At 41.5% G+C, this 143021-nt stretch overlaps 10 protein-coding genes across 23 annotated transcripts in view; 2 read left to right on the plus strand and 8 right to left on the minus strand.

Annotated features, from left to right (window-relative positions):
- The window catches only part of pitpnc1b (phosphatidylinositol transfer protein cytoplasmic 1b), a 19642-nt gene extending 7800 nt beyond the window's left edge, over positions 1-11842 (plus strand). For 2 of the 3 annotated variants that reach the window (XM_031299480.2, XM_031299481.2), the window contains exons 5-10: positions 122-193; positions 2943-3035; positions 6717-6872; positions 7842-7905; positions 8081-8161; positions 9781-11842. In XM_031299480.2, coding sequence (XP_031155340.1) covers positions 122-193; positions 2943-3035; positions 6717-6872; positions 7842-7905; positions 8081-8161; positions 9781-9938 — 624 coding nt within the window. In that variant the 3' untranslated portion in view covers positions 9939-11842. Of the gene's footprint in view, positions 1-121; positions 194-2942; positions 3036-6716; positions 6873-7841; positions 7906-8080; positions 8162-9777 lie in introns of all 3 variants that reach the window. The other variant, XM_036005952.1, reaches the window with a different exon arrangement.
- A 36716-nt stretch (positions 11843-48558) lies between these two features.
- On the minus strand, positions 48559-60349 carry si:dkeyp-69b9.3 (myocardin). Its single transcript, XM_031299474.2, has 16 exons — positions 60034-60349; positions 58888-59037; positions 56759-56812; positions 55767-55813; positions 55205-55271; positions 54323-54448; positions 54004-54200; positions 53737-53868; positions 52886-53051; positions 52591-52777; positions 52323-52467; positions 51613-52209; positions 51404-51502; positions 51120-51257; positions 50983-51037; positions 48559-50892 (listed from the first exon to the last, which is right to left on the minus strand). Exons 2-16 carry the CDS (start codon positions 58940-58942, stop codon positions 50471-50473), a joined length of 2487 nt encoding a protein of 828 aa, XP_031155334.1. The 5' UTR covers positions 58943-59037; positions 60034-60349; the 3' UTR covers positions 48559-50470.
- A 5960-nt stretch (positions 60350-66309) lies between these two features.
- LOC116049636 (C2H2 finger domain transcription factor crzA) lies at positions 66310-71628 on the minus strand. Of its 3 annotated transcripts, none has more exons than XM_031299472.2 (3): positions 71477-71628; positions 68068-70485; positions 66310-67409 (listed from the first exon to the last, which is right to left on the minus strand). In XM_031299472.2, the coding sequence occupies exons 2-3, from the start codon at positions 70459-70461 to the stop codon at positions 67068-67070; spliced, it is 2736 nt and encodes a 911-aa protein (XP_031155332.1). In that variant the 5' UTR covers positions 70462-70485; positions 71477-71628; the 3' UTR covers positions 66310-67067. The 3 variants fall into 3 exon arrangements, with proteins under 3 accessions (XP_031155332.1, XP_031155333.1, XP_031155331.1); XM_031299473.1 differs by lacking the exon at positions 71477-71628 and adding an exon at positions 71225-71466; XM_031299471.1 differs by lacking the exon at positions 71477-71628 and adding an exon at positions 70829-71466.
- Positions 71629-71777: 149 nt separating this feature from the next.
- Positions 71778-80771, minus strand: ntd5 (ntl-dependent gene 5). Its single transcript, XM_031299478.2, has 8 exons — positions 80523-80771; positions 79100-79234; positions 78477-78668; positions 74551-74677; positions 73648-73724; positions 72880-73062; positions 72483-72680; positions 71778-72358 (listed from the first exon to the last, which is right to left on the minus strand). The coding sequence occupies exons 1-8, from the start codon at positions 80587-80589 to the stop codon at positions 72276-72278; spliced, it is 1062 nt and encodes a 353-aa protein (XP_031155338.1). The 5' UTR covers positions 80590-80771; the 3' UTR covers positions 71778-72275.
- Positions 80772-81365: 594 nt separating this feature from the next.
- Positions 81366-90240, minus strand: dbpb (D site albumin promoter binding protein b). Its single transcript, XM_031299475.2, has 5 exons — positions 89604-90240; positions 89090-89365; positions 87879-88334; positions 84265-84515; positions 81366-83791 (listed from the first exon to the last, which is right to left on the minus strand). Exons 2-5 carry the CDS (start codon positions 89265-89267, stop codon positions 83576-83578), a joined length of 1101 nt encoding a protein of 366 aa, XP_031155335.1. The 5' UTR covers positions 89268-89365; positions 89604-90240; the 3' UTR covers positions 81366-83575.
- Positions 90241-92658: 2418 nt separating this feature from the next.
- Positions 92659-102022, minus strand: si:dkeyp-69b9.6 (zinc finger protein 135). 4 transcript variants are annotated; one of them, XM_036006440.1, is made up of 4 exons: positions 101779-102018; positions 101120-101232; positions 98517-99188; positions 92659-96413 (listed from the first exon to the last, which is right to left on the minus strand). In XM_036006440.1, exons 3-4 carry the CDS (start codon positions 98734-98736, stop codon positions 94060-94062), a joined length of 2574 nt encoding a protein of 857 aa, XP_035862333.1. In that variant the 5' UTR covers positions 98737-99188; positions 101120-101232; positions 101779-102018; the 3' UTR covers positions 92659-94059. The 4 variants fall into 4 exon arrangements, with proteins under 4 accessions (XP_035862333.1, XP_031155329.2, XP_031155328.2 ...); XM_031299469.2 differs by having other exon boundaries at positions 92659-99188; positions 101779-102022; XM_031299468.2 differs by having other exon boundaries at positions 92659-99188; positions 101637-102000.
- A 5906-nt stretch (positions 102023-107928) lies between these two features.
- On the minus strand, positions 107929-116127 carry LOC116049620 (protein shisa-7). 2 transcript variants are annotated; one of them, XM_031299440.2, is made up of 6 exons: positions 115605-116127; positions 111223-113675; positions 110405-110559; positions 109964-110029; positions 109497-109682; positions 107929-109299 (listed from the first exon to the last, which is right to left on the minus strand). In XM_031299440.2, the coding sequence occupies exons 2-6, from the start codon at positions 111987-111989 to the stop codon at positions 108347-108349; spliced, it is 2127 nt and encodes a 708-aa protein (XP_031155300.1). In that variant the 5' UTR covers positions 111990-113675; positions 115605-116127; the 3' UTR covers positions 107929-108346. The 2 variants fall into 2 exon arrangements, with proteins under 2 accessions (XP_031155300.1, XP_035862249.1); XM_036006356.1 differs by lacking the exon at positions 115605-116127 and adding an exon at positions 114013-115584.
- Positions 116128-121410: 5283 nt separating this feature from the next.
- ube2s (ubiquitin-conjugating enzyme E2S) lies at positions 121411-127577 on the minus strand. Its single transcript, XM_031299459.2, has 4 exons — positions 127348-127577; positions 125536-125683; positions 123142-123332; positions 121411-123038 (listed from the first exon to the last, which is right to left on the minus strand). Exons 1-4 carry the CDS (start codon positions 127348-127350, stop codon positions 122673-122675), a joined length of 708 nt encoding a protein of 235 aa, XP_031155319.1. The 5' UTR covers positions 127351-127577; the 3' UTR covers positions 121411-122672.
- A 936-nt stretch (positions 127578-128513) lies between these two features.
- Positions 128514-132903, plus strand: josd2 (Josephin domain containing 2). 4 transcript variants are annotated; one of them, XM_031299466.2, is made up of 5 exons: positions 128514-128936; positions 129066-129194; positions 130338-130463; positions 131079-131273; positions 131529-132903. In XM_031299466.2, exons 2-5 carry the CDS (start codon positions 129073-129075, stop codon positions 131638-131640), a joined length of 555 nt encoding a protein of 184 aa, XP_031155326.1. In that variant the 5' UTR covers positions 128514-128936; positions 129066-129072; the 3' UTR covers positions 131641-132903. The 4 variants fall into 4 exon arrangements, with proteins under 4 accessions (XP_031155326.1, XP_031155325.1, XP_031155324.1 ...); XM_031299465.2 differs by having other exon boundaries at positions 128514-128815; positions 129072-129194; XM_031299464.2 differs by having other exon boundaries at positions 128515-128815.
- Positions 132904-132968: 65 nt separating this feature from the next.
- The window catches only part of ttyh1 (tweety family member 1), a 22583-nt gene continuing 12530 nt past the window's right edge, over positions 132969-143021 (minus strand). The window contains exons 6-15 of one of the 3 annotated variants that reach the window (XM_031299442.2): positions 141308-141403; positions 141030-141102; positions 139576-139651; positions 139363-139418; positions 138979-139071; positions 138790-138882; positions 138553-138692; positions 137524-137691; positions 135893-135971; positions 132969-134045 (exon numbers count right to left, since the gene is read on the minus strand). In XM_031299442.2, coding sequence (XP_031155302.1) covers positions 133962-134045; positions 135893-135971; positions 137524-137691; positions 138553-138692; positions 138790-138882; positions 138979-139071; positions 139363-139418; positions 139576-139651; positions 141030-141102; positions 141308-141403 — 958 coding nt within the window. In that variant the 3' untranslated portion in view covers positions 132969-133961. The remainder of the gene's footprint in view (positions 134046-135892; positions 135972-137523; positions 137692-138552; positions 138693-138789; positions 138883-138978; positions 139072-139362; positions 139419-139575; positions 139652-141029; positions 141103-141307; positions 141404-143021) is intronic. The other 2 variants (XM_031299444.2, XM_031299443.2) reach the window with 2 other exon arrangements.

A 143021-nucleotide genomic window follows, 5' to 3' on the forward strand; every position in this document is an offset into this window, starting at 1 on the left:
GAATGCAACAGAGCTCATCTCTTTCCAGTATCAGTGGATCTAATCTGCAGCCTGCTTCCACTCTCTCTATCTCTGCCCTCAACCACTTTTCCCTCCATTTTTACCACTTGTCATCCCGTAGGTATCATTCCTTCCCAAGTTCAGCATCCGCATTGAGACAAGATTCGAGAACAACAACGGCAATAACGACAATGTGAGTATGAGAGGGTGCGAGGGGTGAGAAAGATGGAGTGATTAGGGAAGAGAGGGAGGAGAAAGAAATTGCAGTTTTCTCTGCAGCCCACAGAAAATGTTAATCACATTGATGTGTTCATTACAAGGAAAGCAAGCAAAGCACAAAATGCCGTATTGGCAGCTCTATTAACCAGACATGCAGCGGTGGTGAGCACAGTTGTCATGCTGCATTTTGTCCACACGCATAAACACACACAGAAATTCAGTCACAATTACAACTATGTTTGGCCCTTGTGTCTGCAGTCTGTAATGAAGGAAACACTCATAAAATAAAGACATGATGAGCTGACTGTAGCTAGTCAAGTAACAAGAACCAACATGTCAAAATATGGAGATCTACAGTTCTGCTTGTGGAGAAAAATGGGGCAAATCTTGTTTCATGTCAGGTAGTTACAGGTTACATAAGTTTATTCCAAACAAACACAAATTCAGAGTGCTGTACATGATCTACACACATCATCATATCATCATATAAGTGTACTTGAGTACAAATGTGAGGTACTTTTACTTACTTAGTATTTTCTTTTTATGCAACATTTCGGAGTATGACAGCTGTGGGTGCTAGTTACTTTACAAATAAGTTATTACATGCAAAACATATGAAGCTTATCAAATATGGTGCTTTGTTATAAATTAAAGTACCCAACAGTTTGTACAATTACATCTGAAACAATTAGTCTATTTTGATCATCTTTTATGTCCTTTTTTTGCAAAAAATACCATTTCACGGTATGACGTATCACTGTTAACCCAAATTAGTTGACCTTACTAGAAATTTGTGTGGAAAACCGTTGCCTTAAACCACTTTAGTTTTTACACAAGGTTAAACTTGATGCAGTAGACAAATCAAATTTACATTTGTTGTCATTACTAAAAATCATTAGTGAACATAAATAATTTTTTTCTGGAGTTATGTTGTCTAAAATAAGCACGTTAAGTTAAACATGCAAAGAAACATAACAAATATAAAGCATTAGGCTACTTGTTTCTACTAAAGAAATAATTTGTCCAAATAAATATTGTTTCTTTGCCTTTATAATACTATGACTTTAAGATTAAGCTATTTATTTTATAAAAAAAAAACAGAAAGGAAAACAATCAACAAAACACAATCTTCTGAGCTGCGTGGGAAGTTTCATTCAGAAGATAGAGTTACTGATTTCCAAGCCACGTATATGACATTGAACACACTCGCACTCCCCAGACGCACTCCATCAGTCCCCACCCGGGTCTCGGTCATAGTACAACAATAAATGTAGATAAACATGAACACTAAATCAACCATACAAAACTAAAACCCAGATAACATAAATGCACAGCCAAACATTAACAGAACATTATTAAAACACACTTTAACTAGGACAGAAACCGTTCAGAACATATATTTTTATTCCCATGAGCCTTTGCACCGCTTCAGCGCAGAACAGTTCAAACGACCCCGCCCCTCCCATACAGAAACTTAACATCCTTAGTTATCTCTGCTTAACATGATCTGTGCACTGCATACTTAAACTGATTATTACAAACAACTAATGTGATTTAGTAATGAATGTGTTTTTTTAACAAAACATGAAAGAATAAGTAGTGACCACTAAAAAGTTTAATTACAACTAAATCTGGGTTTAGAGTGTCCATCGTTCCTGCTTCTGAGGATTTGCTCATTTTCTTTGTAATTATTTTAATTATTCTATTTCAGTTTGTTTTGTCCCACTATTGGGTGGACAAAACAAACAACCAATTAACTGAGAACGTAATCTGCAAATCAATCAATAATGAAACTAATAATCAGTTGCAGCCCCATATAGAAGAGTTTAAAAATTAGCTCCACTTCACCAAGCGAAACAGTAAAATGCTTTTTAAAGCCTGAGTAATCATAATCTAATGAAATAATATATAATAGCATAACAGTCACAGGGGCCATTTGTCTGCATATTAAGCATTTATTTTGATACTTTAACTTCATTTTTCTGGTTTTAGTCACATTACTTTTTACATTTTCAATGCAAGACTTTTACTTGTAGGCCTAATGGAGTATTTTCTACAGTGTTGTATTAGTACTTTTACATAAGTAAATTCTATCACCACTATGGAGGCTTTGTATGTCTCTGTATGAATATCTACACCACACAGAAAACCATAAGAGTGTCATGCCCTGAGCACACTGTAGAAAGCAACACAATACGTCCAGCTAATGCAGTTTATTCCATAACAGGGAGCAAGACCTTGGGTAGACAAAGACCACCAACAGCACCACAGGAGCGTAGTGGGCTATTATCCAACAGCAGATATTCCTTATTTGTTAGTTTTCAACTGTGAAATGAACAATTTCAGCAGGACATTAGAAGACATTTTAAAGAAGGTCAGATAAAAGTACAGTAGCCCTAGCCTCAAGAAAAAGTGTATTCTGCTCTCATAACTCTTCTTTTTCCCCCCTTTTTAATATTTCTCAATGTCCTTGTTTTTTTCTTATCTCCCCCTCCTCTGCTATCTTGCCCCAAGGGCCTCAGGGTGGGATATAGTGAGGGGTGTTATGGTGTGTGACCTCAGTTTTCTATACAGTTACTCATCTACTCTCATCCACCCCCCTCCCTCCACTGAGTGAGTGACTGTATGCGTGTGAGAGTATGGGTGAGTGAGTGTGATCATGTGTGTCTGCTCACATTATATGTTTATACATTGTACGACCTTCCCCATCTGTTTGGATGTAGGTGTTTGAGGACACGCCGACCCCAGCAGAGAATGTGAGTTTCCTGGATATCCTGAGTGACCCCATCCCTGAAAAGCACTACAAAGAGTCAGAGGTATGCTGTGTGGCGATCTGACGGCCACATTCTGCTTTGTTGAATGTTGAAAGTTGTAGTGCTATTCTACTGGAATTGTACCTTGTGCGACAGCACCGGAAAAGCTGGTTTCACACGCTGCACGTCAACCGTTCCTGACAACCGCAGAGTGTTTCCCAAAAAAGACAGTGGGCCCTATCTTGCACCCTGCGCAGCGTGGCACAAAGCGTGACGCAAGTGTCTTTGCTATTTTAAAGGGGTGATAGAATGCAAAACCGATTTTACCTTGTCATAGTTGAATAATGACAGTTCAGTGGGTAAATAGGACATACATAGAAGCTCAAAATCCCATTGATACCCCTATCCTCTGCAAATCTCACATTTTGAAACTGCCGCTGAAAACGGGCAAATCGCAACAAAGCTGGAAGCTGACGTCAGCATCCCAACTCCTAGTCTTTGTCAAGCCCCAACATTTGCATAGGCTATACCACTGACCTGAGGTCAGCTTAGTCTTCTAAGGTCATGCAGATCTCCAGAGGTCCGCTATTTAATTACTAAATTCACTTCTGAGACTTTTTTATGCGAGAAATCAAGTATGTAGAGGTCAAATATGGGCCGTTTTCCGAAAATTGATGGCTAATTGCAAATTTTGTCCAACTGTGTGTCGCAGTTCAGCAGGAGCTCAGCAGGCTACGTGACAGCGGCCGGTGCTGCCTTGCCGCCCGGCGTATCCTACTTCATAGACTCTGGCTCGCTGTGAGCTAGCTGGATCTCCGTCATGAAGGGAAGCCCGCGGCGCTCCATACCCGCGCAAAGTCACCGGTTCTGGGTTACTGGACTACAAAATGCCGAGGCCCTGATGGAGTTCCAGGGCCTGCAGCTAGCCGCGATTCATAGGATTGAAGGGACAGTAGCAGCTAACGAAATCCATAATGTTCACAAAAATGCATTCAATTGAAATCGGACACCATAGTTAGCTTTATAAGACCTTGGGGTAGATGTTATATAAGTGGCGTGACGAAATTCAAACTGTAAATATACTTTAATTATGCCGAAAGTGAAGCTAACTAGCCGCGATCTGTAAACATAGGATTGGAGGGACAGTCGCAGCTAATGAAACCCCTAATGTTCACAAAAAATCATTAAATTCAAATCGGACACCATTGTTAGCTTTATAAGACCTTGGGGTACATATTATATAAGTGGCGTGACAAAATTCAAACTGTAAATATACTCGAATTACGCCGAAAATTAAGCTAACTAGCCGCGACCTGTACACATAGGATTGGAGGGACAGTCGCAGCTAACGAAACCCCTAATGTTCACAAAAATTCATTAAATTCAAATCGGACACCATTGTTAGCTTTATAAGACCTTGGGGTACATGTTATGTAAGTGGCGTGACAAAATTCAAACTGTAAATATACGAAGGTTATGCCGAAATTGTAGCAACGATCTTGTGCCATAGGATTAAATGGGACACATAACCTAGCTTGCAGCTCCGGAGCTCCGCGGAGCCCCAAGCCCCCGTCGTCCAGTAACCGAGAAACGGTTACTTTAACTGGGTATGGAGGTTGCCGCTTTCTTGTCAGACTGTGTGGAGCTCCTAAAGTCCGACACGTCTAACTAAATTTGCAATTAGCCATCAATTTTCGTAAACGGCCCATATTTGAGCTTTATGTAGTTGATTTCTCGCTTAAAAAAGTCTCAGAAGTGAGTTTAATAACGAAATAGCCCGACAAACAATGTATAACTTTGCAGTGTCTGAAATATTAGACCTGCTGTCTCGTCTCCAATGTGTTTCTATGGGGTTCGCTCAAACCAATCAGCGCGCAGCTCATCTAAATATTCATAAGCATACCATATTTGGAAGAAAAGCTCTTGTTCCAAATAAAGCCATATTCACAGGGTAGTTAAGCGCCTAATAAAATAGCATTCGGGCAATGTTCAGCCCAACCAATGTTACATACCCTATTAGGAGACCTTAAGGAACAGTGTAAAATACCCTATATAATCATTCTATCACCCCTTTAAGTCCAGCACCCACATCGTTTAAATAGCAAATGCATCTGCGCCCATCTTTGCGCCCATGGGCGTGCTGGTCTAACAGGGAGGTGTGTTCAGGTGAATTCTTGGCATATTGCTATCTTGAGGCAACGGGAAGTGATCGCGCTATTGACCAACAAAAACCTGCTCTAAAGTCAATAGCGCAGTATTTCATTGTTATTTTAACAGCAAATTAGTAAAATGCACCTAGGCTTATGCACAGCACGCACACACTATGTTTGTTACACACACACACACACACACACACACACACACACACAGGGAAGCGCAGCAGCACACAAACATGCAAAAGATTAAAAACATAAATATTACGGTGCAAATCTGCCATCATAATAGCAATATGCCAAGGTACAAATGCGCCTGGCTTTTAAAGGGAATGGGAGATGACACTCTGATTGGTTTATTGCATGTTACGCCCAAAACACACCTATGAATTAATGAAGACACTAAGTACAACCCTTTTGAACCATGCGCCCGGCGCACAGACTACCAAACTAGAATCAAACTAGCAAAAGTGGATTTGGACATGCCCTAAACGCAACTATGCCATGCGCTTCATGCCGTGCGCTTATATCGTTTAAATAGGGCCCCAGTGTTTTTAAAAGTGGTTACTGCCACCCAGCAGTTACCAGAGATTCAGCACGCTAAAGAAAAATCTGTGCGTGTTCATGTGGGCAGCAACCGCTTTAACCCTCTGCCGTCTTCCCCTCATTGAAATTACTGGAGGCTTCGAGTTACCACGTGGCGGTGTGAAAGCTTCTAATTGCAAAAACAAATGACTGTGTGCAAAAAAAAAAAAACCCTATTGAAGTTTTTGCAAGATCAAATTAAAGGAATAGTTCAGCATTTTTGAAAATACACTTCGTTACGTGAGAAGATCGATACCACTTTAATGTGTTTTTATTGAGCAAAAGCCTGAAGGCAAATAGCATAGCTTAGCATAAAGACTGTAGGTGCGGGAAAGAGCTAGCCTGGTTCTGTTAAAAGTTTAAAAAAAAAAAAGAAAATCACTTTCCAGCACCTCTCTAGTTAATTCGCTATATCCTGTTTAATTTAAAAACAGAAATGTAAAAACGACTAATTGTGGTTTTACAGGGAGTTACGTGCCCTATTTCTATAACTTTTACATTTCGGTTTTTGTACTGATGAAACAAACAAGGATTAAGTATTAAGTCAGTAATACGCCCAGACACCTATTTTAAATCTTCATTCCCTTGAACTTCTTAACTCCCTTCAAGTCTTTGGAGACAAAAGGTCAATTCAGAGGCCTGTGCATGTAGACAATCACACGTCAACACAGATGAATAATATACATACACAAGCACACATGCATGCACACAAACACACACACACACACACACACACACACACAAACGAGCAAACACACCAATCTCATACATTGAATGGCACGGTAAAAACGTAAAATCACAAACCCTTTCATAATGTATGTTATCACACTTTCCTCCTATGGGCTTTGTTGAGCAACAATCTCCTTGCACCTCCACACACTAATCACACACACACACACTTGCAGTTCAGACATACACATCCATAGTGCCCCGAAGACGCCTCACGGGACTAAAGTTGCTGCAGACTCAGCAAGTAACGTATAGACCCACTTTTCAATCTGTGCAGGACCTGGGTCACTGGCAGTCAAGTAAAACTGGCAGAGGGCCTCTGGAGAAAGGCTGGAGAGACGACCACAAGCCTATTATGTGCTCCTACAAGAGGGTACAGTGCAGCTTCGAGGTGTACGGCTTCCAGACAAGGACTGAGGAATTCATACATAAAGTGAGACAGAGTGTTTTGTTTCACATCATGCCTTTTCCCTGTGCTGATGTAAGGAGGACATCAAGATCGATCTGCAGTTAATGTTACGAGCCCATATAGGGGTAATACTAGGCGGGGAAATTAGATTAGAATTAGAATTTATAGCTAATTGTTGTGCTTTATTCAAGCATTGCTTTCAGCATGTTGGAGGCTTTAACTATGTACACCTGCAGTAAAATAATCATCCTTGAAAACCCTGATTGGTTATTTATTATTTGAATGTACCATGTGTTGCATTTTGACACAAATAAATCATTACGACATTCATTTTGAAACATTAGTATAATTGCCAAGACCCTCGCCACGAAGGCTCTTAGGCTTAGATTTATTGGAAAAATTGCTGTATTGTTTTTGTACAACAAAAACCGTACGAGGGCCTCTGTTCTTCTGGTGCAAAAAAGCAAAGGTTTTTAGTTTCTTACAGTGGAAGTTGGTGTGACAGGTTAAAGAGCTGATAAAAAAAGTCAACTATTTATGCTCAACAATGAAGCGAAGCAAATAAGCATGATAGAGAAACCAAAAGTACTAAGAACAAAACTAAAACACACCCTCTTTTCAACATTGTTAGTGCAAAGAAAGGGCGTTTACAGGAATGTGGTTTTAGTTTTTGCAAAGGCGAGTGCAAATAATACTTCACAATTAATTGCAGTTTTATCGAAATCGCAATATGGACTAGTGTAATATCCAAATCGCAGTGGTTCAATATTTGTCAAAGGTAAAGATGTCTAACCTCACTCGTCCCGGCCTACAAATCATATCCTACAGACTACAGAAAAACCCATGTTTGGTACAGATCCTCGGAAAACCCACACTATACAACACATACACACACCTGCACACTTCTAAATCCAGAACACCCAGTAGCATTTTTATTTGCATTTCGTTTTTCCTGCATTTTGCAACATGTTTTTGTTTCTGGTATTATTTCAGAACATCCGGGACATTCTTCTGGTTGGCCACAGACAAGCAGTAGCATGGATAGACGAATGGCACGGTGGGTCACAATGCAAAATTCTACATATTACAGTTAGATAAAACATTCAGAACAATGCAGTTGTACTTTCAAAAATACACGCTGTGAAATTTAGTACATATTTCATACGCTGTTCTGATGCTGTGTGTGTGTGTGTGTGTGTGTGTGTGTGTGTGTCACTTTGCTTTCCCCACAGGGCTGAATTTGGAGGAGGTGAGAGAGTACGAGCGAGCGATGCAAGAGAAGACCAACAGCAAAGTCAAATCCAACAACACAGGTGAGGTTGCAGCTCCTGACCTGCACTGTACTGAAATACCACAAAGGACGGGAGGGGAGACAGAAGGGGGGAGTGAGGGAGAGGAGAGAGGATACAGCTGGATGTGAGACCAGTGAAGGTAGAGAGAGAGAGAGAGAGAGAGAGAGAGAGAGAGAGAGAGAGAGAGAAAGAGAAAGAGAAAGAGAAAGAGAAAGAGAAAGAGAGATAAGCAGTAAATGAAAAGAGCTGCAAGTTTGAAATGTATATTTGTGCTCCATGGTAATTATTCTTGCATTTAATTTCAGGATAATAAGCAGCGGATATAGCAGGAGAAGTAGAGGAAGGCAAAAAAAACACATTTTTACATCATTAGGAATTTACAATAAACCTGAACAGGTATATTGCATTTTTAGCCCATGGTGTTATCCATTGCTGTCAACAGACTGCAAAATAGTATGAATTAATAACTCTTGTAATGCTAACAGGCGTGAACAGAGGCTGGTTGCGCCACTAGTGCCTTAGCTGTGCCCTACAAGTACCCAGATGGCTGGTGCACATCTGTGGGAGAAAAAAGGAGATGGAAGAGCAGTCAGGAGGCAATTCACAACACAAGGAGCAGTGAGGAAGGAGAGGCAGAGGGTGTATGCCCAGAAAAGGAGGACAGAAAGACAGATGTAAGGGGGGGAGAAGAGTGTTGGCTGGCTCATGAAGTGATAATGCCACTGCGTCGGTCTGATAAACAGTGTAATGCAGCCACCTGCTGAACTCTCCCCATCACCAGCCCTCTCAACATAAATAACCAGCCATTGCAGCACTTAGCTACAAATGTCAGCCCTGTTGGGGGTCTGTGTGTGTGTGTGTGTGTGTGTGTGTGTGTGTGTGTGTGTGTGTGTGTGTGTGTGTGTGTGGTCACCCTGCCCCCTGCAGGTTAGTCTGGTGAACCTCAGCTGGATGTGAAAGATATGAAAGGTTGACTTCCCAGTATGGCCTTCTCTCTCTCTCTCTCTCTCTCTCTCTCTCTCTCTCTCTCTCTCTCTCTCTCTCTCTCTCTTTCTCTCTCTCTCTCTCTCTCTCTCTCTCTCTCTCTCTCTCTCTCTCTCTCTCTCTCTCTCTCTCTCTCTCTGCTCTGATGAGATAACAAGCTGCAACAAATCTGCAGTCATTGCTCAACCTGCTGCAGCTCGCAGCACCGCCATGACCCCCTACAGGCCAAACACTGCCACTGCGTTTATCTCTGCACAGACCGAATGATAGTTTTCATTTCATTCATTTGCCTTAATAAAAGTAAATGGATGTCATTTACTCTAGAGAGTCTAATAACAAGTTGGGTGTGTGGATTGAATACCAATAAGGGATTTAACTAATGGGAATCTAAGTGTACGACACAGATCTTAAGTATACTTAAATAAATTGAAAACTCAAACACAGTTGTCCTTCGGTTTCCTTTCTTCGCAGTGCCTCTTCTGCTTTTCTTTCTCTTTTATCTCTTTAATGTTGTTTCTTCCATGGCATGTGTATCTCATTCTCTATCCATCTCTTATTCTCACAACTTCAATTTGCTTCATTTGCATAACATGAAAAGCAAATAGAGAAGAAAAATCATTGATAAAAGAAAAACTCGCGCTCTCTTTCTCTCTCAGGCCCACCAGCTGCCTCTCGTCCTGCGTTCTCTCGCTCCATCTCAGCGACAGACGAGCGTTCACTGAAGAAGATGGGAGTGACTACTGCGGCCACGTCTGACCCTTCACTCTCCTCTGTGCCACAAAGTCCCATGCGCCTCAACTCCACACCTGAATGATGCCTCACACATAGACACACACATTGTACTGTACAACAGGTACACACAGAAACCAATGTCAACACTCACCAGTCGTGATGTTTTTCTCAAACACTAACCCACATGCAAACAGTGACTTAACGGACATTTTGTACAGTTGTGTTGGCTCGATTTCCAGTTTCTGGTGTACAAGCTTAAACCAGTCAGATTTTATGCAAATAGCCTGTACAGGCATTTGTCATTATGACATGTTCTGGAAAATTAAAAAGTAGCCTACATCAGCAACCTATGCCGACGACGTCAGACGCTAAATCCAACTCAACTCATATGACACTGTTATTAAAATAATATTATGTTTGTTTAACAAATGTCAGCAGGGGTGGGAGGGGAGAAGATGCACACTACGTACGTTGAGGTTGTTACTAGTAGGTTCATGTGTTTTTTCATCATGGCAGCGTTAGCCTCAAAGAAAACTCAAACTGCGCCCATATGGCAACATTTTGGATTTTAAGCCGTAAAACCTAGACGTAGTCCTGCTGATTGTGGTACCCCTTCACTCTCTGCTTTCATCTTCTTATTGACTGTTTATTGGCAGTTGGAAAACCAGCTTAGAGATGTATTACTGCCACCAAGTGCACTGGAGTCACAAAACTGGAGAGGCTGCTGAGTCAAGAGCGATACCTAGTTGTAAAATTTAGTACACAGGTATTGCTCTTGACTTAATATCAAACCAGTTTGAACATTTTTACACCAGCCGAACCCTAACATTTTGGACGTATTTACTCTCTGGGGGGAGTCAGATAAGAAGATCAGTTCCACTTTCATATTTTTCTGTCAAATATATGGCTACAGCTAGCAGCTGGTTAAGTTAGCTTAGCTTAGCATCAACACTGGGAACAGGGGGAAACTGCTAGCCTGTCCAAAGGCAACAAAATCTGCTTACAAGCACTTTTTAAGCTCATTTATTAACATGTTACATCTTACTGTAAAACACTGAATTGTTGTTTTTACACTTAGTTTTTTGTGCATATAACATGTTTATCTTTAGATGCGCTGTTAGGTGGATTTTGAAACCATTAGATGGCCAGGCTAGCTGTTTTCAGTCTTTGTGTTAAGCTAAGCTAACTGGCCCCTGGCTCCATATTTACCGTACAGATATGAATGAGAGAGGTATCATCTTCTAAGCTAATTTTCCAACAGAGAACGAATAAGTGTATTTCCCAAAATGTCCATTAGGACACAGTAGAGATATTATCTATTTTTATGCACATGTAAGTGTAGTTGCTCTCTTCACTGCATGTTACAAACGTTACAACAACACGCACTACGTGTGACAATTTCTATTATTGCAGTCAAAAATCCTTCCAGTAGCTTCGACAACCTGTAAACACACTTTTGAGTTTCTCTGCCACAGTGGAGGTCAGCGACCACCAGCAGGGCTCTCCTATTGTTTCCCAGCCCCAGCCCAGCAGCCTACAGACAGATGCATAAGTAGTTTAATAGAGTGGATCTAATAAGAGAGAAGAGGAGAATGGGGGAGGCTGTCAATGCTATGGATCTGCTACCCTCTCCACCTCTGCCAATAGGTCAGACCAGGTGTATTGACAGAAGGCAATGAGGCGTTATATTGGTTCCTTGAAAACTTAGCTGAGCACTGCAAATGGGTCAAGCCAGGGCTAAACGTCAATGATATGACCATTTATAAGACTATTAGCTCAATTTTTTAATGTACATTTAGAGGAGAATGGGTTTTCATCATCAGGGATCAACAATGGCAATGATGAAATAGTTTGTTGTCCTTAATGTAAAAACATTTAGTTTGAATTAAGTACATAAATGAATCAAGTGGAAAATGCATGTGGAAATTGCACGGTATAGTCTTTTGTAATGGACTTTAATCAATAAATACAATTTCTTAGCAATGAGAGGATTCACTAGTGTCCTGATATCTGCCTAGATAAGTGAAACATTTACTCACATTACACATGACATTATCAGCCATGTTTGATCAGTATTGACCTGGACCAGCTATTCTACTCACCAATTTCACACTTGCGTGCCATGTGGAGCCAGCTCCAGCAACAGTGGCAGCCACTTGGTCCAGCCTGGTTTGGCTCTGTAGCTCATGGCAGTTGGATCTCTGCAAGACAATGGAGAGGAGAATAATGAATGTTTAACAGATGTGGGGTTGTGAGTTGGGCGTGTGTGCATGTATGTCATCGCTGTATCACTTTATTGTTCAAGACTTTAGGACAAAAGCCCAGGCTTGTCACAGAGATACTTCAAAGTGCCTGTGACTGACAGACATGGCACCCTGCTTTAAATGGTGCACCAAATAGCTCACATTATGGGGCTCATTATGGCTTCTTTTATCCATACAAATCAAGAGTCAGCATGACAATTTGTTATTACCTCCCCGACAAAGGACTTGCAGACGTGCATTCACATACACACACAAACACATAAACAAATGCACGCAAAAGTCTTTCTCTCAATGTGTCTTTTTACAGTAGCAGCAGGAGGCTGATATGAAAGAGCAAGTGCTCAACACAGCCAGGAGTGTTCACAAGTGCTGCAGAGGGAGCACAAACTGCCGGCTGCACTGCGTTAACATTACCTCTTTCTCTTTTACTTCTTTGTCTCTCCCATTAAATGTTCTCTCTCATTATTGCAATCTCCACTATTCCCCTCTTTACTCTCCATCCTCCTCCTTTATTCTACCTCTCTCATTCTTGAAATCTCCCTTGATCTCCTTTTCTCTCGTTCCTCTTTATCTGTGTGTCCTCATCTTCGTTCCTCAAGAGGGCCTCTAAAGAAGATGTACTGTGTTCATTATATGGAAATGTTCCCCATGGTACATTATCATAGATCCTGACCCTGTAGCGCAGAATCATCCTGCTATTATAGTGCTTGTCTGTACAGTCACTTTCATGTGAAACCTTGAGCTGGACACCTATGGGTACACAAGAGAGAGAGAGAGAGAGAGAGAGAGAGAGAGAGAGAGAGAGGATGGTGGAAAGACAAAGGGGAAAAAGAATTAAATAAAGGAATAAAAGATCAAGGAAAGAAAACATCGAAACATAAAGAATACATTTTGAATTAATAATTTAGATGGAAAGACCGTTTTAACAAGCAGGAATTTGAGGCAGTTTATTCTGGGAAAGAAAATTATAAAAAGCATGTGTGTGTATGTCTGTACATCATTTCCCCTCCACCTTAATGGCATTTTGCCAAACCACACTGATGTACGAGCTCCAGATCAATACACGCTCTCCATTCACTAGACAGACACTAATGCAACGGACTCATTTGTTTGACGAAGTGTGCATGTGCATGTGCGAGTGTGTGTTTGTGTCTTTCAAACTGGTTTCCATTTCCTGGCTATGCTGTATCTTTAACTCAGTCGTTAAAAGGAGATTGACCATTAAGCCACATAGTTTAGCATGTCACTAACTTAATGACTTATTTCACATGCCAACATTGATTTAATAAAGGTTTTGTGTGTGTGTGTGTGTGTGTGTGTGTGTGTGTGTGTGTGTGTGTGTGTGTGTGCGTGTGTGTGCGTGTGTGTGCGTGTGTGTGTGTGTGTGTGTACTTGCGTACCAATCCAACAGCAGACAAAAAGGGGACATTTTGGAGGTCCACTGCTGGGCTGTGCAATTAATTGAATTTTTAATCGCGATTACGATTTCGGCTCCTAACAATCACATAAACAGATTTATCAAGAAAACCGATTATTTTGCAGATTACGTTTTGCAAGTCTCTCATTATGTCAGTTGTGTTCTGAATGAAAAAATAAAGGTTCAAAACGGGAAAAGTATGAAGAGAAATTTCACATTTATGATTTTTTCCATAATCAAGCAGCCCTAGTCCCTTGTTTGGAGGTCAGGTTTTAAATCATGCTGTGTGAGTTCAGACTCAGCACTGCCCCTGCTGCTCCAGCGGCTGGCTCCGCAGGCTCGGGGGACGGCCCCGTCCTGTCCGCCTTGTCTGGCATCCAGTCACCGCTTGCAGTCGCTGGCACGAATTCCAGGATCGAAGTCCTGCACGAAATCAGCCGCCCCGGCTGATTTTTTTCCCCACTATGGCCACGCTAAGACCTGCCCTTCAATAGCTACTATTGGCCAGGCGTCCATGCTTACGTAAGGAAACGTAACTTGATTTGTATAGGTCTTATCCCCTGACCAATCAGCTATCCTAACCTTAACCACTCGAGGTCAATGCCTAACCCCAATCAATCGAGCTGCTATTGAAGGGCGGGTCTTGGCGTGGCCATAGTAGGGAAAAAAAATGTTGCGCCAAGCTTCCGTCTACCTCCACCGCTAGACCTGCGCCTGTGTCACTAATGGATGGCGTCATTCCAGCGACGCAGAGGGTAGGTGCTCCCGGGCAGTTAGGTGCTTGTGTTTCATTTTTACCCTCGTAGGGTTTTGAAGTTCTCGTGGCAGTGATAATGTCAGTGATTTTTCCCTGTTTACTCTACGAGATTTTTACGCCGATTCATAATATAGCTCAAAACGCACCGTAATTCTAGCAGAGGGTACCTGCCAAAGCCCCCAGGAACAGTGCCATGTCTTGAAGCAACCATGGGCTTAGTGGCCAGTGGTGGAATTGCAACGTCTGACAACCTGCTGGCCCAGAAAGACTTTTCCAATAGAATGTATTTCACGGTTATAATTTTTTGGGGGGTACATCAGCTTACCAGTCCGAATACTTGGATGGTCCTTGTTCAAACCATCTTAAAATAAATTAATAATTTTTTTTTTTTTTTAAACACATCGCACTGGTATGCAGGATCACATGACGGTTCTCCTGAGTTCCTGTAGCTGTAATTATGGTTATACTGGCTGTGGATTATCATGTGTGTTATCTTATGATGCAGCCAAGCACTGTATGCTGTAGCCTGTAACGTGGATATAACATTGTTTGGGTCTCTGTTCCCAAGCTGCCGGGTCTCGCTAACATTAGTGGTAGCTAGTAATGAACGTGTATCAGACCCACAGGACTGCGCCCGGCAGAGCCGCCTCCACATCCGAGGGCTGTATGCTGTGGGGCTGTAAAGTGGATTTAACGTTATTGGAATCTCTGTTCACAAACTGCCGGGGCTACAGCTAGCACGACATAATGATAACATCTCTTTGGTTCTCTTAATACATCCATTGTTTATTTAGATAAGCATTAAACGATGAAAACAATGAAAACAATGTTTAACGTTAGTGAATATTTTAGACAATGAACGACGAGTTCTCTGCATATATTTGTTTCTGCAAGACAAAAGCTCATGAACGAGTGGTGTGGCTATACGACAACTCAATCAAACTGTCGCTAGTGCGCATGTCCATCTTGATGTTATGGGCCAGTCAACGCAGAAGATTCAGGTATTTTAGAGCTGCATCATGCGCTTTGAGCAACTCTCATTGGAATGAATGCTATATCCACTTCTCTTAATGCAACATGGTTCCTGCTACTGCTGCTCTCCCTGCTTAAGGCTTTCCATGTAGGCACATGAAAGGGCAGGAAGTTGTGCTCTTCCTGCCTCATAGTGCGGTGTTGCTGCTGCCCTCCCTGCTAATGGTTTCCATGTAAGCTCATGGATGGGCGGTTTTGCCTGGTATAGTGGTTTTGGGGGATCCTGCACTGCTGCTCTCCCTGCTTAAGGCTTTCCATGTATGCACATGGAAGGGCAGGGAGGTGTGCTCTCCCTGCCTCATGCTTTCCAGGTATGCACGTGGAAGTGCGGGGAGGCCCCAGAACAGAGCCATATGGCCAAATACAAATTGCAGATGAATGAATCTATTTTGACAAAGTGGTCCTGACTGAATTATGTATTTTGTAATAATTTGTCTTTCTGTAATATGTTATATTGTTAGTCAGGGTTCTAGTTTCAGATATAGGTTATTGATTGACATCTTCACAGATGATGATAGAAGTTACGTCAGAAATTAGAGGGTGGTCAGACCAAAATTAGAACTGCATTAAAAACATCCAAGGGGCTGTGTTGGTGTGGGCATGTGACTAAAGGTACAGGTGAGGAGATGAAACATTATCTAGTCTGGCATTATGTCATAACTCAATGGTATCGAGTCATAACTCGATGGTATCGAATCATGAGTTTATAGGCTTATTACAGTTTTTGCCGATTGCTTACACACATGTTGCAGAATCTGGCATGTACAGTGTTAAGCGTAATTTATGCTTCTGCGTAAAATCTACGCCATGGCTACATACGTAGGTATGTGGAGACACGGACTGTTATGTAGTTCTCTCTAAACAATATGAATAAACATAAATAAAAGTTTCCAATCAGCTGATTGTTTTTAATGTATTAGTTTTATATCATTTATGTTGAAATGCTGGGGAAGTTCTTCCACATGTGAGGCTCTGGAGCAGAATGGGAAAGTGTTGCCCTTCAAGCCCTTCTGTATACAGATGTAAATTGTGTTAGGGGGGTTGTGCATTTTACTGATTAAAGCTTGGCCACACACTCCCAACCATCTTGACCAGCCCTGAACACACACACACACACACACACACACACACACACCACCACCAAATAACATCTGATGCAAAGTATTGGGATAAAAGGTTTATATATAGAATTAAATGAGTTTTTATTTTTGAAGTATTTAATAATAAAGTTTTTTATACCAAATGTTTGTCTCCAGTGGGGAAAATAACTTCCATTATTCAAGTAATGTATTTAAGTACAATTTTGAGGTACTTGTGTTATTTAAGTATATGCTACTTTATACTATCACAACATTTTAGAAGGATTTTGTTTATTCCACTGCATTTACCAGACAGCAACATATATCAGTTGATAAAATCTGATGCACTGTTATAGATTCAAATTAAAATGCTGCTTACATGTTAATGTATCTCTAATTTAAAAAAAAAAAAAATCCAGTAGTACAGTATAACACTGGTGAAATAGTAGTAGTAGGGAATAATGCATGATAACTTTTATTTTTATATTTTCCTGATAATACTTACTGCACTTGAGTACAATTTTAAAGGCGGCACAATAGTTGTAAGAGTATGTTATGGTAGTATTACTACTTTTATTTGAGTTCTGTCTGCAGACAGCTTGTGTTTGATCAGGGTTCAGGGTTACAGTAGGTGATGTGGATGAAAGATATGAAGCGGTAAGCTGTTGATTTCATTTATTTTTGGCTGCCTTATCAGCGACCTTGGATTTTAAAAAAAAAAAAAAAAAAAAAAAACCTTAGTATGACGAATTAAATCCTTGACCTTAGAGTTGTTAAGTGCATTAAAGGTGACTTGGTGTTTATAAAGGTGATAATATTGTAAGACTATTTACCGGTGTCTGATATTGTGTGTGTGTGTGTGTGTGTGTGTGTGTGTGTGTGTGTGTGTGTGTGTGTGTGTGTGTGTGTGTGTGTGTCTGTGTGCGAGAATTCCCATTAATGTAAGTCTTGCATAAGACTACACGGTGAGTGTAAGAGCCAAATAGGGACTAGTTCATCTGAAATAATAATTTAGTTTAAAAACAGTTAAAATGGTAAAAAACTATTTCATGAAAATTCATAAGAAATGTATTGGTTTAAAATGCATGATTTAGTAATGTTTAGGTCTAATAACATTTCAGTATTTTGAGCTTCCAGTCAGATAGCACTACGTCATAGCGTAATTGATTGGATGTAGTTAGTTTTAGTTTAGAAGTTAGAGAAGTTGGAAGCAACACAGTTTTTTGAACGTGCGTACCATGTATCATTTTGTGTTTTATAAGTAAACATGCAAAAAGAAGACCATCTGGTTTGCTCGTGTTTCAAATACTGGTTGTAGTTAGACTGACTTCAAAAAAGTGGCACAGAAGAATTAGAAGCAATGAGGTGCCATTATATTAGTCAAAAAACTGGCTAAACGAAGCTACGCTGGATAACGAGGAGGACGTGGCTAGCTTGTTGCTGGATGAGGAAGCGGTGTATCGGACTTTAGCGCCGCAAACGAGCCACGGAGCCGGACCTGTCTGCCCCAGAGGCCCGCTACGGACCGTCACCAGGCCGCAGTTTTACCGCTGTATGTCAGGCTTTCCTTCGCTCTACTAGCTAACGGCTAGTTGGCATGCTAACGGCTAGTTAGCCTGTCTGCTAACGGAGAAGTGACGCTGCGCGCTGAAGTGGGGACTGCTTTCTTCAGAAGACTGAGAGAAGGAGAAAAGGTCAGGAACTTAACCAAAGAAGCTAGCGTTGAAACAGGTGATCCTCCAAGGCATTCTCCCAGATACGGTACCAAAACCTACTTTTTATCTATGTGGATTGTCAAAGAAAGACATGATAAGGAGTGAGTTTGGAAGAAAATGAAAGTAGGTCAACTCTTCCCTGCAAAACGTATGTTGATAACAAGTTATGATTCAGTCAATGTGGAGTTACGGCGATCTTTAAGAAGTTTTTTTGCAGTCGGTTTATTAAGAAAAGTACCGTTGAAGAAAGTGCTTGAAACGTTTGCATACAACTAGAGCATTAACTCTGCAATTTGTAAGATGGCTGAGGAAGATGAACATAGATGTATCGAGGATACAATGGAACAGGGAAGATCACGTAAGCTGATAGAGAAGGCATTAGAAGAGAGATTGCAGAAGTGCATTGCATTGAGGAGACGAACATTAGGAATTCTGACAAGCAAAATAAAAGAGCTAGAGACAATGATGAGTGATGCTCAAAATTTGCAAAAGGTGAAAAATATTATGGAAAATGATTTTGCAACATCACTAAATGAGTTTAACCGTCTCAACAGCGAAGTTGCAAATCTTTTGACTGAAGACGAAAAACATTTGATGAAGAGAACTGGTTCAAACCTAAAATGGCAACAATTAGAGGATTTATGAAAACGACTAAAAAGTGGATTGCAACTGAGCATGAACCCAAACTGCCAGTGCAAAATGTGCCGCAAGAAGAAAATAATGTGGTTGATTATTTGCAAGAAACTGTTAAGCCAAATGACAGTGTTTCACAGGTGGGGATCAGCGATGTTGCACAAGGTAGCCCATGTGGATCACAAGTAAGTCGCACATCAGCTGCGTCACGAGTATCGTCAACAAGAGCTAAACAGGAAGCGGAACATGCAGCCCTGCTTGAACGTGTTGCAGCGCTAAAGAAAATGCAACAGCTTGAGTTTGAAGCAGCTAGAATCAAAGCTGAAAAGGAAGAGTTAGAGATGGAAACTGCATTAGCTGAGAGCAAAGCAAAATTAAGGGTGCTTAAAGAATATGAGAGATCTGAAGATGGTTTGAGTAGCTACGCGACAGCACAAAAGCCACGAGGTGGACACATGAAGGAAAGAACTAGTATTATGCACCCACAACAAGCTAATACGAACCTTCGTGTTCAACCACAAACGCGACACTCCCGAATACAACAACAGCCTCAACCAGTCTCCAAATACGTGCCTAATGCTCAAGGTAACAGAGGTGATGACATACTAGCGGTTATGCAAAAACAGAATGTAATCACTGAGCTACTCGTAAAACAACAGCAGCTATCTCATCTACCAACCAAAGACATTCCTGTGTTCAAGGGTGATGCGCTACAATACAAATCTTTCATGAGGGCGTTTGAGCACGCAATAGAGCAGAAAACCAGCAATGATCAAGATAAATTGTACTTCTTGGAACAATTTACGGCCGGTGAACCTCAAGAGCTTGTTCGCAGCTGTGCTCACATGACACCTAACAAAGGCTACTGCGAGGCAAAGAGACTACTTCATAAGCACTATGGCGATGAATTACGGATTGCCAGCGCATACATTGACAAGGCACTCAAATGGCCTCAAGTGAAGTCTGATGATGGGAAAGCATTGAGCGCCTATGCAATGTTTTTGATTGGATGTCGCAATACTATGGAAGACATTGAGTTCTTAGAGGAGATGGACAACCCAACCAACCTACGCACAGTGGTGTCTAAGTTACCGTACAAAATGAAGGAACGTTGGCGTGCTGAAGCTTATGACATGAAAGAGCGAAGAGGCAGGAGAGCAAAGTTTGCTGATTTGGTGTGCTACATAGACCGCCAAGCTAGAATATCGATGGATCCCCTCTTTGGTAATATCTCAGACAGCCGCCCAACTCCAAGTGGAAAGACTGACCAAAAAGAAAAGCATCATGGAAGGAAAGAGGTCCGTGGAAGCAGTTTCGCGACCAATGTTTCCACCGAAACTAAAGGGCCTCAGGAAACTCATGTTAAGCCAGCGTACTCAAGTAAAACTGTGAGTGCCTTTTGAGAAGCCGTGTTTGTACTGTCAGCAATCTCACACTCTTGCATCATGTAGCAAAATCAAAAACCAACCACATAAGGAGCGTGTGGATTTCTTAAAAATAAAGGGCTTATGTTTCGGATGCTTAGTTCCGGGTCATCTTAGCAAATTCTGCAAAAGAAGAATTGAGTGTAAAGAATGTGCTTTAAAACATCCAGACATTCTGCACGTAATAAAAGAGGAAGGTTCTGTCTCACCTGAAAAGAAAGATGGTCGTCTAGGAAGTGAAGTATCGTGTGCTCAAGTTTCTATTCTGCAAGAGTCCTGTAACCCCACGGGGGCCGGAGAAGCGAAATGTGTGCTGTCAATAGTACCGGTGAAGATCAAGTTGAAAAAGAGTGACAAGTGTGTTGAAACATACGCCTTTTTGGACCCGGGAAGCACAGCAACGTTCTGCACAGAAGACCTGCAAAAGAAACTGAACATTAAAGGGAAACCGACACGAATACTTCTTAGCACCATGGGTCAAGACAAACCAGAAGAACAGAAGCTCATGGACAGTTTCATCATATCAGACCTGGAAGTGTGCGGGCTGGAAGACACCAAGTTCATAGAGCTACCAAAGGTGTTCACTCATAGCAACATACCTGTTCACACAGAGAACATACCTAAACAGTCAGATATCCAGAAGTGGCCTTATCTCAATGAAGTACGCTTGCCAGAGATAGAAGCGGATGTAGGCCTGCTTATTGGAGCTAACTGTTCAAGAGCAATGGAGCCATGGCACGTTATTAATGCTGAGGATGGAGGCCCTTATGCTGTGAAGACTGCCATTGGCTGGGTTGTGAATGGGCCTGTAAGAAAGGAACTGGATGATGCAATGAATGAAACGCCTATGTTTTCAGTAAACAGAATCTATGTGATGGAGATTGAGAAGCTGCTAGTCCAACTATATAACACTGATTTTCTAGAACGTAATTACGATGACCGAGAGGAGATGTCTCATGAAGACAAACAGTTTTTGCAGTCTGTGCAGAAAACGACAACTTTTGAGAACGGGCATTACTGCATTGGATTGCCACTCAGGAATGAGAAGATCCAAATGCCTAATAACCGTTGTGTGGCGGAACAGCGCATAGCCTGTTTGCTAAGAAAGTTCAACAAGAATCCTGAATTCTTTGAAGAGTACAAGGGCTTTATGGAGACCATCATTGGCAAAGGCTATGCTGTCCAAGTTCCAGTACAACAGCTGAACCGAGACGACAACAGGCTGTTTTACATACCACATCACGGGGTGTATCACCCGAAGAAAAGAAAGCTGCGGGTGGTCTTCGACTGCACAGCTTCGTTTCAGGATAGGTCTCTGAATAGTGAGCTGCTCCAAGGACCCGACTTGACTAACACGTTAGTTGGTGTTCTTGTAAGATTTCGTGTGGAGCCAGTAGCTATGATGGCGGACATCGAGTCGATGTTTTATCAGGTCAAGGTGCCGGAACATGATGCAGACCTACTCCGTTTTCTTTGGTGGCCCAACGGCAAGTTGAACGAGCCTATGGAGGAATTCCGAATGACCGTGCGCCTCTTCGGAGCAACTTCCTCACCAAGTGTTGCCTCATATGCACTGAAAAGAACTGCTGAAGATCACAAGGCTGATGCATCTCCAGAAGCTGTCCAAACAGTCCTGCGCAAATTTTACGTAGACGACTGTTTGAAGAGTGTAGCTAAAGAAGATGATGCAGTGACCTTAGCTAGAGAGCTTCGTACCCTGTGTGCCAGCGGAGGCTTCGCTTTAACAAAGTGGATGAGCAATAGCAGGAAGGTGTTAGTGTCAATCCCTGAAGTACATAGAGCTAGCGAAGTGAAAGACCTGGATCTAAGACATGACGCTTTGCCAGTCGAGAGGACACTCGGTGTACAGTGGGACACAGAAACTGATACTTTCATCTACAGTATGAAGCTGCAAGACAAGCCAATTACCAGAAGAGGCATTTTATCAGTCGTGAATTCCATCTACGACCCCCTTGGCTTTTTGGCTCCGGTCATCTTGCCCGCTAAACTCCTGCTGAAAGATCTTTGTAAAGAACAATACGGATGGGATGAGAACATTGGCGGAAAACACGCTGAAGATTGGAAAAGATGGATCGAAGATGTCAGTTATCTTTCTACCTTCCATGTGAGCAGGTGTTTGAAGCCTACAGATTTTGGATGCACTGCGGCAGCACAGTTACATCATTTTTCAGACGCTTCAGAGTCCGCATACGGCACTGTGTCTTATCTGCTGCTAGAGAATAGCCAAGGTGAGAAACGTTGTGCATTCCTCATGGGGAAGTCAAGAGTGGCCCCACTCAAACTGGTCACCATCCCCAGACTAGAGTTGACTGCAGCAGTTGTCGCTGTTAAAATAGACAAGATGTTACATCAAGAGCTTCAGGTTCCACTGCAACAATCTATTTTCTGGACAGACAGCACAACAGTGCTTAGATACATTGACAGTGAAACTGCTCGCTTCAAAACCTTCGTTGCGAACAGAATCTCGTTGATCCGAGAAGCAACCAAGCCATCGCAATGGAAGTACGTCAGAACAACGGAAAATCCTGCAGATCAAGCCAGCAGAGGCCTGAAAGCTAAGAGTTTGGTGCAAGGAGGAACATGGATCAATGGGCCGGACTTCTTGCTGAACAATGAATATGACTGGTCGGAACAGCCTGTGCGAAGGAAGGAAATCCTTCAAAATGATCCCGAAGTCAAGAATGGAGCCACAGTCAACATGATAAAGGTTGAAGAAAACAAGGAACCAATAGACAAACTGATCAACCATTACTCGGACTGGCATAAACTAAAAAGATCAGTGGCCTGGATTTTAAAGGTGAGGGAAAATCTGTGGAAACTGAAAGAGGAAAGAAAGAAAATATCAAGAGCGATCAGGCAAACTGAAAAGGACCCTGAAAAGGAAAGATCAAAGTTAGAACAACAAATGAAGAAATTCAAAACAACAGAAAAGAAATCACTTACCTTGGACGATCTGGTGGCCGCAGAATCTGAAATAATCCAATTCAGTCAAAGACCACAGTTTGGAGAAGAAATCAAACTACTGGAGAAAGGTAAACGGCACAGTCGCAGCAGTCAGCTGTTCAAATTGGATTCGATTCTTCAAGATGGCATGTTAAGGGTTGGCGGAAGACTCAACAAGTCTGCCATGCCAGAAAATGCTAAACATCCAGCAATTCTTTCAAAGCAAAGCAGAGTTGCTACACTGATTTTGAGAGACATACACCAAAGAACAGGACACTGTGGACGCAGTTATGTATTGGCACAACTGAGAAGCAGGTACTGGATCCCACAAGCCAATTCTGCAATTCGAAAGATAATCAACAAATGTACAGTGTGCCGCAGGATTAATGGAAAGGTTGGTGAGCAAAAAATGGCAAACCTGCCTGAAGATAGGCTCTTACCAGATAAGCCTCCCTTCACGAATACCGGCGTTGATTTCTTCGGGCCGTTTGAAGTCAAGCGGGGCCGGGGTACAGTCAAAAGGTACGGCGTGATATTTACTTGCCTCACTCTCAGAGCGGTGCACATTGAAGTTGCAGATAGCCTCGACACAGACTCCTGCATTAATGCAATTCGTCGCTTTATGTGCAGGAGAGGTCAAGTCACCATCATGCATTCTGACAACGGCACAAATTTTGTGGCCGCTGAAAGAGAGTTGAGAGAAGCCATTCAACAACTGGACAATGACAAGATTGAAAAGGTCTTGCAGCCAAAGGGAATAAAGTGGATATTCAACAGCCCAGCCGCTTCACACCAAGGCGGGGTTTGGGAAAGACAAATTCGGACTGTACGAAGAATCCTTAACTCCCTTTTGAAAGAGCAAGCAGTGAACGATGATTGTCTTCGGACAATAATGTGCGAGGTGGAAAGCATCATCAACGGCAGGCCGCTTACAACTGTTTCAGATGATGTGAATGATGTAGAACCTCTAACACCCAATCACTTATTGCTGTTGAAATCTCAACCCAACATGCCTCCAGGGATTTTCAACAAAGACGACATGTACACAAGAAAGAGATGGAAACAAATCCAATATCTTGTGGATTTGTTTTGGACTAGATGGATGCGTGAATACCTTCCACTTCTTCAGGAGCGCCAGAAATGGCTGAAGCCAAGAAGAAACTTCATGATGGGAGATGTTGTGCTACTAGTGGACAGTTCTTCCCCACGGAATTCCTGGCTCATGGGAAAAGTAGTTGAAACGTTGCCGGATTCCAATGGAACAGTGCGAAGAGTGAAGATAAAGACCAAGACCAGCATCCTTGAAAGGCCTGTAAACAAACTGTAAAAAAATTGTTTGGCTCTCAGTATTTAAGTTTATAATTGCTTAGTCCTCCTGCCTAACCAATTAGGGGCCGGGTAATGTAAGAGCCAAATAGGGACTAGTTCATCTGAAATAATAATTTAGTTTAAAAACAGTTAAAATGGTAAAAAACTATTTCATGAAAATTCATAAGAAATGTATTGGTTTAAAATGCATGATTTAGTAATGTTTAGGTCCAATAACATTTCAGTATTTTGAGCTTCCAGTCAGATAGCACTACGTCATAGCGTAATTGATTGGATGTAGTTAGTTTTAGTTTAGAAGTTAGAGAAGTTGGAAGCAACACAGTTTTTTGAACGTGCGTACCATGTATCATTTTGTGTTTTATAAGTAAACATGCAAAAAGAAGACCATCTGGTTTGCTCGTGTTTCAAATACTGGTTGTAGTTAGACTGACTTCAAAAAAGTGGCACAGAAGAATTAGAAGCAATGAGGTGCCATTACAGTGAGGCCAAGATGCTTGTGTTCCCTCATTACAGTGTCAGCAATACAGTTTTTAGCCCACTCAACCACATAAATGACTTAAAATCCTCTGTGCATTAAGCCTCACCACTGGGAACCCAATTTGTAACCCCTGCCCAGTAATACGTTAACTGGACTTTATCTGGGGACAGGCAGAGTGTAAAATTCATACAGTATCTAAGAGAACTAATTGAACCAATTAAGAGAGTGAATATGGATTACTGTGCGACTGTGAACACACACATCCCCTCTGGAATATAGTTGGAGACCATTGCTTTCACGCGATAATAATTGTCATTGCAAATGGATGGCGGTGCAGGGTCTCAGCATGCTGCACAACAACGCTCCCAGAGTTGGCTGGCTTAGCATTTACACTGATGTGTTTTCATTTCCTTAGCAGCTGATTCCAGGACTGCTATTCTGGGCAGTAATTAATTGCATGCGGGTTAAGGAAAAGTCAAGGATAAGTGTTAAAACTGCTCCTCTACTTGTACGTACTTTCAAATCGCACACAGTCACAAAGGCAGCGTTCATTTTTCACACAAACACACATTTGCTAGAGGAAACAATAAGAAAATGAGTATAAACAAGAATATACACAGAAACTTGCACAAAAATAAGAGCCTTGGGTACTTCATGCTTTAAATATCTTAATCAGCAAGCCCATAAAGCGTCCCGATTTTAATTGCCCCACCATGACTATTAATTACATAACAGCCATTGCAGACAGCATGCCCATATGTTTGCTAATAGGAGAGGATGGATTAGGATGGTGTGTGGAATGTATTAAATACAATGGTTTTTTATTGATCTACAAAGGTAGAATTGCATTTCCCCTCCAGGATGCACAGAAAAACAACAGTATTTATTTTCTTACGAGCTCAAAAGAACGACATAAAACAAATGGCAGGAAATACTTCATAAGCTGAAAAAACAATGTGCCGCATTATTATAAAGAAGCTTTATAAAACAAGATTACTGTAAACCAAGAGATACTTCAGCTGTAAGGACAAAGTACCATATTACTGTGAAACAAAGGATGCTTCTTATGCTGCAGGAACAATGCACTGTATTGTTCTAAAACTTTCTGGAGGAACAATACAGTGGGGATGATACAAGGTTACAAAATGTAACTCATTTGATTGGCAGCCAGTTGATCTCATACATGGGTTGGGAAAACCGTCCTGGCAAAGAAGTGCAATCTGAAGGCAAACTATTTAAATAAGTCATTTCTGAGTTCAGACACTACAGATACTAACTGAGTATAGCACCTATAATTGTTATTATTGTAGAAACTGTAATATGATCACAACATGTTTGTCCTGATATTTCTATAGGGAAGGCTACATTCTTGCACATATCCAACTCTGTGTTTTGTGCTTCCAGCAGGACAAAATCTAAAATTTAACAAGAACCCATGTAATCCTTCAACGAAACTGATCCCACTAAACAATACCTTAAAAAAATGTAATTTATGTTGTACAATAAAATGTTTGTTCGCTTTACAAAAAAATCACAAATATAGCTGCAAGCAGCATACATTGCTTTGACATATATATAGATTAAACAACTTTTAAAGAACAAGAGTCACCATGTGTGAACAGTGCAAGGTAGACTACTCTTAGACCACTAGGCCACCACCTGAGGTGTTTGGACCCTGAAAATGCTCTACACAATTATTCACATTGTCTGTGCTACCATTGTTTTGTTGAATTTGTTCACTGGGCAGATGCAGCCTGGTTCTGAGGATGTAAACATAGCAAATGTAGTTGAGCCATTGATTCAAGTCACTGATGAACACCATTGAATCTGGTTTAAAGCTGCACAAAGCCAGACCTTTATTTGTAAAATATCCGATATATTGTATATTAAAACTGTTGATCTGATGGTCCCAGTAGGCTTCATCCACAGTTTCTTACACAGTGATCTCACTAAGGCACTTTAACACTTAACTTCTTCTCTTTACATAATGAGGAAGTCCTCTTTTGATAAAATTGTTGTTTGATAAGATGGCTTGTTTTTCTGAGCGTCTGTGTGTCTGACTCGCAGGCCGTGTCAACAGGTCGCTCCTGACGGACTGTTAGGTGGGACACATCTCAACAGGTGATTGGCTCTTTAGTGAATGACAGTGAGTTGCACACTGGAGCAGAGATATCCTTCACTTCTCCAAGCTTACCTGTCACTTTTGTCTTTATTGATTTTTTAATGAAACAGCTAAAAGGTAAGGTCCAGTCAAGAGTTTGGTGTCAGTGGCTTTATTAATTTGAATTTAAATTGAGGATATAAAGCCTTTTATTTCTCACCTCATCCTTTCTGTGCTTGACTGTTTTTGAGTGAAAATAAGACTTTTTAATCAGCTTACTTGATAAGGTGCTAACACTGTTTTAAATGTGTGTAACTGTAGCTGTGTGTAATATGTAGGGATGTAATTTGAGAAAAACCAATGCAATCCTCTGAAAAACTAAAAAGTCTTAGACAATATGGTAATGACTACCTACGTCTTAATTCCATATAAACGCCCACATGCTTTTTTTCTCCTGCTGCTCACATAACATCTATTACAACTTTCCATAGCTCTAGGCCAAGCTTTCCTCTCGTCTCTTTCTCCTTACCCTGTGTCTTTCTCTCCCTCTCATCTGTGCCCATTTCCAACTTTGCCACCACACTCTGTTATATTTCCAAATCAAAATAATGAAATGGATCTTCACTGAGGTGATTTCGTAGCAAGCAAAGAGGGGCTGTCATTACTGCATCACACGGACAGGACAAAGAGTGAAATAAAAAACAGGAGAGGGAGGAGAGACAAATCAAAGAGACCCGGCTGCCTGGCTTACTTTTATTTTAAGTTCCAGCTAGATCTATAGCTACTGCCTTCAGGAACAATCCTCCCTTGAATACTCTTACACTGTTATAAGTCATCAATCTGTGGTGTTCAGTGGATTGCAGGAGTTCGTTTGTCATGGAGTGTTGACATTTTTACTCCACAATAGATTTCACCCTGTGTGATTGTTGAACAGTGGTTCAAAATCGTACCTCTAGAGAGAAGCTGCTGCTCTTTGATTCTGAGGTGCTGTAGCCAAAAACCTAACTGATGTTTCAGAAAAGAAGAATTTCTCTGCTATTGAACTAGCAAGAAATATTTTGACATGACGTCACATCAACTGTGTTTGGACCGTCATTTATTGCGAAACACAACTAAGCTCTGTGCCTGCTCTGTGAGGCTGTATTTTAGCATAGCTTTGCTTTGAGCTAAATGCTATCATCGCCGGCATGCTGACATGCTCACAAATACAATGCTAACATGCTGATGATTAGCAGGTGAAATATTACCATGTTCACTTAGTTTTTTTATGTTAGCATGCTTATACTTGTTAATTAGCACTAAACAGAAAGTACAGCTGCGGAGGCTGATGGGAATTTGCAGGTATTTAGTTATAAGCCAAAGTACTGGACAAACTGACATTTAAACCTGATGATTCCGCTATATGGAAAGTCAGGGGACCAAAGTCATTACAATTCATCCTGAGGAGGAACATGTTTGTATCAAATTATTGACAATCTATCCAATAGTTGTTGAGACATTTCACTCAAAAACAATGAAGGTCAACCTCATCATGGCGCTATATGAAAAGTGAGGGGATCACCAAACTCAGTCAGATTCATCATCTGGAAACCATGAATGTCCGTACAAAATGTTGTGCCAGTCCTTTTAGAAGATATTTCAGTCTGGACCAAAGTGGTCGCCCAACCGACCAGACAGATGACATTACCATACCTAGAGCCATGAAAAAATACTCCACAAAACATCATAATTGACTCAGAAATGCAGGTTGCAGCTGCAAAAGCTGCCCTGAAGAGTTAGTTTTTGACTGTTTTTTTTATTTATTTCTTCTTTAAGCTGCATTAGTAAAAAACAAGTGATTGGAAATAACAAATGGTGCTATTTAATTCATTAACTGAAATTTCTGGGAATTTCTCCAAAGTTACTGGGGTGGAATGGAGCTTAAGCACGCCTGTGAGCCTCTGTTACTGTGGGCCGCTGCTTTGTGCTGCCGTGTCTACCTGCTTCACGGGCCTATTATAGAGACATCAGGGGAGTAACAGAGGCCGACAGAGACAAACAGGTCACCCTTACCTGGGCTGCAGGATAAACGATTTCCCCTCCACCACAGCTCTACCTCCCTTATTTTCTCTATCTTTCTACCTTCATCCCTCTATTCACTCCTCCATCAGCCCTCCCTCTTTTCTACCTGCCTGCCATCTGACTGCTTCTTTCTATCTTGTCCCCTTTCCTGCCCACCCTCCACCACCCTTCTTCCCATCCCAACCCCATATATGTGCCCCATCCTCCCTCCCACCTCCCCACCCCTTTGACACAACATAATTCATATTAAAAAGCTGGCTGTGTGTGTCTGTGTGGTTAGAGGGAGGGAGTGATGAGAGGAGGGCAGCATGTACAATGACCTTACTCGCAAATCGTTGCCTCCTGTACACCAAGCATGTCCTTGTTGCAACACCATAACAGCCCCAGACCACAACGCGGCATAAACAAACACACCGCCTCATGCACACACAAACATGTCTACTGACAATTTTCTGTCTCTCTTTCTCTCTCTGCAGCAGTGCTGTATGCTGACTATGTACCATACACAATTCACTCACTTTGCTTGGTTGGCATTTAATAAAAAAGTACAACCGACATTCTTGTAGCACAGTGTTGCAGAGTACAACAGCTTTTTTAGGTCTGACACCTCAGTCAGGTGGAATAAGGAGGAAGAATGTGCCTGCAGCCTGTTCCTCTTTAACTGTCATAGAAAGGGACAAATGATGTCAGACTCTGTTGCCACTGCTTCAAAGATGCACGTCCTTTTAAAAAGCCCTGGAGCTCTGGCATTTAACATTAACACAAGACAGGTGCTGTCATGCATTCAGCTCTGTGTCACCAGCGAGTCCTTGTGTAAGTTTATGCATGCAATATCATCCGCTGATGTATGATTGCATGCATACTGTATGCATGAATGCATAGGTGTGTATCTGTGTGTGTGTGTGTGTGTGTGTGTGTGTGTGTGTGTGTGTGTGTGGGTCTATGCTACAATGGCATAAATCATTGGAGCTGAGCAGGGGGCTGTTGCTGCTCTCTCCATCTGTCTCTGTCTGCAGGGGTGAGGTATTTTACACTGATGATAGGGTGAACAGAGGGAGGCGAGAAAAAGTGAGCCATGCTCGAGTCGTATGGGATGGACAGAAAAATAAATGCTGCGGTTTCGAAGGGCAGCGTGTGCATCATGTGAGCATGTGGAGAGACTTGGGGGAAGGGATGCGTCAAAGCCTTCGGTTCACATAATCTGCATCTCTGCAGGGCCTGGTTCTCACTACCTAAGATCTGCTTCTGTTATCCAGTGTCGAGAAATAATGCTGCCCATATAATGTCTCTGCACGCAGTCCTCCCTCTCCTGCAAACTGCTTACTGGATACATATGAATGCCTCCAGCCCCTCCCCCCTCGTGAAGTCACGCTCCGCGAGGGTGACACGGGAATCAATTGTTGCTCCCATGCATGACACAGCGTCAACGATTCACGGCTCAGACGCTTCATGTTAGTAGTAGCAGCATGCTGCTTGTGGTGTTGTCGCTTTCCGAATTAACTGTACTGATAAACCGTAGAAACGTCGCAGTCATTTATCAGAGTCTTGTTGTTCACCCTCTCCGCGGCAGTCTTCGCTCGAGCTTATCTTTAAAATTGAGGTAATAGGAGCTAACCTGAGCTAACAGCTGACCGGAGCTTATTGTTGATAACCAAACCTTCAGTTTGTCTCTACGTGCGCATATCCATGAACTGTTAAGGCCTTTTTATGCTTCTGCATAGAATCGACGGCGTACCCCCGCAGACCCCTCTGCGTCTACGGCGGACCCTACACCGTAGCATGACGTGCACCTCTCGAAAAATGTAACCGCACGTCGCAGCGACGCGCTTCGCTCAGCCGTGGCTTGGTAGCGTTGCATTTCCCCCGATTCATTTCCTGGTTCTCCTTCTCCATAACCAACATGAAATCAAGGAGAGGGTTAACTTTTCCTGCTAAATATTTCCCACCTTGGTCAGAAAGCACAGGGGAGACACTTTGTTTCTCTCACTATGACTCTAGAGTCAGTACTCGCTCCGAAGCTAATCGCCGTCACTCTCTCACTTCTCCCTCGCTCTACAACACACTCCCCACACACACACACACACACACATGCCGGCTCGACGCACACACCAGCGCACAAGTATAAACATCAGGCCACTTACGTAGGCTACGGCGAAAGCTCTGCGTGGAGCCTCCGCAGAACCATAAAACGGCCTTTATGGACTCGAGCCTGAATAAAACCCGAGATTTTAATAAGTTGGCTGTAAAAGTTTTAAACTATAATTCAGAGTTTGACAGAAATCTGTTCAGATGAGATCTTAATGTGTGCAACACGGACATGTATAGTACAAAACAGCCTGTTTAACATTATTAGGATCCCCGCAAAAGGATTAAAACAAACAATGATCCATAACAAACTAAATGAACATGAATTAAGTTTAGATACGTTAGTCTAATGTGATTTAACAGGAGTTAGGAGGAGACAGTGTTGAGATTTAAAATAGCGTGCAACTTTCCGTATGGACTGTAGTTTTAAGGTTAAGTTGTTAGTACATATAACATTTGGGACCAGGTAATCAGGTATTTTATCTGCTGAACCAAAACGTTATTTGACAAATCAAACAGATTTAATTGACAAAGCACATCAAAGGCTAAACTTCATCTGTATCATCTTCTAGTCTGGTCTGTAACAAATAATTATTTATCTGTTAATGTTATGTAGTCATTGTTTTCAATAAATAGTTCATAAACCTTTGTTTGACTAGTTTATTGCTTAACCCTGCCATCACATGCCGCGCCGTCACATCCTGCGCCACCCACCACCACAAGTAAATTCTCAACCCGTGGGAAACACTGCAGCTGCTGAACAAATATATCCAGTACTTCCTAACCAGGTTGTCACACTAATGAGGGAAAACCCTGTTCAACCGCAAAGCGCAGAGATTCTAGCTACAACATAGAGCTTGTTCTGCCAAAGTGTCCTTGAGCAATGCAATGAATCCCTAAACCATCCAGAGATTGTCTGCAGTCTGTCGTACCTGTAGAGAGTAGGGATGTCACGAGAACCGGTACTTCGGTACCAAGTCGATACCAAAATTCTGAAAATGTGACTGTACTCGTTTTTCTACAGCACCATAGACACTGGGGGATGCAATTCTTCAGGACCCAATGAGGGCAATATACGCCTACAAGTGTTCTAGTCTGCCGCTAAATGCTGGAGAAGAAGAAGAATGCCAACCAGCACAGAAAAACAGAGAGTAGCACCTCATCTCTGTGCATGGTGCTCACTGGAGGCTTGACTGCAGTCAGCAACTTTTTTGCCGAGACACAGCGTTGACAGCCCCAGAGATTGACAATCTGTTTAGCCATCTCCCGATGTCCGCTGCTGCCCCGGCGGGGAGTAAAACATACTCCAAGCTTTTTGCTGCCGATGGCCTGCTGATTCGGCCAATGCTGTTTTTCAGTGGTGACGGATTATTTCCGGTTCAAAAACCACTCTAGTGGAGTGGGGAGGGGCAGTTTAAGCATGCGCAGACACTTAACCCGATCATACCTCGTTTAAGGTGTATACATGCAGGAATACCCCGGTTACTGAAGGAGTTATCTAGGTTTGTTACATGACGTTAGCGAAATCGGGGTATTGCCTTAACCGGAATATAATCTTTTTTTTTTAAATTGGATGTAAACGCATTGAATTAAACAGAGAATGTACATATAGCTCACTTGCAGATGGTCTGCACATCATACAGCTTTGACAGCAGCACCACTGGACACTGAGAACCCACAAGAAACTGAGAGAGCTTAGTGGAAAAACAATTCAATAGCTGGAAGAGGTTTTGAGCCCCCATTTATGACTCGTGTTGCATGCCTCATCCCTCCTATCAATATGGATTACAGAGTTTCGAAGAGACTGAATGACAAAGACAGACACGAGGAGAGAGTGCTGGCATATATGGGTCTTCCATTGAAGGAGAGGTGGTCATGCTTGGTTGCCTTGGTTGTTAAGGCAGAGGGAGCAGAATCTCTCCTGACAGACAACCAGTAGCTTGCCACATAGCAAGATTTGGTTCTGGGTTCTGAGATTAGTTCAAGCATGGCAATCTCTCCTTGGAAGCATTCTGGAGGGCTTAAAGAGGCAGCCATGGAGCAGCAACACAACTGTGGAATGAACAGAGCCATGCCAGGATTTTTTGTGCACAAACACAGAATTGGCAACTGAATGCTGTATAGTAACAATGTAGTATGCTTGTTGCTGCGTGGCCATGTAGTCTGGTGCTTGAAGGAATAGTTCCAAGCAGAAGATATACTTCTTTTAGAGAGTTAATTAGAGGCTCAATACCATTCTCTCATCTACAGTTAATATGAAGCAACAAACAGCAAATGTTAGCTTAGCTTAGCATAAAAACTGGAAACGGGGAAACCGCAAGCCTGCTTAATAAGATCCACCCTTCCAGCTCCTCTAAAGCTCCCTAATTTACACTGTATATCTTGTTAGTTTACTCTTTGAAAATCTGAAGTTAAAAATGACAAGTTGTTGTTTAACAGTGGGTTGTCTGGACTGTTTAACACTTTTACAGTTTTTGTACAAATTAAGCAAAGTAGATACATGTGTTGGGTTAATTTTGGACGGAGCCAGGCTAGCTGTTTTCTCAGTTTCCAGCCTCTTTGCTGAGCTAAGCTAACTGGCTGCCAACTGTAGCCTTACAATTAACACAGACAAATATGTGATATCAACTGTCTCATCTAAACTCTCGACAAGAAAGCAAATTAACACATTTTCAAAAATGTCGAACTATTCCTTTAAGTGTATGTGGTTTAGAAAGAGGATCGCAGCAAAAAGGTCTCCTATTGACAGTCTGCAAACACATGCTGTTACCATCTAAACGGGACAGATATCTGAACTATGTAATGTTCAGTGGGGTTAAAGCTAAGTTCATTCCCTGGTATAGCTACACATTTAAGATGTAAAAACAGCTGATGATATGGGTAAGAAGGATTGGTGCACCTTGAGCACACATGGATTACGATATACAGAAACTCACACGTGACGAGATCCAATGGGTCATGTGTCATGGTCGTATGCAGAGCCTATGGAATGAGGCTGCAGGGGGTAGTTAATCCCTACAGTACTCCTACAGTGTGTATGACCTTGGAGGGATGGGAGCCCTTATATCCTCATTAACATGGATGAAACGTGGCCACAGGGTGAACACACCTACCGGCTCACCCTGGTTCCCAGCAAACTAATTGAGGAGGTAACAACAACTCGTACATGCATACATGCACACATACACACACACTCAAGCAAGCAGCCAGGCATGCACCAACCCCCAGCATCTATTTTTCAGTATTACAATGCTATCAGCTGGAGGCAAGGTTGGGCTGTGTTACACTGCAGCTGTACAAACGCAAAGTGTGTAAGGTGGGCTGTCATTCACACCCGGCCTCAAACATGAGTCGTTACTAAAAAGTACAGAAAAGACCCAGCGGGGAGCAGTGAGCGGTGTAGTCAGCCACAACCTGCGCTGGAACTCAGCTGTGTCCTCTGCAGGCACAATTACACACACATAGACACACACTCACTCAAACACACACAAGACTGCTTGTGGTGCAGGCTTTGTTTTATCTGATTTGGCTGTAATCTTGCTTCTACAAGACAATAAATCTCAGGAGGATGAATCTACAGTTCAGGTACAGGCAGTTTAGCAAAGTGCACAGCTGGGCTCAGACCAGTTTGTGTCATGTGCTGTACAATGTCCTGTCCTGTCTAATTTCAAGTCTCGTCCTGTATGAAGAGATACATGTTTTGTGCAATAATATGTGCTTTATGTTCTTTCATGTACATAAACTTAAAAGAAAGAAAAATATCCCTGATTTACCAGGACATATATTGGATGCCCTGAAAGTTTTAAAATTAAGTGTGGTAAACAGGAAAGACTTGCTTGTGCTAAATTTACATACAGATGTGACTTCTAAAGACTGTCAAAACAATAGCTACACCACCTATTAGTGTTAGAAATTCATTAACAAACAGGACATCACAGTCAATTAGAGAAGACAGGACACTGTCCTCTGTCAAATTGTCAGATCAGTTTTATAGAAACATAAAAAAACATCTGGCAATAATACCATCGTCAAATTTACATGAAGAATTGGAGCAAGCATGGTTGCATTATTTGAGGATTTTTGTAGCATATTTGCCCTTAATTATAAAATATTTTAAAAAGTGCATTTTTAAATTTGGATTTCATTTTGAACCAAATTGACACTCACGGTCAGGTTTCTAAAATTAACATCATTGTTATGCAGAGCAACTTGACAAGAAGAACTTCAACAGTGAAATGAAGGTAGAATCACCTTTGAGGATATACTAAGTGGTAATTTGTGTAAAAATGAACAACAATTCTGTCATCTTTCTTCCTGCACTGCTTAAACAAAATAAAAATATCTCCCGACATGTCTGTTTCTTTGGAAACTGGCTTTTATCTGTTGAACACCGAGGTCATTAACTTCAATACAGCTAAGTCTTTTCTCCTCCCAAGGCTCATATAAATGGTTCAATTCAAAAATTACATTAGACATCATTCCGCTCATTGACCTTCTTTCTCACTAGTTTAAAAGAGATTTGGGCCTTTTCACATGATTTGAAAGGCATTTCAAGTAACAGGTTCACATTGTTGTGGCTGGTCATTTGAAAAGATTCTGTGTATGTGGTCATACTTACCGTACATCACAGAGACTTGGGATGTAAATGAATAGCAAATAGCAATGAACAGCAGTATTCATCGTGGAGCCCCTCCATACCTGGAAGCTGCCTAGTACAACCACAGTCTGATCTGCTGGGCGCTGAGTAGCTCCACTGGAGCGGTTTGGGTTAAGAACCTTGCTTACTTTTCCCAGCCAGATTTAACCTGTCAGTCTGGGGATTGAACTGACAACCTCCTGGTCACGCTCCTCGCTTCTCTAACCTTTAGGCCACCACTGTCCATTTTTCCACATGCCAAAACTGTGTGCATGCGGCTCTAATGACCGATGTAATCAAGGAAAACGATAACTGATATTTCAAATCCATATAATATGCCGTCAAAATAAAAATCTTAGCGTCAAAATTACACAATAAGACATATACACCATCACAGAACTTCCTATAAATGCCTTTAAGCATATGTTTAATTAAATGCTGCAAAAGAAAACTTTTCAACATTATCTTAAAAAAAAAAGAGCCACTGCGCTTCCCAATCTGACCATATTATTATGTGGGGTTACAGGTTACATTAGAAAAATAGCTGTTCACTTCCACTGTGTGTTTACATTTCAGTGCATTGTATAGCACATTTCAGCAACAAGGCAATTCAAAGTGCTTTACATAAAACAATAAAGAGCAGTTACAAAAAAACAACTAAAATTGAATAAGACAGGTATGAAATACGAGAATAAAAAGATACAATGCAGAGTAAGAAATGAAGAAAAGAAAGGCTGCATCAAAAAGGTCTGGGCATACTGTAGCAGAAGATCATGAATGTATTTTGGCCCTAAACCGTTCACTGCTTTATACACCAACAGAAGTATTTTTAAATCAATTCTTTGAGGGGCAGGAAGCCAGTGTAAAGATCTCAGAACCGGAGTGATGTGATCCACTTTCTTGGTCTAAGTGAGGACTCAAGCACCAGCGTTCTAAACCAGCTGTCTAAATGATTTTTTTAGGGAGACCTGTAAAGACACCATTACAGTAGTTTAGTCTACTAAAGATAAAAGCATGGACACATTTTCCAAATCCTGCTGAGACATACCGGTAAGTCATTTAACCCATGATATATATTCTTAAGGTGATAGTAGGCTGACTTTGTAATTGTCTGTGTGTGAAATTCAGGTCTGAGTCCATGAATACATATTTATGGCTTTGTCCGTTTGTCCATTTAACGTTGTCGATTGGGGCTGAGCGCTGATTTTTAATTGTTCCTCTTTGGCGCCAAAAACTACCACCTCAGTTTTGTCAGTGCTTTATGTTGTCATGGTAATTATTACATGTTTACAAGGCTGGACATTCAACAAATCAGTCACTGTGATTGAAGTAGTTTATAAATAAATAATATGTCATTCTAATGTCACCTAATCGAGGCCTGGCCTACAGGAAATAACAGATTATGTTTAATCTATCTAATATTGTGTTGGTCATACTATACAATGATTTATTGTTTGTCTTTGTCGAATATAACAACAGTTTTAAAAATAATCACATTTTAAATCGCAATCACAATATTGGTTAAAAAAATCGCAAATAGATTATTTTCCAAAATCGTTCAGCCATAACTGGAAGGTATCAAAACTGTTGTTTAGTGACAAGAAAAGGTTTAGCGGTTGAAAAACAGTATCTGATGGATTAAGCAGTATAAAATGACTGAAATTTCTAATGACTTCCAGTATAAATCCAAATACAGATATTTTAATGAAATAAACAGATACAGATAATAGCTTGGTGTTACACCCCTACATAAATTCTTTGAGACGCTAATTAACATACTATGCTATACTATTGGTTGTCATCGGAGCAATGTCCTGAAGAGACAACTAAATTTCATATTAAAATATTCACAGGATCCACGAAAGCTTCTCAGTCTTTTATTTTATAATAAACCACTACAATGGAAAGTACTGTCTATATTTATCCCACACTAAGCCTACAGCATGCTAGTAAAATTTCCAAGATAAGGATACCAAAAACCCTCTGGGTTACTTTTTCTTGTTGATACAAGGGTAATGTGTGCTCTGCACAGTGGAGTCATTTTGGGCAGATAATATGAAGCACTGTAGCAGCAAATGATGAAAACAAGGCATAAAATCTTCCTCATGTTCCTCAGCAGATCCTAAACAGACTTCAGCAAAACACTCTGACTGATTTGATGTATTAGAGATTAGAGAGTACCCTTCACATACTGTATATAGAAATAAAATACTGTTCATAAATTCAAAACATTACATGCTGTATTACCTATATTGAGGTAGAGCGCTGTAGTCTTTATGAAGTCTTCATGAAGTCTCTGGGTCTTTGGATTAGATTACAGTTGGAAACAAAAATGTAAAGCAGCATAGCTATAAAACATTTCATATCTATGGTTCAGACAAGAAAAGTGTAAAGTTGGTTAAGCTTTCATCCCACAGGGTGGTGCGCCTCACCTACTGCTGACTGTCAAGAAGCTTGGTTGGAGTTGTTGAGGCTCCTGCTATTGTGGCAAAGGTCAGTTAAAGCACCAGCACATCAGAAACATGTCTACCCGCCTGTTTTGTGACTGCACAGAGCCTAATAATGGCCCATTGGGTTAGCCTTGAAAATGAGGCTCTTTTCTCCCTGCATCCTTTTTTCAACTTAAAAAGAGGCAAAACATCTGTGGTACAGAAAGACTGTTCAGTCAAGCCTTGTTTTGGTGCTAATTAGTCCAATTAGCCTTCCCCATCTCACACAGTTTTAAACAAAGACGAGCAGCAGCTCTACTCAGCTTAACCAGCCCTGCAGTTTGATGTGTGGTAGCGCTGGAAAGCTGCAGAAGCCTCTAGTTACAGACAGATGCAGGCTACTTTAAACAGTTTGAGGGCATCCTTCCCTCACAGGATAAAACTGCACCCTGCCATGTCTTTTGAAATTGTCACTGGATGTCCCTTTAGCAAGATTTTAGTACAGAAACACGTTTTCTTTTTTTTTGTGCAGCAGGAGTCAGACTGCAGTGAGGATTTAAAATTCCACATCCGTAATTTCATGATTAGCAATGCTGAAAGGCATGTTCCATATTGGTCGTGTGCACTGTGTGATAACAGATTTCATGAGGAGGTGTAAATGAACCAGTTAGATGTAGTTGAACAGAGAACTACAAGGGAATTATTCTGAACATAAGAATAATTTATCATTCCTCAACAACAGCCTCTTTACAGAAGCAGTTTATCATCATGAATCAACCCCCGTCTTCTCTCAATTATCTCTCTGTTATAAACACAAATTATACAAATCACTCTACCTTCAAATGGCAAAGAGAGCATTTGAATTTTTCAGATATTTCCTCCTTGAGGCAGAGCGGCAGTAATAATTCACCAGTTTCTGCATCAGACAACACGATTTGTATAGTGGTTTCATTGAACCCCCATGTTTTGTGTCCCAAGAGGAAATGATACATTCAGATGTTTTTATTTTATTTCTATAGACTTAAGACTTGTAGAAGCAGTCTGAAACCAAGGATCTGTTCAGCTTTGTTTTTCTTTTTTTCTGTTAATTATTGAAAAATGTAGTGTTTCAAAGCCACTATGTGTAGACATGTAAGGTATCTATAGCACACTACAGCAAAAACACAAAGCAAGTGCTGCTCTGTGTCTGCTGGATGTGTAAATAGTTTGCTAAGACGTTAGCCACATCAACTTCAAAAGGTAATATGTAAATGTAGCTCCAAGTGGCCAAAAATCCGTTATTGCAGGTTTAAGTAAGTCATTTATGGTATCTTCAGTATGTATGAGGCTGTGGATGGGGAGCCAGCAGAAGTTCAGGGCCTCATGCTCTTGCAGTCCTTCATTGAGTCTCTTATAACCACACAGCTCACATAGTAAAGAGATTATTAAATGGATTTTACATCCCATGTAGTGGTTGCTGTGGTACCAAATGCCTTTTTTCTGCCTCATACTGTAAACGTGACTCATGTTCGCTGTTGGCTAACCGACACATGGGCTTTATTAACATCCCTCTGCCTTCTCTCACATGGTTTATAATTGCAGAGTAAACCTCTCAGAGGAGTGCCACGAAATCGAACCATAGCGACCTTCTGCCAGTGATCAAAGCCTACACACACACACACACACACACACACACACACACCCCAACCCAAGAGACCAAACGAGAGAGTGAAGAAGAGAGAGGGAGAGATGGAGGAAGGGAGGGAATCCACACAAACCATCTCACGTCTCAGCAAGAGCTTTCTGCTTTACATATGAAACACACCTTTCTCCCTTTAATTCCCATGAAATCGCACAGGAAGCGGTTATTGCAAAGGGGCAGGAAGTGATGTAGAACGGCTAGAGGGGCCATTACAGAGAATCCCTCATTACACCCTGGTCACAGCTTTGGAGTAGTACCCCTGTGAAAACCCACTCTCACCCCTGGGTGGATAAGTCAAACAGAGTAGATTGTCTCATCTTATTTCTTCTCTTTGTGCCTGGTCTCTAGACAGGTATGGCAGGGTTAAACTTGTCAACATACACAGCTTTAGCTCACTGTAGAACTAACAGACAGGCTGGTTTAGATCTCTCTGAGCTGTAAGTGAGTAAAAGAATTGTCTGTTGTATCTTTATATTCCGGCCTTTGATTGAAATGGTGAGGGATCCTCACAATACATCTTGGTCTGTGATCAATCAATCAATTATACAGTCCACCTGCTTTTATAGGGGTAGCTCATTTGCAGCAAAAGTGTCTTAACCACTGAAGAAGACTATAAAGCTTGATGTATAAAAAAGGAGACTTCCTTAAAGCTTAAGTATGTAACTTTTTGATATTAATGAACATCTGTTACATTCAAGCCATTGCCAAATGAGTTGATACAAAGCTAATCGAGCCTATCAGCTCCACAAAACGACCGCTGATTAGCTTACAACGCTAGTATACCTACGCTCTCCGTCTCTGCAAGATTGGGAATGATTGAGATTTCTCTTGGCACAGTAGAAGACTTCCAACAGGTTGCTCACGTCACATCTACGTCTTCAAGCTCAGTTGGAGGCTGCGCAGTAATGCTCAGCCATCTCCAGAAAAGTGCTTCTAATAGCCTTCACTGGTCTCCGTCCAGAGCAACGGGATCTGTTGGTCCAGTTTATATACTGTCTATGATCATACCATCGGAGATACTCATACTCATGTCAAAGAGGTTATAACAATAACGTCTTTGCTCATGTCCTCCTCCGGATGAATTGTAACTTTAATAGCTTTGGTGTTCTAGTGCCATCATCAGGTCACAAATTATTAAGGTATCTTTGGTTTATGACCAAATACCTGCAAAAATAACATTCCCAAAAGCCTCAGCTGTACTTTGTGCTAGTGCTAATTAGCAAATATAAGAATGCTAACACCATCAAGCTAAACTAAGATGGTGATTATGGTAAACATTACATCTGCTTCGCATGTCATTGTGAGCATGTTAGCATGCTGGTGTAACCAAGGGTTTCTTATATTGTCTAGACTCAGGTTTGATCTGGTATTAGCATTTAGCTCAAGTTAGCATGGCTCTAGACTCCTGGGGTCGTATTACAGAAACTTCCTATCCTAGTCTTAAATTAAGAAGAGTTTAAGATAGGATCTGCAAGTTAAGAAGTTTCTGTACGGCCCCTGTTCAGCTACAAATAATCTTGTATATCTGGGACACCCTTCATCTCATTGTGTTTCAAATATTTTTATTATGAAGCTTAATTTCAAAAATCAAGTTACAAAATTGTTATTACAGTGCTTCTTTTTTACAATATACAATCAAAAATAAGGAATGGATATAAGGATAAATAAAAAAACTAAATAAAAACAAAAAACGAACAAATGAGAGGCCCTAATCCCTACCTGCGATCAGGATACTGCTTGTCCTGTAAAATAAGATTCCAAAGGTCGCCAAATGTTCTCAAAGTCTTTTAGTTTGTCCTTAAGGATGAACCGGATCCTCTCAAGGTGGAGTGTGTCCATCATCTCCGTGAGCCATATCTTCAGTGTTGGTGCCTCTTTCTTTTTCCAGAATAAGAGGATACACTTCTTTGCAGTGAGAATTCCATATGCCAAGAAGCGCTGTTGCACCAGTGTCAGTCTCTTTGCTTCATTGGATATTCCTTTTAGATTACTAAAACTGGATCTGGGACAATTTGAATATTTAACACCTTGGACATGAAACTAAAGATATCACTCCAGTAACCTTGTACCAACATGAGTGTCACATTTTTCACACAGAGGACAGAGCTCAGGGAAGATCCTATAAAGTCTTTCTTTGGAATAATGTAGCTTATGTAGGATTTTAAACTGTATTAGACAATGACGTGCATTTATGGACACTTGTGGATATATGCTAAACTCTCGTCCCATAGGTCATTTTGTATGTTCGTACCCAACTCCTTTTCCCAATCCGCTTTAACAGTAGCAGTAGTTGGGCGGCTTATCTCTTGCAACTTATCATATAAGCAGGATATATTGAGATCTGACCTCCCTAACTCACCTAGGCAGTTATCCAACTTATCTGGCCCTGCTTTCTCAAACTGAGGAAGATGTGTTCTTACATAATTTCTTACTTGAAAAAATCTGAATAAATGGTGTTTGGGTAAACCATTTTTTTGTTGTAGCTGATGAAAAGATGCAAATGATCCTTCTATATATAAATCCCCTACGTTACAAACACCGAGCTCTTTCCGCATATCAAAGGCCGTGTCTAGACAAGAAGGAGGGAAGGAAGGGTTTGCTGCTATTGGCAACCAGAGAGAGATCACTCTGAGTTTTAAGTTCTTTGATATCTGTTTCCAAGTCCTTATTGTGTCATGTATTACCGGGTTGTGCTTGTAACATGTTCTGTTAAGAGGAATCGGAGATAAAATTACAGCACCGCTTCAGTATGGCAGACAGTCCTCTCGCTCAATCTCCAGCCCATTCGACAACAAAGCAGTATCATTTAACACTGATGCAATGGAACAGATAGATGTAGCCCAATAATAATTTATAAAAATTCCTCCATGTGATCTGGACTTACACAAATGTTCTTTTTTTATTCTATGGGATTTATAATTCCAGACAAAGGGAAGAACTATTGAGTCTAGCTTTTTAAAGTATGACTTTGAGAGAAATTTTGGTATGTTTTGGAGGAGGTAAAGTAGTTGTGGGAGAAAAAAACATCTTAATTGTATTCACCCTGCCCACTAGGGATAATGGAAGAGTCCTCCAGAATTGAATTCTATTTTTGAGTTTCCTTCATCTCATTGTGATACATAATAAAATCTGACATCATATGAATAGAGTAATAATCAGTGTTGGGAGTAACGCGTTACAAAACTAATGCAATTACATGAATGTATTTTTTGCTGTAACGCACTAATATTACGCATTACTAATTCAAATTTGGTAATATTTGTTACAATCTCAGTAACGCGAGTTACAACGCATTTTAACCTTTTAACATTTTAACATTTAGGGACCGTTCGGTATTTATGGAATGGACCACCGGAGGAAAATAGGGTAGGGTCATGTCTTTTTATTCTTTGTTGGGGGGAGGGTCATCCAATTTTTTTTTGTCTAGCCTATATATATATATATATATATATATATATATATATATATATATATATATATATATATATATATATATATATAAACGACAGCCTTTTCAAGGCATTTGAGAAGGAAAGAGTGGTAGCATGCAAGCGCCCAAATTGACGCTCGTCTGAGAAATGGAGTTTTGGATAATGTTCAGCTTTGGCAGCTTTACCTATGCTAAAATATACAATTACTGAGGAAGCCTAGTGACGAGTCCATAGCAACCAGTGTTGAATTACCCAGTGTGCTTTGCTGAATGGTCTCAATGTTTTATTGTTTTATTTCATGTGAATACTAGTTTACTAGAGGAGTAACTTAGTATTTGAAGTAATGCAGTAATGCAGGACGTGTGCATTTAGTTTCCATGCTTATGGTGTTTCCACAACAATGTTAGTGAGTAAATCTACTGAAATGGCCACCACACCATAACAGAGGAGTGTGATGCCTAATGAGAATACAGAGGTTTAGTGACATTTGTTGTGGCTGTAAAATAACAATGCCCAGCTGTATGGGGTGCCGAATGTAAAAGTTCGGTTACAATTTTTTAGCTGATGAATTTTCAACATTTAGCTCACTTTCCTCACATTTAGCACATTTTCCTCACATTTGAGAAATTATATATATTATATCTAAATGTTAAATGTTAAATCTAAATATTATATCTAAATCTAAATGTTATATCTAAATCTAAATGTTAAATCTAAATCTAAATCTTAAATATATATCTAAATGTTAAATCTAAATGTTATATCTAAATCTAAATGTTAAATTCATATCTAAATGTTATATCTAAATCTAAATGTGTCGTCAAGTGTAAAGCTAAATATTTAGAAAATATTCAAATCCCCAAGAACCACGCCCACTGCAGTGGCTTCAAATCGCGCTGCACAAAAGGTCAATTCTGATTGACTGTTTGTCTCCAATTAGATCGCAAGTAGCAGGAAACACATCTACAGGGAAACAGTCTTTGACACAACACCTGCCATGATGCCCCAGCAAGGGGTATCTCTGCTGTAGCCAGGGGGTACTTGGAAAGATTGTGGAGCAGCTTAACTAATCAAAATAATAATTGAATTATGATTGACTTGAAACAATATATCAGCTAAAACAGCTCAACACATAAACATATAGCGAAGTAATCAATGGTAGAAAAAAATAGCTAAAAGTGGCCTACTGACTTAGCTAACAGTTGAAATGATTAGCTAAAAGTAATGGATGACTTTTGAAACATTAACTACACTTCAAGTAAAATGTCTAGTTAGTAGAATTTCTGACCAAACCAACCTAAATGTTTACAGTTCAATTGCATGAAAATGTAAGAATATTCACTTTAATATGATAAATAGTGTGAACACATTGGGAATTGATAGGGTGGGGTATGTGAGTTTATATGACAGGGCTGTGGGGGAACCTGAGACCAGAAGGGTTGGAAAGCACTGATCTACAGTATTTTATATTATTGACCGACCGGTATATTACAGACATTCCTTAATAGTTCACAAATCACAATACCGTTGTTTGAATTACATATCTCCGTGTGTGACCAACGTCATCCTTCCCAAGCAATCTAACATTAGCCCAGCATGGATAAAGTCCAGCTATGCAGCCAACATATTCATCTTAACAAAACTAAAATGTCACAATCCAGCCACTTGTAAGAAGTTTGTAATACTGGTTACATAGTTATCATGTTTTATTAACCTTAATTCTGTTTGCCAAGGCTATATTTTATTGGCTTGCAAAGTAGCTATCCGTTGCTAACGCTAACGTTAGCTAGCAAATTTATGTCAAAAAGCAGTAGCTAACTAATGTTACTGCCAAGATATGGTTTCATTGTAAGACAGTGTAAACACATGACAACACTTGATGAGTCTTACAACACCTCTCTGGTCTCTAGTGAAATCATATCTTGGCAGTAGTTAGCTAATGTTTCTGCTTTTTAAGATAAATTAGCGTTAGCAACGGATAGCTCCTTCACAAGCTAATATAGCAACATAATTCAGGTTAATAAAATGTAATGTAACCAAAGTATTAAAAACTACTTAGCTACATGTGGCTATAGTGTGACAGGTCTACTGCTGTTCAGTCTCGCATTGCGAGACCTAGCTAACTTAGCTAGTTACAGTGCTGCGAGGCCTGTTCAGAGGACATGTCAGCTGCAGTGTGTGAGCTAGATTGCTTGTGAAGGATGAGTCAATCTAACGTTAAACACACAAGGAGATATGAGTCAAACAAAACAACGGCATTATAGTACACACAAATATTAAGACATTTCTGTGATATAAGTCAATAATACAAAATACTGACCGAAATGTGTTTTAATCCAGTAACATTAGTCGAACAGCTCCACTGTAGTCAGTATTTAGCTACTGGTATTGACTGAAACTTGCGGTGCACTGCAGTGGGCGTGGTTTCCTTGGGGATTTGAATATTTTCTAAATATTTAGCTGTACACTTGGCGACACATTTAGATATAACATTTAGATTCAACATTTAACATTTAGATATATATTTAAGATTTAGATTTAGATATAATATTTAGATATATATTTAAGATTTAGATTTAACATTTAACATTTAGATATATATTTAAGATTTAGATTTAGATATAATATTTAGATATATATTTAAGATTTAGATTTAACATTTAGATATATATTTAAGATTTAGATTTAGATATAATATTTAGATATATATTTAAGATTTAGATTTAGATATAACATTTAGATATATATTTAACATTTAGATTTAGATATAATATTTAGATTTAACATTTAACATTTAGATATATTATATATAGCCTATATATATATATATATATATATATATATATATATATATATATATATATATATATATAATTTCTGTCTCAAATGTGAGGAAAATGCGCTAAATGTGAGGAAAGTGAGCTAAATGTTGAAAATTCATCAGCTAAAAAACTGTAACCGAACTTTTACATTCGGCACTCCATACAGCTGTATGTCTTTGCTAAGCGCAAGCCAGTACGGAAGTCATCAATAAGTTGTTGGGGAGGGTCATCCTTTTTTTTCCATATCATTTTGGAGGGTCATCCAAAATGTATTGCTGGTGGTGAAGGGAGGGTCAGGTCTGTTTTGACTAAAGGTCCCAAAACTCCTCAGGTGGCCCCTGAAATAAATAACGAACTATGGAACTTTTTTTTTTTTTTTTTTTAAGAATTCAAAACCGCCAAAGATTTCGACACAGAAAAAAGTCTGCGAGTGTTTTTTCCTGTTGCTGGAATTCGGTGGTTGAGATGACTGCAGAGACGGATACATTTGCGAGATGGACATTATTTTCAGGAGTTATTACGCTGCGTTGAAGCGAGCTGTCCCGTCGCTGTTCCCGTGGTCAGAGCCAGAACCAGAGACGGTACGGACAACATCGGTGTTCCACCAGGTAACGGTACGTCAGCGCGGACAGCCGGACAGTGTCCGAGCAACTGACCTGTTGAACTGACAGATAAACATGTCGGCAATTAATTTTTAGTCTTGCTACACATAATATCATTACATTTTATCAGCAGTGGAAAGTAGGCAACCGTAACTATACCGTAGGCTACTTCAGTACAATTGTAAGGTACTTTTAATTGAGTATTTTCATGTTCTCCTACTATATACTTCTACTCCACCACAATTCAAAGTCAAGGCCTATTGTACGTTTTACTTCACTATTTATGTTATAGCTAGTTACTTGCATATTTTTACATTAATTATACAAAATATTATGAATAAACTATGATGTTTTAAAGATGATAAAGATGAGACTTTATTGATCCCGTGGTGAAATTCACAAGCTAGTTGCCAAGTCATAGGCTACTTCTGCTGTTATTTTAGTGAAAGTAACTCAAAAGTAACGCAAAAGTAGTGTAAAGCATTACAATTCAGAGACACTAATATTGTAATATAACTAATTACTCTCAATTGACAGTAACTAGTAATCTATAATGTATTACATTTTGGAAGTAACTTGCCCTACACTGGTAATACCCTATATTAGTAATATGATATTAAATATTGATGTGATGTAAGTTTTAATATGAGGTAGTTCAAGGAACAATAAAATATCTTTTTTGTTTAATTTGGTGGTCCTTTGCATATGATGATCACTGACTGGAGTTTATAGATTATCCAGTTTTTTTATTTACAGCTACATCATTGTTCCTCCATATTACAATACTGTGTCATTATGAAGATTAACCATCATGCCATGTGGATGTTAGTGCTGCTTCATGGATATTTAAGCAGCATATTGGTGCAAATGAATATTTAATTTTACTTTACGATCATCAATATTTGATAAGTCATCATTTGGGACAGTCTCTTGTGAAATATTTCAGTTATCAGTGGTTCTTTCTTCATGAAGCAATCCACTTTTTAATCATTTCAATTAAAAAAAAAGCAATAAAAACAAAAAAAGAGGAACCAAATAGAAAATCTATTAAGACTTTAATTTTCTTAATGCTTTTAAATACATTTTGGACAGTGGTTGATATCTTTGGCATGAATAAGTTACATAATAAATAAAAGCAAACACATTTTATTTTCTCACATTTTCACAATAAGGCATTTATAGCAGCAGTGGCCAACAGAGTCTCAGTTACCTGAAACCCCCGAATGTTTCCAGTTGATCAGGACAGTTTCAAATCCAGTTTAAAACAGTATTATTAAACCTGGGATTTTAGCCAAACCTGTGAAACTGTCTAAGGGGTGTTCCAAGAACCTCTGCACCAGTGTTCGGAAATTAAATAAGAAAGGAAAACACTGGTGTCGGCCCCAAAGCATTGGAAGTCACAGGAGGTAGCATCTTACTCTCCTGCCAATCAGTTTTCTTTTTTTTTATTCATGCAGCAGGCAATGTTTATTGATCGCTATGATTATCTTAGCAATCCATACACATTCAACTGCATTTTTCATAGTCTCTGTAGTCAACATGGCATCATGACTTTGCGTAAAGCTGTACAAGAATTGCTTCAACATAAAGCTGTGTGTTGTTGAAGGTTTGCCAATGCACAGATCTTCCAATAATGTACCAAGGATGTCTTGCTTAGTAGACACCGGTTTATCATCAGAACAAGGAACTGGCCGGCAGCAACATTGAAACGTTTGTGTACAAAAAACATGACATGATGACCTCAGATCAGTCAGTTTATGTGCCCTTTACACAAATCATATGGCACTCAGCACATAACCTTTATTCTAACACAACACTTTAGAGACTGAGGAGGGGGCAAAGCTGTTTCATTTTTCTTCAAAATAAAGTTCTTACAGAAGGATGTCCAGTTAATAAATAATAATAAATAATACAAATGTTCCAGATACTGTATAAATGAGCCAATCAGAGCTCTCCAAAATGATTGATGGGCCATGCAGCCAATTAAGGGCGGAATATAAATTCCTGTAGACTACATTAGTTACATTTATCTGCACGACAGAGGTTAATGGCAGCTAACCTCTGTCAGATTTTTTTTTCATTAATGTCATTATGTTAAGTTGGGTTGAGAATGGACCTAACTTACTAAAATTGTATTATGCAAAACAAATAATGTGCCCATTTCTGCATGACCAGTAAATAATGTAGATTATAAAAGAAAGATATCTGTCACCATTAAGAAAATGTACAGTATTTACTGTATCAGCTTCAACTGACAAGCTCACCCCTGCCCATCTTTCATATTCTCCAAACATTATTTTGTGCTAATTCTATAGTGCATTTTCTCTTAATATAAATGGTCGTTTCATACATTGAAATGTACAGCAAAGATTTAATGATGTCAAATAATACATGTGTGGAATTAATTTATACTAAGTGCACAGGTGTGGCCTTGGTGTTGGGTTATAAATTGTGCTAAATCTGGCTTTGCTAGTAGCAGGGTAAGCAGAGTGCAGCGGGCCAGACACTGTTGGGGGTTAATCAGGGAACAAAATGACCACCTGTTTTTGCAAAGCGATGAGGGAACTCTTACTTCTGATTGGAGCATTTGAATTGGGACTATTTTTGGGGTGGTTGCCTGATTGCTCTCCTGGAGATCGGTGACTTGAACAAGGTAATGTGGCTGTTCTGATGATTACACTGGATAACTACACTGGAGTTACTGCCTGCTGGCAATAAGTCTACAATGAAATGTCTGGTCTGAAATGTGGACACAGAAATGCACAGCTTTTTTTGCTGTGTCATTCACACGTATCTTCTCACAGTTCAATCATACCACACACACACAACAGGCACACCGAATTGTAAGCAAACAAATGACTACAAGTGCATTTAGTATTAGGTGCTAATAATACATGGAAGCAGTTGGGTGTTGACACGTACAAAACAGAAGCAGCCTTGTGTGCTCAGTCACGCACAGTCAGACATTGAACACACACATACAGTACTTAACACACAAGCTTTCACACACATTTGCACATACACGCGAGCACGCACACACACACTGCTTGTTTGCAGCTTCTGCCAGCTTTCTCCCTCTGCATGCCGACTGTGTGTCTGGCACCGAGGTTAAGGTCTGGAGCCACACACAAGCTGTGTGTTCTGTCTGGCTTTTACACACTCTAAATGGGCTTTATGAATGGCTAGGACTCAATGACTGAGTCAACACCAGGGGCCACACTCAACCCAATCCGACAACGGGTTTTGGAGATAAGTCAGAAACAACATTCTCCCAGTGCAGCCAGGAAGCATGTTTAAATTAATATGCCACCAGGTTTTCTGTTTTGCACTGCAAACATTGTGCTGTGGAGTGTGTCAATCCACAGATGTGTTGTTTGTTTGCCATTTCTGGCTGAGCCCAAGTGCTTTTAAACAGTGCTCTGCAGTGTATATGTGTGTGCATGTGTTTGTGCTCTTGTTGCCCCATCAAAGCCATGTTTAATCTGTTCGCTGAAATGAATCCAGCTCTCGACATTGCGTGGAGCCAGTGACTCTGACAGCCTTTCAATGATGGGTGGAACTGATGGAGGCTTTTCACAATCTTGTGCCCTCAGTGGGATGCATGTTTGCCCCATTCATGATCATCAAAAACGCTCACCTACTGTACATACAAACAGATATGCCCACACAAATCCTCACCACTGTTCTACCATTAGATCCAACACTCGACTGACATTCAGATCTGAATCCAGACTGAAGTCTGACTCAACAAAAGGAGCTGTCGGCGGAGTAAGAGGGCGGAGGCCGGACGTCAGTGTTTCAAGCCAATCAGCAGCGTCAAACGATGTCGGAGCTCGTCGTTTCCGTGACCTCCCAGTGGACGGCAGAGGGGAGGTACAGATGGGGGGTGGGGGAGGTGCTGGGATCACCTGGCTGGGGTTTATTACAGCAGGAGATGGAGGGAGCTCCAGCAGGAGAGAGGAGCAAAGAGGTGAGGGCAGGAAACTGTCATCCTTGTGCTGCTGGGAGGCCTGGGACTGATCGGCTTGAGGAGGAAGAGGCGAAGAGCCAGGGACCGAGTGGGCAGGGGATTCATGATCACAGACATTGACAGAGCCTGAAAGAGAGGTAGTAAAAAGGATTAGATGGTGAAAAAAAAGTAAAATGCCATTTAAAATGTATTCTTTATTAATTATGGGATTCTTACCAACACAAGTTATGGGCTCATCCAGAATGTCATCTATGGACTGCCGAGGGTCCATCTGTGGCCAAAAGAAACATTTAAATCCCACTGTGCAAAAGAAACTTTTGGTGGTCTCTTCCTGTTCATCTACAGATTCTAACCTGTGCTTTCTGAATAGCCTCCTGCAGCTCTTCCTCCAAGCTGCGAACACCAGGCAAGGTCCGAATTGGACTGGCTGTAATCTGCACTGGCAGCTCAAAATCCTGGCCAATGACATCACACGGTTGGCAGCAAAACACCTGATTAGAAAGCAGCGGTAAATTAGTTGACAGGTGGGAGAAGAGAGTATGCTCACATTTGACCAGTTTTCTAGATTAAAGGCTGTGTAGCATGCCCTTGAGAAGCGATTGTCCAATATATGTGTGCATTGATTTGTGTGTTTTACCTGTGTAAACAACACCTCTGTCTGTCCGTCTGTTTCTGGCTTCCCTATGGAGCATCCAGGATCCTGTTGCAGGAAAGGATGAAGGGATCCTCCACAAGACTAGAGGAATAATAATAAAGAAAACATGAATGATTGTAGTTCTGCAAAGCAGTCATCCTGTTTTTCTCCAATTCATCATAGACCTAAGATCCAAGCCTATCTTTGCTCACCTCGTCTCCGATGTTAGTGGAGCGGTCCCTGGGCCTGCTCCGTAACCTCTCCCTCATCTCCAGCTCCACACTCAGCTCCTGCTGCTGTTGCTGCTGCTGCTCGTTGTCAGTTCTCCAGGGAGTCCCACACTGCAGGGGCGAGGAGGACGACATGGGTAGACTGGGACTTGGAGTTCCTGAGGCAGTGCTGGCAGGAGTCAAGAAGACAGCGTTGGAAAGACAATGTTCACCTGCCAAACTGACTGACGCAGCACTCGAGAAACCATTCGGCACATTGTTCAGATTTCCGTTTTGAACTCCATTTTGAGTGTCACTGAGAGTGCCATTAGGAACTCCCCTGTCCTGGACGTACATCTGTTGGTTCGGGCTGCTGCTGGGGGAGTCTTGTCCAGAGCTGGAGCTTGAGCCGGGGCTCTGGTTGGGTGGCAGTGGGGGGCAGGTGGTGAGGGGCTCCAAGCTGGTACTCAGCTGGCAGAGGGGAGCAGGGGTGAGGCAAGAGTGGGGAAGCTGAAACAGGCGGAGACGCTGCAACAGAGCAGGCTTGGTGCCGGAGACGGGGAGGCCTCGCTTACGCAGCTGCTGCCGCAACTCTGACACCTGAAGAAGGAAAGAGGTGAAGGTGGAGGGGCAAAAGACATTTACGAGTTTGTCTTCACCATGAATTGTAAATGAAAGATATCATTCTTTCAGTGCTTTCATGCTTTTCTTACTGTTAGATCAACGAGATTTGCGGGGAGAAGCTCAGGCTTGGACACAGGGTTTGTGTCTGTAGGGGTGTGGTTTGTTGTAGCGGGAACAGGTTGGGGATTCAGAGGCATGGCTCCAGAGGACTTCACAAGATCACTGTGATCTCCACTGGATGAATGACAGCAGCATTAACTCACCCAAACTATCTGAGGACTAATATCTCATTGATAAAGAGATCTGCCTAGTTGATTACCTGACACTGCATAAATCAATAGCAATTTGTTTGCATACCTGGATCCAACAGGGAGCTGTTGTTGTGGCTGTAGCTGTTGCTGTGTTTGTTGCTGTTGCTGCTGCTGCTGCTGCTGCTGGTTGTGTAGGATTTGCAGCTGGAGGAAGACCTGCTGCTGCTTCAGGAGATGGGAGTAGGCTGGGTCTAAAGACTGGGTAGGAGTAGGGCTCTTCTGTTTGGCTCCTCCTGGAAATAACCAATTGTTTAGGCTAAATTCTAATAACTCGCCACAAGAGCAAGCCTTGATTGGACAAATGAAAGGAACTATAGGATTGTAAATGATTATATTGGTACCTCCAGTCCCAGACCCTCCTCTCTGGTCTGGAGGAATGTACTGGTGATATTTAAGTTTCCTCATTTTGGGTTTGGTGTCCCGCGGTTTCCGTGGGCGGGGGAGATGGTTGAAGTTGAGGGAGGGGGGCAGTGAGGAAGAGCAGGTGGGGCTGGGAGGCCGAGCTGTCTGTAAAGACATACATTACCCACATTTCAACTGTAACAATACTGTGGTGTGGTTAAAGTGAGTAATTTCAAGAGTAGCGTATAAAATATCACAGAGAAAATGTCAAGTTGTTCACATTGTTTCAATGGTATTTACCCCATGTCAAGGTTAAACTCTGACATGAAATGTGTAAATGCCTCACAAATCTCCAGATGACAGTATGTGCTGGTTCTGACATACAGCCATGCTGCTTGTGTGTGAATGTGTTAACCTACAGGGCAAATACTGAGCTCCCACAGAAGTGCAAATTGACAGTAATGAATGCAGAGCAGCTTACAGCAGAGCATTGTGTTTGACAAAACAGACGAATGACCATCCTGTTAGGTTAAAGACCTCTACAATGCTCTTTTATCTGTTATGCTGTATACATGCTGTGAATACCAGTCACCACACATACACACACTCACACTCACACTCACACACGCACGCACGCACGCACGCACACACAAACACAATCTAAATGATGTTTTTTTTTTCTGGATTAAAGTCATATGACCACATTTATTTGCTTGAATTCTTGACATTATAATTTTGTTTTAAGGAGTCATGAAAATATTCAAAACAAAAAAAGACCCTTATGAAATTTAAATGAGCCACAAAATGAAATCCAAAGTGACAGCATTAGCATGCATTAACCCCACACTACCTTTGGCAGCAGGGGTGTGGTCTGAGAGGTCAAATACATCCCATTTGGTCTCCCAGTTGTTGCTATGGAGTTTGATTCACTCAGTGTAGGTTGTCTGATGCCCTCGGTTGCCGGGAGCAACGCCAAACCAGACTGAAGGCAGAATATCAGATCATCAGTGTTGACATATGAGGTTATTTATAAACTCATGAATCTGTGTTTATCAGAGGTTATTTGTAGGAATTACTTCCTTGTTGCTGCCAACACACATCAGTGTTGTTTCCTCACCTGAGCATGACCAGGGCTGTGGTTAAGGGGCGGGCCCACAGCTGAGAAGTCACTCAGTAACTGATCACCTGAGAGCCCTGGCAATGAAGAAAAGGCTGGTGATTGGTGAACACCATGTTGATCAGTGGGTGAGGAGGAGGAGCAGGAGGAAATGTCATCTTCGAAGACATCAGCGGACAGAGGGAAAGAGGCAGAGCCTGAGGAAATGAAAAGTGAAAGGAATAAGGTCGAAAGAGGAGGAGAGGAGATTGGGTGGGGAAAAAAATGGTGTGTGACTCTGTCTGTGTGTGCCGGTGCATGCGGATGCGTGTTGACTCACGGTTCTCCAGGGGCAGTGTGTGTTCGTGCTGTTGCTCCACAGGCCCAGGCGGACGTTGGATCCTCTCAATGAGGTCCTGCGTCTGGCGAGCCTTCTTCTGCCTCTGGGCCCCGCACACAGTCCTCTCTGCGGTGTGTGGGGGAGGGAGAAGGATGGAGGAATGGTGCAGATAAGTGGAGAGATGGAAGGACAGATGGGAGATCAGCAGAGAGAGAGAGAGAGAGAGAGAGAGAGAGAAGCAACAGGATTTCAGAACATATGTGATGTGAGCATGCACAACAGTGTTGCCACAGGCAGTCAGTCCCAATTTAAACTAGCAGAGGCATCAAAAAATAGTAAACACTTCTGTCCATAGGGAGATGTATTCCCTTGGATATGAACACACACACAAATACATTCACACAACAGTTTTGAAAGGGTATAAAGGGAAATCAGATAGTTTGAAAAGCCTGATATTATAATAATAGTATTTTACAAATTAACAGGAAGGTTAGAGGGTGTGGAGAGGAGGAGGAGAGAGAAAGAGATAAAGAGAGAAAGATGTCAGTAAACGATGGCTCTGATCCCTGGATGGGTGGGTTTATCATGCGCTGTCAATCACCGATATGTTTGCAGGCTGCTTAAAATGCAGAGTTACAGTGTGCAACAAGGTCACATATCTATTTAACTGACAGCTGATGAAACACCAAGCCCATTGCCAGATTTACACACTTCATTTCCTCGCACTGTACAACAGGAAGCGGAGAGCAGAACAGATTTGATAAAATACAGACAGAGGGAGCGAGAGAGAGAGGCAGGGAAATATGTCACTATGCACTTTGCTGGGAGCACACAGGGTAAAGCAGGAAGGAGACAGCAACATTACTGTAGGCAGGGCATCACCTTGTGCAGTTTCAGTATTCAGACCACTAGGGGGCAACTTCTGAGCGGCACCATCGTCAGTTAGACGCTGCATCAGGAAACAGCAGGTCAAACCAACAGCCAGGGCCCACAGATTACAATGCAGTTCATTCAGGGGAAAGTTAAATACAATTTCAATGCCAATGTAATAATAAAATATTAATTTACACCAGTGTTTCTCCCAGAACATTTGGATGGTCTTTTAAGGAACTCTTGGATCCTGTGCTACAAAGTGTCACCACTGAAACCAATTCAAATGAGTTCTTTTTAGGTGAGGTGAATCTCCACACAGAAGACCATTTAACCCATTCAGTGATGGGGTAAACTCTGATAAATCATTTCTCAAAAGTAATGTTAATTCATTTATTATGAGCTTACAAATTGTATTCTCATCCTGTTCTGTCAAATCAACTTAACAAATTAATATGAATAAAAAAACATGTGGGGGGGGAAATGGCTCTCTCATCATCAAAATCAGTATTTGATTTATTAGTGTGGAAATGTCATGCTGTTGGATATTATTGAGAAACTGGATGCTACTCACCAGAGCTTCACTCTGGTCTTTTTTAGTGGGACAAGTAGATTTCAACCCTATGGAAACAGATAGTATGTGGTTATATGAATATATGACAATGCAGCAGATTTAGAGGATGCTTTGTAGAGGAGCAACTCAGGTGAACCAGCACTTTCCAGCACTTTCAGCCCTAAACTCATCCCTCCAAGTTACAGCATGGAGCATTGTTTGTATTGGCAGGCATCAGAATGTGCAGCACTTCTTGTGCAACCTGCTTCAGCCTCAAACAACAAGGAGGAAACTGAAGGAAGGTGCACCGCCTGTCTACACACTCTACACTAGTCTGTATCACATTTTCTGCACAGATCTGGATGAATCTATGTGTATTTTATGTTCATAGCACAAGTTATTTGCACCTTTATCTTCAGATAATGCCTGATATTTATAGCTTATTATAACTTTTACATATATGTTACCTATATGCATTTACACTTGTATCCAAATTGGCAAAATCCTTGCATGTTATATTTCAAAACTCGAAAAAAGATTAAAGCTGTCTTTTACATGTCTGGTATTTGTGTGTGCTTATGAAGACTTATTAATCTGAATACAATGCACATCTTGCATATCATGTATATTTTTGGTTCTCATCCTAATTGATCCCACTGATTCATAATGAACATGTTGCATCATGTTCTTGAATGAAATATTATTCGAATTCAAATTCAAATTGTATCCCTGTTTTTAACATTGTTGGTTAATGCAGTATAATATGACAACATGAACCTCTAGGCTCTTGCACAATCAGAGGTTTTAAAGCATAATAATTAAACACAACATTTAGACTCCAAAAGTGAAATAAAAGTTGCTCAATATAGTAAAACCTACAAAGACATTTACTAATCAATAGGCAATCATGAGTCGGTGCAAAGAGGTGACCTGAACATCATTAATATGAAATCCAACCTGCGGTCATAGTGTACAGAGATCAATCACAGTGTAAATGACACACATAGACTAACCACAGTCTGCATTGATTTCACTCTGCCTTCGGTTCTGAATCCTCAACTGCAGGACTGAAAGACAAGAACAGAGATTGAGCTGGCTGCTTGTAAAAAAGGATGAAATATTACAAGTTACACTGATGGAACAGTAAGTTAGTTTGACTTAAAGGACAAAATGACGAGGGGAAAATAAATGACACAGACATGGAAAGGTAACAGTTGAGCAATGCAAGATCACTGTTAAATGATATGGCCTTGCAACTTATATTACCCCATGACTTTGCAACACTTGTAGATTATATATCTCCTTGCATGCCTGTACACATCTATCTACACACCATACATACGCACATTAGCATTCAGTACACACACAAACAGGTGAAGCAGGGTAGAGCATGACACATTTCGGTGAGTTTTGAGACCTGACGACCTGACTAGGGGAGGGGAGGACTGTGCAGTGGGGGTTGAGGGCAGTGACTATTTATCTCTCAGTATGTCTATTTCTGTTGGTCCCATCCCCCCTTCAGCTGTCCCGCTCTCTCCACAAGCCTCTCATACATCCCCTCCTCCTCACGTCATCCTCATTTGTGCTGCTAACTACTGTACTCGTCCTGCCTCTCCGGCGACTCAAAACAAAAGTTTAATGTTGTAAAAATCTGGATTTAAAGCAGATTAACGCGTTGTGCTCTGTCGTCTTAACAGTTTAAAGAAGCAGTGGTTATCACACTGCAGTTTCTTTTTGATTTCAGTGTGCATGTGTGTCTACCGTTGTTGTTTTGTATTTTAACTGGAGGTCCAATACAAGTTTTGAACTCCATTTTAAATCACATCACCTAACATACATTACATAACATAGTAGTTCCCAAGCTGGAAGTCAGTCCTCAGTACAGGATTAACAGGACATGACAAAATAAGAAAGAATGTTTTCTAAGAATTACTAAGAAATATGCAGTTGTAACTTTTTTCGAAATGTTTCATGTTTTGCAAATTTCTTCTTCTCTTCAGGCTTCTTGAAATAATTCCAATTAAACAATCTTGTGAACTTCTCACAACTCAAAGATGTGGTGAGAGGTTGCAAGTAGATATTTAGTTTTTTAAGGTTTTGGAGCCATCGTTTATTATAAGGATTGCAACATTTTCTACATTGACCATTAACATCTAGCATACGCCTACTTTTGTGACATCAACATTTTGCATTGGACACAATTCATGTCAAAGGTCAACAACAGATACAGTTGTTAACAATTAAACAATGAATAAGAACTCAAACAAACTGTATCATATCATACAATGACTGACAATAGCCACACAAAGGCTCAACATCAGTTTGATGCTCTGGCAGACATTAAAGACTTGCAGAGACTCTGCTATGTACATAGGCTACATGATGTCAAACAGAGCAGCTGCCCTAAGGAATCACGTTTTCCAGCAGGTGTTTATACACCTAGGGGACTGTGTCTGTGTCATTTCTCCGCCTTTCTATTTTACCAGCCGTTAACGACAGCTGCCTGGGAACACAACAGCAGCCGCTACAATTTAGGGAATCTTGAATTATGCAGTTATTGGAAGGTTGTTCAATGCTGTTTGTCACAGAATGCTGGTTGTCTCCTGAAAGTTGTAATCAGTAGAGTAATACATTGGATTAGGAAAACTCAGTAATATAATTTAGAATCAATTTCAGCTATTCTTTTACTATTCTTCTTCAGCATCTCTACAGACTGGGATAGGATATCATCATCAATAACTCAGGATCTTTTTTCCAAACTTTAACTTTGATTGTTGGTTATTTAGACATGAATATTTAATGTTATAGATATTTAAAAGGGGCTCACGTGGTGGGTAAAGTGTCCCACAATAACATGCATAGATTTTTGGCCTCGGGCTCAGCTGTCTTCACGTCTCTTTAAGACATCTGTCTGTGTGTATCAATCATTAAATCCATTGGCCATCAATCAATACCTTCACTGTATTGACCACATGATACTGTAGACAACACGACTGGCCAGTCAATAACCCTCCCGAACACCTCACCTCTACACATTGATGCTAATGTTGCCAATTATGCCTAAGATGTAAATCCGTTGTTGTGGTGAAAATAAATCTTTCTCTCCTTTAATTGGCGTGAGTTGAGAATGTAGGATTCTCACCTGAGCGGAACTTGTTCCGGATGAGAAGCGACCTCTCGGAGGCCAGTAGTGTCATGGTGGAGGGGAGGATGGGTCAGAGTAGCGGGAGAGAGAGGAAATACCTGGTGTCACTCTACCAGGAGGAATGGACCCCTCTCCTTCTGTCTCTCACTGTTGCAGAGGAGCAGAGGAAGCAGGGGAGTGAGAGAGACAGATGCTTGTTAATCCACTGATAGACACAAACCGATATTGATAGAGGCACACAAAGCACAGCGGAGATAGATAGAGGGGGAAATAGAGACGCAAAGCCTCTCAGACCTACAGGCAGACTGAACACTGCAGTGAGCTGCTCTGGCAACAGCAGGCCTCCCTATAGACAGCCTGTCATAATCACACACAGAGTCACAGAGGCCCACCCACTGAGACAGAACTAACGACACAAAATTAAACAGATGAGGAGGCTTTTAGAGAGACAGAGCGAGGAGCCAGGAGAAGATGAGGAGGAAGAAGGGGACAGTGACGGAGACAGAAGCCCCAGCAGATACTGGGCTGGAGGACACTGATTGTGACGGACAAACATGAACTCGCAACACCTACAGCATCGCGCACACACTTACACTGTGACAGCAGGACTGCAAATGTGTCATGCACTAAAAGAAGTGGAGCTGCCTCTCAAGTAAAGAGGGCTGGGAATCTACATGAGCTGCATTAGTGCACACACACACACACACACACACACACACACACACACACACACATCCTATTAACAATATTGATTTGAACTGGCCAATCAGAGAACACCCAAAGGAAGCTTGTCTGAAGGAAATGGACAAACACACACATACACACACACACACACATACACACACACACACACACACACACACACACACACACACACACACACACACACTTACATGCTGTGGAATAGCTGAGGTTATGCATACTAAATCACCATATTTTCCAAATCCCATAAAACACACACACCTCACTTTACAATATGAAGAGCTCAAAAAAGAAGGCAACTCACTCATTAATGCAATGAAATAACAAGCAATTGATTGAGATTTTCTTTTCTGGCATAGGCATTATTTCACAGTAGGGCATTGAGGCACAAGAAGGAAAAACAGAGAGAATAAAAGCAAGAGAATGAAAGAGAATACTTACAGGAAAAGAGAGAATAGAGTCCCTCGGGGGAAATTGGAGTGGATTTAAGATTAAATTGAGAGAGGTGCGAGATGGAGGAAGAGAGGGAAAGAGAGAACTTTGTAGTGCGTCTAATGACGATTTCTTTCTTTCATGTTCTTTTCATATCCTTTTTTTTTCTTTTGCCCCTTTTCTACACTTCTTTCTTTCCCCTAAAGGTGAAATGCGAAGAGAAAAAGGATCAGTGGTTCCTTCGTCCCCTTGTCATGGAAGCTCACCCTCTCTACCTCTGCCTCGCTCTCACTGCCCCCTCTCCCCATCCGCCCCAAAGCATCCTGGATCCTTGGTGCCAACTGTGAGCGACTGTCAAACTTTACCCCTCCCATGGCCTCGTCTCCCCCCCTCCCCTTTCACCATAGAAGCCATTCACTCCCCCCTTATGTCTGCTGTCTGATTGATTGAGGAGCAGATTCAAAGACAGTAAGCACCTTTGTATTTGTTTGTTTGTTTCTTCATGACTTTGACAACAAGTAGACCCACTGATGAAGTCAGTGCATTTCCTTAATGTAAGAAACTGAATTGCCACATAATGTGATGGATAGAAAAGTGAAGGCAGGATAAAGAGACGGTTTATTACAAGGCAGCGAGAAAAGCCCGGGGAGTGTTTTGGGCTCACATCAAATCATGTACTGCAGCAGGACTGCAGGCTCATATGTTTATATATTACCTTTGGGTCACCCTCCTACAATGATTTAGTACAGTTTGCATGTGCGTGTATTATGTGTGTGTGTGACACATAAGAGGTCAGTGTCCGTTAGCATATAGTTTGCAACTATGCAACTTTGGTGAACATGTAGGAGAGTGTTTTTTCCTATGTGTGCATGCTGTGTGTGTGTGTGTGTGTGTGTGTGTGTGTGTGTGTGTGTGTGTGTGTGTGTGTGTGTGTGTCTGTGTGTGTGTGTGTGTGTGTGTCTGTGTGTGTGTGTGTGTGTGTGTATGTGTGTGTGTGTGTGTGTGTGTGTGTGTGTGTGTGTGTGCCTTAGGGCTGCAGAAGGGGAAAAGTGGGGGAAGTGAGGTTGTAGCTGGAGCACCTGTTCTTTCGATTTGACAGACAGGCCGGCGTGTGCTGGTTCAGCAGGTCGTAAAGAGGGGGAGACAGAGAGGGGAGGTAGAGGAGACAGCAAAAGTTGGTGAGGAAGGGAAGGCGCAACACTGAGGGAAGTCTCTACTACAGGGACAGGAAATGAGTGGGGCTGATACAGGAGGGGAAAAAAAGAGGTTGCTGCCATTTTATCTGATGTGAAAAGAATGTGTGACGTCGAGTTTCACTAATCGAAGAACACGAAGCAGAGATAGCACCGCATGGGCAAATTACAGTTGCCATGGAACAAAATGGAACAACTAATGGAACACAAAATGAATGGGAACCTTAATTTGATAAATGGTTATAGATGGATGGCTCTTTCAGGTGCCATTTGAACAGTACGCCTGTTTTTTTCTGTCATTATAGAATCTCACCTTTGACAGCTCTTCCTCTTATGTCCTGTAAATTAATTTCACACACACACACACACATATAAACACTGACTGCACTGACAGCATGGCACATTATTGAGGGAAAGGTGATGTAATTGCTTATTCCTCTGGTTCCCCTCCACAGATACACCCTCTCCTTTACAGCCTGGACTCCCTCTCTAATTAACACCTGTTACCCTCCTTCTCTCTCTCTCTCTCTCTCTCTCTCTCTCTCTCTCTCTCTCTCTCCCTCCCTCCCTCCCTCCCTCACACTCCCTCACACACACAGACTCCATACTGTTAATCCTGCACTGTGTCTGGTGAGCAAGGAGGCTTGCCCGCTTTCACTTGTGAAATATCATATTTCGCTGTTTAATTCTGGACTCATCTACAGTATTTGTACAGGACCCTGCCTTCACATGCAACACACAGTCTATGAAGCATTATATAGCTCGGAATAAAAGTATAATCGTGGGGGATTTCATATTTATGTCAAACCTGCCTCCTTCGCTGCTGAAACTGCAGAGTTTGAATGTAGATCCAGCTCTCCCCAGGCTCACTGTCTTCTGCTTTCACCCTGGTATAAGTATCCCTCCACCATTTGAGAGAGCTGAGAGACAGCATAGGAAATGAGCCAGTACATGCAGCACATCATAAGTGTGAGTGTGCCCTCACATGGCTGAACTGTGCAATGACAAAAAAAAGAAATCCATTCATGGTTAGTTTAGCTTTCCATCATTTTTGCTCCCAGTGGCAATAATGGGACGTCTGTGATGCAACAGAGCGAATATACAACAAACATATCAAAGTGCAGAATGTATCAAAGAGAGTAAAAAGCTAAAACATACCAGTCTAACACTTCATTACATCTGCTGCCTCTCCCTGGTTGTTCATAACTGTCTATTCTCGTCCCTCTCTCCTCTCCTCCTCTACCTTTATCACTTCAATCACTTGGCCATGTGCCTCGTGCCACTCAGAAGCCCTGCTGCCCGTTCCACTTCATGCTGCACAAACACAGCCACACACTGACATAGGCCAATTTCAAACACACACACAGACCACAGAGATTTCTGTCCGCACTGTATCCATCATCCATCTGTCTGTCAGTCACTGCACTTTGAAGTTGTGTGCAATCTGGATAGCTACCAACCCTACACAAACATACAAACACACATACACACACACACACACACACACACACACACACACACACACACATATAAACACACACACACACTCTCTCCTATAGTACTGTACAAATACAATGCCAGCTGGACTGCTGATCTCACACACACACACACACACACACACACACACACACACACGGCTAGTTGAATATGCATAATCATCATGCTCTGAGGACTTCGTATGCTCAGCAATGCAACAGCCCAGTGGTGTCAATTAGGGCACCAGAATCTGTTTTGTGTTACTTACAGAACAGCATTGATTTAATGGCTTAACCCTCACAGTGACCTTAACAATATGTACGTAGCACTTCAATTAGCTTCTACAGCCAGACGGCTATAGGAGCAATTGTTAGTTAGGGCCCCATCTTTTATGGAATAGATGAGGAGGGGCATACTGTCAGTATAAGTCAGAAATTAATAGAGTCAAGTCGATGTTTACATTACATTGTAGGGTATCAGAATGAGGAATGGGTGCAGTGTATTAGCATATAGAATATAGTGATACGGTCATTTATTGGCATCAAAAACAGATGTTAATATTTGTTTTTGGCACTTTCTGCCTATCACTAGCCTTAATAAAGATTACAAACGCTTCAAGGTAAAGCTGGACATGACCCTGACAGAAACTCAGGATGCCACAATACGTGCGGCAGCTCCCAGAGTGGCAGCAGGCAGAAAGTGGAACCCATCTGATGCGGTGCAGCAAGGCGAAATCCATTCTCAGGCATGGAGAGATTGTGGGCCAAGTTCAGCATGGAAGAGGCGGCTTTGGGCAAGGCCCACGTAGACTCACATAGCACAGAGCAACACCTGCCCAGAAGAAAGAGCTTGTGGTAAAAGAGATATGACAGCAAGAGGAGGCAGAACAATGTGTAAAGTCAGTCTCACATGTGAAGCAGGGTCAATGGACAAGATGGGAAATCCTGGAACACCGGAAGCTTGCCTGGAAGAAACTTTTGGGGAATGTAAGGAGGCAGACTTAGCTTCATCATCAGAGCTATCTATTGGGGTAGTGGCGTGGGGAAGACCAACCATGTCCCCTCTGCCATATACCAGCAACCCTACAGAACATACTCACCAGCTTCAAGACCAGCCTTACCCAGGGACACTTCGGTGTCGCACGGACCGCTACAGGAAATCATTCCTACCACATGCAATAAAACTTTTAACACTTCAACACTGAGTGTTAGATAAGACTCATATACATCACAAATACTGCACTATAGTGCAACTTGCACAAACAGGTTTACTTACATCTTTATAAATACTATTTGAGTAGGTTGTACATTTTTATTTGCCACATGTTTATACGTTTGTACATTGTTTCCTGTGTATATTTTTTGAATAGTTGTTCTTGTATTCTGTCCTATTTATTATTCTTGTATATTCTGTATGTGTGCTGCGTGTCTTATATTTGCTGCTGTAGCACTGACATTTCCCAATTTGGGATCGTTAAAGTCTATCTAATCTAATCTAATCTTATCTATACCTGGAGACACAACCAGGTCTGACGGTCAGCAACTGCCACTTGTGCTGAAAGAATACGGACTAACAACAATGCCCTCTCTCTCTCAACCCCTGGCTTCTCAAACACCATGGCTTTTGTACCAGCAGGAAAGGTGTCACAGAGGTCAACTGCAGGAAAAGAACCAAGCCAACTGGGCACAGCCCGGGATTGGAAGATGAAGGTTGATCTAGGCCAAAGCTCACTTTTCCACTGGAGATCATCACAACCAGTCTCAGCCAGATCAGATCCTGTGGTCAGCCTCGCAAAAGGCCCTGTTCATAATAGAACTGACGGTGCCATGGGAGGATGCAGTTGGTGAAGCGTACAAATGCAAGAAGCTGAGGTACTCTAACCTGGCACCTGAAGCAGGACAAAAGGGCTGGAGAACATGGATGCTCCCAGTGGAGGTTGGCTACAGGGGTTTTGTGGCTATGGCTGCTGAAAGGGAAGGGAGTCCGAAGACAGGCCATTAAGTATGCTTTAATTATAGTTCAAACTTTACGTACATATCATGTAGAGACAAGTTGAAAAAAACAATCAAAAGTGCTGATGTGGGGCTTTCACGCTGTTATTTATGTCTGTAGAACATAAATGTTTTATTGAAAAAAAAATTAAAACTGTGAATTAATCATACAGTATTTCAGTGATTTACAATGACATACAGTTGGGATTACCTCATTGTTCTGCTGTATTCGTGTGTATAAATAGTGAAACAATATGTTTTATAACCTTGAACTGTTGAGGTGATTATCATATTATAAAAAGAATTCTTATAGTTACATGTGTCATTTTTCTTGTATTTTTGGTTTTTGGCAGCTTTGCTAAAAAAAAAAAGGGATACCGTTATTTTTAGTGAAGACAGTTTGAAAGGTGCTCAACAAAGAGAAACTACATACATAGAAAGCCAGCAAGAATAAACCAAAATTAACCTGAACTCCAGTATTTCATCAAACTGATGCAACAATCCTGTAAATCTAATGTCACCATAAAGCATGCCTGCTCATTTATTTGCATCTTTGCCTGCAATGACTTAATACAGCTAGAGAGAGTCAAGGATATACTGTAGGTTCACATTTTCTATAGTCTATCTAAAGATATTACTCACAAGCCCATTATGTACATTGAAAAAGTTATTTGTTGCTATATTCATTACCCCTGATGATATCCCTTCTTAACATGCGTCCATTGAAAGAGATGAGGGACACAACACAGTCCTTTTTTGGGCAAAAATTACTTCTAAAGTTCAGCTGAAGCTAAAATGAGGTTTCAACCGTTTGACTTAAGTCAAACTGTTGGACAGTCTTTAGACTATGAGTTCTTTGTGGACCAAAAGTCTTTTTATGTATTAGTATTTTTTTATGTATGAGTTGCAATTTATACATTCAGTTCAAGGTAAAATAGTGATGCATTAAACATCTACTCTTACTATTTCAATTGAGCAAATATTCTCCCCTATCTCCAAGAACAGACCATCAGCAGCACATTTTTCATTCTCTGCTTGGTTAACCTTTGCTCTTCACACCCTCCACATCTCTCTCCTTCCACTGACCCTCTATAAAAGTGAGTTTGCCAAACTAAAATACAGTAGAGCTTAGCGTAGGCCTTTAAGCATGCCAGAGAACCTATACTCGCACAATGGCCAGCGTAGAAATAAGGAATGGGTCGGCCACAAGGACCCAGTCAGGTCATTTGAGCGATACAGTATTTAATAACTTATCTTGAGCTGAGCTCTGTTGGGCTCTGTGGCTTAAATGGAGCAGAAAATTGAGAGTGTGCAAAAAAACAGAGGACTGTCTTACAAACTCAATTACTCCCTGGAGGCAGTCCAGGAGATATATATCAGATATCTTAATTTTTTTTTCTTTTTTCTTCACAAAGATCCAAAGTAAAGTCTGGTCTCATCTTTGGTGATTAACATAGAGCAGAATCAATTCTGAGGATCATCATAAATGAGAGCAGAGATATAAACCCTGGCCCTGGTGTTTATGATCAAGAAAAGTTATACTGTATGTGATTAATGGAAAAAAGCCACATCAAATATACTGCAATTCTTTTAACATGCGTATGGCAAAGACACCAACGTGGAAGAAAAGATGAGACAAAGATTTAATTCAAATAAGTTAACATAATTCACATTAAACAAAAAGCCAATCTGAATATAGTGTTTGTGTTAGAATGACTCAAAAACATTTGGTCAAACTCACATGATATGAATTAAATACATAAAATACGACAGCGGCAACAAAAGATAAAGTAAGCATTTTCCTTCACAATGTAAAAAAAGTTAATATTGAAATAAAACAAGTGCAAATGACTCACAGTGTCTCTGACAGTAGGAAAGATAGATTATGTCTTTCACATGAGATAGTGCAGCTCTTACAAATAGTACTCTTTATATACATAGTTAGAGCAGAGGATTGTTGAGAGTAAATAAGTTATCCTTTTCTGAGCACTTGAGGGTTTTACATATTGGATTGTATGGGAATGCAACTTCATGGGGGCATGTTAGCAGTCTAATTAATATTCTATAACTCACATAAAAATCATGATTTCAAGCATGACCTTTCCCTTTCATATACATATACACATATGGAACTTTTCTCATACAGGAAAGCTAATGTCAAAATCATGTATGACTTCTGATTTGAAGTTTTAACCACTGAATGGAATGGGAATAATATACATTAATATAAATAAATAAGCTTAAAAACATTGAAATAAATATTGCAAGTGCCCCCTATTTTAAATGTCAATTAATGAGGAAAGTTTAGTGTCTAACCAGAGTTACATTTGATCACCTTCCGCCTCCTTCCCTTCACTTTGGAGTCTATATGCAGAAAACTCTTTTAAGTTTCCATCTCAGACTCAGAGTTGTCCAAATTAGACACAGTAGAGCTGTACCATTCAGCACTCTCTTCTTTCTCCTGCACTCCGGATCCGCCGCCTCCTCCTTTGTCTCTTCTCTCGTTCAGCATTTCCATGGCTACTTGGTGGTAAGGGTGTTTGCGTTTGGTGTGTCGGCGTAGCGTGTTGCGCTCGGCAAAGCGTGTGTGGCAAAGTTGGCACTGGTATGGTTTCTCTCCGGTGTGGACCCTTTGGTGGCGCTGGAGCTCACCAGCCTCCCTGAAGCGTTTGGAGCAGATGTGGCAAACAAAGTTCCTCTGGCCTGTGTGGATGTGCTTGTGTCTCTTTTGACGAAAGATAGTAAACATTTGATCACAAATCGATGAAAATATCTCTCAACACTTTCATTAATGCACCTAAAATCAATATTTTTATATTAACAATGGATCATATAGACTACATGTGAAAGGGGTCACCCGTAGTGATGAACCCAGACACTTTAGCCAGAGCTTAGTAAATCTTTCAGCTCATTGTTGGGATTTACCAGCAACTTTACTGTTTTGGTTCAGTCTGACTGCTCTCATAGGAGCGTGCTCGGCCACAGCAGGCAGCTGTTTTAGGCTAAACAGCTCTAAAAACCCACTGTACACTACCTGCTCAGCACCAAACGACAGACAGACAAAGTTAGTGACTAGCTAGTGAACATAGTGGAGCATTTAGCAGCTAAGGAGCCAGATACTTCCCACAGGAGTTGGTGAAAACCAAGACTCCATGTCAGCTGGATGAGTAAATAAGCAACTCTTTGCTAACATGTCAACCTGAAATGTGATAAAATGTCAGAATTGTTTCTGCTGCACCCAAGTGGCCTAAACATCAGTTATTGCATTTTTAACAGTCACATGCAGCACAAATGCACTAATCATTTGCGACATCTGTTCAAGTGGCTGGTGTTATTACTTTTATTGCTCATTAAATGATTGTTGTAATTAGCTTGCAACTGACCTGCAGATGGCTGGAGCGTTTGAAGGCTTTGCTGCACTGCTGGCAAACGTGAGGCTTCTTCTGCGAGTGCGTGATGGCGTGGCGCTCAAGGTCAGAGAGGTAAAAGAAGACCCGCGGGCACAGCTCGCAGTACAGAACCCTGCGAGGGGCCGTGCCGTCAGGTGTCCACTCTGGAGAGAGAGGATCCAGCGGGTCGAGGGGGCCCAGCGGGTCGAGTTTATCAGAGGGGAGAATGGGTCCGATGGGAGGGGAGGGGGGAGCAGCAGCGTTGGAGAAGTAAAGATGGTCGTCCAGAGGTAAATGTTCTGAGTGGTGGTTAGACGGGTCAAATCTGGGTTCCGAGGCTGGTGATTGGGCCTCTGAGCTGGGCTGGGCTAAGGGGTCAAAGGTCAAACTAGCAGAATGTGGGTGAGGAGAGGATGCTGTAAAAGTTGATGGCTTATTGTTTTCACTTGAGACTTCTTCAGCAGATATGGCTTCGCTTCCAACATTTGAATCGGCAGAGTCGTTTTGAAGAGCAGGAGAGGACGAACGGACAGTGAGAGAGGGGAGAACAGAGCCGGAGTTTACATTGGTCACTCCTGACAGGATGACAGGGGGGTTGTTGGGGCTCAGTCTGATGACTGGGTGGGACAGCGTGGGCAGAGGTGATCCCAGCGTGCTGACCTGACCGGAGGGCAAAGGGAGGGAGACGGGTGCAGAGGCTGCCGTGATCTGGGACAACTGACCAGTGGAGGGGTCGAGGACAGTGATAGGGGTGGAGGTAGAGTCACCAGAGGAAGAGGGTACAGATGAAAGGAGAAGGAACACGGGGGCGGAAGCACCAGTGGCGGTCTGAGTAACTGAAAGGGGAAGCGAGAGACCCACCTGAGCTGAGGTGAGCTGAGGAGAAGAAGAGGAGGATGACAGGAGGAGAATAGGAGTGTTAGTAGAAGTGTTTGTGATGATCTGAATGGGCTGGTTGGGGATTGATATAACAGCATTGGCCTCCTGAACAGATTTGCCGCTTGGCTCTGCAGCCTTAGAGGGAGCTGAGTTTTTAATCAAACCTGTGAAGACTTCTGGAGTCTTTGTTTGATCAACACCTAGTGATGGAGAATCAGTAGCAGGGGCTGGTGAGTTGTAAAGATGATCAGAAGGTGGATATAGTGCATTATCTAAACTTTGGCTGAGGCTAGGATCTGCTAATGTGGCTAATTGTGGCGACCTCATTTCTTCAACCTGATCCTCTGACGTGGAAGCATCGACCTGCGGCACTTTGAGTCCGTCTGGACTAAGCGTATACGGGATTCCCCGGTCGTCTATGAGAAGAAGGTTTTCAGTGTCACAGTCTATCGAGGAGAGGGAGGTAAAGACAGAGGTAGAAAAGAAAGAGGGAGACAGGAGAGAGTCTTCAAGTGTATCTGTGGCGTCCATACGCAGCACAGAGCCCTCTCCTTCACCATCATCGTCCTCTTCTACTACATCTCTGTCCCCTTCTCCCTCATATTCATCCACCTCCATAATCAGCGAGCTCTCGCAACCAGAGTCATCCAGGAAGCGTTCACACCTCTCTCGACTCTCCCTTTTCTTGGGCAGACTCAGGTCCAGTGCTTCTGTCTGTTCTTCCATTCCCACTTCATCAAACATCTTACAACACCTCAAGTCCATTTCTTGCAAAACTAAAGGAATATTTTCCTCAATTTCTCTCTCTGTAGTTTCCTCTTTAATCCCTTTCAGGCTCAATATTTTAACTGCATTAGTGCTTGAGCTCAAAGGAGTTTCTGACTCATCAGTGTGAATGATTTTAGCACCTGTAACAAGTCTGTCTTTGCACACTGTTTCCTCCCTCTCTGCCTCTGTTTCATGGAATGATTCTGGCTTAGCTTCCTCAGTCTTATGATAAGTAACATCCGTGATTTCTCCTTTTTTCTTAACAGCAGATAGTAGGATTTTACTTCTGTGTTTTTCTGCTCCAGCTAAGACCGAAACAGGTCTTCTAAAATGTGAGCGAGCAAAGTCTTTGGTCAGGCTGATGGCAGAGTTTGTGATTGGCCTCTTGCACCGTGGGGGAACAACAATTTTGAGTCGGATTGGTTGGCTGCGCAACTCAGGCACTCCAGTCTTTACTGTGATTGGCTGTCTGAACCCACCAATCTTACTTGTTTCCTGAGAGGCTGGCTTGATCCCGCCCCCCTTTGGCTTATTCCCATTGATTGATGGAGCAGCCTGCCTGATGGTCACTGCTGCTTTGACAGGGCAAGGTTGGAGGTTACCTGGTACAGTTATAGGTGAGGTCTTTTCCTTTAGGTCCAAAAAAACCTCTGTCACTGGCCCTGATCCCTCTCCACACTGGCTGCCATTTTGGACATCCAGGCTGCCACCGGTCAGGACTGAAGCCAACTGAGAATCCATTTTGGGGCATACCCATTTATATTTCTACAAAATAGGAATACAATAATAAATCAGATACTCTGAGAAGCAAAATTAGAATAAAAATAAACACATTTCATGGTAGTAAGGGAAGGAAATGAAATAAATATTGTGTGATGGCTGGAAAAACTCAGTGTCTCAGTGGTGATTATTGGGGTCAAGTTTAGTGCAAAAGCCAATAATCACTGATTTTGTGAGATTACTAACAGCCTATGGATGAGACTGAGCCCCCAACTCCTCAGTCCGGAATGTTGAGCGACCTGACCCCCGCTCCTCAACACCACACCGCCCAGGTAATTGTATTGGTTACCTTGAATGATCCGAAATTATAGCTCAGCGAAATTCTTACCGAGGGGTCGACCGGTGTTGGAGTCGCCGATCATTCAGAGAAACGCACCGGAGCACAGAAGGGTCCGACTGACGTGAGCGAAAAAAACATGTTCTCTCTCTCTCTTTCTCTCTCCCTCTTTCTCTCTCCCTCTTTCTCTCTCTCTCTCATCCACATGCAACATCATTAATAAAACGATTGATTTCGCTTTGGAATCATATTTATGTTCCGGTTTGGTTTGCAAATGTGTCTGGGGGGGTAAACCGAGAAGCACTGTCCGTGGAGGACGCCATTAATACAGTCCTAGGTCCGAAATGCCAATATTATTATGGTGCGTGTGCGCCTTGACAGCTCTCGGACCTGGGACTACGACATCACTAACGCGTCGGTCGGAGTTAGAGAAACGTGTATATTTACAGAGAGTCGCGGTGTGGAGCGGATCCTTCCCTTTGCACCGGAGCTTCCTCGAACCTACAGCCAGCCATTTTAGAGCTGAGGGTCCGAGACACCGAGAGCGTACCCGGCAGCTTTAGGACAAACTTTCCCGGCACGCTGTCATTTATTCCAGCCCTTCTGTTAGAGCCGGCGTAGGACGCTCTTTCGATACATTTAAAACTGTATTTAAAACTATACTCCACCCATACACTCGCTGCATAGGGACTGGCTTACCCGTGCTGTGGATATTTCCGGAGGACCAAATATGACTGTGCAGTGTAAAGGGTGATGCTGCGAATGCCGAGGGAGGGAGGGGTCAAGGGGAGTTGCTATGGTGTCGCAGCCTACCGGGTCCGACCAGTAGCCATGTTCAGCCTATGAGTACAGTTGAACCCGCAGCCTGCATAGAAAGGCTCCCTGTACGCCTGAGAGTCAGAAAGGTGGGATGCACAATAAAGAGGATGGAGAAAAATGGAATTGAAGTCCCACAGTAGGACTTTATGTGTCGTAAAAAAGGAAGCCAGAGAGCAAAACATTTTTGACATAACTTTATTTCACATCATTAAATCTTACAAGCCTCGAGACTTGATGCGTCAGGGTTAAGGGAGGGAAGACAGATCACGCAGTGAGATATCACAGAGTCAAGCTATTATGAGTTAGGCTACATGGAGGTATATTCACAGGCATAACTGATATAGCATGTATCAATGCATCATAGGCCTATAGACATCCTCATATGCATTTCATCTAAAGTATGCATTGGCTCAAGCTGAAAGAGGATCAAAGTAATACTTGAGGGCTTTGCAGATTATAATTACGCCCACAGTTTGAAAGTATGCCACAGAGAGGGACAAAGGCCACAAGCACAGGATCCACGAGAGCTGTGAAAAATATTTCAGCGTGTAAAACAGACCACAATCACAGCATAGATAGTTTAAGCAAAGCTGCAGATTGGAGAGGGACTGCTCTGGGCGATGGTGTGTGTCAGGAGGTGACACAGTGTCATGAATGTTGGGTGGGTCAGAGAAGGTCATCACTCCACATCATCAGGCTCACATGCTTCAATCTCTGAGACCAGTCGGTGAGGGAAGAGTTTAAACTGCAACCACGTGGGCTCTGAAATACAAAGAGAAGGTGCATGCATATTGCAAAACTGTCAATAACGTGAATCAATCATGTTCTTCTGACTAACAGAAACAGATAAGAAAAAGACGGCCTGTATGGGTGGTCCGAGGTTTACCAAGGTAGCAGGCTGGTGGCTGCAGCTTTCCATCAAAGCAGGTCTGGGTTGCAGCGAAGCTGCACTGCTTGCGAGGGTGTTTGCAGTAGAACGTCACATTTTCCCCGTGAGGAACCACGGCGTCTGTGACATCAAACGGCCAGCGCTTCACTCCACCAATCACCACACGGCTTCGCTCGGCAGGGATGAGACAGCGGGCTGTGAAAAAGATTAACAAGGTTTGAAAGTATGATTTAATACAAAAATGAATGTGCTAGAACTATATGTATTTGATTCAAACTATGTGCATACATTGAATGTGCCATGCCATAAGAATTCCAAGTTTTTATGGGCCTAAAAACGTATGTATTTAAAAGTATTTAAACTCATTTTATACACCATTTAAAACATCCCTCACCTCTACAGTATGGGGGCGATGCACTCCAGTTGCTATCAGACAGGCAGGTGACCTTCTGGGGTCCATCTAGCAGGAAGTTCTTTTTACAGAGGTAGTGGATGTCAAAGCCAACTTCATATTCAGTCTTTTGGACAGCCACCACGTAGCCCTGCTCCACCTCTCGAGGAGGCTGGCAATACACTTCTAAAAGAGAGAGATATGCAGATTATCAGTCTGCTTATTCAGGAGAGGTACTCATCTTTAAACATACAATACATACATACATACATACAATAGAGAGCTCATTATAGTTTAAAGTTAAACCGAAAGCTTGAATCTAAGCAACAATGCCTCTGTCCTTTTTTTCTGCCCTTGTCTGTGCTTTCAACAAAGGCCATGCAATACCAGTTTGGGCCAAAAGATGGCAGAAAAGCACTGCGAAATTGAGCAGTAGATCTTGAAAGATGAATACTTGAAGGGGTTTGTGTGTTTTTGTCTGTCTCCTTCTTTGATTCACTCATTTTTTACATATCTGCGCACATACACACACACACACACACAAGAAATAAATGAACATCCTGACAAAATAAATACACTGTCCCTCAGTCCATTCACTCACACATCAACCACCGTTCCATCTTCTCCTGCTAACCTTGAAAGATGCACGAGGACACACTGACAGTCAAGATGAAGCTCTCGCTCTCGCACGCACGCGCACACACACACACACACACACACACACACACACACACACACACACCTAGCCAGTGAAAGATACAGTGCACTTACTTTTACAGATGGGGTGAGGATACTGCCAGGTCTGATTATCCTGGCAGAAATTTTCACTGCTCCCCACTATATCCGCCCTGCAGGAGAGAAGGGAGAGAGTGGTTGGGACGGCATTGTGTCATGTACAGTATTGACAGCTGAGGAGCTTTGTCTGAATAAAAGTGATGAAAAAAGGTGTAAATGATTTCCTTTTTACACTCTGTCTCTCTTATTCCGAGTGTCTGAATTTTGTGTGCACAGTTCTGGCTGACACATCCACTCGGGCTCATCTTATCCTGTGGATGAGTCAGTGTGTAAAGGGGAATCAATACAAGATTAGATTTAATGACCTAGTTAGCTCAATGGGGAGATCAAAATTAATTCCTTGTCATTCATCGCTCATCACCCATCATTCCCTAACATCTCTTCCACAGTGGTGGAAAGTAACCAAGTACATTTACTCAAGTACAGTTTTGAGGTGCTTTAGTTGAGCATGTCATGATATTCTATACTTCTATTCCACTATAATTTAGAGGGGTATATTGTAAATTTTACTCCACTACATTTATCTGACAGTTTTAGTTATTCGTCACATTTCAGATTTTACATTCAAAAACATATCATACACTTATACAGGTGTGTTTGATACTAGGTATCCTACATTTAGCCCATAATATTTCTGTACTAAAATCCAAGTATTTTGTAGAAGTGTAGTAGTCCTGCTACTACTTTTACTTAATTAACTGATCTGAGTATTTCTTCTATCACAGCTCTCCTGTGATCAAGCCTTCCCTCCGCTCCCTCCCTCTTCTTCACACTCCATCCCCATCTTCTCACTTCCTCCATTTCTACCTTTGTATCCTTTTAAGGTTTTTTTGCCTACGCACTCACAACCTTAACCTCCCATCATCCCCCAGCTCTCACCCAGACAGGCAGCTGTAGCGGATGGCAGTTCCTGCTGTTGCGTCGCCCTGGATGCTGAAGGTGTTGATGATCTCCTCAGGCAGAGGGCAGGTTTGGACGACAGCAGGTTCTTCAGGTGACTGAGCCTCTAAAGGTCAGAGAAGAACAGAAGGTTAAATACTTTATTGGCAAGTCCTTTACTTGAAGCTATAGTGTGTAGTTTCTGTCGCCCCCATGAGGAATTCTAGGTAATGACAACAAAACTGTCGGCGCGTCCACATTATGCAAGCCTTCCGTGACCGTGCACCGCCCCATTAATATCAAGTTACACACTAAAGCTTTAAGTAAAAGTAGCAACACTGTAAAAAATACTCCACTGCAAGTAAAGAAAAAAAACCAAGCCAACAGAAAAACAGTCAGACCAGCCTTCAGTTGCTGTTATGCCATTTCTTCAACAGAAAAGTTGCATTCCCACATAGCAGTGGTGAAATGTGCCTAAGTACATTTATTCAAGTGCTGTACATAAGAACATTTTTGAGGTACTTGTACTTTACTGGGGTGTATCCAAATTATGCATCTTAATACTTCTACATTTCTCTAACTTCTCCCACAGTTTTGTTGCAAATTGTTACTTTGCAGATTAAGACAAAATACAATATCAGAAATCAGAAAAACCTGTGAACTTATACATTATTGTGCATTTTATTATACGGTATAAAGTGACTGAAGCTCCTCCTCAACCAGCTACTGCACTAAAATGCTGCCTACACACAGCAATGCTTATTGCAATAATAACATAAAGGTAACTCATTCATTTAAATCCCCCTATTTAGCATTTCTAAGCAGTATATAAACATGTAATAAATTGTTTATTCCACACTTAAATGTAGTTATCATTAGAAGTAGGTACATTTTACATTTATTAATGCTGCATGTTTTATATCATTACAACTGTGTTTTACTATATTATCATTCATTATCTGTTTACACCAGCCTCCACTTATAGCTGTTGACACTGATATACTTGTAGAAGAGTACTTTTACATTGTAGTATTACTATAGTAATAGTAAGTATAGGATCTGAATACTTCTTTCAGCACTGCCCTGTAGTGACAGGGATGTGTGTTAAGCTCCTCGGAGAGAAATGCAGCAGCACTCAGTGTGAATCTAATGTGCATTTGTGACGTAAAAAGTCGTAAACACAACCCAATATATAGTATGTTCACGATTACCAACAGGAACACAGAAAACATTAGAATCAGCATGTAACTGATGGATGTGGATGTGATTTTGCAGGTGACAACCATCATCAAGTAAAGAAGGAAGGAAGCAGGGAAGAAAAACAGATGGATAGAGGAAAGAACATCCATCCTGCTACCTCATTTGACTCGTATAACCAGAGCTTCTATTTGGTGTGTGACCCGCAGAGGCGTTTCACTTCATGTCTTGTTCTATAAGTTGAAATAACCCTTCTTGTGTAAGAATTCAAAGTTCGATGAGCAGATAAAAAGCCACCCAACACCTCTCCGAGCTCATAGCTGTATATCTGTGATTGTATAACACCTGCTCATTCCTGGAAGTTTGAGTGCCTCACGATTGTGGAAATATAAATATCAAGAGTGGTCTTCGGAGAGAGGCAGATGGCCCAAGCTCCATCAAGCGCAGGGTTTCGGAGCAGAGCGTGGCTTTGAAATGCAGAGACAGCTCTTGCCTGAGGGCTGTCTTAGGTATCTGAAACCGAGAAGCGTTAATATAAGAATGTAAAGGGACCTATGGGAGAGGGAGAGTTAGGAGTCTGTTTGGCTGCGGATGAGAGCCCAAAGCTGAGTTCTGTTTTCACATATCGCCCTGTTCCTGCCTCTTCTACTGCTGCCACCCACACAGGCTGCTGCACCAAATTGCTGTGAAGCAGGTATATCAAATTCATCTAAAATATTACAAAACCGTGATTTTAAATGAACCACAGCGTTAAATACACAGCAATCTGATTGAGACCAAATATATAAAAGGTTAGGTTTTTTACTCATTTTTTTAACACAAACAGAAACAGATGCATGCACGCACCACAAACTAAATAGCCTCGAGCTACATGCTTGTCCTTGGCTCCCATTGTAGAGAGAGACCTTATCAGAGGCCTCAGATGGAAGAGGATGAGAGGAGAAAGAGATGGGAGGAAAAGAGGATAAGAGAAAAGAGAGCAGAGGAGAGGAGAGCAGGGAACAGAAAGGCCTGGAGCAGCATGAGCAAGAGAGCTCTCTGACTCTCCTGACTGCGATCTGTCGCCCACACACACACACACACAGAAGCTCTCTAACACATGTGCAACTTGCCTCCCCACACATACACATCTAATGTATACAGGAAAAAATCTACCTCTCTCCCATAAACACACACACACTCCCAGTAGACGCACATTCACACCCGCTCACACTCACACTGTGTGCATGCAGCTCTGTGCCACTTTGACAGTAATCCGCCGCCCACTGCCTCTCAACAGGCATGAAGGAGCCCGACTCACACTCTTAACACACATGCAAAGGACACACACAATACAAACGCTCTCACACGTTCAAAACCCACCTACCTTCTGCCTGTCTCTCAGCAAGAGGATACTCTACGAGAGAGCTGAGAATTGTATCCTTATTTCATATCTTTGAAAAGATAAAAAATCTTGAGGGTGAGAGCGGGACCCAGCTGGGTTGAGGATTGCTAAGAAAGCATGTTTACTGTAGCTCCATGGTTGTGTGATTAATGCAGGACTCAGACCTTTTTCTTTAGAGCAATAAGCAATAAGCAAAAGGCATATTTCCAGGTGCTGTATGTTAATGAGATGTGTCGAGATACTAAGAAGTATTGATGGCTTTACTTTATGTACTGCTGTGCAGACTTACAGCACAGCGGTAGAAGTAATAAGGCTTCACAGCAGTTGAACAAATTTTGCCTTTTGTGAGTCACTTATTCAGATGTATCTTTTTCTGTTTTATATTTAGACCAACAGAAAGTTGAAACATTTAACCACATGATTACCTTGGGGCTTAGCGGTACTTTGGTTGTAAATTAAACACTGAGTCCTTTGTCCGCTACTCATGCTTTTGTTAAAATGTGTTTACAGCTTTAGGTTAATTAAGAGTTTGCAGAAGATCTCTTGAACACACAAGGTCAGACACAACATGAGTGAAGCTTATTCATTTATAATGATAGATTTTTATTCAAACTGCAGTCAAGTAGTTGTGATTCATCTTCATTCCATTTTTAGGCTGTAATTTGGGGTTTGTTGTATGGCTTTATCCTGTATTGTATTTAGTGTAGTTTATTCTGTCCACCCTTAAATAACAACACAGTCCAACAAACAGAAGCACCTCTAATTCTGTCTATGAGTAAACAACCTAATACACCCTAATATAGAGTATGTATGTCCATGTGATCTTCATGCACACAAACATGTTAAGCTTTCCTCTCCTATTTAAACTTATCAACAGTTCAGCAGTAAAATATTCCATCAGCCAATATGAACAACTAAAGCTCTGGTTACTATGGTGATGAGGAGAATAGATCCCAGTTGTGCAATGTCTCAGTCGACACAACTCTCTCTCTCTCTCTCTCTCTCTCTCTCTCTCTCTCTCTCTCTCTCTCTCTCTCTCTCTCTCTCTCTCTGTCTCTTTCTCTCTCACTATCTTTCTCTCTCTTTCTCTCTCTCTCTGACTGTCTTGCATAAACACAAAATCACAATAAAGGCTATCTTTAATCCTCAACCCCATCATGGACATAAACACATGAAGTATACCTGCTGCTTCGGTTAAATAAGAAAGACGATATTTAATCTGAGAAAGTAACAAATGCCACAGCAACATTCTTCCAGATGTTAATTTCCTGTGTATGAATTCCTTGTTATGAAAGAACCTCACATGAAGCGAGAAAGAACATTTTTCTGTTGAACTCAAACCCACCTGTGCAGATGGGCTCATCCCCACTCCACTGGCGGTCACCTTGACAACGGCGAATAGTGGCATCCAAGCCATTGGGCAATGTGAATCCTGGCTTGCAGCGCACTTCAAGCAGGGCAGAAAAAGAGTGAGTGGGAGAGAGGAGGCTCACGTCTGAGTTTTCACTGGGGGGCAGAGGCCAGGGACAAGTTCGACCTGAGGAGAAAAGAGATGATCCAGATGGAGGAGGGGGAATCTCAGAATGTGCCAGATTGTTTCTTGCTTAAGACAAATGAAACAGCTCTCAACCATTTTAAAATGGCATTAATGAGGTTGAATAACTAGACTGGATGGATTCACAATGCTGTCTTTTATAATGCACAAGCATAATAAAAAGCTTGTGTTCAGCACTGACATAGGGCGCTTTTGGAGCCCAGATTTTGTGCATGACCAAGGCTTTTATTTTCCAGGAAGACACACGGATGTATGTTGCCACAGCTGTGTACACACACAAACACATGCACGCGCACACACACACACACACACACACACACACACACACACACACACACACACACTTTTAATGTGTCTGAGCCCACAATAGTGTTCACAGTGACAACTGAGGGTACATGCATACAAATAGTTACCTGGAGCCACACAGCTGAGACCACACTGGCCGTCACACAGACACTGGCGCTTGTTGCCACAGTCTCTGTCAGCTTTGCAGGGCCGAGGACACGTCCTGCTCCTCTCCTGTCCCAGAAGTCTCTCCGTACACGACCCTGTTGTGATACCACACTGACCATCACATCACCACAGTGTTTGTCCCTTTGTATGCTTCTCCTTCATTCATGGCCCCGTTGTAAAAAAAAACAAAAAAAAAAACAATAGCAAACACTAAGGGCCGTAATGAGGTTTTGTTTGACTATTCTGCTTTGTTTTCTGTTTGAAGGGAAGTAAATTCAGTGTGGGTGGTCAGGCAAACATTTGCCACCCAGGTTGCCAGATGAGTAAGTAGTTAGATGGCAGGCTTTATTACTCTTTGCCATTCAGCTATCAGTCTACTCTTGGGAGTTGTCTTACTTCTGTGAATAGTGTTTAATGTGTGTTTTCTCAATGGAGTAACTTTGTCTAAAATGCAACTCATATTTGAACAGGAAAAGAGAGATCTAGAGAGAGTAATCTAGTATCTTTAACCCCTCCCCATTTCCCTCACTTCTCCATATGTATTCCATCACATGTCATGAAACCAAAATTCTCCACTTACTTTACATTGCAACATTGCTAACAAAGGCACACCCTCAATGTCCAGAACATTTGAGGGGAAGAGAAGGGGGAAGTCAGACAGGGATCCCCATTTTTCATTTCTTAGAATGAAAACATGTGTGCTACTGTATCAGCCATGTGACCACAAAGTGTGCTGCTCTAATGCATACATGATCATCGCAGAACAGCATGGAGACATGGTGTACTATACATGTAGCACCTATGATATTACAAACCTAAATATCATGAAACCAGAGTTATGGAAGTCCTAGAATCACCATCATCATCATGGAGGTGTGTGAAAAGGTCAATGATGATCCAACACAGAAAGAGCATTCACCATGAACAGTTTACCTATTTCACTGTACTTTCACTGTACAACCAAAATGTACATTGTGGGAAAACTGGCATCAATTAATAAACAAATAAAAGCAGACATACACTAACTTTAAAAGACACTGACTTATTTGATGTACTGTATGGTGAAATGCAGACTAGTGATTTTTTTCTAATTCAGCATATAACAATTTTGAACAAATTGCACACATATATTGCACACCCCCCCACCTTAGTTAGTCCATTGCATATTTAAGTGCTAATGATTGACTGCAGCTGTGTAACTGATTAATTGCAGTCCCAAGCCCTGGTTACATAACCATCTGTGCATTAAAATACAAGCTACAGAGCAACAAAGCATGCAGGGGAAAGTCCAGAGTATTTAGTGATAGTCCAGCGGTGTTCATTGTGTACGCAGGGCTCAGTGCTCCCCCAGGTGTGAGTGATGGATGGACTCAGAGGACTTACCTGGAGCCTGCAGGGACACCGTTCCAGTCAGAGCCCACAGGGACAGCAGCAGCAGTGCACAGTCCATCCTTGAAGTCAGGTCTCAGACGATATGAGGGAGGGACACAAAGACAGCATTTTTAAGGAAAGGGGAACAAAGGACGGGAGGGGGGAAAGGGAGAGCGAGCCGGCGGGGGGGGGGCGGTACAGCCCAGGAGCACACATCTGGTTTGCGTTGAGGAGGAGAGAATTGGGGAAAATTCCAGTCTCAAGGACCTTTCACCCATTTCTGTTGAGATAGCAGATTAATGGGATGGCATATGGCTGTTGCCCCCCCCCCCAACCCCCCAATAAACAAACAGGAGTAAACAACAGGAAATGCTAAAAACAGAGGAGGTTGATGGATCTCATGAAGGCAGCATTTGCTCTCCTATGTATCCAATTCTTGATGTCTAGGCCACCAACACGCTTATTTTGTAATCCTACACTCTTCATAATTAAGTATTCTAACTCAGCTCAGCTTGGAGGATTAATCATATTTGTGAGCACATTTAATTTAGAAATGTGTAAAGTACTCCTTAAATGTCCAAGGGAAGTAGCATTGCCTCAGTTGGGAAATTATGCATATTTTTTTTGTTGCCTATCAAAGGAATGTACACAATGAGAACAAACAGGGAGGATATCAAAACAAGTAGTCTGTGGACATTTCACCACATATTAAAGTCTGGTTATCAGACTTAAGTTCATACATGATGAAGAAGTAGTCCTCTTGAAATGTGACCTCTGTTGCCCAATCTCCCAATCAAAACTGGGCTTTAATTCAAGATGCAAGCACGCAAAGCTTAAGAGAGGAAAACAAAGCAGTAGTGAATGAGAACAATCTTTTATTGGTGTTTTTGGAAAAATCTCGACTCTATCCAAACAACCAGCACTGAGTGGGCTGGGCACCATGGACCACCACTGATGCAGCAGGGCAGTTATAGTTCAATTAGAGTCGCTAAAAGATTTATCAACCACATCTGTGAGGATATTAGAGACTAAATCCTGTTGGGAGAGCAAACAATCACTGATTGAGGTGATAAAGGCTGAAATAAACCAACAAGGAGCATATTGATAGTGTGCATAGTCTGTACACTGCTGCGGAACAGAAAAGGTCATCACAAAAGGTAAAGTAAGTCTGCATGAATATCATGTTCAAGTTATTGAGCCACGATTGTGAAATCCATGGTCAAAAAAACCAAGGTGGCAGTAGTGTCCATAGTAGAAGTGAGTAATGTCTGGAGGGGTATGAGACAGGATGCAAATTGCAGAGTGAGGTTTTTTTTCTCCATTTGAATAGTCTTTCTGAGGAACACTGAAGATCAAAGATGTTTCAAGGTGCAACAGATCATGTTTGTCCTAAAAGGAAAATAATTCAATAATATAGAACAGCAACAACAAGAGGGATAATCATCATAATCATAACAATAATAATAGCAGTAATGGTAACTATTCATCATGGTCGTTAAGGGGATTAAACATCACACTCTATTACTAGTCATCCCTCCCCAGGAACATAGTGTACCATGCCTCATGTGTAGTTGTTGTGGGTAAAAAAAGAGAAGTTTATAGATACAGTTAAAAGTAAAGAGTAGTAACAGGAGTAAACAGTAAGGAAGGAACAGTATTGAAAAAAGCACTAAATAGGAACAAGCTTTGTGGATGAACATAGGAAATTTTGGCTTTTATTTCTCCCAGAAATCTGAGAAATTAACACCATTCCACTCAATGGGGGTATTCAACCCATCTCCTGGAATACATCAATTACACAAAATAGTATAGGCCTATCCAATATACAACATTTCTCCCCCATAATAATGCTAATTAAACTGTGTTCATAAAATACAGTAAAGTAACAATGTGCGTTTTATTGGGAAGATTGATTACTATTTCAGAATACGTTACAACACTGAGATTTAACTACTCAATGTACCGCCGAGGTACAAGAGAGACACGGGGACAACATGTTATGGGAAGAGTTTGCACATAACTGTGAGGGGATTGGCTGTAAGAGCAAGCGGACAGAAATAGCGCAGTTGGATATAGAAACAGAGGAAGAGAAATGTCCCAACACTTCAAAAGAGAGGACCAAGGGGGAGCAGAGTTACCCAGGGCATCACAACAGGCTTTCACCAGCTTAGGTGAGATACGAGACACCAGAGTAGATTAAAAGCACTCAACTGGGATAGAGAAAAGGAGATTGAGTCAAAGATAAAAGCATAGGCTAGAGAAAGATGGCCAATGGCATAAAGTTAAGCTCAAAGTACAAAAAAAATAAAAATGTGGGGAACTTGAGTTCATTAAAAAAAAAAGAAAAAGGATGAAGTTGTTCTATTAAAAAAGAACGCACAAGACAAATGTTGAAGATAGTGCTGGACTGTTTCCATGGTGTCTCCCCTTTTGTCTCTCTCTAGCATGCCCATTCCCAGTGACAGAAACATAAGAGGAAAAAAATGAATAAAATCCACAAAAATGTTGAAGTATACGATTATAAGATAATTTTTGCTCTCTATATTACAATTGTTACATGCGTCCTCGCCCCTGCTGCAGCATCCTGACTACAATAATCAAGTCGAAAAATACCCTTCGATGGCTGACCACCTGTTAAACAACTCCTGACTCATCTATAATAAAAAGATTTTTACCATAGCTTTCCCCTATCTCTATGTAGAAAATATACAAAATTATTCTCCAAATTTTTCTCTCCGTCTAATTTTTCTCAAGTATTATAAAAATATACAATTCTCCAATAACAAAACTCTTAAAAGTCACATACTTTTCATCTGTTAAATTATTCTCTCCATCTTTCAATTTTAAGAGCTGACACCTCAACAAAACAAGACACCTGAGCTTCAATACACAAGTCTTCTCCTACATTCATACATTCATCATCATAATCATCATCTTCCTCATCATCATCATCATCACCATTTTCTTGAACCCCATTTTGTCCTTCGTGTCACCCCAAGAATTCAGAGTCTTAAATTTAACCCAGCTTAAATTTCTCCTCTTCCTGACTTTGCTCCACGTCTTCATCACTGGTCAGCAAGACGGTTCTCGTATTTACTAAGGATGTTGCGACAGCGGCCCAGTTCCTTCCGGATCTCGGCCACTTCCTGACGGAGGGCGGCGTTCTCTCTCTCCAGGTAGGCGGCACGCACGGATATTTGGTTCTCCTTAAGACGCCGAGCATCTCGAGAACGCTTGGCTGCTTCATTGTTTTTATACCTCCTGGTCCAGTACTTCTCATCCTAACAAGGCAGACAAAAGCAGTACACATTAATTATTTATCTGCCAATTTAATTCCTATCAAATTGTTTACCTTGGTTGATCAGAGAATTAAGGTATTATTAGGTTGAATTATTTCTATAAAAGAATCAATGAATGGTAAGACTTGTTTCTTAAGAACTGTGAAGTACTTTTGTAAAGCTCCTATTGGTGATGTGGGTGTTTGGCCATGAATGAGCGTGGGACATGTTCCTTTCACATGCTTCATCCTCAGAGTCAGTACTGAGTTTTGTTGATGTTATTTCTGCTTTGTAAATTCTATTTTGTTGCTCTTGTGTTTGTTACTATCCTGCTTCTTTGATATTTAATGCTTTTGACTTAAAACCTAGAATTAATTCATTTACGATGTGTGCCTTCAAATGACCAAATCATGGCCTAAAATTACTTGAAATTAACCACCACCACTCTGAATTTGCAGTAAAGAATTCGGGCTCACCTTCAAGCCATCAGGCACCAGGATCTTGCGGGCCTTCTTGATCATCGGCTGTGGCTTGAGCTCCTCTTCACTGAAGGAGTGCCTCCTGGGGTCAAAGTTCGGCTGGCTGGACATGTCCATGTCTGAGGAATCTATGTCAAACATCCCGGCTCCATCTGGCCCGCTGTCCGTGGGCGTTAGCAGAGGAGGACAGGAGGACGAGGAGGAAGAACAGGGCGACTCACAGGAATCATTCATACTCGTCTGACTCCCTGAAATTAAAGGGAAGAACAAACTTGTTTTACATGCTTTTCACTGACCTACATCTATCCTGAAATTGATACAATTTTCAAACTTCAATAAAATAGCCGATGACAGCAGTCCACTAAGACAGCAATACAAACACATGCAGCATTACATCATGATGGCCACCAGGTGGAAGCAGAGAGCTACTTTCCTCCTGTTATAAACAACAAACAACATTCCTTTGCTCCTTAACTGATTCCAAAGAACGGAGGCTGTTTTTCAAACAGCTTTCATGGACATTAAGGTTTTCATGGACAAGGTAATCTTAAGAGAATATTCTGGGAATATACCCTGCAAATACATACAACCATGTAATATGATACATATCATCTGTAGCATATAGTAGACAGATATAACGGAGTAGGTTGTTGTAGTGAGAAATACTGCCAAAAATAGCTCTGGCTTTTCCATTATATACACTTGTATCATTTTACCTATAACCAAACTATTTTATAAAGATAACTAGATTAGATCAAAGAACCATTGAGATATATATATATATATATGATTTATTACACACCCGAAAACTGTCAATAACAAAACCACAATCAAACTGGTTATTATGTATATCTCATTGTGTGTACTAGCCTACTGCTAAAACAAATGTGTAACTATCATCCTGATGTTCCTGGGGATCCTATAGAATCTCCTGTCCCAGTCTCCTGTGGAAACCAGTGCTTTAACCACAACCACATGCATTCTATTAATTCAATTGGTGCATGATATTGGCTACTATGGTTAATCTAAACCACACTTGCTTGTATACCAAAGCCAACATCCAGAACTAAATACCAATAGAGAAATCTAAAAGTGCATATGTTATGTAACTTTCTACCCATCTCTCAACTCAAAACCAGTTTCTTTGAGTGTGGCCAGTATAGGGCTATACCTCACCCCATTCCCTTTAAGGCCAAATGCACCTCACTCAAACTGACTTTCCTTCCCTATAAAAGCACAACACTCCTATATCTTGCAGGGGTATGTAGTAACCTATATTTCAACTATTAAAAAAATAATTATTTCATTGGGCAAGAGGGACAGTCACATTGTATGACTAAACGAGAGTCAGGTTAGTCATTTAACACCACAATACTGCAGCCTTTCAAATGACCACAGAATTGCATCAACACGGTCTAAACAAAACCTGTATGCCTTAAATTCCCCAAAGCTGTTCATCAATGCAGACTTATTATGTGGAAAAATAACACTGTCCAAAAACAATATAAAAAGTACACAATCTGGTGTAAAGGGCAAAAACCTCTACACTAACAGAGGTTGTAGGTTGGAGAAAAACAAAAACATTCCCTGTTATCTGTTGCCACCTGTTGTTATCTGTGATCTGTAATATATTAGCAGCTATCTATCACAAGACTAGTGGCTATATAATGCCCAGGTACTATGAGGGCATGTTTCCACACAAGGTGTTCACACATGATGTTCCACAATGACAATGACAGCAAAACAAATTAAAGAGTGCTTTCACAGGCACCAAGATGAGGTCAAGCATGTCCCATAATACATAATCCACGGGTCTAAACAAATACTGAATCTTTAGGTTTGGATACTGTAGGCAACCAAGTGCCACTGAGGCCAGAAAATATGCACGTTTTCCTCTGTGTATGACTAAACCAGAAGATTTTGATGATTTATGCTGCTTCAACCCGACAGCAGGAACTAGTCAGTGCAACCACCTGGTGTAGCGTTTTGTTGGAACAAAAACCTGCAAACCCTCTGCCCTCCTGTGGTACATGGTTGCCTCTCCCTGCTTTTTGGGAAGCTCTGGAACACAGCCTTACAAAGTTGATTTGGCGCATTTCCGTCCACGTATTTCAACCCTGAGAGAACAGGAGTCTTTCACTTTTTTAAGAAATATTCCAATATGTGACTGCGCACATTTCAGCGCTTGTTCCACAGCATTCCAGAAACTGAAGGCCTGAGGCCATTGTGAAGGCAAACAGTAGGCCAACTCCTGCTTAGGTAACTAATATAATCATAGGTTGTTAGGTGTTCCGTTTAATATTCATGAAGCAGCTGTTTGTTCAGCACCTTTATATTACGGCAGATTACAACACAGATTATCAAATTTCAAGCCTTGGGAGAGTTGATGAGAATTATTCACTCAACTTTAGCAAAGCCATCTCAGCCACATAATAATATATACGATATATATATTCACTTTTAGACACTTTTAGACTAACCAATGATAACCAATGATTATGATTTGCTATTTAATATGTTTTGTAATTAGAATCTCAATTTCTTGTAAGGTTTTATATAAAGGGATTGCAATCCAAATGCATGGGGCTTTATCATGCAATGTAATGCATTATCAGAGTCTACGACCATGCACTTTGTCACTTAAATGTCCCACGTCAACATCCCATACATTGTCAAATTCTGGATATCAGAGTACTTAATGTCATCCGTCTGTGATCAAATGTTCCCATTTGAAGTCCAGCAGTAGCAGCACAGGGAAACTCTTCCTGTTGCTCTGCATGTCCCTCCTCCTGTGGGCTCCTCCTACATGTCTACAGGCCCTGCCTCTAGTTCTCTCACTCCAGTATTCTCAGCCTCAGCACGTGTACTGACTCCACACATGGCTGTGGCGTGTGAAGAGATTTAAAGACACGCAACCGCAAACACTCCACACACTTCTCTTTCTCTCTCTCTCTCTCTCTCTCTCTCTCTCTCTCTCTCTCTCTTTTTACCGTTTTGACCCTGCTGCACATTAATAACAGGCTGGGACTGAATGCTGACTGTGTTGCACACTGCAGTACATAGATCACATGCCAAACTAAAGCAAACCTCCTTGTCAATGCTATGAGGTTGACTCATCAAATAGCTCAAGTGCCCAACTTTAAACCCTGCACCTTGCTATGATAATGTTAAGCAGCCATTTCTAAACTGTGTTTTCTCTTTCAAGTTGACTTTGTGTGCAGAGCCATGTGACTGTATCCCCTGCCTTCAGTTTGACCCCAGGGGACAGAAAAATGCTCAGTCACCATGGTCTTTGTTATAAACTCAAAGGAGAGTTAAAATGCTGAATCACAAGCCTGTGGGAACATTAGAAGTACACCATATAACCTTGATTACATCTCAGCCATTAGTGAATTGTAGGGTCTACTAGCCTCATATCAGTAAGCAGGAGACAAGTTGTCTCTTTCAGCTTGTCAACTCTGCAGAGCCCTCTTCCATGACATTGGTGTTTTTGAGCTGATATGGACAAACCTTGAAGAATGAACTGTCCTTTTGTCAATTTGTTTTATTCTCTGGTTCAACTATCCATCTATTCAGCTAAGAAACATAATGGTCCATCTAAGTGAACTCACCATGCAAACAGTCATTTCCTCCTCCAAGGCTCTGCGGCTGAGCCACCTCCAAACCAATGAGCGACGGGGAAGAAGAGGAAGAAGGTGATGAAGACGAAGAGCAAGGTGGGGATGAGGGCGGTAGGCACTGGGAGCTCTGATTGGGCACAGCTGACGGGGAGCTCTGTGAGGGGATCTGGGCTGAACTGGAGCTGTTGTTGTTATGCATGTTGCCCATTCCATTTTCAACCAGAAATTCCTCCAAGTCCATGTACTGAAGCTGGAAGAGGCCCCCATCTGCAGGAAGGGTGCGATCCCACAAGAGGGGCGCCAAGAACTGGCTGAAATTTCCTCCTCCAACTCCACCTCCACCACCTCCTCCACAGCCATTACTGCTATTACTGTTGCCTATTCCACTGCCATTCCTAATGGGGCACACTCCCATGGAGTCCTCATCAACATCTAGCCTCTCTTTGTCTACCAGAGATAAGAGAGCAGAATCATTATTAGTACAGAATGAAGATGATGAAGACTAAATTTCAGTACACAAGAAATCACCAAAAGGTTATCTTGAGGTATTTTAGTCTGTGGATGCTAACATCAACTCTCCATGTGGGGTGGCAGGTGTATCCATGAGATGTACTTCTGCAAAATCTCTCTTTTATGCTACGTCTCTCACACGCACACACACACACACACACACACACACACACACACACACACACACACACACACACACACAAATACACACTCACAGATGGACCAGATGGTAGCTGAATTGCAGCATTAAGCAAGAGCTGAAACCAATTTGTTGTCATAACATATACATAAGCTTCTGAACAAATCTCACAATAGTTGGAAGGCACGTTTTTGAAACTGCGCAGCATTACAGCTAAACCCAAACGTGTCACAGCTCATTGTAATCTGGATCCTAATTTGAAGTTGCTGCAGGGATTATAATCCAGGTGAATACTCGTCAGGGTCATGGACGATTCATCGTGAATGTGTGTGATGGTGCATCAGACTTTTGTGCCATAAAATAAGACAAATGTAATGTTTGTTATATATAAATGTTACATATTTGTATATTATAATAACCGCATCAATGGGAGGGGTATGGTTTATTCATTGCACATATTGAAGACAGACTGGCAGGTGATTGTGCTGTAGCCTACATTCAACACAAACAACACTGTCACATAGTATTAATTCATCAAATGAGAGTTTCTCACCTTTTGTATCACATGCTTTTAAACGTTGGTCTCCCTTTATGGGGTGCTGCAGGAGGGATTTAAGACCTGTGAGCTGCCCCCCTGTGAGGGAGCCTGCAGGCTGGGTACAACTTCCAAACTGTGGGCTTGCACCAGCTGGGAGGTCGGGGTTCGGAAGCTGAGAGAGCTGCCTGGACATCCTGGGCCAGATGGGGTCGTAGAAAGATACTGGGGGCACTTGAAGGGGCGTGGTAAACTGACCGAAGAGCCTACCAATAGGACAAGTATGCTGGATCACTGGATGTGTGTGTGTGTGTGTGTGTGTGTGTGTGTGTGTGTGTGTGTGTGTGTGTGTGTGTGTGTGTGTGTGTGTGTGTGTGTGTGTGTGTGTGCAGGAGGGAGGTGTGGGGGTGGGGGGTTAGAAAAAGAGAGATAGTTTTGTAAGTGTCCATGCAGAAGCAGCCATTGCAATGTAATTACAAGTTAATGACGCAAATTAATTATACTTTAAGAAACTTAAGTTTAGTTTAGTTACCTTTCACTTTAGGTTGTGCAGAGTTCCTTATGTCCTTGCAGAATTATTTTCATCGAAATATTCCATTGCAGTTGAATGGTGTTAAAAAATCTTCAGTAGTTCAAGCTGTTATTCTCAGAGGACCAGTGTGGGAGGGATAGTCAGATCTGAGTAAGAATACTGCCCATAATAAAAAATGCAAAGGCGTCAAAATGTCAACGAACCATGCACACCGCACGGACAGGAGAATGTTACAATTAAAACTTGTAGAATAATATCCCGCAATAATATCCGGCAATAAAAAAGAAGATCCCAAAATAGTTGCAAAGCAGACCTCCGTCAAAACAAAACAACCGAAGGGAAACAGAGTGTGTACAAGAAAACACACACATATACACACACACACACACACACACACAGCGACGAGATCAGTGACTGTATTGGTCAGATGACAAGTTGTATTGGTGTTTCTCTCCTCTGCTGTCGCGCTCTGCTGTCCGTCGGGGAAAGGACGGGGTTGTTTCCTATGTCTCTGTCTGTACTTTCTTTTGCATCCGGTGGATCCAGTCACGGGCGCACGGGCTTCGGTCTGTGTTTGGGCCGCGCGACGTCCGATCGTCCTCTCTCTCTCTCTCGCTCTCAGCTGGAACGGACACGGGCAGTTCACGTGACGTCACACCTCGCGGAACAAGCGATGAGGCTCGAGGCCCGGCTTTAACAGATCTCTCAAGAAGAGACACACCTACCCTCGTGCCACACCTAGAGGACAGCAGGCTGTTTGTTTTGTCTGGCGGGTACAAACACAGTGACTTCTACTGGGTCGTTCATGCTGCAGCAATCACGATATAAATAAGTGTCAGATTTAGTATGATGACACAGAGTGAACTGTCTTTACACTAGTAGACCTTGATATCAGAAATAACTAATTTATGTATGGTCAGGATTACCGGCTCAAACCTTTGCACATCTCTATTAAACCATAGTTTGGGCTTTCTGTAATTATCAGGTAGGCTAGTGCAGCATGGCTTTTCCAGTTCCCTTGTAATCCAAAGAAAACGTGACTGTGCCGTTTTTTCAGGCGAGAGGAACGCTTCAGCACGTTGCCTCCCGGCGTACAATAGCTGTTGCAGCTCACGTGTATGAGGCACGCGGAGACGATGCCTGTCCGCTCGCAGCTCTGACTCCAATTGGCTTTGGAGATTCGTCGCTCCGCCCACGACGAGCGCCTATTGGACAGAAATAGGTCGAATAAACCCGCCCGCTCGGATTCCCCCCAGAGTATGCCACTGCCGCGTGAGACCAGTTCGAAACACAAAAAGCGCGAGGGCAGTCTAGTCTACTGTACAGTTGCAGGGAGAGCACATGCAAACCATAGCGCGCCACTGGAGTTCACCTCTTTGTTTTTTTTTCCCAGAGTTGGACATGTAGAGATTGACAAGCAAATAGCTGACAGACTTTAGTAACCCTTCAGCTCCTAATCCACTGAGTCCATATGAATATTGTGCACTAAATGTGAATACCAAATGCAATAGTGCCGACAACTGTGTGTAGGGGTTCTGGGCCCCTTCAGTTAACACAGTCCTAAGACCCCCTCTGTTTTTCTTTTAAATAAAACTATCCAACTGGAAGTTTGGTCCAGCTGTGGGCCCCTCAGATCATAACCACCTGGGACCCCACCTAAAATAACAGTGGGCATGAATCATCATATTTTATGTATGAAAGCAAGACAAATAGATTGTTATCAATGATCTGAATGCAAACACATTCCCTTGTGACTTCAAAGTAATTTTAACATATACTATTAACTCTTATCACGTCAAGGTCTAACTGCAAGTAAATCACAACATTGTGGTTGGTGTCACTCATTGAATTATCTAAGACTTTACTGTTTTTGGTTTTATTCTGTGGTGAAATCATTGATTTGGAATCACACACAGGGCTACAGTAACAAATGATCTAATTTTCTATAGTTCACACAAATGCAAAATTACATGGATTTAATTTCACCCTTAAACCACATTCATTAATCAGTGAGATTACGATGTGATAATTTGTGACATTAATCTTGTAGTAAACAGCAGGCAGGCACATAATTCACACAGCACGCAGCCTCTCCAGTCCACCCCCTATCAGTGCAAAAATTCATGTGACTGCCACACTCATACACACCAGGCCAAGAGTACAGTACAGTATAAATGAGTTGCTTACTGCCATCTTGTGGAGCTAGGAGTGAGAAGTTTTACACAGCCATTTATTTCAAGTAAAGTGATAATATACTGTAAATTTTAATTACGCTAAAGTAATCTGGCCAATCACAATGGCAAGCCTAAGAACTTTAATGAAATGTATTGGTATATCACAGTGAACAGTACTGTCTGCTGTGGAATCCACCATCTCCTAGGACCTAAAGTGAACATCCAACATACACACCATGAGAACAAGGCCCAGTAGAGGATGCACTTCTTGTGCCAGCTCAAGAAGTTTAACTCGCCTCAACAACAGTTTGTTCCTAAAGGCCGTTATTCTGATGAACAGTTAAATCAGTCATACACCATCAATAATACCAACACATCCACTGCTCCCATTATAGAATATCATTTTAGTTTTGTAACAAACCAATCTTATATTATGTACAAATCCTACACACTGTATGACATGTATGCATGCACATACTGTACATAATCATCCAGTCCATGTATATCCATTCAGTATTTATTTTTTCTGCACTATATGTATAGTTTACAGCTTACAGAACACTTGACTTCCATATAAAGGTTTTATTTTAGTTACTGTTCAACATCTGTGCTTTATTTATATAATAATGTATATATACACCTATGTTTTCACCTTGCTACTTGTCTGTACATGGTATTCTTGTCTAGTCTTTACCTTTTATTTGTCCAGCTTTGCAGTCTTGTTCCTAGCTGTTGTCTATTTCTGTGTAGATTGAGTGATGCAAAAACCAAATTCCATGTGTGTGTACACACACACTTGGCCAATAAAAGGGGATTCTGATGCATCCCAAAAAACATTTCATCCAGAGTGATATGAAATTCACATAGGACATAAAGCTAAATATAATTGTAAAACTTTAATACTGACTTTGGTTACTGTTACAACATACTCATGACCACCAGTTTGAACCATCTTCTGGATATTGCAGTGGGTAACTTTGAATGAGAAATAAAAGGAAAACAAATGATTACACTTAAGGTTTATTAATTGCTGAAATATAATCAACTACTGACTTCTCAGTAAATAATGTGATATAAATCTACTAAAACTATCATTTTTCTTCAGAAGAAAAAAAGCAAGGCTTGACAGGGGTATGAACATTTCATGTGAATAAAGTGACATGATGTACTTAAAACGTATTTTTCTTTAGAAGAAAAAAAACAAAAACAAGGCTTGACAGTAAGAATATGATTGCAAATCAGCAAAAAGTAAAAGGGGTTAAGTATAAGATTGGCATGAAGACTGATTGGGTTACACACATAAATACATGGAATATTACATTTGTTTCTATTATGATAGGTCCTTGTCTTTAACACACCGTGAAGTACTGTAGAAATAATCACTGCTAAAAAGAGCATACAAATAACATGAGATAAACATGTGTTACAGTCCACTTGTTTAACCTATTTTCAATCTCTTGGTATAAAAGCTACTGTAGGAATATCTCAAATAAATGAAGGAAAGTGAACATACTAAGCAAGGCTTTTTGGAAGTTTCGTACATTTTGGCAGGAGAGGAATCCTTGAAATGCTAATTACCAGCAACCTTGACAATTTATCTATATGTGATTCAATCACTAGGGAATATAGAGCAACTTTCAAATCAAGTTTACCACTACAAACTTCTGGGGATATACTGAATAAACCATCACATACTGTAGGAGTTATTTCACAACCTCAGCAAAAAACTTGACCAGAGAACAAACATGCACTGACAAACTATCAACAAAAGTTCTTTGTCCTCATGTCCCTACTCCTAATATATGCACTTTACATTTAAAAAAAAAAAAAAATCCTCAGAGCCTCTAAGTGAACAACAACAAGACAAAGTACACAGCAGAGACGTTTATCATACAGCATGAGGTTTAGCAGGGAGTCTAGTTATGGGGGAGAGAGATACATTAGCAGGTCATTACACCTAAACTTGTCTAGTAACTGCACAGTGTCAGCCAAGCATAGTGTCAATGCACTTAAGGGGTTAATGAACCTATGAAAACAGTCACGTCTTTGAAAACACCTTCCAATATGATCTGGAAGAATTTCTGGTGATATTTTATAGGATGCTCTACAGTAGTTGTTAACACACTCATTCTAATAGTCAGCAGAGTAGATGTCAACAGAGACGAGAGTAAAATGTTGCTAAAAGGCAGCATTTGCCTTTTCAAGTCCCTTTTTTTCTCACCTTCCCATTTCACAACTGAAATATCCCTCTGGTATGCCACTTGTTTCAGATACCAGGATGCTCAGTATCTGTATTGTCCTTGTAGGTATGGTATCTCCTCCTGACCCTCTTGGGCCTGTCTCTCTCCTGGTCTCTTTGAAAGCTTCAACCTGTTAGCATCTCCTCGCTGCAATCCTTTAGACCTGCGGCGGCAGGACACCTTGTGTCTGTAGAGCAGTGTAGCATTCCAGAAGCGAGTGGAGCAGCGTCGGCAGGAGAAAGTCCCTCTGGCACGATGGGAGGCTCGATGGATGAAGGCTGCCAAAGGCCTGTGAGACTGCTTCCCACAAACACTGCACCTGAGTCGCTCCTGAGTGGTCGAGGCTTTTTGTGGGTGTTTAACTGCCTTGTGGACTAGCAGTCCCGCTTTACGGGAAAACACAGAATTGGGGCATATAGGGCAGCCAAAGCGTTTCACAGGGACTTTGAGAGATGAAAGGATCTGCACCTTCATTCCCCCAGTGTTGACAAGCTTATACCCACCACCCCCTGATCCTTCTCCTCGCCTAATTGTCAAACGAAGAGAGCCTTGTTTTTTATTCAACTGCCCTCTTATTGTACAACTTATCTTTCTCTTCTTTTTGCTTGCATCGAATCTGACTAAATCTTGGGATTCCCATTTATTTTCCCTCCTGTTGGACTTTTTTTTTTTCTTCTTCTGTCGTCTCATTTCATCGTGTGATAACTGGATGCTGCAGTCAAGGTGTTGGTGGGACTGGGTACCTGACTGATGATGAAGATGATGGTGGGAGATATGATGATGTTGATGCAGATGATGATGTTCAGTGGAGGGCAGTTCCGTGAGGGGCTGGAACGGGGCTGTGGTGTGGAGTGTACGGCTACGGGATCCAGCTGGGTATATGTGCTCTCCTTTAACCCCGGCTGGGGAATGCGGGTGCTGGGGGGCCATGATTGTAGAGTTTGGAGGCAGAGGCTGCGAGTAAGATGGAGCATTAGAGGCTGAAGATTGGGGTGCAGCATCATAAAAGAGGGGAGAGTAACCAGCTGGTGGTTGCGGGGGTGGCTGTGGGTGGCTATGAGTGACAACACTAAGACTCTGCCCTCCATGGCCTTCTGTGGAAGGAGCCATCTGTAGCAGGGCATTGGTGGCAGCCTCACTCTCTGAGGTTGACTGATTAACATCACTCTGACCTCTGTTGTCTCCTGACCCACTGCCGCCCTCTTGCGGGTTAGGCGGTTCAGTGCGGGTCATCCCATGCTGCGATTGCCTATGTCGAGTGAGGCTGTTAGCGTAAGCAAATGCTTTCCCACATACCTCGCAGCAGAAGAGCTTTTCACCCCCACCTTCATGAACGGTCTGGTGATGGGCGGTCAGATGAAAGTGGTGGCGGAACGACTTCCAACATATAGCACAGGTGTAGAGTCGAGGTGGGGGCTGTGGGTGGGGTGGGGGTGGAGGCTGTTGCTGCGGATTGGTGTCTTGAGGCTTGACGTCTTGAGGGTAGGAGTAATAGGAGGTGCTTGGTGCTTGGTTCTGGCTCCTGTCCTGGGCCACGCTACATTGAGGGTTTGAGTTAAAGCTGTTAATGTTTTCCACAGCTGGTGTTGTGGGCACCTCTTCCAGCTCCCCTTTTTGGTGGAGTTTGCTGTGCCTCCGGAGGCTCTGGGAGTAACCAAACTCTTTCCCACAGATGCTGCATTTGTAATTCTTCGCCCCAGAGTGAACCGTTTGATGCTTGCTGAGGTGAAATGCCTCTCTAAAATACTTTCCACAAACAGTGCAGTGATGGGGCTTCTCTCCAGTATGGATGCGGTCATGCCTGCGTAGGGTCTCACGACGTGCAAATCCCTTACCACAGACGCTGCAGAGGTGAGTGCGTGGGAGGCCACTGGGCCCCATTCTGGGGGTGTATTGCCTACGTTTGGGGGGCTGTCCACCAGCTGCAGGATCTTTCTTAGCTCTGGGTTTGCGGGGCCGTTTTGGTTTGGCAGTAGGATTCTGTGGGTTGCTGCTCATAGCCTCCTGGCTCCCACCACCTCTGAAATTCTTATCCATATTAGATGTTGATGAAGGTGAGCCCAGAGGACCTAAACCAAGACCACCTAGTAGACCTCCTATGATGTCTCCCCTATCATCCCCTCTATTTCCACTGTTACTAGCTGCTGTTATAGCAGATATTGCATTATTGACAGAGCTAGTGACATCATCCTCTGAGTCATCCAGTAGAGAAGAAAGGGGCAGGTGGGGCTGTTGCTGCGGATGGTGATGCTGGTTGTGGCTCTGTGAGTGTGGATGCAGTGTTGGAGCCAAGGGTGCCTTTCTCAGAGCTGGGCCCGCCATCCCACTTCCACAGGGGGAGGCACCAGAGTAGCATGGAGATGGATTACCTTGAGAACGATGGTCATCATGGTAGCCTGTGTAACGATTCCGAGAGTAGTCAGTGGGGTATTTAGCATCTGTTCTGTCCCTGTCATTTGAATTCCCTCCCCTTCCAGACTGAAACAGACCATCACATCCTAAACCTGATTTTGGTTCTCCTTCCCCCACAATGATTACACCATCTTCTTCCTCAGTTTTCCCATAAATAACCCCTCTATTGCTCTGATAAGTTCCCCCTCCTCCGTTACCTCCGTTACCTCCTCCACACCCTCCCCCGACTCTGTCCTCACCATCAGATCCTGTCTTGCTGCCCCTTTGTTTGGGTCCCCTACCTGGCTTGCCGCAGGTGCCTGAGGCAGCATGGTTGAGTAGAGAGGTGCTCTCACGGAAGGCACGACCACAGGCGGGACATCGGAATGGCTTTTCCTCATGTATCTTCTCATGGCGTGTCAGTGACTCTCTACGATTAAAAGCCCGAGAGCAGGTGGAGCAGCCATATGGGCGGGCTGTTGAGTGTATAACACCATGTTGCAGGAGGTGCCCTTTTTTCTTAAAGCCTTTGCCACAATCAGAGCAATGAAATATTTTGTCTGGGCTAGGACAAGAATTGGTTGAGGGTTGGGGAGTTTCCTGGGTCGAATGGGGAAGGCTTGGGTCAGACTGTGTTTTAATGTGAATGGGGTTTGGGCCAGTAGTGGAAGAATTGCTAGTACCTGCTGTGGTTGGCTCATGCATGCGCATATGCCTGCGAAGGCTTGAAAGGTGGGGGAAGCTTTTGCCACACTCTCCACAGCTATAAACAGGCTCTGAATCAGACTCTGTGTTGTTGGCTTGCATTGAGCTCTGGTTATCAGATTTAGAGAGGTGAGAATCATTAGTAACTAGTACTGAGGCAGCAGTGGAGGAGGGAGCAGAGGAGGAGGAGGAAGAAACTACTGATGAGGATGAAGATGATGAGGCAAGAAGGGATCCACCCATATTTGACATACCAACCCCACTCCCAATTAAAGCTGGGGGTTGACCATGACTAAGCCCTCCACCATTACTACTAGTGGTGGGATTACCACTGTGGCTACCGTGGCCATGGCCGCTGCTGCTATTACTATTGCTATCAGATTTTCTCTGTGGCAAATAGCCAGCCATAGCTTTCTTCCTCCTACTGCTACTGCCACCGCTACTACTACTTCCACCTCCACTGCTTTCCCCTTTACCATCATCCTTTGATAAAGATAAATGAAGTGGCAAGGGGAGTGGCAAACCTGCTTCCTGCTGCATCAGAGAAGCTATCTGATTTGATGAGAGTACAGGGATGCCCTGGAAGTCAAAGCCACCCAGTGATGAGGGCTGAGAGCCTGGGTGGAGCGGGTGGTGATGGGAATGAGAGTGAGGATGAGAAAGGGTGTGAGGTGGAAGCTGTTGCTGCTGGGGTGGCTGCTGTGGACCCTGCTGTGACTGGGGAGTGGAGTGGCCATGTGAGTGAGAAGAATGCAAAGCAGGAGGCGGAGCAAGGCTAGTACTAGGCTCCCCGCCTGTCTGACTTAAACCAATCCCTAAGTGGTTATGCGTTCCCTGTTGAACAAGAAATTGCTCTAAACTAGTATTAGCAGGCACCCCAGAAAGGAAATACTGATTAGCAGCTAACATGCAACTAAATTGTTGGTGAAGGCTTCGTGCATCAGACTGGGCCCCAACCAACTGGTGTCCCAATGAGCTGACTGCACTGCTGCTTGAAGGGTTATTAGAGGTGGCCACAGATGTTGAAGGGGAAGGAGAGGAAGAGGAGGGACCAGATGTTACTTGAGGAACAGAGAGGCCGGGGTGCAGAGGAGGAGGGGGCGGAGGTGCTGATGTTACTAATCCTCCTAACCCCCCAGCACTCCCACTACTGCTACTTCCCCCAGCAAAGTGCTCAAAGCGGCCTACACCTGGGTGTAACTGCTCCTGTGCTAGTGCTGCCTCAGACGGGTGGAAAGAGCGCAGGAACTGTGGGTAGCCTGATGAATGGCTTGAGCTGCTGCTGCTCATCTTGCTTGACTTTGAACGAGAGCTCTGAGATGAGGAAGGCTGTTGTTGTAAAGGTGGGGGAGGAGGGGCACTCATCTTGGCAAAAATGGAGGCAGAATCAGAAAAGGCGTTACCTCTTGACCCCTGCAGGGGTCCCAAGCCAAGTCCAGACAGAAGAGCTCCAGAAGATTCAGCCTGCTGCTGCTGCTGCTGCTGCTGGAGTTGATGCTGGTGAAGTTGAACTTGCTGTTGATGCTGTAGTTGTCGATCTAAACCAAGGCCTTTAAACTGGTGGGCCTGGTGCCCACTTAACATCTCTATAATGTCCAGATTGTATTTTCCAAATTGGAACATTTCCCACTCACTGGCACATGGGGGTGCAGGGGCCCAACCTCCAGGACTAGGAGTGGCAACAGTGATTCCACCACTGACTGGTGAAAGACAAACTTTACCCTAAGGGTGAGGTTATGCTACTATTTATTCCAGCACTACTTGAATGTCTTAAATCTAAAGTTCGTCTCTCCAGATAGTTTACTTCTGGTGCTGCTATTCCCTGTTGAATATCCACTGCCCACACTCTACTTCCAAATGAGTGGGGTGGCCGGGAAGATGGGTTTATGATCAAAGGGTAAAAGTGTCTTTTAGACAGGTAGATGAGTTCCACCTAATTTTCAAAATTGCTTAGAATAGTTTTTATTGAGAAGCAGTTCAAATGACTTCTTGTTTCCCTTGAGAGTTATAGCGTTGACATTATCCTTCATCTAAGCAAGATTCCGCATCCGTGTTCAGGCAAGACGTTCCTACAGCTGAAAAAACACAATTCACAAAGAGATGAAAGTCATAGAGAGGAACAGGACTATAACTTTTAATCAATTGTAACTTACTGTCCCTTGTTAATAGGCCTTTAACCTATAACACAATACCCCATCCATTAAGGCGAATCTATAGAAACCTATATCTGCACTGTACCATTACAAAACACAGAGATTGATCTCAATGGCTGACATTAATTCAGTTCTGTAATTGCCAATCAAAATACTTGACTGGAAAGACTATAATGACATCAAGTTTAGTAGAATACTTTGACGTTAGATTTTAATTTGCCCTGTTTCCTATATATGTATATATTTCCTATGTATATATTTCCTATATATATATATATATATATAAGATTTGATACCACAAATTAGTAATTGTTATGTTAAGTTTTAGTTATCAGTAGTTTCTTATTCATGCTGCAATTTACCTACCAAAGGTTATATTATTGTGAGCCAATTAGCCCCTCAGTTTAAGTGAGAAATGTGACCAATATACAATTCAATGCCCGGTTACAGTTTCTGTTTATGTGAGGTGAAGAAATACACATCTAGACTATTTAATTTATAAGCCACTTTAACATGTTAGTAAACATCTTTTTTGTTTTGTAATAACTTACCATGATGTGGTTCTGCTGGATTGCAGCACAACCAGAATTGTTGCATGAATGCCAATTCGTTATATCATTAGGTTCATCTTTACTAAGGAGGCAAAAGTTACTTTCAACATGCTTACCGCCTACGCATATAGCTGTTCATTAAGGTAAATTAGTGGTGAAAGGAGACCCACCACAAAGCTACTTTTGGCATAGTGACCCAATTTATGACAATATTACACACTGACTTACCAATATCTCATACTGTATTCTGTACAGTAAAAATACAGTATACGTGGCTATCTCTGCAAGTATGAAATGTTTATTGAGGAAGATGTACAGACATAACACATAGAGGTGTAGCAGTGTTGCATTAAAACCCACATTAGACAGCAGATGCCTCACTTTGGTTAAATGCAGGTGTGTGCACATAACTGATTATTTGTATTCTACCCACACTACTTACACTGGTGGCATCCCTGCTACATTTTACCATCTATGCTGTCACAGTGCATAGATGGAGAATGCAATGCTGCAAATCATGACTTTACTTATTGCCACAAGGAAGTTGATAGTTTTTCCCGTCTACATTTTGTGCTAACAGAAATCTATTTCTAGCCCCATACCTCAGCATACTTTCGCCATTGATGTTTTTCGTTTCAGTTTAAGTTTGTTTATTACTAGATAGTCACAAAGGTATACAAATATTCAGTACATTAAACAATCGTCAGTTTCATTCTTCCCATAATGTAAAAATACTCTATGTGGGATTGTCTTTTCATAAATGTCCACAAAGTAATATTAGTAGTGGTCAATCACCTGAGTAGGCCAAGTGGGGGTAATTACACAGTATCAGGTGCTGTGTAGTACCTTTGGGTAGGTCAAGAGGATGACTGGCCTGTAGATATCAAGTAACAGCCATTCACATTGCACATTCTCTGTAATACCGGTAGTCATAATTCATCATGTACATTGAATTATATGTATTCATATCTATGGCACTAAACTGTTTTTGTTATACCTGTACTCACTATGTGCAGTGACATTAAAGTTGGATTATATCTAATCTAACCCCAACTATCAACAATATGACGAACCTTTACAATTTAATTACATGAATCCACTTAAATCCACTTCTCACTGCCAAAATAGGGAGAATAGAGAATTTAACTGTTGCGTTGTGCATTAGTCTTAAACTACATAAAGGTAAGTTGTCGTTTGCATTAAAATGTCCCATTATTGTACTTCTGAAAAGCCTGAACGTGCACTGGCTACGGTAAAATCACTCACTTTGAATTTCGTTTTGCTCACCTCGTAATAACTTACCGTTTCCTCTAATCGAAGCGATGAACCTAGTGGAGAGTGAGCTCCCCTGGCAGACGAGGGAGATAATCTATCGCATATTTCACCGCCTCTCATTTTAATGAAAATCACCAATCCTGTGAAGAAGGGTAGAGATGCTCAAATTAACATCAGTATCACACCCGCTGCACAATGTAAACATTAGCAGTGTCTTACAGGCGCAAGTATAACGGATGCACTCGAGGAGGCATCCTGTAATAGTATTGGCTCACATTTGGAGGAAAAAAAGGAAAACATTGGACGCGCTTGCATGCAAAACTTCACGGTTCTCCTTAGCATCATATTTTACACTGGCTTGGCGTGCTTAGCCATTTGGTCCCACACGCGAAGCTCTAGAAAACCACATAACCGCTGTAGCTAACGTTAGCCATCTTTCCAACCCACATTATTAAAAATATGCCCACTGCCGTTAGTTAACATTACGATGCTGGCGTTAGCATATACATAATGCGTAACATATATTCGACAAATGTTTACCTACGCATCCAGTTGCAGATGGATGAGGCCTGTCACGCCTTCTTCTAACTGCCTAGCTAGCTATCGTCCGCTTCCATTTCTGCGTGCTGTTTTCCAGTCGTTAGCCAGAGCCATTTTCACTGATGCTGAGCTGCGTGAACACTTACACGGTTTCCACAAGAAATCAACGCCGACGGATACCGCAGGCGCCTCCTTGCCATTTGATAAGGACCGTTTGCGTCGACAGGGAGCTTTCACTAAAGATTTCAACGGCCGAGAAAATTTGGATGGTCGGTGATAATATTTTTGGGTAAAAGTGAGTGACGTGTGCTCCCTTAACATCGGTCCTTTCCGGCCCTTGTAATATTTCCGGGTAGCACTAGCGGTGGCTGCATAGGGCTCACAGCGGTATCACCGTTTGGTAAAAGGGGACTCCTCTTCCACAAACGTTGCACATTCCTATAATTAGTGTCCATTCCACTTCCACAACACTCTTTCCGATTATATCAAAAGTTGCAGTCTCAGTGGGAGGTTCAGGACTTCTCCCTAGGCTGCATAATGGCTGATGTCTTATAGGCCTATTTTATCCGAGGAATAATATATATTTTGGCTATAACTAATAAATACATAGCATAATGTGAAAAAAACATGTTGGGAGCTTTTAGTCTGTCTCTTTGTATTAGTTATTCAAGATCTTAGGGTTAAGCATAGGAACAGGTAGGCTATTGATGCATGAAAAAACAGCCAATCAAAATGAATAAATTATATATAAATATATGTATGAATTAATATAGTAATATGACATTTGTTAATTGTAATATATTTTTGACTAAAGTACACTTTATTCAAAGGAGATGGCATATATTTCTTCAGACAATCTACATCCACTTTACTTCCAATTAACTGTTTACAGTCCCATTTGTTTGTTTGTCTGGATATTTTCAGGTTCAGGTTCAGGTTACTTTATTGGTACCCGTAGATAAACTTGGATTTGATTCAGTTGTTATAATAACAGAGATGTGAATTATTCCAGCTCTGTGCCTCTCTGATATTTAAGGATGGCAATGGTGTGCACAGAGCATGTAGGATGCAGAATCTTTTGCTCAGGACCATCAAAGGCCCTGAAAGCCTTGACTCACACGCATACATTTGCAATTTGAATATTAATTTGTCTTTTATAACAAATGTGTCTTTTTGAGCTACAGTGAGTGTAATAAACTGAGCCTAATTTATGAAAACTGGGGGTTTCACTTTACTTAGCAGATATATAGTGCATTAATGGTTACAGGTGTTGGACAGTGTGGGCAGCTTATTACATTTTGAGTGAAGGCTTCATGCAGGTTTTGTCTCAGAACTGAGAAGCCACTGAACCTCCTGGTGGTGAAATGTGCAAATTACAATGATAGCAATGCATCAGTGGCTGCCAGTGCCTTAACCAAACATAATATTTTCCGTGCCCTTCGTGTACCTCCGGAAAAAAAATATTTCTGTATCAGTACAATGTCACCGTCTGCTCTTTTATATAAGTTTAATACATCTTGGTGCAATAAATGAAATCACAGGAGGTTTTAAATATGAGCTCCATAGCCCTCACCCCACTTTCCAGCAGGTACAGTATTATGTAACTCTGTACTCAGACGGTCTAGAGCTGTGAATTATATGAAGACAAATTTGGCCTTTTCATTTCATGTTGTAAAAGCACCATTGTCCACTCCCACTGGCACTGTATAGCCTTAATGTGGCTTATACAATATCTCACATCCTGGTGATGTGGGATTTTATCAAAATGCCACTCTGTGTACTCACTAACCTATTGAAGACTAAAAGGCTTTTTGTTTATATAGAGTCATTGCTTCTGGTTTGACCCCTTATAAAACCTTCATTTGTTTATATGATTATTTTAAAATCTAATTTCACAACATATTGCCACTGACGGAGCCACTGGTCTCAAAACTGCGCGTGGCTGGTTGCACAAACATGTTATTCTGGTCTGTCATATATCAGACACACGTGTCATTTCAGCAATTGGCCTAAAGTGAGGTAGACATTTTTTTGCAAAAATAGCCAATCTCAGGCCACGTCTCAACTGAGATGTTCTTCTGTAAAAAACAATCAGCGACAAGTGGAACAAAATATTGTATAGTGAGCAATGAGAATATTTTAAATAGATTTCACCAAGTCAAACAGTCATCACTGAATTTTATGGTAAAATGTCTATGTGACCAGTGGCAGAATATACCAAGGTAAATACTTAAGTACTATACTTAAGTATGATTTTAAGGTACTTGTACTTTACTTGAGTATTTCCATTTTGTGCTACTTTATTCTTACTCAACTATAGTTCAGTGGGAAATATTGTACTTATTACTCCTCTAATTACTTTACAGATTAAGATTTTACAAAACGTATGAGTTTATAAAATATGAAGCACTGTTGTAGATTAAACTGCTCAACAATAGTAATACAAAAACAAACCTCGACCAGCTTCAACAGTAAAATGCTACGTACACACGAATGCATCAGTAATAATAATCCAATAATATAATTTATAATACACAATAATACTCACAGGTGTCACTTTCTGCTTTGTAAGTACTGTTGCTTTTGATACTCTAAGTGCATGTTGCTAAAAATACTTGTTATTCTTATTGCAGGACGTTTACTCATTATCCAGTATTTTAATTTTGCAGGCCTAATACTTTTACTTCAGTAGCGTATACATAGGAAATAAATACTTCCTCCATCACTGAAAATGTCTGTGTCAGCTAAATTATTTCCAGAATACACAGATTGTCTGCTGAAACAGAGAAGTATCTCATTGGCTTGTCATGTGTTTTATTTCAAAAATAGTCTTGCTTTAATTGGATTGTACATTAAATTTGTCCTATTTAAGATAGTCCTGTATTAGCTTTGTGCAAACAATGAATATAGAGTATAACTGAAGTCTGAGATATTCTTAAATCTTAGATAGATATGTGTGAGCAACCAGGCACTTGGAGGTCCACTCCTGCAAAATGCATAGGTATAATTTTTCTCTCAGAAATTAATAATTGTAAGGCATACAGCCCAGTTTACATATTAATATTGTTGCAAGGTAAGGTGCATGGCACTTCAATGTTTGTCTTGTCATTAAAAGGAGTGTGAAAGATCTAATGGTGGAGGAATATCTTAATAATATTCCATACTAAGCTAATATATCACTGAATGACAGAAAACAGTGCCTTGGTTTGGTAATATTGATAAGCAATCTGCCAGAGGGGTAGACACAATGCCAGAGGTTGTAGGTGACCTGACCATTCATATCAGGTTGAAAAAGATAGATTACAACTAAGGTTAAAAATAATACAAAAATAATTCAAAAACATTAATGCAATAAACTCACGCTATAATGAATGACAAAACATTTTTTTCCACCAACTTTATTATACAAATTCTTTGTAAGTCACTGTTGTATCCAAGGGGATCAATGCATTGAAAAATAACAAAAGGGTTGTTTTGAAATTTATAGGCATGAAAATAAATCCATGAATTTCATTATTGGACACCGTCGCTGTCCATACAATTTACTGTTAGTAATGCTTTAGTCAGGTGGCCATTAACCATCCTCTCTCTAAACAAATTTATAATGGTAAAAACACACACCATATTCATTAATTTCTTTCTGATAACTAGCTTTTTAGCTCACTTGCCTGTGTGTTTGTTCTCAGTTGTAATAAAATAAATAACCACTGTAGTTTTGTAGGAGGCTATGACAATAGAAAGACAACAAAATGTTATGAGTTTGGCACTGTACAATTCATTAAATACTAACACATAATTTGCTGAATCCTCAAATTAATGTCGAAGAGATCACTCAAAATATTCTGATTGTACTAGCTATACAAAATACAATACTTGCACAAATTAGATTAACCATTTATAAAATTGTGATGATGAGTTTTGATGGATATGGCTTGTGAGATATTACAGACTTTGCTACAGACCTTTTGTGGCTCTATTAAAAAAATCTAATACTACTGTATGTCACCTGTCCTATTTCCCTGAAAAAGACACTCAAAGCAGTCAGCTTTCCATTAAACCTCCGTTTTTCCTCCACCTTGTGTAATAAACATTCATCCGAAACACACATACATTATGGCATCATGGGTTTAGTGTGTACAATCCATATTATTGGGTCAGGCTGCTGCATTGGAGACAACAGAGCGCCTCCAGTCTGGTTAATAACTTCTGGCCCGTCCCAAAAAGATCTATCCTGCACAACACCGTCGTCTAGACATACGTTAAGAAGGCTGAAGATTTTTTCAATAGATATTTTTGTACCCGAGTGGAAACCTAAGTAATCACTTGAGATCAAGAAGTCATAAGGCCGATGTCTAGGCACAGTACATACAGCTGGAAAATTGGCCATATAGGCATCGATGACCTTAAAATCCAGGCATACTGTAACTGCCTCTCAATGAAATGGAGCTGGCATGCATCAAGATTTGGAATGTTTTTAAAAACTTGAATTTATGACCAGATGTATGAAAAAAACAACTAGTCATGAGAATGCTAGTTATCTAAAAACCAATAAACACTTAAATCCCACCAAGTAAAAGAACATCACATCATAAGATAATTGTTAATAATAACCATAACAGTTATAATAATTATTAATAATAACACTCCATCATATTCAGAACAACTACATTTAGCACTGTGTATAGGAAGATTGTTCAAATGAATTCTGTGTTTCTGTTTATCAGTATTTCATCTCTGTATCCTTTCACATGACTGAACAGAAACAAACAAGTTCCTTTTCTGATCTGCGTAATTATCTCTGATTTCATGTTGATAAAAAAAATCCTCTCTCAATACAATACCCTCCATTGTCACATTGTCAGCCGTGCTTGTACAGAATGTAAACCTTGAGGACACGATACAAAGTAGGTTTGTATCTGGTGCAAATATCAGGGGAAAGATTTGTGCAAAGTGTTTTTGTCGCGGTGTTTCTCTTTGAACTGTGCTTAAATTGCTCTTGTTTTTTGTACACATTAATACTTAATACATCATGACAATATCAACACAAAATCAAGAGAAAGAGATAGTATTTTATATGGACCACAGATATCACATACTACAGTATATAGGATAGGATAGCCCTTAGTATTGATAAGCGTTGTTATTGATGAAGATTTTTTTTATCTTTTCTGTTTTTTTATTTTTTATCTTTTTTATACTCATACTGGCTTAAGTGCGTTATGATACAGCAAGGTCTTCGTCTTGAGGATGGGGAGGGCTTCCTAAACATCCGAGTCTCTTACGGTATTTGGAGCCACGCAGGAGAAGGCCTCAGGTCGCCCTCTCCCCTGACTCAGAGATGTTGTTTTGGCTTGCTCTGAAGCCAATTCTTTGACTGTACAAAATATCACTGACTTGTATAACTTGTCATCTGGTGAGAATAATAAAATGGTGATTGTCAGACCAGCTTCCTCTGTGGTATTTTCTTTGTATCTCCATAAATGGCTTTGAAGGACAGTTGTGTAAGTGCAACCTCTGCATCACGGTCTATTCATTTGTGCTCTGTAGAAAAATCTTTGCTCTTCTTTCACAGCCTGCATTTAAGCAAGTTGCCTTTTTAATTGGTAAACTGAACACATGTGTCTCTTCACTAGTCTATGTTAATGTAAAGATATTTTTGTAATAACATGACAGATGGCTCTATATTATTTGGTAGCCCATTGTTTTGACAGTTAGGTCCTGATCTATAGATGGGAACATAACGTAATCTAACATCTGTTTACACTCCTGTAGTGTAACAGTGAGCAGAGAGTGAGTCGCTCTGGGGATTTGATCTAAGGTCACATGGAAAACTAGGCAACCCAGGCGTCAGATTGGTGATGTGGGTACGTCCGCGGTTTAAATCGGGCGCAGGAGTCCTGCCAACAGTGTCAGGCTGCTGTCTCCCAGTTAGAAACAGCCTCCACCTTGTCCGCTCATTTACATAGGAAGCAACAAAAAACAGTTCTGTCTCCCTGTGTCAGGATGAGGTTGAGTGTCAGATCTCCAAAATCCCTCACCAGGCACACGGTTCATTCACACTCATCTGGTCCACCGGGCTTCTCACCCATGAGGTTAAGTTTAATAAATAATTGTCGACGAGAGCTGAGCAGGTTGACAGTCCAGCAGGTAGTTGGCTCAATTCTCTATTAAATTCTGTGATACAATATTCTACACGGTCCTCCTCTTCATCAACCTTTATATATATATATATATATATATATATATATTTATATATTTATATATTTATTTATATATATATATATATATAAATTATCATTTTATTTCCTATCTAATATGGCTCCTGAGTACTTTTTGAAAAACATATATAAAAACAAAATTATGAACGACGCTTCTGTTGTTTTTTTTTTCACCCTTCACTCTTTCTACAAGTAATGGCACCGCTGTATATGGCAATATGGCAAATTGTGTTACAAAATATGGCTGATGTAGGCTATCACATAATTGGAACAGGTATTCCCCACTTAGATTTTTAATTAAGTAATCATATTTAAGCTATTTAATTACAAGAAAACACTAATTTGAATAGCCTAAACACGTTATACTGTTACTATACTTTATACTTCTAGTTTTATTTATTGTAGTTGTATATCTAATCTTGTATATCTAATAGTTATATGCAGAAGGGTGATCTAATCCCATAGCTTTGATGAGGGGTAAACTCAGGCACAAACCTCACACCGTCACCTCATTTTTACTCCCCGTCCTGATCCCCTGACTCCCTCCTCCACTTCCTGCTGACCCCCCACCGCCCCCTCCTGGTATGAAATGTAGCTGCTCAATGGTGTTCTGCCTTTTTGCTGCAAAAGCCATCCTCCTGGCGCTGTGGCCCCCTAGTGTTCCCGTTCCCATGACTACCCCCGCCCCAGGAGCTTCCCCTGCCCAGCCCATGCCCCCGCTCATGTGCCCTGTCATGGCCGTGTTCCTCTCCTGCTCTCGTCCGGAAGTGGGGTGAGAGTTCATCTTGATCATGTGGTGTCGGTCGAGGGAGGGCGTAGCGCAGACGTTCTGCTGGGACTGGGCCTTCTGCTGGCGAGGCAGCGTGGGGACAACCCCTCCTGTGTGGGCGTATGGATCTACAACCCCCATCCCGCCGACCCCCATCCTTTCCTCCAAATGATCCGGGGACATGAGCAGCCGTTCCTGTCTGTCTTGCCTGTCCTGCCTCTCCTGCCTGTCTTGCCTGTCTTGCCTGTCCTGGGTCTTCCTGGTGAGGGTCTGGGTGTTGGAGTTCTTATTGGAGGCAGCCATGGCTTTATAGTACTGGTGTTGCTGGTTCTTGGACAACCTAGACAGTGTCCCTGTGTTGCCAGGGACATCACCCATGTTGAGCAGCTGGTCAGTGGATTTAACTTTCCTTGGCTTGGAGAGAGTGTCGTAATTGGGGTTGTACTGGGGCTCCGGGGGATCCAGAGGGTAAGGATTTGGGGTGGGTGAGGCAGGCATGCCAGAAGGCGGCGGCGGGATCCAAGGACGAACTGCATGCCTGGGGAGGGTTCCTCTCCCACTGAGGGTGTAGTCTCCACCCCAGTGGAGGTGGTGCTGAGACGACTGGAGGGCCGGCTGGGCTGTGTGAGGCCGGCGCTTGGTGGTGCAGTAACCAGACGAGTACTCATCAAGACCTTTCTCTGGAAGCCAAACAAAATTTCTCTGAATTGTTTATCACCACAGTAAATAGCATCAGAACATAATGACGCATCCTGCACTAGTGCCATAGTGTCAAGAGTGTCACCGTGCTTCAGTACTCATGGAACAGCTGTGAGGGGAGACAGGAGCAGACACACTGGTACATTTGTCCTCATTTCTCGAAAATGAAGGTACTTACCGAGGCGTTTGAGTGAAGAATATCTGTTGAGCTCAGGCTTGGTGGCACTCTCATAGGAGGGCGGCAGCTGAGCCAGGTTGTGCAGGGAGTGGTGAAAGGCAGGCTGGGATTTGGTGTTGTTGTGTTTACTGGAAAGCAGCGTGCCTCCAGCTGCCAGCTGAGCATTGTTCATTCGAGGGGTGCGTTCTACAGAGACCACAGGGAGAAAACGACTGTGTGTTAAATGAGATTTGCTCCTCTGGACATAGCGCACTGCACATAGCTGTGTGTGAATCTGCTAACATTCACTGGAACAGACAGATTTCAACTTGCTTTCAACACAAGCAACCAAGGCTCTGATAATCCTTATTATTGTTAGGATGAATGAGTCTTCTTTTGAGCTTAAACGAAACAGAACAAAGTAAATGAAGCATCGTGGTGATTACATGTAATTTACATAGGAGCCCTGCTTTCACCAGCTGCCTTACCGATAGTTGCGGTGTGTTTGGGGCTGGTGCCTGAAGAGTGGATGAAATTGTGTTGCAAATTGCCCACTGCAAGTCAAAAGAACATAAGGTAATCAGCTCAAAATGGAAGCCGCCAGTTTCCAGTTCAATGGTTCTTTAACATAAAAAGATCAAGGCAACTATAGACATTTATGCATTAATTCACCTTCACATCATCTCACATGGGCAGAGCTTCTCAACATCATTGTGTAAAGCATGCATATTTTAAAAGCACTGATCTCCAGATTTCTGTTCTTTTTTTTTTTTTTTCATAATTCCTATTGGCTATAAAGATATCTTGATGGTGGGACACAGAAAACAAACATGGTGTGCCTCGGCACACAGAGGATGCAGTTACAAAAGCTCAGATTGTGCCTCTGATTGTGCTATTCTCTAATGCTGTTAAAGACCATAAACCCTCACATCTGTTGTCCTTGCTGGGCAGTCCTGGGGCGTAAAGATTTTTCGGAGGTCTCCCCAGTGTCCCCTGTCCATCCCCTACAGCCAGAGCCACGCTGTTGTTTCTCTCATCTTGCTGGACTGGGCTCGACTGGTGCCGCAACATGTCAACCAGAGCTCTAATGATGTAATAAACACAAGCAAAAAGGGGAAACACAAGAGGAAATTGACAATAAACCAAACTGAGTATTTTTTCAACTGTTTTTTGTTATTAGGTAACAGATCAATCAGAATTATGTGAGTATAATGTAAGTAATTTGGGTTGAGAGCAATTTAATAAACATCTATCTTATATTTTTGAAATCTATACTGTTTAAATTGTGTAGGGATCTTTTTTACAATCACCCATGGTTATAAATGCGTGTACAATCATAAAACTGTTAATCTACTTGAATAATAGAAGAAAACAATACACTATTAATCATTTGCATTATTAAAGGGATCAATCAAATGCACTATATCAGTCTACAACCATCATCCTCCACTACTAAAGCCCAAGATAGAAAACTGCAACCTGTACAAAAATCAAAATGCAAATCTTTATATGAGATGAAAAAGCCCAGAGAAATCAAAACAACCATGAATTCATTCTGCAGCAGCCACTCAATAAAGATCAAATATGTTTCATCTGTTAACTAACAAAATCATTCTGAGCCCAGGATGAAGATTCTGGGCCATTTATGGAGTCCTGAAAACCTAATTTCATTACAGGATCCATACACTGAATGAAGTATCAAATCCAGCAGTGAGAGGTGATGAAAAAATATTTTTCAAAGTCTCACCTGGGCATATTGAGGTCCCTTTGGTTGGCTTCCTGTTGCACCTTGTTGAAGACTACCTTGATGCCAACAGCGACAGCCACCATGAACACAATCACGCCTCCAATGACGAAGCCCGTGTTGTGGCTCTGCTGCTTCAGTGGATCAAAGTCTGGGTCATTACCTAATTCCTCTGGTAATATCATGGCGTCTGTCTGTGGCTTGGCCCAATCTGGAGAGTAATAGTTTTTACAGCTGTCCTGCTCCAGTTGCCGGCTACGCTCTGGGCAGCAGAAGCGGTAGTGGCAGGTTCCACAGCAAAAGATGAAGGTGTCCTTGGAGCAGTTGAAAGCGCTGTCAAAGTGTCCCATTACGTCATAGTAACCCCGACATACATCAATCCATATGTCTATCATGCGGGGTCGAATGGGCGCTACCTGGGCGGCGGCTAAGGGAGATGCAAGGGCCTCTGATGACGTCACATTCTTGGGAAACATGACCTGGCGAAGGGCTCTCGGAGGTGCCTCCAGAACTCCCTCTGAGGTTTCTGGAAGTTTCTCAGGAGTTTTGGTCCTGCCTTGGAGAGCAGCTGGCCTGATATTGGCCTGCATGGCGAGGAGCAGGACAGGGGGGCTGGGGCCAGGCTTGGGCTGCTCAGTAAAAGGCCTCACTGAGCGCTCTATTTGCTGAGGGGGGGGGGACGGAGAGGTCTCCACAACAGTGGTGAGTGGGGCAGTAAGGAGGGAGAGCAGGAAGACAGCGAGGACTCTGAGATTGGTGGTGGGCGTCATTTTTACATGACTAAGAGATCTATTTTCTGTTGTTGAGTCAATGCAGTTGCAACACTATATCCGCTTTTGCAGTTTAACCTACTAAAATGTCATGTGAAATATTCAAGTAGCATGTATAACCTACTGGATATTGATGATGTATCAGTAGTTTCATTCAGTCATGTTGGAGGATGAAATTTGAAGCCTGTTTTTTTGTTTTGTCAGAAGCTGAGTATTTTGATGGTGTAATATTAGAAACGGTCAGGAACAATACAAATGAAAAGGTCTAACACTATTAAAAACAGTTGATAGGTTTCAGTAATTTTCGATAATGGTATTAAAGGGGTTTTAATTTACTGCTAGAAAGGAACTCTGAATGTGTGATGACTTCATCTTTTTCCCTCTCAAGTAGAACACTGAAACGGATGCAGCTTTGTAAAAAGGACAAATTGAAAACAACAATCTTCATGCTTTTAGTCCTTAATGCCTTGTTCTACACTTTCCACTTAACAAAAGAACAAATATCTGACGTGCTGCTGGAAGGAATACATTTTTGTACACACAAAGGCCAGTAAAAATGAGTAGCATGGATTTTCAATAAAATACCGCAGTCCTATACATTCCTGTGCTGATCATGGCACTTCAACAATATGGTCTATGGCCAGTGATTTATCAAATGTAAACTGTTGAATCTGTTTTGTACTATTTTAGTCTGACACAACATACATTCAAAATTGGCACTTATTTAAGCTGTGAGCAATTCTTTTCTGGAAATTAGTATGACATTTTGTGTGTATCAACATTGTAAACAATCAAATGGAATTAACAGACTGCACCACTGATGAAAACTATTCATCTATTAATGATGCCAAGTTTCTCTGGAGTGGGGATGTAACTCCATTTTAACTTGTTAGGCATGAACTCGTCACATCTATAGATACACTGTACTTGATCTCAATCTTTTCTATGGTTGGATTAATGTGCATCCGTAGTCGCCTGGCTGGCACGGACTGTTACTGTGATTGGGCTGAGGGGTGATAATGAGGGAGGCTCAGCTTAAGTGCTAGAAGACTGTAACAGCTGAAAATGAAGAGTAAGCATAAACCAAGGAAACGACTCCCAGCCTGTAAAACACACTGCAGAATGAGGCAAACGTCACAGATATTTTAAATGCTTTCTATTCAGCTTTTAGGCACAAAAAGTTACCCGTGTTATTCAACCGTATCACTAATAATTAGATATGAACTGAATGGCACATTGCGTCTCCATGTGACATGTCTCTCTAAGTAAAATTATTCCTGATTTGTCTCTGAGGTTCAAAGAATATCACTTTTGTTGAGAAATATGTAAATGTGTGAAGTTATTGTGTTGGAGGTGTTGGCAATAATAGACAGAGGCAGATCTGTCTCCCACAGAAATTATAATTATATGTAATTATCAGAAACGTCCCTATCTGCAGCGGAGAATGTAGGCACAGATGGGGGAGACAGAATGCTGAAATCACAGAGGGCTCCACTTGTTTCAGTTACATGCTCCTCTGACCTTCTGAGGAGAGTTCAGCTGAGAGAAAACAAGAGACACAAAGGCAGCAGTTCTCCCACTGACTAATGTTCCCAACGTGTTCTTCTGTCGTTTCTTAATGTTCTGCTTGATTTCCAGAATTGTGTTCGTGTCGACAAACCTGGAATGTGTCGGCCAGAGTGTCTGCTGTAATACAAACAAGAAGCATGATTAGAAAGATGCTCTGCAACCTCACTTTTTCACACATAATAACAATCATGTTTATTAATTGCATTATGTGCATTGTTAGAGGCCAGAGTGTGTGTTAGTGTGCCTGTTTGGTTGCAGGAGCCGCATCTGTAATGCCAATGTGGGGAGAAAGAGAGAACGAGAGCAGAGGGATAAATGCAGGGTAGGGATTTAAATGAGCAAAGAGATTGTGGCGAGCGGGAAGAGCCAGAGGTATAGATGCAGAGAGACGACCATGAGTGGGAGGGCGGTGTGTGGGTGGCACAGAATCAAGTACATTTCTCCTAGCACTTACCAATACAACATAGCACATCACACAAACAGCACCGCCAAACAGATCTGCAAATACAGTCAATGCCACACACGAGAAGAGTGCTAATCGAGACTGTACATCATGCTGTTAGAACAATTAATAAGGGAAAATGTACAACTGTAAAAAAGGCTTTGTGTGCATGTGAGTGTAGTAGGCATTCTGTAAAGTCTCTTGCTCCCTCCTTCTCCTCTTTTCTACCTCGTTCTGCCTTTCTCTCTTTCTCAGATTCTGTGCGTGGGATGAGGCAGCTAACTCTCTCAGAATAGCACTGCAGCTCTGTCTATGTGTGAGTGAAAGAGGCAGTGAAAGAGAAGGGAGGCAGAATCCAATCTACACCCATTAGCCAAACCAGATTTCAAAGTCACATCTGCCCGTCACTTGCTCAACAAGATGACACTGACGCCTCCCCACTCAACTACCATTACCATATTTTTCTGCTCTGACTCTGTTCACTTCATGAGGATTTTTTGGCCAATGTGTCCAAACCACTCCCCCAATGAATGTGCAGTTACAGCTTTCTAACAACGAATGAGATTTTAAATGAATTCAGTCCTCCTGCACCCAAAAGCCTGAAGTCTAATATCACATCTTTTCAGCAAAGGGACTCAACATACAAAAGGAGCAAATGTTTTCCTCTACGTATTTCTATACTGTGCTGTTGAAGCATTGCAGTAGAGAGGAAGAAAGAGAGAGGATGGGAACTAAAGGGTGAGGGGCAACACATTCAGAACTGTAAGGATGCATTCTTGAGTTACATGGCCAGTGGAGGGAAAACAACCCTTTTCCAAAGATTCCTTCTATTGCAAGCAATTGTAACAAAGCAAATTAACCAAACGGCTCCCCTTACTTTCATTGCAGGATGCTGACCAGCTGTGCAGACGCTGGGCATGCAACAATTTCAACAGGTGTTTGTTGGAAATGAAACAAAATGGCCTCTTTTTTTCTTGAGACACGCTGTTGCAAAAACGCACTGAGATGTGAATTAATGAAGGGGGAAATCTTAATACAAGGCATGTTGATGAAAAATATATTTAATTAGGCTACAGTGAGAGCAGCGGAGCAGCTTCAGTCTTATCAGTAAAATACATGCTGCGCAACGGCTTTGCATTTTGGACATCGACTCTTCAGAATACAATCCATCCTTCACAAGGTTCATAAGTTTCAACTTGCAATGAACAAGCATGCGGGTTATGGAAATGACTTGCATGTATCAGTAGGCTAAGAGTGCGTGGGTGTATCCGTGCCGGTGTGTGTGTGTGTGTGTGTGTGTGTAGTCCGGTTGGATGTGTCGGTCCTAATATCAATATGTTCATAATGTCGCAATGTGCTGTCGATTAAAGTGTTTAAGTGATGAAAAACATGTCTGCCCATCATAAAGCCTAAATATGTTTCTGTGGCGCAGCTTTCATCCAAATGTTTTGTTTAACATCCTCCAGCACAGCTGATGCGTCTAAACAGAAGCCAAACTCAATGTCCATACAGACAGAAACACACAATTAAAGTATCAAATAGTTGTGCGTGTAATTCGGGCATTAGTGTTGCATTAATCAAAGGTGCATAATGTCGTGCCTTACCTGTGCGTTGCTCGGAGGTTTGATGCTGGAGAACAGCGCTTGGAGAGCCTGCGCACTGTATCTCAGCGTTTCTCAGATGGCAGCCTGTTATTGTGGCAGAGGAGGATCAGGACAGCTTGAACTGTTGCTGGATCTGCCACCTGTTTTAAATGCTTTTTTTCACAAGTGCTGCAGATCTCAATCGTTCTTGATGTGTCTCCATCAGGCTATTGATAATCCATTATCACGGCAGAAAGAGGGGGGAAAAACGCGAGCAGGAGAGAGAGTCGGTCCCGACGAGATGTTCTGAGATTTTCTAATAGTAGCCTACATGTGACAAGGCGATTCAACTATACACAACGGTAATTTTCATTTGTTTTACAGCTCAAGTTACAGTGCAACTATCCTGGAGAACACGCAGTAATTCAGGTGCTCAAAATGACAAACGCGTCACCAAAACAAATCACCCAATTTAACTTTTCTCCATCTGGAATCGACTGAAGCTTGTTCCCTTCATAATTTCCAAGCGAGATAGGTTACACCGCCTAACTGCGACTGGCCTCACGGAGGTCCGCCAGTGGGGGAGCGCTGTGATTGGTCGCTCAGACTGGTGCTGATGAGACTCTCAACTCTGCGCTGCTGGTCATTAGACCCATTCAACTGGTGGCGTTCATCTTTATTCCCCTCCATTTCATTTGCATCTTTGATTGAATGACCCTGAAGACCTCCATTTTACTGGCTCGGAGAAAAATATCGCTTAGGAATTCAGCTAGCCTACTGTTCTTTAAAATGCAACGCAGGGTTGAACTATAGCCTAATAACGGGGGAACTTGCTAAATTAGGTACATTCAGCGGATAACCTCCGAGATCCAAAGTGTGTTTTTCTGTGTGTGTGTGTGTGTGTGTGTGTGTGTGTGAGAGAGAGAGAGAGAGAGAGAGAGAGAGAGAGAGAGAGAGAGAGAGAGAGCGAGAGAGACATGGTTGCCACAGCAACTGTGTCATTATGTTGGTGGCAATTATGAAAGCGATGAAAACGGGGAAGGGGAGAGGATTGGCGCAAAAGCTGTAACACTGGAGTGTGAACGAAACTGTCAATTAGACCAGGACCTGCACTGGTAATTCAGAGATTTCTTTAAGTTTAAGACAGGCGGGGGCAGCTGGAAGACCAAATGTAATGGGAAGAGTAGGCCTATATAGGAGATGCAGTATGATGTAGGCTAGAGATGAAGTTGGCTCGTTTGGCTTCATGCCACCGTCACATACAGCAGGCTAACTGCCTTCTCACGATCCTCATAGCCCAATGAAACCGTGTTTCGGTAGATTTTAACTGATGATTGTATTACATAAATTAGAATTAGTGATCACACATTAGGCCTACAGCATGAATCATAATTACTAAAAGTACACTGTGACACGGGAATGCATGCTTATAGTTTTCTGGGTATCACGTGGGTCTACAGTGCTAATGGTAGGCTACTGCTTTAATTATGATTCATCCTGACCCATACTACATAAGAACAGACTCATGAATATCATTTATTTAACCAAAGACACTGTAAAGTGTTTGTTTTGAGATAACAGCAAGGAAATTGACTTCACAAATCGAGGAGGATATGCCATTGTGGTGGATACCAGGTGGGAAAGGATGTAAGCATTTCCAAAATGGGGCTTGTGGAAAGTGTAAGCGTTACGTGGCGCCCCAGGTGTCTAAGGAGGGCCTGATAATTAACTGAATGGAAGGCTGCTACTTCTACACAGGTGGGTGGGCATGCAGCAGAGGCTAAAGGAGAGGCTTCATTAGATAGTCTGATGACGCTCTACCGGGTGTACTACCGGGTGTACTTCCACTCACTGGTTTGCTGGGGTGGATGCAGGTGCGCCTGCAATTAGTGCGAGAGAGAGGGAGAGAGAGATGCAAGATGGCAGCTGCTGGCAAGTTTGGAGTGCTTGTGATGTTGTTAGTTTACACAATTATAAGAGATAGCTTTGACAATGGCCTGAGAAATGGCACGGATGAGACCTTTCAAAGCAACTGTGTCCACCCAAACAAACTTTTAGTTACTAAACAGTGGGATTATGGAAAGAAAACTTTGTTGGACACGTTCCTGTACCCCTGCTGGTACCCAGCCAGGCGTAAATTAAAGGCTGGAGTGACTCGGCAAATTAACGGAGGCGATTTGATCATCTGTATGTGCCTGCTATTGTCTGGGGATATACACCAATGTCCCGGTCCGATGCCCGACTTTGGACCTAGGAATGCGATGGAAAGTGCGACAGATGCCATGGTATGTAGGCCTTCCAGTCGACGCAGCGATGGGTGCAAACATTTGTCCATGAGTGTTGCTGACCTAGGTGGAGGGGGGCGTGGAGTCGTGGAGGGAGCGGAGCTGGGCCTGGGAGACGCGGCGGTGTCCCTTGCTGGGTGCGCGCGGCCCGGGGGATTGGACTCGCGGCTCCGTTTGGTTCGGTTGCCCTGTGCGGATCTGGAGGATGCCGGTATGGTTGAGCCAAATTTGGACTCATTCCTCTCTACGAGGGGACTTCACCTGCTTCATCTTAACATCAGAAGCCTTCTCCCAAAAATAACTGAGATACGTCTCCTCAGTAACAGCAATAAGGTGGGACTTTTTTGTTTTACTGAGACGTGGCTGGATGACTCCATTAAGGATGCCGAAATTGAAATAGAGAACTATTTTTTAATCAGGAGAGACCGAAACCGTAAAGGTGGAGGTGTGTGTGTTTATGTGAGAGCAGACATTGGTTTTAATCAGAGAATGGACTTGAATAATGACCAAATAGAAGCGGTCTGGTTAAACATTCTGTTGCCGAAGAGCAAGCCTATCTTAGTTGGAGCATGCTACAGGCCACCTGACCAGACTATGTTTTATGAACTTCTGGAAGAAGTCTGTTCAAAGTGTATGGACTTTGTTAAATCGGAAGTTATTATGATAGGAGATTTTAATACTGACACTCGAAAGACGGATCTTTCCGGCTATAAGGCATTAATGAATTTTTGTCGCTCATTTAGTTTACATCAGCTGATTAAAGAACCAACACGTGTCTGTTCTTCTACTCAAACTATTATTGACCTTGTTCTAGTGTCAGAAAAGACTAGAATAGTAGAAAGTGGGGTAATTAATTATGGATTGAGTGATCATTCTATTGTTTTCTGTACTCGAAAGATAAAGAAAGCAGTGCTCAATTGCCATAGCTCTATAAGAATCAGGTCGCTGAAAAGGTATAGCAAAGAAGCACTTGATAATTGCTTGAATCTAATAAACTGGTCTGTTGTGTTGCAATGTATGGATGTTGATAAAGCATGGTGCTCTTTTAAATGTATGTTTTTAGAAGTTGTAGACAAACTAGCTCCATTTAAAGTAGTAAGAATTAAACAGAGGACAGAACCCTGGATAAATGATGATATTCTTGAGGCAATTAGGATGAGAAACAAGAAGTATGACACATTCAGGAGAAATAAGGATGATCAGAATTGGGCAGAGTACAAAAAGGTGAGAAATGAAGTTAGTAGATTAGTGGCGTATGCTAAAAAGGCCTATTTCAATGAGAAAATTGTGGAATATAGAAATGATTCACGTAAATTATGGAAGTCCCTCAAGCAGCTTGGCTACAGCAACAGGTTGAAAACAAAAACCAGTAGCATAACTCTTGATCTGGGGAATAAAGTTACAGCAGAAAAGGTGACAGTGGCAGATTGTTTTAACAACTACTTCTCATCAGTTGCTAGTAAACTGGTGGAAAAGCTACCTGAGCAGTCAGGGCAGTATGGTGAAAGTCACATCCTTGACTTTTATTCTCAGCAAGCGGTTAAAGCAGATGGCTTTTCTTTTGAAAAGGTGTCAGAGGCAGTTGTACTTGAGAAACTTAAAAATTTAAATAGCTCGAAAGCAACCGGCTTTGACAATATTCCTTCTAGATTTTTAAGAGATGCTGCTGAGGTTATCACCCCATGTATTACTCATATCATTAATATGTCTATAGAGCAAGGACATTTCCCCAATGATTTTAAGCTTGCCAGAGTGATTCCACTTTATAAGAAAGGGAGTAAATTAGACCATGGAAACTATAGACCTGTTTCTATTCTGTGTAGTCTGTCAAAGATAATGGAAAAGATTATTTTTGAACAGATTGACAAGTATCTAGTATCACACAATCTACTCTATGAGTTTCAGTCTGGCTTTCGTAAGTCACACTCCACTGACACTTGTTTACTGTATCTAACTGACAACATTAGGAGGGAGGTAGATAAAGGGCATTTTTGTGGTATGGTCATGTTAGACCTACAGAAGGCCTTTGATACCGTTGACCATGGCATTTTGGTACGCAAATTAAAAGCCATTGGTTTTAATGACTTAGCAGTCAGATGGGTGAGGTCTTATTTGAAGGATAGGAAGCAGGTGGTGGATATTGGGGGAACAATGTCTCAACCACTATGCATAGACTGTGGGGTCCCACAAGGGAGTGTCTTGGGTCCACTTTTTTTCCTTCTATATATTAATGACCTTAAGTCTGTATGTTCATGTGAACTTTTTTTATATGCAGATGATTCTGCATTATTGGTTTCTCATAAAGATAAGAACATAGTCGAAAGAACTCTTAGTGTAGAATTATTGAATGTCAGCAGGTGGATGTCTGACAATAGGCTATCGCTTCACCTAGGGAAAACGGAAGCCATACTGTTTGGGTCAAAGATAAAACTGAAAAGATCCCCGGGTTTTAAGGTTTTAGTTGAAGATAATGAGATTAATGTAAAGGACTCGGTTACTTACCTAGGTTGTGTGCTGGACTGCCACTTGACTGGAGTGGGCCAAGCGCAAAAGGTACTTGCCAAAGTGAATCAAAGAGTACGTTTCTTGGCAAGAATTTCAAGATTTTTGGACAAGAACACAATGTTAACTCTGGCAAGTGATCTAATTCAGCCTTATTTTGACTATGCATGCTGCTCATGGTATAAAGGTGTCTTACAGCATCTGAAACATAGGCTTCAGACTGCTCAAAATAAGGTTGTGAGGCTTATTCTGAACCTCCCCATGCAATCTCATCTTGATACTTCTCATTTTGAGACTATTGGGTGGTTAAAAGTTGAAGATCGAGTCTCTCAGATTCACCTGTGCATGGTTCATAGGACTGTGTATGGGGTTGTCCCCAAATATTTAATCAATTATTTTAACAGAGTAGGAGATGTCCACAGCCACTCCACCAGGGGAAGTTCTACTGATTTTGTTCCTCCTAGATTTAAGAGTAATTTAGGTGAGGAGTCCTTTTTGTATGTAGCAACAAGCCTGTGGAACAGGTTGCCAGGAAAACTTAAGATGATCAGAAGTTTAGGAGGTTTTAAGCAGGCACTGAAAAAATGGCTTAGATGCCAATCGTAGTATGAGGATTTATTACTGTATTGTTTTATGTATCTATTTAATGTTTGTATGGTTTGTGATGATTGATGCTTGACCTGCTGCCACTTGCTCACTCCCCTTTGGGACCACAATGGAAATAAGCCTCAGGGCTTTGTGTTATCCTGACTTTGTTTTGTTTTTAATGTATGGTGCATAGTTGTATCGTATTTTATAATGAAATGGGCAAATAAAATCAATCATGCAATTACTGATTTCCTCATAATGGTTATTCCATCACTGCAGATCAGGAGACCACTATAAACAAAATGCTATTGTACGTCACTGAGCAGTAAAAGCAGAGGTTAGTATCCATTCTCAGCGGCTATACTGATACACACACACACACCTGCAGAAAGGTCTACCATAATGAAACAATTACACATGCACAGGAACTCCAAATAAAAGAGCAAATATGACTCATTTTTAATTTCACTTCTTGTATTTCAATGTTTAATTTAAATAATTTAAAATGGACACAAAATATCCAGCCAACTGCACAATGACAGAGATTCAGAGGCACATTTTCCGTCCAAATTAAGACAGCGCTTCAGTGTGTTTCCTTGGGAAATGTAGGCCCCGCATGCATTTAGTACAAAGAGAAAACCTGCCCCGGAAACCCTGCCAAGTGCAACGGGTGGGGAGACAAATTCTATCAAACGTGGAAGTTGTCCTACAGATGTCTTCTCAGGTACCCACATGGCTTGTCGGGGAGCTGGGTATCTGAGAGCACATACTGCTTTGTAGGGAATCGGGTAGGTTAAGCGACCACTGCACGCTTAATACGGAATAGGCGATTCATTTGTTTGTTTTATAAAAAGTAGTCTGGCAACCTACCCTATGTTCCCTTACAGCCACTGATCTAGGTCTTCACACAACCACAAGACAGCTGAATATGAACATGTCAATCTAAACAACTTTTGAAAATACTGGACAGTGAAACAATTTTAGAAAAAAAAAAAAAAAAAAAGACAGACGTCTTATACTCCACTGTCAACTTTTTCCATACCTGTATCATTCAGATCACAATATGAAAAATACTATTTAAAAAGATGTTACAATTTTGTGTGATATTGACAATATTTCTCTCCCAAAAATGAACCCACCGACTTTGTGCACAATTATTTAGCAACTTCTTTATTATTTCCTTTGAGTTCAATTTGAAAACCTGACTTTAATTAAAGTAACATCCTGGTTTGGACTCATAAGTGAGCCTGGCTGAGCAGTACACAGTACCATCACAGCAGCATTTGCCAAGAAACACTTTAAAAAGAGCTGATATCAAGTCTGAGACAATAGTAGTTTTGTCTCATTAGTGGACAGACAGAGGCCATGTTTTGCACAGTGAAACCCATTCCCTGTATAATTCATACACACTAGGCCAAGAGCAAAATACAACAGATGGCATGATTTCCGCAGTGAAGGTGTTGTCTTTCCTTTAAAAGAGGAACAAACATTTTATCATTATGTCTTTAGGTATGGAAATAATTAACAAACCTGTAATGCCAACAGGACAAACTGGTGGCAAGACACAAGTTGTGGACAGTCTGGATAGGTGGTAGAAAGAGTCAGAAAAAGGGAACAAAAACATTGTCAGCACACTTCAATATTTATATTTACACATTCTCGCACTCACACACGTGTACACACACACACACACACACACACTTTAGCTGAGGTATTAAAGTCGCCTCAATGCACGCTTTTTATCTGCTTTCTTTTTCCCTGCTACGTTATTAGTGCTACTGCTGTTGCTATTGCTGGTGGTGGTACTGGCTCCATTAGCTCCGTTACCCAGAGCTGCTGGCACAGCTGCTGCACTGGGTCCCGCTCTCTTCATGGGGTCGCCTGCATGCTTCTTCGGCTGTGGGCCGTCATTAGGGTCCTGAGGTGCCCCAGAGGTCCCGCCGTGCCCCCCCATGGCGTGGATCTCTGTGAGCAGACGAGCTCGGGACTCATATTCTGCATAGTCCTCTAACAGCAAACGCCCGGCCTCTTCGTTCAGAGCCGACTCTGGATTCGGATGGATGAGAAGACACTTGATTGTCTGTGGAGAAATAAAAGGAGATGGAAATGTAAAAAAAAAAATTAAAATAGTGATGGCAACACAGCTGAAACCCAGAACAACACAGACTGATGGTTCCACTTACAAGTAAGACATGTCTGAGGCCGAGTTCTGCCTTCCAGTCCCTCTTCAACACATTGACACAGATCTCTCCCTTGTGACCCACATTGGGGTGAAAAATCTTAGTCAGGAAATACCCCTTGGGTGGAACCGCAGGGAAGTCCTTCCCGAGGACCAGACGCATTCGGAAAACGCCACCAGCAAACGGAGTTCCCTCTGTCAAAGCATAAAGAATTCATCTTATGAACCGTATGTCCAGGCTGTGCCAAACTTGCTCCACAAAAACAAAGAGGGTCATGGAGCGGCAACTGAGTCAACTAACAAAAACAGAAAATCTTACATGCAAGTAAGCCAAACATCATTTAGTTCACATGCCATTTAGTTCAAACTTATTGTTCCTATCATAATTCTTTCTGGATTATGATGAAAACTGTCACGTACACTCTATTGTAGAGCTGGGCAATATATCAATATTATATCGATATCGTCATATGAGACTAGATATTGTCTTAGATTTTGGATATCGTAATATCATAATATGGCATAAGTGTTGTCTTTTTCTGGTTTTAAAGGCTGCATTACAGTAAAGTGATGTTCTTTTCTGAACTCACCAGACTGTTGTAACTGTTCTATTATTTGCCTTTACCCAACTTAGTCATTATATCCACATTACTGATGATTATTTATCAAAAATCTCATTGTGTAAATATTTTTATTAGTCAACACTACAATATCGTTGCGGTATCGATAGAGATATTAGTTTAAAAGCATGTACATGTTGGCTGGCTGTGTGGTTAAAGTGGGTTATGTGTCTCACATGTAATTAGTAACATCTACTAAATCCAGATATAAAGCGTTTATACAATATCAATTTTCAAGGAGTCATGGAAAGGAAATAATTTCTACTTTGTAAAACGGATGCATTAATGCACGTCTTAAGGAGTTGATTACCTAATGAGTAAATTACGCAACAGAAAAAATAAGTAGTTCCATGAAGCTGGTGACCACCAATCACCTAAACACAGTGGAGCAGAGAAGGGTCACATCTTCAGGTGAGAGCTGTTATTATCTCAGGTTGGTCATACAGTGAAATCTGTCCTTGCTGCCAAACAGTTATCAAGTTATTTTATTGAAAGTCTAGTGTTGGGGGAGCAGATTGTACTGTGAGATGCAAGTATGTATGACTCAGATGCAACATACAATTACTTTTTTAAACTAAACTACTAATTGTTACATTAAGAATAACTTTACATACTAGTTACTTGAGTGGACGTGATAAAATGACCTTAGACCTTTAAAGAATCGCATGTTGACTTACTCTGTTTTTTTTTTTTTAAGTTGACCTTTAAATATGGTCTACTCAAGAATGATTTGATTGTTACCTGATAGTTAGCATCTCCAATCAATATCAAAATATGTGTTCTGTAGGGATGTAACGATACACTCAACTCACAATTCAATTCACTATTTTATGTTCCCGATATGATTTTTTAAACAGAACGAGCTGCCGAAAAACGACCTCTATTTATATAAACTGTGCAAACCAACAGATGTGTCCTCTTATCAAAAAGGTGACACTGAAATTGTATTTTATCTAACAAAAAATATATATTAAAGAACGGTTTGTTTATTACTAAGGCCATGAGGTCAAATTTAAATGATTTATTTAAAATGCAATAACAACAACTTTTTTTCACCAGTCATTTGCTGTTAAAAGACAAAAAGAAGCAACACTAGATGACAGAAGGTACAACAACATTGAATGCAACACAAGCTTACAGAGCAGGACTTGAACATATCATAAAGTCACTTGCTGTTTTCAGCGACAGTGGCCATGCTGTCTCAAAGTGCAGCTAGTCTCCTCTGTGTCTTTAGCTGCAGACTGTTGTACGTCCTGGTGTTGGAATCCTTTCCAGTGAAATACAGTCACACTTTACACCGTTTAGCTGTCAGCATTTTAACTGTGTTTAAGCCAGCTAATGCTACTAGCTAACGGTAGGCTGACATTACCTGCTGTATGTTAACTAGCGTCACGCCCTAGGCTGTTAAAAAATTGCATCGCGATATTTTTTTTTTTTTTTTATCTCAACCGGTTGTAATCTTTACACATTTAAATAGATTTTTAACCGATTCACGATGCATCCCTAGTGTTCTGTATTGACCTTTCAGTAATTCGATTTGACAAGGATTTTAGATGTATAACATGCTAAGAAAACTGTCTCGTGGACAGACAGAAGCAGATCCAGACTAATACGGAGATTTGAAAAGCACTGCTGTGTGAGATTCTGAAAAAAATTAAATGAATACCGCAATACATGCAACAATTTCTTACTTTGAGAATGCACACACAGCAAGGTGTTATTTTTTAACTTTACATGGCCAATGCCAGTTTGGTATGACACCATATTGCAATGCTTACCCGGTCCTTCGATGGCTGTATGTAGCTCAGTTATGTCTTCCTCACTGGGATAAATCTTGATACCCTCAGGCGGGTCTGCTGCTAAAGCTGAAACCTCTTTGTAGACCAAGCGAAGAACATGAGGAGGCAAATTCTCCACATTGGAGTTCTGGAGAGACAGAAAAATGGTTTAGCCAACTCGGGTTTTGCATATGTACAAACACAGAACTACTAAAAGAGAAACTCTAAAAGTTATGGGTATTTTGACAATGTTGAGATGCTGCTTTACTGACGCCATTTACTTACTGACTGATGACACTGTGCGAGCTTTTTCCCGGAACATATTACCAATGCAACAGCCAAAAATACATATCACGCTAGAAAGTATTATAGTCCTATTTCCTTACAATCGACAACCAAAAATATCATACCAAGTGTGTGACAGTATCAGCCTTGAAAAGCTATATTAGTGCATATAGTTACTGCATACGTAATGCCTTTAAGCTTTCAAAATTGCCAATTTTATTGTGCCAACACTAAAACAAACCAATGCAACGCTTTTAATGATGTCCACACACATTGTTCGATATACAGTGTTTTTAATAATAAAAAATAGGCATAGATTAAACATCACTGAAATCCAACTAGCATAAGACAAATCCACCATCAAATCATCACACACACACACTTAATGAATTTTCTATGTTAAGTTGCTCTTCATTATGTATTCATCTATATATAATGCTCTACTTTCTGGCCTCCCTAAAAATAATATAGTTCCATTGCAATTATAGCAGAACTCAGCTGCACGTGTGTTGACTAGGACCAGAAAGAGCGCACACATTCCATACATTTTTAAGTCTCTGCACTTGTTTCCTGTTTGACTTAGAATTTATTTTAAAGTCCTTTTATTGGTTTATAAAGCTCTTAATGGTCTTGATCCTATTTATTTACCAAATGTGCTTAAGTCAAAACAAAAACCCACGGTGAGGCATCTTTCTATTACATGGTCCACGCCACTGGAACAGCGATAGAAATAAAATTAAAACATTTTATTTATATGGGAACAGCCTTCCTGAGGGCAGCAGAGAATGTTGATACTTTAAAATGCAAAATAAAGACCTACCTTTTTAGTCTGGATTTTAACAGAGTTTTATTCATTTACCTGTCTATTTATTTACGCATTTTAGCCCGTTTTGCTTCTTGGTGTATGTTGGTAAAGTTGACGTTATATACCAAGTTTGAGTTTTGGGTTTCCCCAACTCCTGATTTTTATTAAATAATGTTATCATTGAGTGTTTTAATAATTAAAAAGCCACTTATCGCTTTGTGTGGATTATGTGAAGCACTTCGTGTTATGTATGAAAAGTGCTATACAAATAAAGTATGCTTGATTGATTCATAATTATTTCAACTCTTACTGTTCAGGGTGAGCTACAGAGTTCTTACACAAGCAAGTATCCTACAGCACTTTCAAAAGTTTCAACATAAGTTGTCTGACGTAACGTGAAGCTTAATATTTGGCATTTCTACTATCATGAAAGCGAAACATTACTACAATAGTAGTAAGATAACTGTTAGCAATACTAGCCTAGCCTCAATCTGATACTGTTAAAGCTGCTTAGCGATATTAAGCTGTTTAATACAGTATTTAATACAATCAATGTGTGTATTACATTATACAAATGCAGATGTAGATTCTTACTTAACGTGTGAGACTCCAGTAAGTAGACACAACCTAAATAAAAAGCTCGAAGGCTGGCGGTGGCTAAACATCGGATCAAGCTAGCAGCTACACCCGTTAGCTAGCCGTTAGCAATAACCTCGACTTACCATCTTCAAAAGGGGGTTCTGCTAAGGCGTTGGATGTTTGGCTGGTTTGAGATTTGAGGAGTCCTTTACTTAATGTTTGAAAAAACTATCTTCGATGAAAACTTAGCCGGGTCTCACTGGCTACTCTTCTTTTCTTCTTTTTCGTTGACACAGGAACAAAAATACGATCCTCAGTTTAACCTACTACCACCGACCAATGGGCATCTTAGTGATATTATACGTCAGAAACTTTGAGCCAATCATGAAACATGATTGTCGTTGCGTCACAATTGGAAGCCCTATGAGCCATACAGAGTCGAAAATATGACTACTGCTAGTCAGCCATTGGTCCGTTTGAAAAACTCACACACACCCCTGAACAGTGCTGAAAAGATAAATCTGTTGAAATTAAAACGCACAAGAAAATGCACTGCATATTACATATAAACAGAAGCAGGGGGACGGAAAACATTAATGAATAGAATAATACCGGTCTTTTAATTAGTAGGGTGAAACTGATACATAGAAAACTGAATTCATGTGGAATGTAAACCTGCAGTCATTAGAAGCAGCAAAAGCAGACACAGCTCATAGTCAATAGCAAAAATAAAGACAGCTAGACATGCAGACAGGAGTAGCTAGTACAAAAAAGACCTAAAGACTAAGAAGAATAATCTGGTTTCTCCTAATTCAGCATATAACAAGATGTTTTTCATGTTTTAAAGTGCCAATGACCAAAAACTATTGGATAGTTGTTGAACATACATACACTATAAAAACCTACTTACAGCAGTACCATACAAATGTGAAGAAATGTAGATATCTATGGTACTGGAACTGGCCACCTTGACTCAATTTTTTTTTAAAGTTTGGTTTAATTAAGTTTAGTTCAGCTTGGTTTAAATTACAAGGAGTACATAAAATCACTCACAACTGCAAGGATATCACGATAATGTCCAAGCGCTTTTGTGTTTTTTCTTTTCTCTCCTTGCACATTAATTGCAGGAATACAAATGGGAAGAAATAACCTCAAAAAAATTAAACACAGAAACCCTTTATATAAGCTGTGTTATGTTTCCAAGAGTTTATGGTCCATTACAACCCCAAAAAACATTGTAATTTCTTTTTAATACCAAAAATTATAAACCACCACCACCACCATCATTATAACCAGGCTCAGCACTAGAGGGCGCTCCAACACTGTAACGTCCACAGTAATGATGAGCTCTGACCGCCTGGTGGACTGAGATATTTTGAGGAGATACGTTTCCTTTACGTTTATTTTACCGTATTTTATTTGAACGAGTAAACAGAATCGAAACGACGGGTTAAAGCGACGGATTTGCGTGCTCCAGTGCTGCTGTGAGTTATGGGCGTGTCAGCCACACAACAACATCACAACAAAAACAACGGATCTGTTTCCGGTTTCTGGATGTAGCTGTCAGACTCCAGCATTTTTTTTTTTTACGTGAAAGCGCTTCATCAGCAGGTCAGTAGCTTCATGTAGCTATTGTCGATTAATAATAGTTCACTTGTTGTTTTGCTGTCAGCTCAGCAACCAAACACAGAGTATAACCAGCAGCAGGCTGCACAGTTTAGCTGCCGTTACGGTAAGCTTATTGGTAGCCTGAATGGACTGTAAACTGTGCTGCGTGGCTGCTCCGATAGCTAACTATATTATAGCTCATGTTTATACCGTGTGTTAATGGTACGTCTTCTGTGTGCTTGTGTATGTTAAGCTTTAGTATGAGCGAAGGAGAAGTGTTTCATGAGAAGCAACGATTGGAGCTGTGCGCGATTCATGCACTCAACAACGTGCTCCAGGAGCGGGTGTTCACCAAGGAGACAGCCGATGACATCTGCAAACGGTAGGGTATTCTCATATACGTAGCTAAAACATATTTAACTGCTTTTTATTAACCAAAAAGCACATTCAAAGTATGAATCCAAGACACATAAGTTAACAACAGGGGCGCTGCTTCTTTATACCGTCCCCTGAAATAGCCCCATGTATGACCTCAGCCCTCCATAGTACTCCATAATTGGTGCATAGCCTCCCTATCAAACCGTTATTTTGTTCCTGTTATGCAGCAGCTGGTTGTATCTTCAAAATAGAGGAACCAAAAGAGAGGAAGAGCAGAGCGGGGTGGTACAGTCTTTAGTTTTGCCCCAGGCAAACATTTCATCATCCAAGGTAGACTAGCATCTGTAGGTTCAACAAATATACCTTTGAACATCTAACTATAGTAGCTGCTCCATAACAGGTGAAGAAAAATACATTCTGAATTTCTCCAAAGGTTTGCACAGGGAATACTATAGGCTGAATTATGGAGTAACAAATGGATGTTTAAGTTATTGTTCACATCCTGATCTAGTCTCAGGAAATAGCAGTAATGCTGTTTAGCAGTGTGTTAGATGAAAACCCCTTCCACTGACACACAACTAGGAATGCAAACCAAATCCTAAGTCATTGTGTTCCATACCACTGCTCTCTCAAGTTACTGCTTTTAAAAAATGAAAAAAAGATGGAAATCCACATTACCAAGACTTGAAGTGATGACACTTTTTGGAGTGGGTCAACAGTCAATAACCAATCACTGACTTTTGGATTTCTCACAGTGTTTTGTGAAATATAACATTAACCTTCAGGGAAGAAGAGCACTGGTGCAATTCCAAACTGCAAAAGCCATTGCATTCAGTGTGGCTGTTGTTAAGGAAGTCATTTACTAACTTAATTGACTAGGATACCAGATGATTCATGATCTGGGTAGCTTGTGACCTAGGCTAAAGAATTTCCTACAGGAAACCCTGTGACTTCATTGACTCATCAATACTTTGTCCAGGATGTTATAGACAAATACATTTTATTCGAACAAAGGGCAGTTAAAAAAAAAAAGATGTAGCATTATCCCGGTTACGTCACAATGGATGTTAAAAAACAGAGATGTACTAAATACAAGGTTGATTTTCCCTTCAACATGCTCTATTGTTCTGTTGCTCTCTCCATGCAGGCTGGCTCCACAGTGTGTGGTGAACCCTCATCGCTCAGTGTTGGGTACAGGAAACTATGACGTCAACGTCATCATGGCGGCACTACAGAGTCGGGAACTGGCTGCAGTGTGGTGGGACAAACGCAGGTGAGTGAGGCACACTGAGCCCTGTGAGGTGAGAATCTTCAAGCTTTACTGCACTCACATGTTGTCATCATATTGTGTTTAAGGTAAGTCCACCCTAAAACAATACTTTACTTACTTTACGCATTACTTTGCAAGGTATTTTCTGGGCTTGTTTTTTCTCAGTTGGTACATTTCTTCTATTTCCACGGGAAACATACCTATAATGATACAGTAAATACTTGTTCGGAGTTTAAAGATTGAAAGCTAATCACGAAGCATCAGTTCTCTGCGTCAGGCCATTTTTATCAAAGAACAAATGCATCTTTTTAGACTCACAGACAAGACATCATAGAGACACCCATCTCTGCAGTAGTAGGCCATAATGCTAGACCATCCATCATTCAATGCAAGCCCAAGGCATGTTGCACTGTATATACGAGGCGTGACTCACTTTTTACTCACACTCCTATCTCATATCCAATCTCCAGCTACACGTAAAAAAAATTAGGCTTTTATTTTGGAAAGCAGAAGTAGGTGAGCCAGGTTGAGGTCAAGTGGGTACACCCGAACAGTCTATCGCAAGAGACCAAGTCTTCTTTAATACTTCCTTTCTGCCTTTTTTTTTTTTTAATACAGGACTGTTCAGAGCCTTTGCATGTCAAAGGTCCAGGGTTTTATTCTTAATGTCCCATCACGAGTATCTCTTGGGATCGTGTCCCTCCCACTCCGACGGCGGCACTGGCTCGCGGTTCGACAAGTTAATGGACAGTACTACAACCTGGACTCCAAACTGAAGAGTCCTGTCTGTATTGGGGGAGAAGCAGAACTACGGTAAGAATGTGCATTCTTTAAAATGTCTCTTTAGAGCAGACATGTAATCTGTGTGTCTGCGAATGAGGTCAAAACTTGGCTTCGGTGTGCTGCTTGATTTCTGTCTCAGTGAGTGAGTCATCCCATATGAGTGGTCACATGGGGCTTACCTCACTGTTTGTTTGTGTTAGAGCGTTGCACTCTAGCAATCTGCCCTCTGTCTGTGTCTGTATTTTTCTAACCTTTCATCTCCTGTCCTCTTTGTTTGTCTTGCAGCACATTTCTCAGCGAACAGCTTTCTCAGGATGTGGCAGAGATGCTCCTGGTCGTCAGGCGGGACGTGGAGGAGGACGGTTCATGGCTGAACGCTGACAACCCCAAGAAGTGATGCCTTGGGATGTGATTGACCTTTACATAGCATGGAAAAAACTCTTTTTTTTAAACCTCATTACAGAAAACTCTTCAGGGAATGCACTAAAATACATTTAATATCTACACACAGAGGAAATTCCAAAGAGAAGCAGAGACGGGCTACTGAGATGAACTGTTTTGGATGTAATAGCTGTAAAAGCTTTTGCTCTGATATGACCCATGTATCTATGTTGTCCTTCTCTAAGCTAACCAAGTTTGAGGCAAATGTAAGCTTGTTTGATGGAACTTGAGTTGTGACAAGTGACTGAACTTTCACTGTTTTATGGTAGGAAGATTGCAGTGTGTGTGCATGAAAAACCATCTGCAATAAGGATAACTGGACTACTTTGAGTGCTAAAACATCACCAAGATACAATCGAATCACCAAAATCGGATCAGTATGTGCTCTACGTACAAGGTGTCAACATGTGTCTGTTATCAAGCAGCACCTGAGTGCACCATCTCTTCCCACAACCATTGTTGTAAACCTTCTATGCACTGCAGTGAGATTGGTAGCACTGTTTGTCTTTGTCTATGTGTTCACACAGGTACAGGCACTGTGAAGGCATCACTTGGTGAGGCATTGTAGGACCACCAGTGTCATTGCCTGTTTTCACCCATTAACTACAACGCTCCAGGCATTTTTCATAGCGTGCCACGGTTTTTAGATTTTTAAATGTGTTTAGTTGTTTTCCAGTCTGTTGTTGTTTTTCTCTTATTTAGCTTTAGTGTAAAAAATATGTGGTTGAGATCTGTAATCCATCACAATAACCATTGTGACCCTTCTTCTGTTTTTGTCAAAGCGATGTTACTGATGTGTGATAATGCAGCTGAATCCACACGGTAATGAAGCTTTGACAAAGTAAAAGCAGGCATGACTTTGATTAGGATGCATTATCCATTTCATTCAGGTCTCAAGTCTCTACAGGGTGAGTATTACACAGCTCTATCATGAGTGAATGAAGTTACAAAGATCATTTTATTTTCAAATCTAAAAGGAAAGGTTGCAAGAATATAAAGTACACTATTCTTGATTCATTTTAAATAATTCTAACATGCAAAAACACTGGTTTTGTGACTGTATGTAACCTTTACGTTTGTATTTTGTCTCTCCTATGATCTATGCATATCGAAAATAATAGTAGCGCTGTCTCTGGTACACACTAGTGACTAACTCACATATAAACCGAAGCTCAGAGGTGAAACTTATTTATATTAAACTTTGACCTCTTGTTTTAAGTATGAATTAAATCAGTTTGTTTGTTACTTACATTGCATTGACTTGTAGACACGATGAAGACCAAGTGAAGGTTATTGAAGTTATTTTTATTTATATTAGACTCTTGAGTGTAAAAGGATGCCATTCAAAAGGAGCATTGATTACCATACAAACTCAATTCAAGGGTTAACAAGGTCAGTTGGCAAGGACGGGGGATTCAATGAAATCTCCAACATACCAGACCAAATATATACACAAAACATCTTGGAGAGATCTCAGAAACCCAATGCTATACATAGTTATTATTGCTAGTTACGGTAGGGCTACTGCAGCACCAGTAGCAAGAATCATATTGCTATGTACCTGCTGTCATTGCATGGGATTTGTAGTTCTCCATTCAAGACTTGAGTGGCGGCAGTTCTCCATCCAATCATTAAAACAGGGTCTTGGCAGCCCGCAAGTATTTTTTAAGAGCAAATGTTCTTGATTAATCAGATATTATAGACAGTGAGATATACAGAATACCATAAGGTAATACAAGGAAAATACAGAATTTCCACCTATAAAAAGTAACAATAAAAAAAACATGATACCAAGTGAAGGAACTGCATAACCACAGAAAAAAATGTGTCTTGTTGCTACGTGCCAGTGCTTTTCTACAACAATATTTATATAAAAACTTAAAAATAAATCGGTGGTACTGATACATTTAAGAATATAAAACTACAACGTAGTAACGTCAATACCATTCTGACTTGCCTCACCACTGTTCACAGTTTACACAGAGTTTGGACAGATGAGGGGAACGAATTTAGACCAAGTGGGCTTGGTACATAGCTTTGCACAACCATCCTACCACCATTATCATTGTCGGTTATATCAACAATCCATTTAGACCTGTTTCTTTTAAGTGCTTCTAATAATAATAATAATATTCAGTGGTACTGACATAACGCACTTTGAATTGACACCTAGCATTCATTTCATTTAGATTAGTTTGTTTTTCATTTCAGTAAAATGTCCATTCATATGAAAACTAAACATTTTTTTTCTATACAATTCCTAACAAAAAATAATAATCAACGTGAATACAGGTTCCTCGAATGGGCGGGGTTGGGGTGTGATTGACTCCCCCCGTAACCAGTCAGCATGCTGGGAGAGTACTGTACGTCCAGAACAACGATGGGAGTCAAAAGGAGAGAGGTCGAGGTGGTCCATAAAGGTGTATTGAAAGAGAAAAAAGAGAACAAAATGTGTTATTCACACATGTGATCACCTCAAGAGTAGAAGACAGCACGACATGTTTTGCTCACTATCTGACCAACAGGCTTTAATACTACTATGCAGAATTTAATTGTTTTCAAATTAAACTCAAAGGAGAAGTAACGCTGTAAATATTACTGCTTTACTTTATTCCCTCCTAAAAAGTAACTGTTTACAGCCAGTCAAGAAGACTAATGCAGTTCTTAATATGTTCATTATTTTGACAAGAAAATGTACTAAAGGTCCACTTACTAGTTTTTTCCAGATTTCAGTTGCATTTCATGGTGTTCTTTAACACATGCAGTTTGCTCATTTGTCATGCAGATAGCATGTCATCACAAGACAATGTTTGGTCCTGTGATAAATTGGGGTCATTTATTGGGTGGGGGGGGGTGGATTCAAACGCCAGACTTCGTCTGCTGAGGAAGACCATGAGATGCAACTGAAAGTTCAAGAAAAAGCTAGTGAGGGGGAACTTGAATTATTTTACTGATTTCCTTTATAACTTCCTTCTTCCAAAGTAACTGTTTACAGTCAATTAAGAAGATTATTTTGACAAAAAACTAAAAAATCTGGGTCAAGATCATCTAACTAGCTTTTTCTGAAGCTTTCAACTGCATCATATGGTCTTCCCCAGGGAATGGAGTTTGCTCAGTTGTCATGAGACTGTAAGTCTGGTCGCGTGATAATGTGGTCATATGTCTCAGGTCTCTCCGCACCCGTACCAGCAGGTTCAGAGGAAGCTTCTTTCCTGCGGCTGTCACCCTACTGAACCCTTGCTCTGCATCCCGGTGATAATTTAACCTACTAAGCCCCCCCCCTCCCCCGGGCGATTTGCACTACCCCACCCTTACTGTTCTATTTATTTATTTACAAATGTACATACTGTAATTACACCTATACATAGCCATATTCTACTGCTCTTCATACTATTCATCCTGCACATACACTTATTGTTACTACTTTTATAATGTTACCACACTGCACATCATATCTGTCTATATGGTTCATTCAGAATATCCATATTTATTCTGTTTTTCTTATTATATATTCTGTTAATACACTGCATATATCTATATCTATATTATTCTTACTACTAGTATAATGTCACTGCTACTACATTGCACATATCTGTATGTTGTTCATACATTGTTCATATTACATAGCCATATTTATTCTGCTCTTATAACACTGCAATATATTTCTTGTCCTGCCTATGCACCACCTGTCTATACTTTGTATATCACATTGCACTTTTTTTTTTGCACTTCTGGTTGGACGCAAACTGCATTTCGTTGTCTTTGTACTTGTACTCTGCACAATGACAATAAAGTTGAATCTAATCTAATCTAATAAGTATATCTTCCTCAGTAACCATGAGATACAATTGAAACCTACCAATTTCATGCTGAATGCTCATTATTGTTCATTATATTTAAATTGTTGTTCTTGGTCAAGGTAAGGTATTCTGTAAAATGGCCAGATAGTGATAATAAAACATGAAGAGCTCTCACAGTTATGTTAGTAACAAAGAGTTATGTACAAGTAAATCAGGAAAAATATGTAATTTCTTGTTCATGTTTTTGCAGTTTTTGAAGCATCGAAAAGAAGAAAAGGCCAGCCCACAGGGTCCTGCGAGGTCACCATGTTAGTCCGTTTGCTACTGATTATTAAAGCGAGCGTGTGCACTGACAGCATGATAAAATGGCACAGATTGCGATGGCGTCACAAGTACAGAGGAACTCACAGAGGGGGGTGGGGACTGCCTGTCAGTCAATGGTAGGCTCTCATAGCCAGGGTTGCCATTGGAGGAAACGTTTGGAGTCCTGTATGGAGATAGAAAGAGACAAGGACAGAAGAGAGATGGCGAGGAGGAACGGAGGATGAAGGAGAGAGGGAAACAGGGGTGAGACACGTTGAGAAAGACAGACGGGACGGGGGCCGCAGGGTGACGGGAGCCAAGGACAGGTGACAGGAAAGAAGGAGAAAGAGCGGTTAGAAATATAGTGCGGAAAAACACAGCACTCAGTATAACTAGTAGATATTAGTACTACTGGCACTCAAGCAAGGCACTGAGAGCAGCAGCCGCAGCAGGCGTACAGTCCACTCCTGACTGATGATGCACTGCAGGGTTTATACATGAATCTGCAATTACATGCATTTAGAGCTGTGTGTGACTCATCCGTCCCATTTCAGCTGTAATGTTGTTTTCCTAATGAATCTGTTTATCTGCATGATAAACCCCAGAAAGCTTTTAAAGCAATTCTGAGCAGATTCCATTTAAGAGAAGTGGACTGTGTTTTTAGTGCTAGCTGAGTTTCTGAGCCTTGACAGTTTGGTTTAGTCAGTATCCTTGTACTTTTGTGTTAATATTAGATATGGAAGCAGTCAAGATGATCAGCTGGCATTAGAATTGGAAGTTAAATAGTCCACAATTAAGTTTCTCAGAGCTCTAACTACGCTTGGAAACAATCAGTGAGGGAGAAAGGGAAAAAAACATAAGATGAGAAAATTGAAAGTGAGAAATAAGGGAGAACCAATAAGGAAAATGAGGTCATGATAATAACAAAGGACAGATCCAGAGAAATAACTTGAGAGATTTGGACACCACAGTGAGGAGACAGATGAGAGTGATGCAGAAGGTTTTTTTTTTTGAGGGGGTGGGGGGGGGGGTTACCTATAGTCAACCTGAGCCTCACATCGCCGGAGTTTTTACGAGCGCGGCCTCGTCAATGACACCCTCCCCCCAACACAGCAGTAGTCTACTACTGTTTAGGAGACAGGACGCCATTTGAGACAAGATCTGTGAAAATGACCGAGCGGCCTACATCGTCTGTCCTGAAACACTCGACAGACGAATAGACAGACACACAGACAGACAGACAGACCTCTGGAGTTGTGTCTGTTTCTCTGCCTACACTGTAGTCCATATTGACCTGTCTGTGTGTCTGTCTGCAATGCATGTGGTTAACCTGACAGCTCTGTGGTTTTGGACTAAATGTCTAGATAGAGACAAAAGTGTGTGAACCTAGCTGACTATACTGCACTCCCACTACTCTCTATAGTAAAGATATGTGTGCAACATCTGTTACTGTTTTGAGGGGGAAATCTGTGATTTCTTCACCAAAAAGACTATGTGTCTGCACAAAAACATATCAATAGTGCTCAATAAGTCTCTATATGTTGTTTAAGTATATTCTGTGTGCATCCTGGACTTTTTACAATCCCTGATCTGGGTCTATCAGTATAAAAGTTGTCCAAAGGTACAGATCTTGACACTGTCAAAACTGTATCTAAGAGCAACCTCCTCCTCTTTCATCTGGGACGTTGTGTCTGTCTGTCTGTCTGTCTGTGTGTCTGAGTGTCTGTGTTACTCACGGGAGGGGCGGCGCGCTAGAAAAGGGGGGCGTCCACCCGGCCCCCGGGTAATTATAGAAGGGGGCCATGGCCCCTCGCTGAGACCCCGTGGCCGTCTGTCTACGTGCCTGATGGGAGGTGAAGGGGTCCTCACTCTCGCTGTCCGAGTCTTCGTACTCCTCTGATTCACTGTCGTCGTCCATGAAAGAGACAGAGAGGGACACGTGTGAGCAGAGAAATGATAAGTGCCAAGACATCCCCGTGATTCTCTCTGTCACTATTCATCATTAGTTAGACGCTGATATTCCAAGATAAAAAAAAAAGGTATGAGATGCACACTTCAGATGGTAAAAGTGAAGTATTTATCCACAAATGGTTACCACAGAAAACGTCAAATTACTGACGTACAGGACTGCTGCACTAGCAGCACCAATCACAAACTACATAATCTTGCTGTTCGCTTTTGACACTTGAAGACGATTGTCGTGGTTTTCTGCATACCTGGAACTCACTACCTACTCCATATCCATCTCAGCAGCTCCAACAAACCTGTGCCACTGCTACCAAACTCCTGAATATGCAAAAACAAAATTAGTTTTGAGTAATCTAGAAGTGGGTTGAGGAAAGCCAAAATTCCAGCTATTATTATAATTTTTATGTAAAGGTTAAGTATGACTGTATATCTTTTTTTTTTAGAGGTGTTAGACTTTAGCATATACCCATTTTTATGGCTAAATTTCAACCAACTACCTCTTATACACTACATTTTTCCACGTTGTATGCCAAGCAGCATTGTATAAACTCCAACATTTTGTAATCATTATCTGATGGATTCATTGCTTCTCAGGAACTTGAACCCAACATGAATCTACGCTGTCTTGCACAGTCTCATTCTTTTACTACTTTTGGCAGTGTTTATGCTCTGCAATTCAAAGTTTATACAAATGAGCGTGAGTGGATGAAAATAACAATGTCGTAGACATTGATAGCTGATCGCAGCAAAAATAACAGCACTTATGCACATATATACACACATATTCACACTCTCACCTGGGGAAGCTCCTCCAGGCACCGGGCAGAGAGCAGAGGATGGCAGTGAAGGCCAGAGCAGAGAGGAAAGAGTAAAGGGAGAGGTAGAGCAATCCCTCCATCCCATCATAACACAGACCTTTCAAAGAGTCAATGTAGTCCTAAAAGAAAAAAAGATAGATATATAAATGAAAATAAAGAAGCAGTACTTTGGTAATACACTGTTAGTTCAGGTCCTGTTACATGAACTTGGGTTACCTTATTCAGACCTCGGCAGTTCAGCAGTGCCACCAACTGATGAAAGTTGCCCTCTGTGGAATTGAGTATCTGCTGAACCTCCCTGAGTGATTTCTGTAATGACGAAAAAATTACAACAAGAAAAGAAATCACTAAAAAGGCAGCAGAAATGTTATTTTATAAGCTGCGTGTTTACACATTATAACATACCTCAGCTTTTGGGAACTGTGTGAGAGCATTTCTGTCCAGACTGGAGAGCTGTGTGTGAATGTTGGACAGCGCCCTTTGCGACTGGGTCAGCAGCTGCAGCCAACAAGTCAGTGGAGTTAAGAGCTTTTCATTTGCATCGTTGCTCATATATACCATTAATATGCTAATATGCTAATATGCTAGCTATTTATCTGGAGAGTGGATCATTTAAGGACAGGACACGCAACAGCAGCTGTGCCTCCTCTCCTCAAATCATTTATCCTTCACTGGCCTTGAGCAAGTCTGACATGCAACCTGTTTACTTATATCAATGAGGGTGAGAGTGTCAGCTAAATGTTCTATGTTATATACACAAGACATGTGACTGACAGGAGGTCACATTACCTGCTGGAACGGACTGTTCATGCGCCTGCTGCAGGTCAGGTAATAATCCAACACATCTGAATAGCCAGCAAAACACCAGTGCACAACACATCAGTGCATAATAGAAACATTTCACTCATTGTGCTGACATGAGCACAGTTGGGCGGTAAATCAAGTGCATTGCAGAAATGGGAAACAACTAGCACTTTGTACAGGGACAGATTGATACTGTACCTGAGCTGGTCCCAGTGTTGAAGTGGGTGGAGTTGACTACAAACGTGTTTGGATCTGAGCAGAAGTCACTGAGAGCCTGGCAAAGCAGCGAGAGTGACGGGAGAGCGTGAAAGGATGACAGGAAAAAAAGAGAGAAAAAAATCATCAGGAGAGAGACACTGACCGACTGACATACTTACCTCCTGGATATCTGACAGCTGCTCACAATATAGTGGCACATATTGATCTGCCTGCATCACATGCTGTCCTGGATAAATCTGCGCTACACTCATCACTTATATCCTCCCCTCTGTTTTTCCATATCATATCTATATACTGCTGTACCCTCTGGCTTATTTTTTGAAGAGGATGCATTTAGGTCAGAGATAGCACACCCACAAACAAACTCGGCTTGAGATCGCCCACCAGAAGAGGGAGTGAGAGCCACACAGAGAGTCCGGCAGCTGACGGGAAAAGCGGCGACCCGGGACAGAATAAAGTGGGCAGGCCCACAGCTGGCCCATTGTTTCCCTGTCGGTGACCAGGGACAGAGCGGCTCTGTGTGGACCCACAGGCCTTGGGACCATCTCCCGCCAGCTCCACATGACACTGAGTCTCTTAAAGTGGGCAGCAGTGCTGAGAAACCATTTACCCTCTTCACACACCCCCAGCCCTGACCAAATCACTCTCCCCTTCAGAGAGTATAACTTCACAGGGGGAACTGAAAAAGGACACTCCTCTGTTTGAGACATACAACACTTTCTCTGTGCTTTGTTCTTGATAAATGTTACTGACTAGATTTATGCCTGTAAGACAGAGCACACTGCTATCATGTTTAGGCGTTAAAAGCAGAACATTGTCCAGCAGAATGTTAGTGAATTTTACTTTCACAGGATTACACTCACACTTCCACCTCTGTGCAGGCTCAGTCTGAAGGCCCGAGGGGCCGAGGTACAGCAACGGCTTCATGTCTTGCACTGTTGATGGCAAGCTGATGCTTTACCCACTCTGTCTCTCTCTCACTTCACTTTAGCTCTCGCTCTCTCTCTTAAACTCGAGATGCACTCTCCCGCTCTTCCTCTCCCTTCCTCTCTCTTGTTGAAAGCACTTCTCTCTTCCATCTTCCATCTTTACTTCTCGAGGCCAAACGCCCACACACAAATCACTTACACAAAAACACACACTTTAATGCACAAACACAATTTGTTCACAAACGCGCTTGTGCACCCGCACATTGAATCTTTAATCTCTGTTCCATTTTCCTGCCTCTTTGGTCCTCTGCCATGACTGCAGCGTTCCCTAGGAGGCAGATCTTTTCACAGTTTAGCATGGCTTTGGCCTCATGTAGCTCTCTTCCCTCAGCTGTGATCCCTCCCATGACAGTCCTATTCACTTCCTATTCCTCCAGCCCTTCATCCCTCCGCTCCCTCCCTCCGGCCTGGCTTCACCAAAACAGTTTTACTGGGTCTACTCACCACTACAGTGGCTGTCTCCAAGCCCAGGGAGCCCCAGCTTAGGAAGAGAGCCAGCCACGCCAGCACAGTCATCCTGTGGGGGGAACAGCACAAACTCTTCAGCCAAGAGGACACCCTGACCATCAATCCAGTGTTGTATGGTCTGTGTCTAAAGATATAAGAGTGTGTGTGTGTGTGTGTGTGTGTGTGTGTGTGTGTGTGTGTGTGTGCGTGCGTGCGTGCGTGCGTGCGTGCGTGCGTGCGTGCGTGCATGCATGCGTGCGTGCTTCCATACTCACAGGATGAGCAGCCAGCGGGCTTGCTTGGCCAGTCCCAGCAGGATGAACAGACACACTATGAGGTCAAGCAGCAGCAACAACACGTATGATAGCCACCTAGTGTAACAAAGAAACACAACATAAAGCAAATGCCATTACATTAAAAATGTTATAAATGTTAAGTGTGCAAGGTTAGTCTTGACCTTAAAATAAAAAAATCTCCTAAAAAGTTAGTTTTTGGGCTTTTTCCGCCTTTAATTTTAACAGGACAGCTAGGTTAGAAAGGGGAGAGAGAGGGGGGAGACATGCAGGAAATTGTCACAGGTCAGATTCAAACCCTGGACCTCTGTGTCGAGGCACTAACCTCTCAGTATATGTGCGCCTGCTCTACCCACTGACCCAACCCGGCCACGTGTTATGCTGTTTTAACCCACAGGGGATACTACACTGCAGCCAGAAATGTTGCTGCTTTAAAAAAAAAACTGTGGTTAGTACACCGTATGCTTATGAATACGAGCTAAAATGTCTACTGGCTCCTCTCCTTTTTCAGTTGCAATTTCAAGCTTGGCACCTTTTTTAAAGCTTATTAGTTTTGATTATGTCAACTTAGCCAGTGTGTTTTTGGTGATGTGTGAAATATGCAGCGTTCCTTTCATCACATTCAGATTTTTCCACTTGATGTGGGATTAAAACTTGCTATCTTTGTCCACCGTTCCAAGAATTAAAACTCCTGAGTCTAATAAGATTATTCTGTTAACACTACTGATCTGGAATATGCATCAATGTCGCTGTTAAAGAGAAATGAGACATTCACTCAATGTCTGCCTGTGGTCAGCTTGAATAGCTTTGTTTGCTTTTTAAGATAAGGCACAAGACTCCATTGTATGAGATCAGGTGGTTAGAATGAGGTTGAACCTTACTTCACCTCTCACTGTTTAAAGGGAGGAATACATTACATTGCCTGTGTTTGCTGTGTGTGGTTAGTCTATGTCTAGAGTACTTTCATGTAAGGTCAATGTTAATTTCTGTATCTGGACTCTCGAAAACGAGATGGTTCATCTCAAGGGGTTATTCTTCTTCAATAAATAAATGTCAAATAACAATGTTGTTATTATTATGGAATATGGAATATAAAAGCATCCCATCATTATGAGTCAGAACATTTGGTCATTTTTAAAAATAAAGTTTCCATTGCATTACCCTTAACAAATCCAGCCATCTTTATAAACATGCAACATTTATGAAAGGCTGGATCGGATAGTTTCCTCAGCCTCTCACACTCAGAACACGGGTGTGTTGATAAACATTGACGCACAATATACCATTGTGAAATTGATCCAGACGGTTTATGTGCATGCTCCTCCTAAGCTAATAAAAAGGATTGATTGTATTTTACCTACTGATACTTCTGCTGAACAAGTTGTAAAAAGTCATATTTGTGACTATCTAAGTAAATCTATACGTTTAAGGCCACAATGTTAAACAACTGAATTGGAAAACTGACAGATCAGTATTAGTGGGTAGTGAGTTTTGTAAATGGGAAGAACAAGAAACCAGACTGTTTTAAAACAGAAGTTACGCCATTTAATTTATTTGAAACTGCTAAAGCATGCTTCAGAGGAATGGCTATTTCTTGCACAATTACTGAGAGAAACAAATACATTTATGAGCAAAACTATCAGAGGACAGACTGTAAGCAAATAAAAAACATAAACAGCTACCAATCGAGGCAAAT

Source organism: Sander lucioperca, chromosome 10 (genome assembly GCF_008315115.2).
Source record: "Sander lucioperca isolate FBNREF2018 chromosome 10, SLUC_FBN_1.2, whole genome shotgun sequence".
Classification (NCBI taxonomy): Eukaryota; Metazoa; Chordata; class Actinopteri; order Perciformes; family Percidae; genus Sander; species Sander lucioperca.

Coding starts and splice junctions, on each gene's coding strand:
- si:dkeyp-69b9.3 (XM_031299474.2), bottom strand. CDS start 58,942: ATGACACTACTGGCCTCCGAGAGGTCGCTTCTCATCCGGAACAAGTTC. Junction 54,449..55,204: donor GAATACTGAAACTGCACAAG/GTGATGCCCTGC, acceptor CACACACCGCAG/AGAGGACTGTGTGCGGGGCC. Junction 53,869..54,003: donor ACAGCCCTGGTCATGCTCAG/GTGAGGAAACAA, acceptor TTCTGCCTTCAG/TCTGGTTTGGCGTTGCTCCC.
- LOC116049636 (XM_031299472.2), bottom strand. CDS start 70,461: ATGGATTCTCAGTTGGCTTCAGTCCTGACCGGTGGCAGCCTGGATGTC. Junction 67,410..68,067: donor AACGCTCCAGCCATCTGCAG/GTCAGTTGCAAG, acceptor TTTCGTCAAAAG/AGACACAAGCACATCCACAC.
- ntd5 (XM_031299478.2), bottom strand. CDS start 80,589: ATGGACTGTGCACTGCTGCTGCTGTCCCTGTGGGCTCTGACTGGAACG. Junction 78,669..79,099: donor TCTCAGCTGTGTGGCTCCAG/GTAACTATTTGT, acceptor TTTTCTCCTCAG/GTCGAACTTGTCCCTGGCCT. Junction 73,725..74,550: donor CGCTACAGCTGCCTGTCTGG/GTGAGAGCTGGG, acceptor TCTCTCCTGCAG/GGCGGATATAGTGGGGAGCA.
- dbpb (XM_031299475.2), bottom strand. CDS start 89,267: ATGTCCAGGCAGCTCTCTCAGCTTCCGAACCCCGACCTCCCAGCTGGT. Junction 88,335..89,089: donor AAAAGCATGTGATACAAAAG/GTGAGAAACTCT, acceptor TATCTCTGGTAG/ACAAAGAGAGGCTAGATGTT. Junction 84,516..87,878: donor AGGAAATGACTGTTTGCATG/GTGAGTTCACTT, acceptor CTTTAATTTCAG/GGAGTCAGACGAGTATGAAT.
- si:dkeyp-69b9.6 (XM_031299469.2), bottom strand. CDS start 98,736: ATGTTCCAATTTGGAAAATACAATCTGGACATTATAGAGATGTTAAGT.
- LOC116049620 (XM_031299440.2), bottom strand. CDS start 111,989: ATGACGCCCACCACCAATCTCAGAGTCCTCGCTGTCTTCCTGCTCTCC. Junction 109,683..109,963: donor CAAACACACCGCAACTATCG/GTAAGGCAGCTG, acceptor TGGTCTCTGTAG/AACGCACCCCTCGAATGAAC. Junction 109,300..109,496: donor TTCTTCACTCAAACGCCTCG/GTAAGTACCTTC, acceptor TTTGGCTTCCAG/AGAAAGGTCTTGATGAGTAC.
- ube2s (XM_031299459.2), bottom strand. Junction 123,333..125,535: donor TACAGCCATCGAAGGACCGG/GTAAGCATTGCA, acceptor ATGCTTTGACAG/AGGGAACTCCGTTTGCTGGT. Junction 123,039..123,141: donor GCCTCAGACATGTCTTACTT/GTAAGTGGAACC, acceptor ATTTCTCCACAG/ACAATCAAGTGTCTTCTCAT.
- josd2 (XM_031299463.2), top strand. CDS start 129,095: ATGAGAAGCAACGATTGGAGCTGTGCGCGATTCATGCACTCAACAACG. Junction 130,464..131,078: donor GTGTGGTGGGACAAACGCAG/GTGAGTGAGGCA, acceptor TTTTTAATACAG/GACTGTTCAGAGCCTTTGCA. Junction 131,274..131,528: donor GGGGGAGAAGCAGAACTACG/GTAAGAATGTGC, acceptor TTTGTCTTGCAG/CACATTTCTCAGCGAACAGC.